This window comes from Glycine max, chromosome 13 (assembly GCF_000004515.6).
Source record: "Glycine max cultivar Williams 82 chromosome 13, Glycine_max_v4.0, whole genome shotgun sequence".
In the NCBI taxonomy this organism is placed as follows: domain Eukaryota; kingdom Viridiplantae; phylum Streptophyta; class Magnoliopsida; order Fabales; family Fabaceae; genus Glycine; species Glycine max.
Window position 1 is genome coordinate 40,951,904 of NC_038249.2, and position 136,941 is coordinate 41,088,844.

General features: G+C 32.1%; 15 protein-coding genes and 1 pseudogene across 23 annotated transcripts; 6 read left to right on the plus strand and 10 right to left on the minus strand.

Annotated features, from left to right (window-relative positions):
* Positions 1-747: 747 nt before the first annotated feature.
* On the plus strand, positions 748-7,708 carry LOC100804381 (uncharacterized). Its single transcript, XM_006594894.4, has 17 exons — positions 748-2,083; positions 2,196-2,285; positions 2,396-2,615; positions 2,735-2,840; positions 3,219-3,419; positions 3,563-3,644; positions 3,734-3,846; positions 4,308-4,477; positions 5,346-5,559; positions 5,860-5,914; positions 6,016-6,072; positions 6,162-6,422; positions 6,591-6,655; positions 6,744-6,800; positions 6,889-6,982; positions 7,100-7,240; positions 7,330-7,708. The coding sequence occupies exons 1-17, from the start codon at positions 1,070-1,072 to the stop codon at positions 7,411-7,413; spliced, it is 3,024 nt and encodes a 1,007-aa protein (XP_006594957.1). The 5' UTR covers positions 748-1,069; the 3' UTR covers positions 7,414-7,708.
* A 3,531-nt stretch (positions 7,709-11,239) lies between these two features.
* On the plus strand, positions 11,240-14,818 carry LOC100526946 (uncharacterized isomerase BH0283). The gene is made up of 6 exons (XM_003543394.5): positions 11,240-11,432; positions 11,529-11,732; positions 12,282-12,596; positions 12,868-13,029; positions 14,380-14,463; positions 14,541-14,818. Exons 1-6 carry the CDS (start codon positions 11,397-11,399, stop codon positions 14,646-14,648), a joined length of 909 nt encoding a protein of 302 aa, XP_003543442.1. The 5' UTR covers positions 11,240-11,396; the 3' UTR covers positions 14,649-14,818.
* Positions 14,819-14,907: 89 nt separating this feature from the next.
* Positions 14,908-15,633, minus strand: LOC100793796 (probable histone H2B.3). The gene has a single exon (XM_003543395.5). The coding sequence runs from the start codon at positions 15,570-15,572 to the stop codon at positions 15,171-15,173; it is 402 nt and encodes a 133-aa protein (XP_003543443.1). The 5' UTR covers positions 15,573-15,633; the 3' UTR covers positions 14,908-15,170.
* A 3,980-nt stretch (positions 15,634-19,613) lies between these two features.
* On the plus strand, positions 19,614-24,004 carry LOC100794318 (serine carboxypeptidase-like 51). Its single transcript, XM_003543396.3, has 13 exons — positions 19,614-19,928; positions 20,013-20,107; positions 20,475-20,582; positions 20,725-20,965; positions 21,128-21,171; positions 21,250-21,317; positions 21,439-21,544; positions 22,016-22,224; positions 22,314-22,383; positions 22,580-22,630; positions 22,967-23,019; positions 23,143-23,275; positions 23,734-24,004. The coding sequence occupies exons 1-13, from the start codon at positions 19,799-19,801 to the stop codon at positions 23,800-23,802; spliced, it is 1,377 nt and encodes a 458-aa protein (XP_003543444.1). The 5' UTR covers positions 19,614-19,798; the 3' UTR covers positions 23,803-24,004.
* A 3,382-nt stretch (positions 24,005-27,386) lies between these two features.
* On the minus strand, positions 27,387-29,157 carry LOC100804910 (protein SENSITIVE TO PROTON RHIZOTOXICITY 2). 2 transcript variants are annotated; one of them, XM_041008491.1, is made up of 2 exons: positions 28,803-28,894; positions 27,478-28,731 (listed from the first exon to the last, which is right to left on the minus strand). In XM_041008491.1, the coding sequence occupies exon 2, from the start codon at positions 28,675-28,677 to the stop codon at positions 27,676-27,678; it is 1,002 nt and encodes a 333-aa protein (XP_040864425.1). In that variant the 5' UTR covers positions 28,678-28,731; positions 28,803-28,894; the 3' UTR covers positions 27,478-27,675. The 2 variants fall into 2 exon arrangements, with proteins under 2 accessions (XP_003541979.1, XP_040864425.1); XM_003541931.5 differs by having other exon boundaries at positions 27,387-29,157.
* A 7,005-nt stretch (positions 29,158-36,162) lies between these two features.
* Positions 36,163-37,460, minus strand: LOC100794834 (C2H2-Zn transcription factor). The gene has a single exon (NM_001317663.2). It carries the CDS (start codon positions 37,322-37,324, stop codon positions 36,377-36,379), a length of 948 nt encoding a protein of 315 aa, NP_001304592.2. The 5' UTR covers positions 37,325-37,460; the 3' UTR covers positions 36,163-36,376.
* Positions 37,461-46,810: 9,350 nt separating this feature from the next.
* On the minus strand, positions 46,811-46,983 carry LOC112998887 (uncharacterized; annotated as a pseudogene).
* Positions 46,984-52,784: 5,801 nt separating this feature from the next.
* Positions 52,785-59,769, plus strand: LOC100795370 (uncharacterized). 3 transcript variants are annotated; one of them, XM_006594898.4, is made up of 7 exons: positions 52,785-53,484; positions 53,805-56,669; positions 57,321-57,374; positions 57,656-57,987; positions 58,625-58,719; positions 58,811-58,899; positions 59,378-59,769. In XM_006594898.4, exons 1-4 carry the CDS (start codon positions 53,020-53,022, stop codon positions 57,911-57,913), a joined length of 3,642 nt encoding a protein of 1,213 aa, XP_006594961.1. In that variant the 5' UTR covers positions 52,785-53,019; the 3' UTR covers positions 57,914-57,987; positions 58,625-58,719; positions 58,811-58,899; positions 59,378-59,769. The 3 variants fall into 3 exon arrangements, with proteins under 3 accessions (XP_006594961.1, XP_006594958.1, XP_040864426.1); XM_006594895.4 differs by having other exon boundaries at positions 59,389-59,769; XM_041008492.1 differs by having other exon boundaries at positions 58,625-58,709; positions 59,389-59,769.
* Positions 59,770-60,341: 572 nt separating this feature from the next.
* On the minus strand, positions 60,342-62,033 carry BHLH56 (basic helix-loop-helix transcription factor). Its single transcript, XM_003541932.5, has 4 exons — positions 61,499-62,033; positions 61,081-61,284; positions 60,797-60,970; positions 60,342-60,692 (listed from the first exon to the last, which is right to left on the minus strand). Exons 1-4 carry the CDS (start codon positions 61,985-61,987, stop codon positions 60,588-60,590), a joined length of 972 nt encoding a protein of 323 aa, XP_003541980.1. The 5' UTR covers positions 61,988-62,033; the 3' UTR covers positions 60,342-60,587.
* Positions 62,034-69,333: 7,300 nt separating this feature from the next.
* Positions 69,334-75,445, minus strand: LOC100795715 (protein SOSEKI 2). 6 transcript variants are annotated; one of them, XM_006594902.4, is made up of 8 exons: positions 75,100-75,444; positions 74,709-75,011; positions 74,556-74,625; positions 74,154-74,269; positions 73,182-74,055; positions 71,477-71,779; positions 71,277-71,355; positions 69,334-70,415 (listed from the first exon to the last, which is right to left on the minus strand). In XM_006594902.4, exons 2-7 carry the CDS (start codon positions 74,896-74,898, stop codon positions 71,310-71,312), a joined length of 1,599 nt encoding a protein of 532 aa, XP_006594965.1. In that variant the 5' UTR covers positions 74,899-75,011; positions 75,100-75,444; the 3' UTR covers positions 69,334-70,415; positions 71,277-71,309. The 6 variants fall into 6 exon arrangements, with proteins under 6 accessions (XP_006594965.1, XP_006594964.1, XP_040864427.1 ...); XM_006594901.4 differs by lacking the exon at positions 69,334-70,415 and adding an exon at positions 70,431-71,197; XM_041008493.1 differs by lacking the exon at positions 69,334-70,415 and having other exon boundaries at positions 70,431-71,355; positions 71,478-71,779; positions 75,100-75,445.
* Positions 75,446-84,387: 8,942 nt separating this feature from the next.
* On the minus strand, positions 84,388-86,151 carry LOC100806513 (arp2/3 complex-activating protein rickA). Its single transcript, XM_041008494.1, has 3 exons — positions 85,935-86,151; positions 85,003-85,750; positions 84,388-84,974 (listed from the first exon to the last, which is right to left on the minus strand). Exons 1-2 carry the CDS (start codon positions 85,986-85,988, stop codon positions 85,049-85,051), a joined length of 756 nt encoding a protein of 251 aa, XP_040864428.1. The 5' UTR covers positions 85,989-86,151; the 3' UTR covers positions 84,388-84,974; positions 85,003-85,048.
* A 19,036-nt stretch (positions 86,152-105,187) lies between these two features.
* On the plus strand, positions 105,188-108,231 carry LOC100807050 (probable glucuronoxylan glucuronosyltransferase IRX7). The gene is made up of 4 exons (XM_003541934.5): positions 105,188-106,043; positions 106,117-106,478; positions 106,579-106,829; positions 106,920-108,231. Exons 1-4 carry the CDS (start codon positions 105,767-105,769, stop codon positions 107,404-107,406), a joined length of 1,377 nt encoding a protein of 458 aa, XP_003541982.1. The 5' UTR covers positions 105,188-105,766; the 3' UTR covers positions 107,407-108,231.
* Positions 108,232-111,933: 3,702 nt separating this feature from the next.
* LOC100796768 (probable xyloglucan endotransglucosylase/hydrolase protein 32-like) lies at positions 111,934-113,932 on the minus strand. The gene is given in 4 exon segments (NM_001253222.2): positions 111,934-112,599; positions 112,977-113,194; positions 113,293-113,393; positions 113,628-113,932. Coding segments are annotated over 4 exon segments (909 nt in total). The 5' UTR covers positions 113,857-113,932; the 3' UTR covers positions 111,934-112,238.
* A 13,353-nt stretch (positions 113,933-127,285) lies between these two features.
* Positions 127,286-131,282, plus strand: LOC100797295 (serine carboxypeptidase-like). Its single transcript, XM_003543401.5, has 9 exons — positions 127,286-127,663; positions 128,342-128,510; positions 128,767-128,886; positions 129,115-129,258; positions 129,360-129,510; positions 129,631-129,719; positions 129,810-130,068; positions 130,292-130,425; positions 130,506-131,282. The coding sequence occupies exons 1-9, from the start codon at positions 127,332-127,334 to the stop codon at positions 130,626-130,628; spliced, it is 1,521 nt and encodes a 506-aa protein (XP_003543449.1). The 5' UTR covers positions 127,286-127,331; the 3' UTR covers positions 130,629-131,282.
* Positions 130,824-131,761, minus strand: LOC100500351 (uncharacterized). The gene is made up of 3 exons (NM_001249802.2): positions 131,562-131,761; positions 131,371-131,491; positions 130,824-131,280 (listed from the first exon to the last, which is right to left on the minus strand). The coding sequence occupies exons 1-3, from the start codon at positions 131,751-131,753 to the stop codon at positions 131,108-131,110; spliced, it is 486 nt and encodes a 161-aa protein (NP_001236731.2). The 5' UTR covers positions 131,754-131,761; the 3' UTR covers positions 130,824-131,107.
* Positions 131,762-132,404: 643 nt separating this feature from the next.
* LOC100807583 (alpha-L-fucosidase 1) lies at positions 132,405-135,652 on the minus strand. Its single transcript, XM_003541935.5, has 3 exons — positions 134,982-135,652; positions 133,701-133,934; positions 132,405-133,300 (listed from the first exon to the last, which is right to left on the minus strand). The coding sequence occupies exons 1-3, from the start codon at positions 135,587-135,589 to the stop codon at positions 132,535-132,537; spliced, it is 1,608 nt and encodes a 535-aa protein (XP_003541983.2). The 5' UTR covers positions 135,590-135,652; the 3' UTR covers positions 132,405-132,534.
* Between the last annotated feature and the right edge of the window lie 1,289 nt (positions 135,653-136,941).

Genomic DNA, 136,941 nt, shown 5'->3' on the forward strand with positions numbered 1-136,941 from the left:
GAGTAAAGAGATGGTTTAAAACATGTGAAAGATAGAGAAATTTAAATTAGATAATAGATAAAATAAATTAAACCTGTATGCAAGGTAGAAGAGTTAAGGATAAATGAGGGAGATAAACATAATTTATCTAAGAAAATTAGAAAAAAATCCCCATGAAATCAAACATGAGAGGGGCAAATTAATTTAAATTTGGAGAGATGAAAGAATAAAGGAAAACATGAATAAATTAAAATTAGGAGATAAGTTGAAAATCTGAAAAAAAAAATAAATATTCAATAATAATTGTAGTTATTGCTATTTCAGAGTTAGTGATGAAAGTAAAAAAATGAAATTTAAACAGAGAAGAATAATAAAAAATCATTATTTCCAAGAAATAAGAGATAATTTATTCTTGAGGTAAAAAGAAGAAGAAGAGATGATTTATTCTCACAAAACGTGGGTGAGAGAAGTAAGATAGCTAAATCAATTCAACATACAAGTTGAAAAAAGAAGAAGAAGAGAAGAATATCTCCAAGAAGATAATATAATTAATAACATTTTTTCTATCAAAATACAATTTTATTTTAAAAGATTTTAACAAATTTATCTCTATTTTCACCATTAAATCGATATATTATGTGTCCATTAAAATCGTGAAACATAGTGCATGAGATGGTCAAACAAAAGTTTTAAGCATTAGCCTAGTATATTTAATTGTTATTGTTAATTATTATGGGGCGTATAAATAAGAAAGCAGAAACAAGAAAATCACGAAACACAAGGCGAAATGGAAAATCAAAATCTGGAAGAGAAAACGCATCCCCATCGCAGGGTTAGTTTTGGCATTAAGATCTCTTTCAGCCCTTCTTCAACCAAACCCAACCTGTCTTTTATTTTACGACCCCAAATCTCAAATCAAATCATTCACTATTTCTTCTTTCCCTTTTTTCCAAACCCTAACTTTCTTTCCCCTTTCAAACCCAACAACAATCCTCCCCCACGCGCATGTGCAATCCTCGCAATTTCTCGAATCTTCCGTAATTGATTTCGTTGTTATCGTGATTTTTTGTCTCATCAATAGGTTCATTCAATGGCCAAGGGCGCCGATTCCGACGAGTTCGTGGTGCTTTCTAGGGTTCGTACGGGTCTCAAGAGAGAGTTCGCATTCGCCATGAAGGCCCAATCTGAGATATGCGGCGGTTCTCTGGGCCGAACGCGTGCCAGCAAGAACCGGGTCGAGGCTCCGGTTCAGCCTGCCTCGGCCCGGAAAAGGTCGAGGAAGTCCGAGGAGCCGAAAACCTCGGAGGATGCTATGAGCGAGGAAGAGGTTAAGAGCGACGTGGTGGATCTTCAGAGCGATGATAATAATCACGTGGGAGAATCAGAATCCGCGGCAATGCAGGTTTGTGAAGAGGAACCGAAGATGTTGGAACCTAAACCTGAACCTGTTATCAGCGAAGAGGAACCGAAGGTGTTGGATGATGTTATCAATGAAGAGGAAGCTGTTGTGGCCGAGACGTTGAAGGGAGAGGAGCCTATCGTGGCTGAGACATTGAAGGAAGAGGTTGTGGATGAGATGGCAGAACAACCCCTTTGTAAAGAGGAATCGGAGAAGGGTGTTTCGGATGAGATGGCAGAACAACCCCTTTGTGAAGAGGAATCGGAGAAGGGTGTTTCGGATGAGATGGCAGAACAACCCCTTTGTGAAGAGGAACCGGAGAAAGGTGGTGTTTCGGAGGAGAAAGATTCTAATGGGGTAGCCCTAGCTTTGGTTAATGATGATGGTGATGAGGGGAATAAGAAGAAGAGGAGAATGAAGAAGCGGTTGGAGATGCCTCAGTCTGAGAGAAGGTTTACGCGGTCGGCATTGAAGGTAAAATCTGAGGAAACAAATGATGTGGAACATGTTGGTGTGGCTGGAATTGATGATGATGGTGTTAAGGGGGAAACTGAAGCCTCAGCTGAGGCTTCGTTGTTAATGACTCCTCCTAGTTCGGCAAAATTTTCGAATTCTAGGTTGAAGAAGTTTCCTTCCAAGTTGAAGGATCTTCTGGCAACAGGGATTCTTGAGGGGCTGCCAGTGATGTACATGAAGGGAGCGAAGGTATTGTTTGGTTCTTTTAATAACAATCATGGATTTTGAGTGTTAATATTAGGGAATTAGGGATTTTCTGCTTGAAATATGAGTTTGATGTGTTTGAGGATTTTGTTTGTAGACACGTTGGAAAGCCGGAGAAAAGGGGCTTCAAGGAGTGATTCAAGACTCCGGTGTTTTGTGCTTTTGTAAGATTTGTAATGGGGTTGAGGTGAGTAAGATGAAAATAGGTTCTTTTTTCTTTTTGAGTTAGTTTTTAGTGTCTGACAGATTATGCGTTGTAATGCACTTTTCTTTTTATTTGATTTTCGGTGAAAATAGGTTGTCACGCCCACTGTGTTTGAGCTGCATGCTGGCAGTGCAAACAAGCGGCCCCCTGAGTATATTTACATCCATGATGGGAATTGTGGAAAAACTCTCCGTGATGTCATGAATGCCTGCTGCTGCTGCGATTTTCCATTGGAGTCCATGGATGAAGCCGTCCAAAAGCTCCTTGGTGACTTCACAATGAAGAAATCTTCCATCTGTTTGAACTGCAGAGGTTTGAAATGCATATGTTTGATTTCCCACCCTTGATTCCCCCAATGTGTTCGCAGCTTTGCATACTTATTTTCAGGCCATGAAACAAGTAATATTGATGAATTTTAGTGTTCATTTTAGGAGCATGCAAGGGCGTGTCAAAGCTTGTATGTGATTTGTGCTTAGCAAGCCCCCCTCAAACAGCCATGGCTAGCCGCAAAGTAATTTCACAACCAGTTCAACCCAGGTATCGTTTTATTTGTTAAACATAATGACTACTTAACTGTACGTTATCAAAAATAAAAAAAATAAGAAATTAGGATAAGTTTGGGAACATTTCCTTCATTAAAATTGATGTGAAATATTGTAAATTGTAATAGTTGTCAACCGTTTTACACTTCCTGTTTATACCATGCTAAAAATGATCAGCCTATTATAGTATAGGATGGCAAGTTAATTTGCTTAATGTCTCTTTCACTTTTGCTCCAAACTACAAATGAACAACCCATTGCATGTTTTTATTTGAGTAAACATATAGTACATGTGGTGTGATAGTGATATTATAAAAGTTTTCTGAATTTATTGCATATGATTATTTAATGGATGCACATTCCATCTATCTCAGATCACCAGAACCAGTTGTGATTCAAAAATCATTAGACAATGAAGTACAGCCAAATTCATTAGACAATGAGGTGCCGCCAAATTCTTTAGACAATGAGGTGCAGCCAAATTCATTAGACACTGGGGTGCAGCCAAAATCGTTTAGCAATGGGATGAAGCACAGTGCATCTCGTGGTAAGAGTCAGGGAAGACTAACTAGGAAGTAAGTGTGTTTGTAAAGCACTTATCTTAAACATTTGCTTGACTTAGAATTTGGAAATGAATATTTTTACATGCTTTAACATGTCATGCTTTAGTCTTATCAGGGATTTAATTCTTGTCCATTTATTTTTGATTTTTTTAAAGGGATTTGCGCTTGCATAAGTTGGTATTTGAAGCAGATGTTTTGCCAGATGGAACTGAACTAGCCTACTATGCTCATGGGCAGGTTGCTTTGATTGAAATGGGTTATGTTTTTCCTATTATTTATGACTTTTGCCTTTCTTGATTGTATTTTTGTTTTGTGGTTGTGGTCAGAAACTGTTGGTTGGTTACAAAAAGGGATGTGGAATTTTTTGTACCTGCTGCAATGAGCAGGTCAGTGCCTCTCAGTTTGAAGCTCATGCTGGCTGGGCATCTCGACGCAAGCCGTGAGTTATTGTTTAATTTGTTATTTGATGTTGGGTTTACTTGCACTGTCTATCTAGAATTGCATTAAATTGCTTGTCATGAGTTTTTTTTCATGCTCTTCACATGAGTTTATCTTATTATTAAATGCAATTACAGGGTGTACCTTCGTTGTCTATCTAGATTTTGCATTAAATTGCTCATCACAAGCTTTGCCTATTTATTTTTTACTTTTGCATTCTATTTATATTTTCAAGATCTGGTACAATATGAAAAATATAATTAAATTTTAAATCTAAAGATAACGTATTTGAGAGGAAAAATATTTAAAATTAAACTAGACCACTTTTTTTTTTTTCTTTTGTTTTTCCAATTTCTTAGGGCTGCATGAGTTTGCCGTTAATTTATGATTTGAAGGATAGTGTTTTGTACAATTGACCATCAATCATATTTTCTTGTTTAATATTGAGTTATTGTATTGCAGTTACCTGCACATATACACATCTAATGGAATCTCACTCCATGAGTTGTCCATCTCTTTATCAAAAGATCATCGGAGGTTTTCCAACAATGACAATGATGATCTCTGCATCATATGCGAAGATGGAGGGGATCTTTTGTGTTGTGATGGATGCCCTAGAGCTTTTCACATAGGTGAAATGTTGTTTGCTTTTTTTTTTTTTTTTTGTATAAATCTGTTCTGGATTAACACATGTTAACTTTAGCCTTTCTTCAAATTGTGGCATATAACTTACTAGTGTTAAGTTGCATGAAGTGAACAAATCATCTTTCAAGATTGTAGATCTCTATAGAATTTCTTATAGCTGAGGCCATAGAGTAATTCAAAGCAAGTTTAATGACATGTTGTACATATGATGTGTCTCTTAGTGGTCTCGAGTCTCCAACATTGATTATTTATTTTCCTTATGAATTTCATTGGTTTCTTGGTTATACTTTGTTTCTTGTTTGATTGTTTTATTTCATGCTATTCTTAATAGCTTAAAGTGTAGAAAAGTTAGCAGCTACATTAAAATAACTAAAGAACTTCCAAGTTATGCCAAGCATTATGTTGGGTGATCAGAACATAAAACAAGCAGGTTGATATAGAAAAGACATAGGCAAATGGTTGAGAACTGCTTTATGGACTAATTTGCACTATTAAACAATGGAGATAAATAATTTTGGGTTTGGTTTTTTATGGTTATCCTTCATTGATAAGTCTTCTGTAAGATCTTGAAACCCTGCTAGTCCTTGTGGCAGGGCACTCCCCTGGCTATGGAATTGGGCAATCCCCTCTCCCTCCTAAAATGTACCAAAAAAAGTTTATTACCTTTCTAACTGCAAGTCTTCTAACAGTCTGGGATTTATGGTGATTGAGTTTGAATCTTTCATGAAATTGTTTGTGGAATTTAATTCTTGGTTATGTTGTGCTTCATGTAAAAGTAATTATTTTCCTCTGCATTTTGAACTTGATGCTGGTGTTTATAGTCAATGTTCCAACTGTCTCATTTTACAATTTCAGATTGTGTCCCTTTACCATGCATTCCTAGTGGTAGTTGGTATTGTAAGTATTGCCAGAATGTTTTCCAGAAAGACAGGCATGGGCAACATGAGGTGAATGCTCTGGCGGCTGCTGGAAGGATTGCAGGCCCTGATATTTTGGAACTGATGAACAAAAGATGCATTCGTGTTGTCAAAACTGTAGAAGTTGACCATGGTGGATGTGCCTTATGCAGGTAATTCTGTGCTATTTATATATTGTCAAGTCAGACAAGCTGTATGATGATTCAAGGTATATTATGTATAAAGTTGAGTTCCTCTGGCCATGGGATTTGTGACCTTGGGGTTGTGTGATGCCTTCGGCAGCCAATGTAAAACTTGATGTTATTAGACATGGCTCTATGGTTTGATGCATGGAATTTGAGATGCTTCTTTTGGATTGAATCTTGTGCTACTTCTATAATGACAAGTTTCTATTCAAGCAGTATAAGATGCCAGCTAATTTTACCTTCTTGATGTTTTGATGTAATGTACAGTCGCCCCAATTTCAGCAAAAGCTTTGGTCCTCGGACAGTAATTATTTGTGATCAGGTACTGCTTTATCAGAATTTTAGATAGCCAAGCCCTTACTAGTTAGTAGCTTTTATTGATATCATAATATGTTTGAATCTCTGATTTTTATGTCCTTGCAGTGTGAGAAAGAATATCATGTTGGATGTTTGAAGGAGCATAACATGGAGAACCTAGAGGTACCATAGTTTCTTCTTTTCTTTTTTCCCCTTGTTGAAACTTAGTTTGTCCTTGGTGTAATGATTTTCTGACGGAGATTGTTTTACAGAAATTGCCTGAAGGAAATTGGTTCTGTAGTGGAAATTGCAGTCATATTCATACTGCTCTGACAGATCTGGTGGCTTCTAAGGAGAAGGATGTCCCAGATCCCCTTCTAAGTTTGATTAAAAAGAAGCATGAAGAAAAAAGTTTAGAAATTGGAGCTGGTCTAGATGTTAAATGGAGGGTTATGAACTGGAAATTAGATTCTGATTCTGATGATTCTGTTGAAACTAGGAAATTGCTTTCAAAAGCTGTTGCCATTTTCCATGTGAGTATGCAAGTGTTCCTGCTTTATCTAGTCTTTGATTTGAATCAGTTACTGTCTTTAGTTATGAAATTTTGAGATAGTTAATATTTGGATTTTGAAGACGACGTTTATTTTAAGCTTGATGGATGTGCACTTCTAATCAGTATTAGAATTTTTTTTGTTTTCCAGGAGAGGTTTGATCCTATAGTTGATTCAACATCTGGCCGTGATTTCATTCCAACCATGTTGTTTGGGTAAGCATGGTTTATTTTTCTCTGTAGTGTTATATGTATGCGTGTGGTTTCATTAGAATCTTCCTACTTGTTGGTTTCATTTCCACAGAAGGAACATTCGTGGTCAGGATTTTAGTGGAATATACTGTGCAGTTCTTACTGTCAAGTAAGTAAGAAGGTGGAATGATTTATTTATAGAGGTGCAAATTTGGTTGGAAGGATTACCTGATTTTGTATACTTTATTGTTTTGCAGTGGGGATATCGTGTCTGCTGGAGTATTTCGTGTCTTTGGGTCAGAAATAGCTGAGCTTCCATTGGTTGCGACAACTGCTGATCATCAAGGACAGGTTATTTTTTTTCCCCTACTTGAATGATTATATACCGTACTCTCCCAAGTGTTTTCGATTAATTATTTAAATAAAGATTTTGTGAAATATTCTAACTGAAAACTATATTCTTTTCAGGGTTATTTTCAGTGCCTGTTTTCTTGTATTGAGACGCTACTTGGATCTTTAAATGTGAAAAACCTTGTCCTACCAGCTGCCGATGAAGCTGAGTCAATATGGACTGGTAAATTTGGGTTTACAAAGCTACCCCAAGATGAGGTGTGTATCAACTTCATTTGTTCTTTGGTTTAGATTTTCATTGTTTGCTACTTTTCATTATATTAGACTAACTGCTGTCCTCGTTACAGATAAACAAATATAAGAAATTTTATCGCATGATGATATTTCAAGGGACCTCAGTGTTACAGAAGCCTGTTCCTGAAACACTCTGAGCTACTTTCTAGCTGGAGTTTGTGTAAAGTTTTTTTGTAGGCCCCTTATGCAATAGACTATTTTCTTGGTTGTTTTGATGGGTTGCAGAGCACAGGCGGTTTAGTATTGTACAGGGATCTGGCTTTTATTGGTGTACAGAAAAACTGACAACCACCTCTAGCTGTTATTTGTTTTCTTAGCAAAGGAATGAAAAGGGGGATAGAGTTGAAAATAGAGCAAAAGCTAGGACAAGGGGATTTTGTGAAACTAGCCAAAATTTTGGTTAATGTTATAATTCATTTATTATTGGCCAAATTGTTTTTAACCTCCTGGTTATAGTGTAGCGATTTTCCTTTTCCTTGCATTATTTATCGTTTAATCAATGTATTTCTCGGTATCATTAGTGCAAATTCTCGCGGTTGCTTTACGACTTACTCAAGTGAGAGATATACGTATTTGATTTAATTATAGTTGTGCATTATTTGCTTCTTTGAACACATTTTAGATTTTTAATTTTTAGTTCTTAATCGGGTTAAAGTACACTGACATGATTATCGGGAGTTCTTTATATACAGGGAACCACCCTTGCTTCATACATATGTCCATGTCATGAACAAAGCAAAAAGATGGGTAATACTTCAGAATTTAGCGGGTATGAACGATCGTGTGCGAAATTCGATGGCGGAGTTTTGCCCGTTTATTGGCAGTTCAATATTAATCTGTAGATATAATAGAAAGTGAATTGAACGATTAAAATAGTACTATCCCCTTTTTATAACTAGTTTAAGATTATTGCACTTAAGGAATATTTAATAAAACTAAAAATTGGTATAGTTAGATTAAAATACCTTCATTTAATACCTTAATTGTACTCATATTAAGAAAAAATATGAGAAGGAAGTAGTAACTATTTGAGGATAATGCGGTGCACGTGCATCTGGTGATGGTCATTACCCTCAAACCCGATAATTTTTAATTCGCCCCTGGAGGCTATTGATTTTTGGCTGTCCATATTCATTAAGCTTGCTAGCTAGCTATCGTGACTCACGAGCCTCTTGGTTATCGAGTCCATTGCTTTTAAAAGTGGTTATTATGCACCGTTCATTAGATGTTTTCCGGAGCATCCAATAGTCTCAGACAAGTAGAAAAACTCAATAACTTGAAGCTTATAAGTGAAATAGAATTTGACTGAACCTAGGAGAGAGATCTTTGAATCCAATATTCAATTGTTCCTGCAACAATTACCTATATACTGTAGTTGTAGCAAGCTTATTGAAATAATTAGATGAAGAATATTGTATTTATATTATTGGCTAAATTGTTAGAGATTTATGTTGATTGATTGAGAGACTGATGCGTTATGTCTCAAGATTGTGGTGCATAGTAGTATGTCCAAAAAACAATAAAAATACTGGACTATGTCGTTTTGTCACATTTACTGTCTTTTGTATATTTTAGATCTACGATGAATTAAACACCACCATTACTATCTACCATATGTATCTTAATAAAATACTCCATCGATTTTTATTTTGGTCAATAATTTTTAAGAAATTTCGTGATTCATTTTCAACAAGTACATAGAGAAGAAAATAGAAACAAAATGAATCAAAATTATTTTATAAGTACGTTAAAATCAACCTAGGTACACAACTTTGAAAAAGCTAGATAAAAAAAACTTTTATCCAACTTATTGAGAAATTTAATTTATTTTACTTTTTTATTTTCTTCCCTTACATATACTTGTTGAGAAATTAATCCAAATTGTGTTTTGGTTGCTAAGAACATCTTTGTTTAGTGGTAGAACTCAATTTGAGTTTTTAACCACTTTTGAATGAGTTTCTTGGTGATATTTGAGTTTTAAGAACTTTTGGACTAGTTACTCTAGTGGTAGATCTAAATTTTAAGTTCTTGAGTTTATTTGAGTGATCTCATTATATTTTACATTTCTATTTTTCTACTTCTTTAGAGTGTTCACACAAAACTTGAAAATCAATTTTTGAGTGCAAGTGGTTGAGTTCTCAAGGATTCTTCCAGAAGAATTGATCCTCCATCATGAAGATATTCTCTTGTAGTCTAGTTATGATTCTTAGAAGAACAATTCTTGCACTACTACAAAAGCAACATTTTACGTCGGTTATGAACAGTATTCTACATTGGTTAACAACTGTCGTTGTCTCGGACGTAGTGAAAAGTAGTGACGATTTCAACGACGGTTGTTGCAAACCGTCGTAAACATCCTCGAATTCTAAGACGAGCAACTGGACAGGTCCGTCTTAAACTGCACCAAAGTCGACGACGGTAATAGGACAACACCGTCGTAGAGTTCATCAGATTCTACAACGGGCCAGTCTAGATGCCTGTCTTAGACAATGTTGAAGATCCAAGATTCTCTAAGTTTAGTTAATTAGCTTGTTTGTATGATTTTAGTATACCTAATTTTCCAGTAAAAGAAAGGGGTGTGTATTTGATGTTTTGTATCATTAGAAAAAATATCAAGTTTATGGAGAGACTTTTCCTTTTTTTCTCCCAAGAAATGTGTGCTGAGGTCTATTTTTTCTCCTCTTACTATATTCTTTGTTTCCAATGAAAGCCGTATTAACATAATGTTGTAATAAGTTTTTGGTTAAATTTGAATGAGATGTTTGTTGTGTCTTTTTCTGTAGTAGTACTTCATAAGCGCTGTTGAGATAATCTCAAATACAAAGTACCTTTTTTTTTTCTAATTTAGAAAAAAAAATGTTCCAATTTATTTGAATAGTAATTGTATTAACAATTCAGAAAAATTTTTACTGTGAATAATAATTTTTTTGGTTTGAACATATTTTTCATATCTATAATATATCAGTTAAGTTTACTATTTAAAAAATAATTTTATTATCTAATGTTTCCAAACTTTTGCCTTTGAGACTGGTAGCTAATCTCAATTTATTAAGTGTGACAAACTAATAAAGTGTGAAAACGTGATAGATTAATAAAATGTCACCTTATCACTTAAGGAACTTAAACTAATTGATAACAAACAAAAATTTGAAAACATAAAGTAGTAAAATAAAAAAAAATATTTTTTAGATAATGAACTAAAGAAAAAAATATTATGAATAAAAAAATATATTTGAGCCTATTTTTTATTTTATTCATGTCAATAATAATTGGATTTTTATTTTGCACAAGTTAAAGATCATTAAATATCCACTTTACACATATTTAGAGTCATTAAATATTCATTTTCAATCAATTCTTCGTTAACTAATTAATTATGATTCTCTTTTATTTATTTTATGAAATCAGCTTAATGTATTCTCTCTTCTCCCCAAAATAATAATTACAGTTCTAATTATTTTAGATTGTAAATTCATAAAATAAATAAATAACTAAAATGGTCTTTTAAAAATAATTAATGATGTTGCTCACGCAAGGAAAATTCATGTTCACCGCAATTTTCTTTTTGTTACGTTTTGTATTTTTATTCATATTTTTCTTTCTGCATTTTATGAAACAAATATTTTATGAATATAAATCCTGATTCTTTTAAAAAATTATTTACATTGTATATATTCTATGAATTTATTCTCTAAAACAGAGAGAAAATATTATTATATATTTCGTTTTTGCTTCAATCATAAAAAGAACTAGAAACACGTGTGAATGCTAATTGCAACTTAATAAGCAAATATAATTTTTAATTATTTCTATATACAAACGAAAATCATTATTATTATTTGGTGGGAAGAATGAGAATACGTGATTTCATAAAATAGCTACTTTTCTCAAAGAATTAAAATTAATTAGTTAATGAAAAACTGATTGAAAACAGATATCGAAACATAAAAAAAAAAAAATCCACAATAAATTTATCTTGACCATCATTAGGTACAGGTACAGTGTAGGATAACGTGACCTGATAAAAAAAGTATAGTTTAAAATTGTACATTATTGATGAAGTGATAAATGGCAGAGAAAGATGTTGGTGGTGGCGGCTTGACTCGAGACATCTGTTGGTATGTCAATGGCAAAGAAACCCGTGAAATACTATGTGGTATGTTTGTGAGAGAACATAATTCTTCCTTAATGTTTTTCATACGAATGAATTAAGGTGGTGTTGGCATACGCTGAATCTGAGTTAGAAAAGCAGGTGGACGCGTTTACTGAGTCAGCATTCAAGGGGAACCCTGCATCTGTGTGTTTCTTAGAGGAAGAGAGAGATGAGGAGTGGCTGCAAGCAGTAGCCGCTGAATTCAATATCTCTGAGACTTGTTACTTATCACGCATCACCCACTCGCTCCATGGAATCTCTAATCCCCGTTTTCGTCTCAGATGGTTTACTCCTGTTGCTGAGGTAAAATGTATACCTAGATTCACCAATCATATCATATGCCCGAAATAACAAGATATCCTTATTTTATTATCCTATTTTTTTTTTTTTTAAAATTATATCAGAGAGTCTATTCTACCTGTTATTAGGCCATTATCGAACAACTAGTATATGTTTAGTCTTGCAAGCTTCCCATGAGTTAGCTTTCTGAAGTTAAGTTAGCTCAAAACTCAAATTTCAAAATGATATCAAAGTCTATTTTAGCTGTTGTTGGACTTATTAGGCCACTTGTTAATAGGTCATTACCAAACAATTAGCATATGTTCGGTTCTATACACTTAACTAACTTTTGGGTTTGAACTAGTTTCAAACTGAAATTCTAGGAGAGTATCGGAATCTATCCTTGTAGTTTATCTTGTTGGATCTATTGTACCACCTCTTATTAGACCTTTATCGAACAACTAGCATATGTTTAGTGTTGCAAACATTAAAAATCTTGACTTAGATGAAATTGGATCTCTGAGGTCCATGACTTATTAAATCACTAGCATTTTCTTGAACCCCCTTGTGCAGGTTAAACTTTGTGGTCATGCCACATTAGCTGCTGCGCACGCACTATTTTCATCTGATTTGGTGGATACCGATGTTATTGAATTTGTGACACTATCTGGAGTATTAACTGCCAAAAAGATTCCAGCCATCCATATCACCAGTGCCTCAGACTCACAAAACGGTGAAGCTCAGGATGGATTTTATATTGAATTGGATTTTCCGGTTGATCCTGTTACAGAATTCAGCTTTGATGAGAGTACTTCACTACTTTCTGAGGCATTGAACGGTGCATCCATAATTGATGTAAAGAGGACACAAATTGGAGATGACTTACTTGTAAGTCCTATATCTGCCCTGTTCCATTTCTATTATTGTCTAGTGCACATCAGTTACAGCTTGGTCATTACCTTGGAAGCAACATAACCTAGTGATGCAGGCTATATGGTGAAGACCATTTTTCATCAGTCTTATCTTTGGATGCATCTTCCGTATCTGATGGATTCTTGGAATTAGAACAATATATATCTATGCATCTTACCTGTAAAATAACATGTGTTTTGAGCAATTTGTGCACATTCAACATTATGAAACTTGCAATTTTTCCTAGGTTGAACTCACATCTGTAAAAGCTGTCTCAGAACTACAGCCAAAACTTGATGCAATAGTTAGATGTCCTGGAAGGGGGGTAATTGTTTCAGCGATTGCTCCTCCAGGCTCGGGATTTGACTTCTATAGTCGATTCTTCTGCCCAAAATTGGGAATCAATGAGGTAAGTGACTGATAATTCTTTCTATAATGTTCCTCCAAATGCCTTGGCAAATGTCTCCTTTCTTATATAACAAATAAAAACAGACGGTACAAGCAAGGTATGCTTTAGAATTTGATTTTGTGGTCATCAGTGTTAATGCAATTTTGGAGGCTGTATAAACCCTTTAAAAATGCTACTTCTCTTCTTTCCTTTTGTATTGTCCTACAATCTATAGATCTGAGGTCTAGTCTTAGGGTTAGAGTGTGTTTTGCCCAGCTTTAATTTTTGTGACTTTTTTTTTTCAACTTATAAGTAGAAGCTAGGCCAAACATTATATATACAAAAGCTCTAAAATTATAAGGAGTTTATTTTTTAATAAGAAATCTTAAAAAAAAAAAGAGCTTTTAAAAAAGCTTCTCGGAGGAGCTTCTCATCAGCTTACACAGCTTTTTTGTCATGTTCCACTTCGAATCTCATCACCGGCTATTTTCTACTTATTACTTGCTTTTAAATTCTAAAATTGTGTTCATTGTTTTGTTTTTTCTTTTCCTCGTTAAATCCTACACTCTACCTATCTGTAAGGAGTATACAACACTGTCAAAAACAAAAAGTATACTTGCAACTGGAAGTTAGGTTTGTATTAAGTAAATTGAATAACAATATATAATAACTTCCCCTAAAAAAACAATATATAATAACTTAAGCACATGATTATTTTTATTTAATATTTAAATTTCTTTACTATTATATATTATTTGTATATCATCGTTTACATAAAATTCTAATAATTAAAGTAATTTTGACTTTGTAAAATAATTTTTTTAAAATATTTTTATCTTAATATTTTATTTATTTTATAATTATTAAAGTAATTATATAAAGAAAATAATTTTCCACAATTTAAATTCATATATACCTTTTCATTATATATTTTTCTTTTATTTTATGAATATACTCTAGTTTTACCTATTTTTTTATGCTCTAGTTTCTAACTTAAAAATTTAAAAGTACCAAACAACTTATATATTTTATAATTATTAAAAATTACCAAACAACTTTTACCTATTTTTTATGCTCTAGTTTCTAACTTAAATTTAAAAGTAACTTTTTAAGTAAAAAATAAGTTGGGTCAAACATACCCTTAAAGCAAGCACCTGGCCATATTAAATTATACTGTATTAGAAAAAAAAAAAAAAACTTTGACTGAATGCACATGTCAGTATTACCACCTAAATTTTACATAGTCCATTGGTGGATAATTTAGAAGAATGCGAAGGATATTGCAGAAAGCAGGTTGAATCTAGTATTTGGTTTCAATATATGAAAGTAGAATTAGTGAGGTAATGTTAAATACAACTCATTTCCTTTCAGGATCCTGTTTGTGGGAGTGCACATTGTGCATTGGCATCTTATTGGAGCAACAAGCTTGGGAAGTTCGATTTGAATGCTTATCAGGTACTCCTCTTCCTATCATTGGCATTAAAGATTATCTTTGTCAGTGTCATACTAACATGTAGATTACATTTGTGCAGGCATCATCCAGAGGGGGAGTTCTCAATATTCATCTTGATGAAAAGATCCAGAGAGTGCTTTTGCGTGGGAAGGCTGTTACGGTGATGGAAGGCTGTGTTCTGGTCTAGTCGGGTTCTTAGCATTGCACCAAAGTATCTTTCAGATGACAAGAACTGTAATTGAAATACTCAACTTTTACAATATTTTTATCACATAAAATGGACCTCTGAGCATTATGCTTTTGACATACACAAATAAGAATGTTCAATATAGTGCATGTCTTGTTTCAATTTGAAAACTTATGTATTTCGATAATGTGTTTGTTAATATCTTTCGCTAATGTAAATAACACCATAACTACATTGTGATAGTTTAATTATCAATATCTTTCCAAAAAGTAAAATCAAGTGCTTAAATCACTCGTTAATGTGTTATTGCGCATACACGAACGTCGCTAATGCTATTCCTGCAACGCGAGTATTATTCACTTGTCAAATCGACTAAGTCGGGAAGCATCGATTACTCTGAATATAAATTTTCATCGGGACTAATAGAATCACAAATTCATAGGCATATAGAATCCGAAAAGAAGCCACTAGCTATACGACTTAGCTTTACAGAAAAAAAAAAAAAAAAAAAAAACCCTAACTCTAAGAGCTAGTGAACTTGGTAACGGCTTTGGTTCCTTCAGAAACGGCGTGCTTGGCAAGCTCCCCGGGCAGCACCAACCTGACCGCGGTCTGAATCTCCCTGGAGGTAATAGTAGGCTTCTTGTTGTACCTGGCGAGACGCGCCGCTTCCTGCGCGAGCTTCTCGAAGATGTCGTTGATGAAGCTGTTCATGATCCCCATGGCCTTGCTAGAAATACCGATGTCAGGGTGTACCTGCTTCAGCACCTTGAAGATATAGATCTTGTAGGTCTCCACGCTCTTCTTCGACCTCTTCTTCTTCTTCTCGCCACCGCCTTCCTTCGGAATCTTTTTCTCTGCCTTAGGCTTCTTCTCCGCCGGAGACTTCTCAGCCGCTGGCTTCTTCTCCGCAGCCTTCGCCATTCTCAGAAATGGAGGGAATATATAGAGATATTTTGAATACTTGTGTTGTGATCTAATACGGTTAGAGTGTGTGTTGTATATAAAGGTTGTTGTGATGGGATTTGATTGGTCAAAAGGGATAGGAGCGGATCGATGACGTGGACCGTTGGATCTTTGTTTTGAGTGTTTCGACGGACTGATTTGGTTTTGCGTTCAGCGGGTCCAGTTTCACTTTTCAAGTTTTTCCTCGATGGCGAGGTATGCAAATATTTAAATGGACGAAAAGTTCCTGAGTGAAAATTACTACGAGGTTAATAGTCATGTGCGGAGGTTAAAAAATTAGAGGGAATGTAATTTTTAAAACTGTATTTATTTAAATTTATAATAATATGTTTTAACAAAGAGAAAATAAGGAAAAATAAACGCACATGAATTATAATAGTATATTTTGTTTTTTTATCGAGGAAAAAATTGAAAAAAAATATATATAATATTTTTTCCTTTTATTTTATCTTTAATTGATATTTTAAACTTTTCTTTATTATTTTATTTTCTTTCTAATCTATTTTAAAAATAAGGTTAAATATTATTATTAGTTAGATAATTTAAAACTCATAGAAACTAAATCAAACCAATTGATCCAAACAATACATTTTTTGTTTTAGTTTTAGCTATATTGACATATTATATATAAAAAGTATTGTCATACAATTTACAGTGTTATGTTAGTTTTTTAGTTTTACAATACAACTCTTTTTTTTTTTTTGTTATAGATGATTGAATGTTATAATTGTTGTTTTTGAAAAACATATTCATATTGAAAAATATATTATAGTTGTTGGCTACTACTTAGATAGCTAATATTTTTTTTTTAAGAAAACTTAACTCTATAATAATTGTTTGTACATGAGTTTTTCTCTTTTTAATTTTTTTTAACATTTTGGTCTTTTTATTACTAAACCCAAAATGCAACCCACTCCGAATTAAATGAACTACATCATGTTAGTTTGGTTCGCATTATGATAAAAAAAAAATTAAAGCAAAACCAAACTGAACAAAAATTTATAATTTTCAATCAATTTTAATTAATAATAATAAAAATGTTAAAAAGAGAAGGTTAAAAAGAATATTACTAACATTAATTTTATATTCTAACTTTTTTATAACTATTACACGCGGATGGTAAATACAAACAATTTCTGCATGGGCAGCACAATTGGAGAGGAGCCACAAGTTTGAAATATATTATCCTAGAACTTCCTCCAAGTGGCACAACTGATTGAGCTAATTCACTTAACTAATCAGATCCCTCCTCATGAATACAATAAAAAAAATATAATTAGTCATTTTTTGTTTCTGAATATATAAAGCACGCATAATTTTTTCATCAAAAGATAAAAATTTAAATTTTAATTGTTGAAAGTAAAAAAATGTAACAAATCCATCCATTAATTAACTTTTATTCGTTACTGTTAATAAAAAAACTTACGTGACACAAAAGGATAAAAATGTCACAAAAATAATCATCAATATGACTACTAAATAGGTTAGACTAAAGTGTAAATAAGTTTTCATTGGATTAATTTATCGGATTCCAATTTTGTTTCATTTAAGGATAAAATATAATTTTTTTATTTTTCTTATTTATTAAAAAAACAAAAAAACAAATATAATAATAATGATAATATTGATTAATAAGCATGATTTGTCTATTACTCTGAAATTTCTAAAGTGATAATACCTTACCTAAAATATGATACTCAAATAAAAATGTACAACTATTAAGTTAATCATTATAAAAAAATGAGACTTGGTTTGATTTTGTCACTACTTAATATTGTTATAATAAAAATTTCAGAATAATAGTCAGATTATGATTATTAATCAATATTATGTTTATTATTATGTTTATTCTAATTTATGCTTACTACCTTATTTTTTTTAAGTGTAATATTATGCTTGCAACGATAAAAAAAAGAAAAGAAAAAGAAAATGAAAATTATATTATATTTTATTTTTAAATGAAACAAAGTGAGGTTTGACAAATTAGTCTAATGAAAATTTATTGACATTTTGATTCAATCTATTATAATTATTTTTGTGACATTTTTATCCTTTATGTCATATATACTCTTTTATTAATGGTAACAGACAAACAAAAATTAACATATAGATAGACGAGTTTATCACATTTTTTTCACTTTTGAAAGTTAAAATTTTTATCTTTTAAAAATAAATTTATTAATATTCTACATGTATTTGTCCTAAAAAATTTATAAAAGACATTCTAATAGTATTTTTTAAAAAAGTACTGAAATATCTTATGACTTCCTTCAAGCGTGACAACTGATTGAGCCAATTCATTTTAATAATCAGAACTGATTGAGGTAATTCAATAAACTAATAATATAAATAAGAACTCGTGATAATCGTGGCTTCAATTATTAACGAGCACATGCAGAGCATTATCTCAAAATGAAATGTCGCTATAATTGGGAGTAGGGTGCAAGGACGGAAAGGGGACATTTTTATTTTCAAAATTATTTAATGAAATAAAATTTAAATTAATACTAAAAAAGAATAAGCCTTACGACTTTTAAAGTGAAAATTTTTTACGATTTTTTCTATTGAAGTGATAATTTTTTTTTTCAACACAACTTTAAAGTCATAAGGAATTATTTTTTCATTAAAGATGTAAAATACTTTATAACTACAATCTATTTTTTCAAATGGACTTTACAATTGTAATTGTAAGAGTATATATTTTTTCATTTACGACTTCAATTTGTAAACTTTTTAAGGTCATAAATTATTTCCGACTTCAAAATTAGAAATAACTTTTTATTATAATTATTTAACGAATTAATATATTTTGTTTTTTAGTTTTATTCAATATTTTTTTGTATTTTCTTAAATTGTTTTATTTAATATTATTTTACTAATATTAAGAATTATTATTTATTTTATAAATTAAAAAATAATATAAAAAAGTTAAATTTAAATAAAAATATTAAAATATTTTGTTACCAATATTAACAGATAATATTAATTTAGAATTTACCAAATAATATTATTTTTTAAAAAATATTAATTAATTTTTACCATTATCATTAAATAAATTAACAATTTCGTACAGTAGTATTAATTAATTATATTTTATAAATTATTTTAATATTAAAAACAAAAAATAATTTAGTAATAAAAGTAATTGTTAAAATAAAATCAACACAATACATTAATATAAAATAAACAATACAAATTAAACATAAGTATAAAATTAAAAAGTAAAAATAATTTATTCATCGACTTGTTTGTATAGATAATTAATATGATTATATCCTTCAGTTTTGTGCAAACGAATATTTCTTAAACCTATTTGAAATTGATTTATCTATTCCATTATCTATATGATTAGTAACTATCACTTTAAAAAATTAAGCATAAAATATGGACCTGAATATTGAGGTCATTAATATTTTTGTTAGATAAATATGTGTGTAGATTTTAATATTTCTATTTAAATTTAAGTCTTTTGTATTATTTTTTAATTTACAAAAAAATAATAATCCTTAACATAGTAAAAAATTAAAAATATAGAAAAATATTAAATAAAATAATATAAAAATATAGAAAAATATTAAATAAAATAATATACAATATATAGAAAAATATTAAATAAAAATAAAAAGAAAAATATACATTATTCATTAAATAATTAAAATAAAAAATTATTCATGCCTTTTCGTAAATAATTTACAACTTTAAAAAAATAAAAAATTGAAATGATAAATGAAAAAAATAAAAAATAAAAGAAAAAAAACACCCTTACTACTTTAAAGTCGTATTGAAAAAAAATTGTAAAAAATTTTACAATTTCAGTGAAAATAGAAAAATAATCTCTTACTGACTTTAAAGTCATATTGAAAAAAAAAATTAAAATCATCCAATATTTTACAACTTCAATAAAAAAGAAAAAAAAAGTTATAACATAATTTACGAATTTCAATTAAAAATAACAAGATAACGTATATCTTAGCCATGTCTAGATACTAATTTAAATTTGAACCCCAGCAAAATTATTAACGAGCACCATGATGCACAGTCTTATCTGAAAATGAAATGTCGGAAACGCTATACCCATGAGTCGTGCCCTTAAGGACAAGGATCACGACCACGACCACCATAACTTTTGATCCTTATAAATTGGCATACCCTTTGCTGCTGCTCTTTACCCATCCATTCTTCAAATGGAAAAGCTCCATGCTTCTGTGCTCGCCCTTGTATTCCTTCTTGTCATACTATTTCAGGAAGGATTGGTAACATGTATGAAGAATGAAGACGGATCAGAAGAATGGGGATATGTGCAAGTTAGACCAAGTAAGCCAAGTGCCATTACATTACACTTCTGAAATTTCCACTGTACATGTCTTACAAGTGTTTTATTTCATCAATTTTTATCAGAAGCCCACTTGTTCTGGTGGCTTTACAGAAGTCCATACAGAGTGGAGAATCCCTCCAAGCCTTGGCCAATCATTCTCTGGCTTCAGGGAGGACCAGTATGTATTTTTTCAGACAAAACCTATTAAACCTCTCACATTGGTTTTAGTCCATGGCTTTCATAATTGTCATTGAATTTTTCCTTTTAAATTTGATTCAATGAATTATTTTGGACCAAGATGATTATAATTGCCAAAGTCAGATATTAAATTGACATATCTTTAAAATTGTGATTTTATATTCTGATTTTTCTTTTTCGATGTCAACTGCATATTTAGTGAAAAAATGGTATAAGATGTAACTATGAACAATTGTCTACTTTATTCTCACTCTAACAAACATTTCAATGCTCATTTTTTAAATTGGGCTACGATATGAGTAAAGAATAACCAAATTCTGTTTTTATGGCATGAATTTTCAATACAGGGCTCTTCAGGAGTTGGGTTTGGAAATTTTGGAGAGGTTGGTCCTTTGGATGCTAATTTGAAGCCACGAAATTTCACATGGTTGAGAAAAGCAGATCTCTTGTTTGTGGTAACTCTTTACTCTAATTTTTATTTCCCCTGAAGCAGATGATTAAAGCGCCTATTTAATTTTGCATTCTAATGTGCTTCTCACTATGGTTCTCATCATTGATCATTCAATGCTGCTCATGTTATACACTTATAATATATAGGACAACCCAGTTGGAACCGGGTACAGTTACGTGGAGGATTCCAATCTCTATGCCAAAACAGACGAAGAGGCAACCACAGACTTGACAACATTGTTAGTTGAATTATTCAACAATGATGCAAGTCTCCAAAAGAGTCCTCTGTTCATTGTGGCAGAGTCTTATGGTGGCAAATTTGCTGTTGCTCTTGCATTATCGGCTCTCAAAGCTATTCAACACGGAACATTGAAGCTTACACTTGGAGGTATATATTCCTTCTAGATTAGCACCATCCAAGTCCCAATACAAATAACCATTCTTATATATCAATATGGTTAATTTTGTTATTTTTACCTTAAATAGGTAACATTCATTAAATGTATGAAAAAGTGTATGATATTTTAGTAACTATATTTTTCTTATTTAGGTGTGGTATTAGGAGACACCTGGATCTCCCCAGAAGATTTTGTGGTAAGTACAAGAATTGTTGTAGTTAAATGTTAACACTTACAGCTTTCACAATTATAATATTTCAATTCAATCTTGAAGTTTTCATGGGGTCCTCTGCTTAAAGACCTATCTAGAATTGACGACAATGGACTGCAAAAAGCAAACAGGTACATCTTTTTTTCCATCTTCTCAGTAGAAAATGTAGGAGTTGGACTACAGTATTATATAAGATATATAAGATGTTCATTTTCTATGTTATCTGATAAATAAATACATTTTTCAAAACAGTATAGCTGAGAGGATCAAGCAGCAACTTGAGGCAGGTCAATTTGTTGATGCAACTTACTCATGGGCTGATCTTGAGAATGAGATTGTCGCTAGCAGCAACAATGTGGTACTATAATTTTCCTTCATCATGTTTTTAGTTAATCACCTAAAACGATATCTCATTATAATCCACAATGCTTTGAAGTTTTGTTGTGTTGGAGATTCATGTTAACCAGTGATTGACTACCCTCACCTCATGAGCTAGATTTTGTTGTTAAGTTAATCCTGAATCCAAATTCTTAAATGAGAATCAGATCCTAACTTAGCGATTATTGTTAAGCTTGTCAGGTCACTCGTTATCTAACCGTTACAACGGGCCACATGTAGATGCTTAGATCTCCAAATTTCATGTTGGAGATGTATAGTTCTCAGCTTCAGAGGGATGCTGGAAATCCTACATGGACTATTGTATATTGTATATAAATAAAAAAACAATTCTTGTCATTAACTAACTTTTGAGGTTGTGTTAGATTCAAAACTAAATTCTTAAAATGTTCTGTGCCACAGCTCCTAAATTTCTTAACTTTGGATATTCCAGGATTTCTATAATTTTCTACAAGATTCAAAAAGTGATTCGGACACCTTAAACGCAATGGAGCTGGGATTATTCAAAGAAGTATCAATGATGCGATACTCCAAGTATCTTAGTTCAAAGACTTCATATCTTGGCAGTGAGGATGATGATCTTGAAAGATTACTAAATGGTGTCATAAGGAAGAAGTTGAAGATCATTCCTGAGAATGTTACGTGAGTTCATAATTTCTTTGAATTAAAAGAAAATATAGCTCAAATTCCAATTCAAATCCGTGATCTCACAGCTTCTGTGATGATGACAGGTATGCAGTGCAGTCCTTGGATGCTTTCGAAAGTCTAGTACCTGATTTTATGAAGCCAAGAATTAGTGAGGTAAGAAGATAATAATGTGTTAAACAATCTGATTAGTCGCTTCATTAGTCATTTTGGGCTTAAAGTCGAATTGATAATGATATTCCATGTACTTAAAAAATAATTAAAATGGGTATTATATATATATATATATATATATATATATATATATATATATATATATATATATTTGATGTCTCTAATTTAATTTTCTCAGGTTGATGAGCTGCTGGCTCTTGGGGTCAACGTGACTGTGTACAGTGGGCAAGTAAGTGTCCCTTTCCCCAACATTGATGGCAGGAGACTCTAAATTTGATCCTACTTATTCACGTTGTTCATTCCAATTGTTTTGACATAGAGTCTTGGTTCAAAACAGCGTTGTTCATCCCATTGTGTATGGGCTCAAAAAGTATCATTCATCCCAAATTTGTTTGTGGTGTGATAAATGATAACAATAAACTTGAAATATACATGAATGATTAAGATTAAAAGTTAACTAATGGTTAAATAATTACGTAAAAAGTTTTGTATATTTATCTTTTTAATTTTAAATAATTACATGTGTTCCTTCATGGGATTATTAAAATTTGTGTGATTATTATAGGTGGATCTCATTTGTGCAACCAAGGGGACTGAAGCTTGGCTTAAAAAACTCGAGTAAGCAACTAATATATCCTATAATATCTATCTAATATATGCAATTGCAACGTTTCAAGATTGGTGAAAGCAAACATCAACGTGCGTTAAGGTGTTTTCCCTTTTTTGTGGTCCATTGTGTAGGTGGACAGGGCTTCAAAATTTCTTGGAGAAAGACAGAACCCCCCTCTACTGTGGAAGTGACAAAACGACCAAAGGGTTTTTTAAGTCATACAAAAACCTACAATTCTATTGGATCCTTGGAGCGGGTCATTTTGTAAGTGAACATCATTCATAGCCTTTACATGACTTAAGCATATATTAAACTCGGAATAAGAATAAAATAAATAATATTAGTAGTTAATAAAAAATTAACAGTTGATATTTTAACACCTTCATGGCTTATTATATATTTGTGCATATAACACATTGTATATGTAATATGTGCATATAATATTAACTGTCAGTTTTGTCATCTACAAAAGTATTTAATATTAATAAATGTTTTTTTCTTAAAAATAAAACTCAAACGAGTGGCTCATAATAATAATCTTAACGGAACTATATATAATATAGTTTTGTATTGAAATATATAATAATAATAATAATAATAATAATAATAATAATAATAATAATAATAATAATAATTGAGGTATTTGTCAAAACATCAGGCGTGCCTTAATTTGATTTTCTTCTTTTGTCTCAGTAATTTATTTGGTTACTCAATTGCCGCAGGTACCTACTGACCAGCCCTGCGTAGCACTGGATATGGTGGGTGCAATTACACAATCACCAGCGGCTTGAGGATAATATGCACCGAATGAAATAAAATATAAAATTGTACAATTAAATAAACACTAAAATAAAATCACCCAGATAATGGCTATGAGGTTTATATTACGAGTTTTGTCGGGTATATTCAATTTTTTTTTTTAATTTGGGCATATCTATGATGTTAGGTGTAGCAATGATGATAAGTAATGACTAAAATTAAGTTTGAACAGCATGTTTGGAGTGGCCTTAAAAATACATGTGGAGTAATATTTTAACGTCCAATCAACATTACAGTAAACTACCGAAATAAAAGTTGGCACTTAGCAATAAACAATTAATAACTTTTTTATAAGTGATGGCTTGGTCTCGTTTTTAATCAAGAGCCAGATTAAATATCTCTCACTTTTCCGATATCTTTTTCTGGCTCTCTTCTCCGTCTCCTCCATTTTCTTTATTGTCAGCGTGAGCACTAAGGGTGAAAAAATAAGCCAAACAACCAGCAACTTACCCTCTTATCTTCGTAAGGATTGACTTACATATGACTTAGTGCGTATTTGGAGTGTCCATCCCAACATACATTTATGTCAAACTCTTTAACAGTTAATACATGTTCAACTTTATGTCACTTATCCTAACCGTTAAAACAAATACCCTTTCATTGTGGGCTAACTTGTTAATAAAAAAGATTAGTCTTATAATTTAAATTCTAAGTAAATCAATTTTTTAAACATATAAATTATACTTTAGACTAAAATAAATAATTTATATTGTGATACAAATTTATTTTTAACTACTCATATTTTTTTTTCAAAAACATTGAAATTCAATTTAAAAATATATTGAAAGATATATATGATTACGAATATCAAGCAAACAAATTAGATAAAAAAAGTGGGTTAAGATGTTTTTTTTTATCTAGTTGTTAAATTAAATTAAATGTTCAATATATAAAATTAGAGGAGGGATAAAGTTATTCTAATAGTAATTTTTTTAGAATTATTTCTCACTTTCACCCTTTATTTTTTTGAAATTTAATTATGATAATAATTCGTTAATATCAACCATTAGATATTAAAAAAATTTAAAAAAGAATAACTCTTTTTAAAATTATTTTTAGAATAATTTGATCAATCATCCTCAAGTTATAACTACACTATTTGGTAGGAAGAAAACTAGTACGAAATACACAAATAGAGAAATAGAGAGTGAGCACCAATACCCTTCTTTTAAATAGAGCTTAATTAAAAAATTAATAGTATCAAACAAGATTTAACTGAAAAAGGATTTGTTCAATTTTATGAAAACTATTTTGTTCTAATTAACATTTTTAATGAGATTAAGATATGTTATGTGACTTGATAAAAGTAATAATAACTCTTGCATGCCTATATAAAAAAATAACTCTTGCAATGTTCTTATTAAAAAATTACTAATATTTAATAATAATTCTAATTTTTTTTATTTAAATAATTATTAAAATCAATATTGTAGAAATAGATAATAGAGTGAAAGTTTATTGTTTTCCTTTAACAATATCCTAGATACTAGATATAGCCAATCGACAAAAGCTGAAATCAGTGGAATTGGTGATGCAACTTGGAGGTATGAAATCATAGTCTCCCGTCTCCCATAAAACCAAGTTAATTAATCGAGAAATAGGGTTATACAACGATAATGTTTACACCTTTAATAACAATTTATATTTTTATTGATTTTTTAAATAATTATTATAAAATAATTTAAATGATAATTTGTGATTGAATGATGTTGTAAAATTATTTTACAACTCTTAGTATATAAACATTAAATTTTAATTAATTTATATCACAATTTCGTTTTACAATAATTTGATCCTACGAAGGATTTTATACAAAAAGCGACGAAATTTTATTTGACCAAATTAATTAAGTACCCACATATGCATGGTGGATTGAAGTAAAAAAAGGTAATTAATTTCCAACAAATTCGTGTTACTCCGTAACTAATGTTTTCGTCCAGCTTATCTTTTTAGTCTTCTTTTCGTAAACGGTGCCATACTGCCATTACATCCAATAAAAAATATTTTGTAATTTTTTAACCAATTAAACTAAACTCATTTGATAAATATTTTGTAATTTAGTGTATATATATAAACAATGATATAAAAATATCTGCTACAGTAATTATGTGTAAAAATACATCTGTAAGAATAATTAGCATTGTATTTCAACGTGATGAAATTAATGAAGTGTTTGGAATTAGAGTGTATTTTCAATTATATATATAATTGATTATAATCAAAATCATTCTTTTTGGTAATTTGTTTGAAAAGAGATTTCAACAGTTCAACATAGTTAATTTTGTTTGGATATAACAAAGAAAAACCAGCTTTCATATATATGAAAAAAGGTATAGTATGAATTGAAAGGGAAAACATTATTAAAAAATCTGAGGATAACTTAGAGATAATTTTGTTAGGAGAAAAAAAATCATATAAGCTTCTACACCAAGATGTCTATAAAATATAATTTTTTTTAAATAAATGTTTTTCTTCAATTTCAACCAATGTCGATCACCAACGTGAGCCAAAACAGTGAAAAAAATAGAAAAATTATTTCCCTCAATTTATATAACTATATAACTATAAGACTTCTTGGATACACAATTATCATTAGCAAACACTAGACAGATAGCAATGACATCTCTTGAACTATCTTTACTTAATTTACATGTCACATGTTATATAGTTTATGCACAAACTTTGTATACAACATTATTAATTAGTCCCATGAATAGTTATAGTTCTTCCACACACTGTACAATGTTAGACAACACCAAGGAATTCCGACAAAACTGATCTAGTGAGATTGTCTTAAGGTATGTTCACATTTAAACAAGTATATCACTTCACATGAAAAAGTTCTATATGAAAAATTGCTCGTTTATCTTGTCTCCACTGCTATAAACTTTTTCTTTTTTAACAAAATATTTTGGTTACAATATATGCTAAACTATTAAATTAGTATAAGCATTATACTCTTACATAACAATATGACGTTGCATATATATATATAGGACTTTTTCAGAGAAGTGTTATATGGATTTTATAGTGATTTAATGGTACAGCGCACTTATTTACTCTCTTCAAAGGAATATAATTACTGAGTAATATGCAGAAAACACCACTCAGAAAATAGAGAGGGTATATCTATAACAAGAACATGCTAGTGACCTAAGTTATGGATCAATTAAAGAAATACCGCTCAGGAAGTGCAAGACAAAATACTCTCCCATCTTCATTCCAAGATCCAAGAGACCCGTGCCATCGCCAGTCTATTGGGGCAAACGGTATGTGGCGAGACCAGATATATATCAACAATGCACGCACAAAATCACAAGTACGAATATATATAGAAACTGCACCTAAACTTATATTGATGAAAATCTAAAGGAGATTAAATAACTAGGTTGTTTTTCTTGTGAACTATATATATACACAATATTAATGTATGAAAGAAAGTTTAATTTCTATATTGATAGCGTAATTTTAATTCATCAAACACAGAAAAAGTATGAAGGAAATACAAGTTGTAAGAATATATATAAAAGAAGACAAAAAAAAAACAAAATGAATTAAACTTTTGTAAGTTAAAATTAACTTACATATATACATGCTATTTTTTGAAAAATTTAATTACAGAACTTCTATAAAAATTAGAATACACAGGTTAATTTCAACTTATTTATTTTACATTCTCTTTTAATTTTTTTTCCTATAAATTCTTAGAAAAGTTTATCTGAACATATATATATTAATAACATTTGCCATAATAGCATTGGTTCATGAAGCTGGGAGAGCACCTCTGTATGATCAATCATGATAGATATATAGAGACATAAACATCATCTTGAGCTATCCTCAATCTACATTTGCAATGTGTGCTGCTGCTCTAATTTGGCCGAGAAAGAGAGAGCATTACTATTGTTGATAGCTGCTGCTGGTTGGTGCCCCACGAACAAAGCCACATGACCCATAAGCTTGTCTTTTCTAGAAAACGAGGTTCCACACGTGCACTGCCACTTGAGATCCCCACAGTGCTTCTCATGTGTCCTCAGATCAGAGAGCACCGAGAATTGCTTCTGGTTGCACCTCTTGCACACGTACATTTTGGGGCAATGGCTTCTCTTGTAATGGTTCTTGGCACAAATCATTGACTTCAAAGGCTGAAACTTGACATGTCTCTGGTTCCACCTGCACCCTTCTTGAGGACACGAATACTTTGGCTTCACAGTACTCATCAAACACTCTCTTCCCCCTTCCAATAAGTTCCCTTTGTTCTTAATTGGGTTACTCAAAGCAGCATTGGTCTTGTACTCATCCCCATGAGCCCTCATGTGCATCCTCAAATTCGCATCACGCTCGAACCCTTTGCCACAAACTTGGCAATAGTGAGTGTACTTAGCCAACAAATTCGCAGCATCCAATTCAATTATATCACTATTCATCTTCGGTGAAACCCCTCTATAGTACCCTTCTTCTTCATTAGGTTCATGTTCATCCCTTCCTCTACTAATAATATTGTTTTCACTACTGATATTTGCAACCTTACTAATATTGCTATTGCTATTATCAATGTTATTGTTATAGCTTTCAGTACTAAACCAGTCAAGTGTCTCTGACTCAGTACTAGAAAACAAACCCTGATGGTCACTAATATTATCTGAGCCTATGTTGTTACCAATTAGTACACTTGTATTTGTGCCAGAATTATTATTTGAGTGAGGCAACAACGACTTGTTCTGCTGGTGCAATTTGTTAGTAGTACCTGGAGGGGTAGTGAGAGCCATCTGTTGGCAGGTGAACATCATTGATGTGGCAGTGACTATGATTTCTTGGATAATGGAGTTCATGCTGGATATGGCCATGGAAGTTGGCTCGGGAAGGCTTTGATTTGGCGAGAGAATAACACCTACCAGGGTCTGCACCTCACTAAGCTTGTCCTTCAGAATAGAGAGATTAAAGAGGAGGGAACTAGAGTGTGAAGTAGTACCTGATGATCCTGATTCCTCAGAGGGTGACACAAAACCTTCCGGGTCAGGGAACATCTGAAGCCCTTGGTGGTGGACACTTGGGAAGCTAGATGTGGCCCTTGAAATCATTGAATTGCTTCTTTAATTATCTTCTTCCAATAGTACGTACTAGCTAGCAAGCTACCTGTTTTCTAAAGATTGGTTCTTATGAGTTTCTTGATTAATTGAAAGAAAGATATTATATATTGAGAGAGTATATATATTCTTAATTTGTTTCCTTTATATGAAATCGCAGAAGCAAATTAAGCACTAAACATATATGATGTATATCACGATATGGCATCATCATGATAGTGTGAGAAATAAGAGAGAGAAGTCAACTGGGAGATATAACATGAAGTTCTTTCTTCCCCAATTACGACCTCCCTTGTATGTGCCCAATCTCAGGGTGGGGCCATTCTTTATTCAAAATTGAAAAGAAATTGCAAGTGACAGATACTGACCAATAAGGCATAACTTTATTGGACTTCCCGGCATTAAGTTTAACATGCATGTTGTATTTTTATATTATAGGTTGCTTAGATCTGTAAACCCTATATGCTTCTGTCTGTCTTCACTCCTTCATCGGACTAAAGAAATATTTTTCTCCTATATTTAAATATATTTTTGGATTATGTAAACACAGCTAGATTTAATTTTATAATTTTTTTATATATTAATCTTTAGTCTCTTTAAATTTTAATTTTTTAAAAAGTTATTTATGTCAGTAAGTAATTATAGCATGACATGTGTTTTATTGGCCAAAGAACCATAAAGTCTCATATCGAACATATAAAGACAAGCAAAAATATAATTTGTATGAAATTTTAGGATGATACACCTCTTATGTTTTTTTGGTTCTACTTGTTAAACTTATAATCAAATCAACCTCGGGTCTATGCTCTATTTTTGTTCTTGTTCTGTGGTTGAACTTGTAAAGAGTATTGGAGAAGTAGTTTTTTTAGGTTAATAACTGCATTGGCCGAACTGGTAACTTAGACATTCTCGCCTTGGTATTGGGATAGCTAGGTAACTTAAGCTCGTTAATCAGTCAAAGAATGATCTAATGCCTACACAAGAGTGTTTAGATAAAAATTACATTAAATGTAACTAGTTTTTGGGTCTATTTGTATACAAGATTAGATATACTTTTAAGAGTTTTTCTATACTAGATTTTTTTTTGTATTATTAATATAAAAAACTCTCAAAAACATTTCTGACTTATAAGCCAATGATCATTTATCACAATGAGACAAAAACTTGCTTCTTAGTTTGATGCATTTGAATGTGTGTGTTTTCTTTTAACAAGTTTCTAATTGCAATCTAAACACACATTAAGTTGTTGACCTCTCGTGCTTGGATAAATTGGGTGTACACAGCTTAACTAGTTAGCTTGTGGAGGATCTGAAAGTGGTAAAAAGGAAATGAGATCAAATTATTGCTAAGAATAGTAATACATAAATTATTTTTCATATTTTATGTATCTTATCAACATCTCTCATATTTATCTCTATTTCTCTCATTTTATTACATCATAAATCCAAAATCCTATCATACCTATATTTTTTCTTTTATTATTCAATCTCTAGGTGTTAAATAATACATTAAATATATTCACCAATCATTTTTCTCCTGCGAATCAAACCCACCTCTAAAGGAAAAAATAATAATGTATAAAAGACACAGTGCACAAGTAAGTTCTAGTTCCTTCCTAACTTAGAACATCTAAAACACCACTTGAATTGATCATCAAAATATTTTTTGCATGTATCGATACCCATCTTCGAAGGATCAGATCAAGTATTTGAAATAATAGGGACATTTGCACGTATCTTTACACTTAGACGAAGTAATACCTCAAATTTTTGTTGGTAGAATTAACACAATGAAATGCTTGTGACATAGTCACATCACCGTGATAGATTTTTTTTTAAAATTAAAAAAAAACTGAAAAAAAAGTTAAACTATATTTATTGAAAATATATTCAATCTTTGTACACGTTTGTCGTCCTTTTTTTATTCGTTTAGGTTTATCTAGTCAATCTATGCGCTAAGTTTGAAATTTTCGTATGGAAAATCTTATTCGAAAGACATGTCAAAGCACCATGCATGTTTTTTCGATTGGAAAATTCAGCCAGCAAGCATGCATCATGGTGGCATGACATGAACTTACTCCTACCCATTACCAAAGCCAAACAGTCAAAAGACTCAAAACTCATGCGACCTTGCCATCCAGGCCAGCTAATTATCCATATCAGTCAGTCCATGCCTTTTTTTTTTTTATCTCTAGAAATAAAAAAATATTAAAAAATTTATAATAATTCATACATTATTTTCAAGCAGTTGAATTAAATTTTCTTAACAGTTCATATCATTTTCTTATTCCTCATTTGAAAAAATTTTAAAAAATATTTTTTCGGATGCAAATTCCTTTTTTCTTTTAAGTATGATATTTTTTTTTACGAATAATATGAATGTAGTTATATGTATGGTAAGGAAATTTTTTTATACAATCATTCAATAGAATTTGATTATTTTATCATATCCTCCTATTTATTAATATGATATGATAATAGAATATAGATTCTTATTAGATATATGTATACAAATATTTTGATGCATAAATAAATTCTATAAATATTCTCTAATTCATGGTTAGAAATTATTATTTTCGTAGACTAGCTTTAGCTTGTAAGGATCAAAATGAGTTAGATTAAGTCAGGCTTATTAATTTAAATTAAGATTAGTTTCTGATCTTTAAGGGCTGTTTTATATATATATATGATTAAATATTTTTTAGTCTTTTAAATTTGGATAGTTATTTTTATTGGTCCCTCAAATTTTTGAAAAATTACTTTTAATCTCTCTTTTATTGTGTTAATGATGTTACAAATATGATTAAAAATATTAAATATTAAATAAATTTTGAGGAACTAATAAAAAATGATTTTTTTAAGGACTAAAAAAATAATTATTCAAATTTAAAGTAATAAAAATATATTTAATTCTATAAAAAATGTTAGATAAGTTTAACTTATTTTCAAAACTTAGGATTTGAAACCGGGATGGGGAGCAACTTTATATTTTCTCATTAATAATAATAATTCAATTTAATATTTTTTAATTATGTAATGTATTTTTAGCCTTAAATAACTACAGATTTATCCTAAAAGTATGACGGCTTTTTACTCCAACTAGTAATTATCCACTTGGGGCAACGGTAGATCCACTTTGACTCATCTAAGCTAGTGGCATATGCTAAGCCTGTAAGCCAGACAATTTTTTTTTTTTTTTTTAACGAAGGGGCTAAAAGCCCGGACTAAGTACTGCAAATACAAAAATTAGAAGCTAAATCGCCTACGAGATTGCCCTGAATGAAGTTGGGTGGTTGATCTTATACAATCAACTGTTTAATACATTGTAGACCATGTTTATCAAAGTGTATATATATTGTGGGTTTTTCACATGTTTCCCACATGCTTGGCAAGCAAATTTGCTACTTTACTAGTTTATTTGCCTCCCTAAAGATATGGAACCAACTCAACCAAGTAATATTTCTGCATCTATTCTACTAGAGATTCATGAACATTTGTAAAAAAGAAAAAGCATTTTCAAGAAAATGAAATGATTCCACCTAAAATACATATATTTGGATAATGATGTTTCTTTAAGATAGATGACGCGAATATTTTTATTAAAAAAATTGCTGGAAAATGATTTCATTTTTCTCTAGTTTAAAGAATTATTATAAATTAATATTTGCTTAAAGAAATACTTTCCGCGAAATATATTATTACATTATTTATATCTAATTGAAATGTAATTAAGTAAATATGTTGCTGCAGCTTGGTCCTGGACAGCATTATGTAATTAATTTTATATTAACAATTTTATAATATAATAATATATTATTAAATAATGTAATAGTATAGTTTATAGTAGTTTAATTTGATATCTCTTGATATAGAATATCCAATGGTTAAATTATAATTATATATTACTTTAGTTCTTTGTATCAAACTTTATAAAAATTAAGCAACTTTTGTATTAATGGGTTTTAAAAATTAAGTTTAAAGTGATTTTTAATTGATCGATAATATAAAATTCTTTATAAGGATAATGCATTAAAAATAAGTCCATAATTTAAATCTACTCATCCTAGTCTCTTACAAATAATAAGTATATAAAAAATTAACAGAATGAGTCTTGCTTAACATTCATCCTAGTCTCTTACATCTCACTTTAACCACATTTTTTTTCTCTTATCTTCCTCTACATTTTTTTTTTTATCATACCACATATCGCATTTGCCACTTTTCTTTATACCTTTTGTTTATGATTTTTCGAACAAAATTGTGTTCACAACAAGCATCTCGAAGGTTTGACTGTTTGAGTTATCCGATCCCTTGCTTAAACATTTGTCAGTTGCCGTTATAATTGCTTGTGATTCCAGCTAGCCACAACAGTTCATAAATCCTCTAGTACTAAAAAATTCGAACTCAATCTTGATTATGGTTTGCACAAGGGTTTTGTCAAATTCTTTCACAAGGCTACTTTTCTGACAAGTGACAATAGCACCATGCATCTGCAATGTGTAGATTGCTACGCCCACAACTTTAATTTGTGAGCAATGTTCAAATCTACTTATTAGGTTCTTTTCACTTTATAACTACCATTAATTTGTAGTCATGAAAATTAAGCCAACCAAACCCAAACCAGTGAGGTAGATCTTAGGTAGCCACATTCCACCAAAGTAAGAACTACCACACTATAATAATGAAAAAGAAGGAAAATTAAATCCACATTTATTAATTGTTCCATCGCTGGATATATACCAAATCCAATTAGTAATAAAATAATAATGATCTGATCATGGTTTGGTTATGATATTTTTGAACCTAATCATGTTGATGGTCAAGAATCAAGATACTAAATAGAGGATTAAGCAAGGGATGGAAGCAATTATTCGGTTGAGTGGAAATTTGTTTAACACTAATAACACAAATAGGCAAGCCCAATTTTTTGGTCCTGGCCTCATGGGCTAGCTTACAAAGTAGGGACAATAAGCCACATAGTAAACCAACTCATGCATTTGAGGATTTTGTCTGTATCTCCAAACCGTGAACCAATTCTACTAAATATATAAAGCAAAGAGGATAACAGCTACACAATTAATCCATGCTTCAGTTTGGTTGAGTACTTTCCCACACAACTTATATACTCCCAAGTTATTCAATCACAGCCATTCGGTTGTTGAGATTGGAAAGCACGGCAAACCACTTTAAGATAAGAAAATTCTTATTCACTCTAATCTTGTGCAAATCAGATTGTGATATGTGGTAGAACTTAGAAGTGTAGAACAATTAAATGTGATCAATTACCATGTTAACTCTGACGTAGAATTTAAATCGTTAAAGCACAACACTCTAATTTTACGCAAGACAAGAAGTGAAAATGTCAATGTGTTGTATGTACACATGTCATTTCTGTGGTGTGGGTGTGTTTTATTATCTAGAACTAGAAAGAAAATTGTTTGAAAATGATGTGATACAAAATTACAAATAACGTGGGAATATCATAACAGATTAAAATAATAGTACTCAAAATACTCGTTATTCTTCTTTTTCCATTTTTTTTACTGAAAAGGACATGGACATCTCATCATACCAGGCCTTGTCTCACCGTGACTGGTAATTGAGGAATATTGAGACTAAAGCCATTTGAAGCACAAGCACGCAAAGAAGCAAAGTAAAAAACTCAGTTCAGAAACATGGCTTATGTTTGGGTTCATCATACACAACGGCTAAATAAAAATCTGGGTTCTGTTTTTATTTGAAAAAGAGTGTATAAAAAATGATATTTGCGCGTCCTCATATTATGGCGAAGTTTGTGGCAATATTGGTGAAATAATTGAAGAAAATGTTTGAGTGACCAGAAATTAGGATAGGCCTAATTAACAAAAGAAGCAAATTAAGCAATGATTAATTATTATAGTATTAGCGTATAATGAAGTTCATTTTTGAGTGTAATGAGAATATTAGTATAATATAATTTATAGAGAGGAGAATATGTAATGGAAGGAACTTCCCAACCTACATGTGCTAATGTCAATGAGTGATCACTTCTCTCCGATTTCTTATGCATTCGGACACCTCACGCAACGTATGTGTCCACATGCTTCGCTTAACAGCATTCACCAAAACGTGCACATAACTAACTTTAGATAAGTGGCTAGTGTAAGTGACTTAAAAAGTCTTCTATCTCTCTATATATCTCACCGTATATAATACGTGTCGACATTTATGCCCTTGTGTCAGGCTAAGCCAAATTAATATTAATTACTACTACCATTTAATTTATGTATCTCTATTCTAATAATTTTGTTATTTTTCATGGAAGAGAAAAAATAAAAATGATGTCATTTGTCGGGTCCTTTTCTCATCTTCATTCTGTGAACTACATAAACAAGGCCGAAGTTTATAACTAGAAACTAGAAAGACAGATAAAGAGTATGGTTGATGGGTCCAAATAGTGGACCATAGTATAGCTCCTAATCAAACGTTTGTGGTGTGAGAGTCAGCGGTATCTTTATTGGAAGCATCAACTTTTGTATGGGCTGGAACTTCCATCACATAACACAAAGCTAGCCAACTATTCAATTTTCAAATTATCTGAAAAAAAATATCAAATTTAAACAAGTTTAATCTAGTGATGTTTGATTCTTTTACTTGCAAAATAAGAACTAAAAGGTGGTTAGTTAGGTGAAATTGTTATGCTTAAAGCTATAATAAAGGACTATATTAGAAGGGGACAGTGGACCAGGAAATATATATATATATATATATATTAACAGTTGATCTTATGAGTGGATTTTAAAATAATTGAGTACTTTGCTAATGGCACAGTGATATTTTTTAAACTTTGTTTTGTTAATCCTTTATTCTTAATAGTAAATGAAACAGAGTGAGAGTGTGATAGCTAGAGTAAGTGAGAAGTGAGGAAGACAGAGACTGAAAGGGAATATCTTTCAAGTTTTATTAATTAAAGAAATTAATAATAATATTAATAACAAAAAAGCAACATAGAGGAAGCCTATTCCATGACTTTTGGTTGTGGTGATGATGCAACCAAACTCTAGCCATGCCAATCCATGCCACTGCTCCATCGATCTCTTCCTCCTCTTATGGCTCTCTCGTAAAAGAAACATCCAAACTAGAATAAGATACAGACCCAAAACATTAAAATTAATAAAAAAAAAGGGAGAGAGAAAAAAGGGGGAAAAAAGAAAAAAAAGATTCTATATGACTCAATTAATATCACTTTTCTTGAATGAAAGGCAACCATGAACACTAACCACTTACTTACTCAGAGAATTCCAAAACTTGAACAAGTAGATCATCCAAATGGGAAATTATTAATAAACCGAAAAAATAATCCAAAGAATCGATAATTAAGAATAATTGTTGTAAATTAAAATAAAGCTAATAATTCACAATGATCATTGATCAAATAATATAACTTTTCCCCCTTCTCCATCTAATTCCCACCCCGGCTTCTAATAATGGCATCCCACCAAAGCCGGAGCAGCCGACCGCATCATAGAATTCTGAGTCGCCGGAAACTGAAATTTGGAGTCCCGGAGATCGTCTTCCGGCGCCGGGAGGTTAAGATCCAACTCTAGAACATTCCGAGGCTTAACATCAACAGCACCATTAGAAGTTGTTGTTGTTGTCTGAACAATATTGTTATTATTGGTAGATGCTCTATGCCTCCTCATGTGACCACCCAATGCTTGCCCTGATGTGAATTCTGACCCACAGATGGAACACTCGTGAATCTTGGATTTGTTGCCATGGAAATTTAAACCAACCTTGTTATTATTGCCACACCCTAATTGAAGGGAAACAGAAGGGCTAATAATATTCTTCATGTGATGACTTTGTTTTGCTTCTTCAAAATTAAATAGTGACGACGAAGACGGTGGTGGTGGTGGTGGCGGCGGCGGCAACGACAGTGGTGGTGATGACGACTTTTTCTCCTCCACCTTGGGCTTCTTGTGACTTGCCCTGTGGCCACCTAGTGCTTGAAAAGAAGGGAATGTTCGGTTGCATGTTTTGCACTCATAAACATAGAAATGATCGACTTTGGTGCTACCCAGCTTCTCTGTCTTAACATCACTACCATATAAGTCCTTGTGACGATGAGGAGGGTCCCCTCCTACTTTTCCTTGTGCTAGGAGAATCAAACAATTAGCCATGTCTTCCTCTTCCTCCTCAAAGGTTGTGGATGAAGAAGAACCACCGCCACAAGAAGCACTTGAACAGCTAGATGTCATGATGGGGGTGGTAGCGGCAGTGACAGTGGTGATGGTGGTGGTGGTAGGAACGACGGCACAAGGAGACAAAGGCCTCAAGCGCCGCTTTGTGCGCTTGCCTTTGGCTATGTTGGTGGCATCGTTGTTGTTACATGAGACAAGCTCCTCCATGTCCATTTGTGACAACATTAGAGAATCCTTAAACAAAGACAATGAAACAGTGATGTCTATGAATACCAGAGAGTGATGAACTTGGTTGTGCAAGAGAAGATGGATATAGCTAGTAGTAATAGTAGAGAGAAAGAGACACAGACATGTAGAATTTATATGGAGGAGGGAGTGTGTGAACAGGTTATATATATATTGGTAGCAAGAGAGGGGTTTGTTATGTTTATGTTACACAGCAGCTACTCCCAAAATCTTCCTTGCTTTTCCAACCTTGGAAGTCTTGCTAACAAGAAAAGTTCTTCTCTTTGCTCACGCGCCTTTCAGAGTCCGTGCCTCCACGCTTCAATCATGACCACATTTTCTGTCTTACTGTTGCTATTGTTTTTTTTTTCTTTTCTTTTGTTTTTTTTTTTTTTTTATGATTATGGTTATGATGTTGCTCAGGGTGGGAGTACCTTTAACGAAAGAATATTTTATTTTCCTCAAATTTGTGTCCGAGCACAGTGTTTCGACACCACAGTACTGCATGCGTATGATTCATTAATGATTAAACATGCTCTGTATTTTGTAATTAATGTTCAAATTTAATGAGAAGGAGCATGTCATTTGTGTGTGTTTTTAATTTTTCATACCTTGCGAGTGGCCAGGATTAATTAATTAATTACGTACTCATTGAAACGTAAGATATGGAGATTAGAGGAAGCTGAAGTCGATTTAATTTACGTAATTGTTAACTGTTTTTTTTTTAATAAGAGCGTTGAAGAAAGAAATGCTGTTATTAAATGTTAACACTCTAACGCAATAAGATTGACGTAACCGTAGAAAGTTTGTGTGGTTTACATAAATTCTTTAGTTTAAACCTTTACACAAGAAAAATATGTTAATGTTCTGAGTCGGTTTCACTCTTTTTGGTGAGGAGAGCTAACACATTTTTTCAAATAAATTTTTTATTAGTTTATATTTATTAAAAATTACAAAATCAGAAAAAATGTTTATTAAACATGATAAAAGATCTACAAAATTTTATAAATTTTAATTACTATAAAAGAAGATGTTAGGAAATATATTCTTAGCATTTCTCTCATTTAGTTTAACTATTATTTAGGTCAACTAAAGGGAGGGGTAAAACCCATTAAAGCAAACATGGCACGTTAAACTTAAAAGAATGTCATCCCGTCATTTAGTTCGGTTTCAAAGAAAAGTACTAATCTAGATGGAGTTATTAGAGATCCGGGAGTATATATATATATATAAGCAGTCCAACTAGAAAAGAAAAGGACATAAATAGCATGTGATTAAGTATAGGATTCGGTTAAGGACTATGGAGTAAGGAGGGTATGTATTTGTAGCATACAAGTATATGACATAAGCACTATAGGACGGTTCCTACTTTGAGTAGAACTACCTTTGATTAAATTGCTTAATTAGTTAGGCTTAATCTTCTGCTTAAAGGTGTGTAATTCTAATACGTACGTGTCTATTTATTGAGTTTTGTTTTCTGGACAAAGGGGTGGTTTGGTTTATCTATTTTAAGTAAGGAACGGTAATTGCATCTTGAATTGAGCACATCGATCTTGTGTAAGGAACGGTAACTATTTTATGTGCTTCAATTCAAACATTTTCTCTTTCTCAATAATATTTTAGCTTATGAAAAAAAAATAAAAATAATCTTCTGCTTAAAGGTACGTCGAGGACTTGAGGTTGCAGCTAATCTGTCATAATAATCATCATTTATTGCGAAACCAAATGTAAATGATTTTTCATGCCTAATGGGACTTTTGAAAGCTTGTTAAGTCATGATTTAGTTTGGTTTGTAAAGACTCAGTCCGTCACACACACAAAAAAAGTTTGTTTTTTTTTTCTTCAGAAAAAGTGTGGTTTTGTAAAGAAGATTTTATTTCATTATCAACGAAAATACTGTGCCTTACAAAAGGCCGTCACGCATTTTGTGTAATTTTGTACCGTTTTGAATATATTTGTGCTTTGTACCCTTTTTATCTAAACTTGATCACACCTTTTGTCAGGTTTGGTTTTTTAATTAATGAAATTTTTTAGCTTATAAAAAATGGCTAATAAAAAAAATTAGTTATTAGAGATATTTTTTAGTGACCTAAAAAAAATCTGTTAGCATAATCTTTATTTAATATAAATTAAACTATATTAATACAGATAATAAATGTTTAAAAAGTATAATGCATACCTATAATAACATAAAACTTAACTAATATACAAAATTCTTAAAAAAAAAAACTTATATACAAAATAGATACGTATCACCAGTGCAATGTGTGCATCATATTAAATCATGTAGTATTATTAGATTAACATCATGTTAATGTTTATACTGACTAGTTCATAAATCCATGCGATGCAGATAAATTGATTTTTAATTTTCTTTAGATCAATTTTTAGAAAATTAATTGAAATTATAATAAATAAAATGTCAATTATATGAATTAATAAAAATTGAACTATATAACTGAAAGATAAAATAAAGTTGGAAAAAATTAATAAGTGACATCTACACAAACATTACTTTTCTTAGTAAATAAATTAAATGCTTATAATTTTTTAATCCATGATTTCTTTAATACTATTATAATTATAATATTTATGCAACACATAATGATATATCTATGTTAATTGCTTTTGATATAGCAACAATTCTTAAGTAGTTTAGTAAAAAAAGAAAATTCATAACAATTGAATCAAAATATAAATGAAAAATATAAAAATAATACCAAAAATTAATTAATAATTTAGAAAGCACAATATTATAGAATCATGATAGTGACTTAGAAGTCGATTATTTCTTATTAACCGTCAACGCCTTAAAATTAATTGTAAAATTTATGGTTGAATTAAAATATTTAATTTTAAAAAATTGAAGGATCAAATGTCTGTGTTAATATAGGCAGGTCAAAATTACAAATCTAATAAAATATGAGACTAAGTATTCTAGGTAAAATTAAAGAGGAAAAGGAAGAAAAAAAACTGTTTCATTTGGAATCAACATGCATAATGTTTTTACATTATTAGTATAGGTTAAAGACTCCATGAGAGCAAAGGTTGAAGCATTTCATTCTAAGGGGAGTGGTCCAGCAATACTGGCTTAATAAAATGTTAGTTACTGATTAAGTGGATCTCAAATCATTGACTTAATCGTCTTTACTAAGACATGGTCCACTAGTTGGTGAGCAATATACTACCCATTAATGTGTAATACCCTTCAAAAGAAGAATAACACTCACCACTAATATCAACAGTGAAAGGGAAAAAGTTTCTTCGTCGGTACATGTATAGTTCACTGCAACTGAAGTCTTCAAATGACTGCATTTGGTGTATCTACTATAAATCAATAGTTATATTATGATGATCATTGCACTAATACTATTGTCTATTGGCGTCACAGTGGCATCGATAGAGAAGACACTTTTCACTCTTGACATTATTACTGGTGTACTAGTTAGTAGTTACCATCTTCCATTTGGTGTGAGGATTTGTTTGCTGGCATAGATCTAAAGTAGTCCATTATCGGGTTCATGTACCGTTGACTCACATCTTAAGATCATGCTATAGCTTATCGATCAACTAATTAATTAGTAGTTGCTTAAAGATCAAGCAAGTTTGTTGGATGAGATAAATTCTTTAATTTGTAAATATACATTTTTTTTTATTGAATTTGAGTTCTTCCTTAAATAACAAAAAGCGTATTCATATTTTTTTTAGGTATAAACAACTCTATTTGAGTTAGGTTAGAATAATATAAACAACAAATCTTATTATGGTCATATATTAATAACTGATTGATCTCAATAGTAATAAGTTTAAGTTTCTTAAGCAAGTGATCCAAAATTTAAATCTTCATAATTGCGTATAAAAGTAAACTCAATTGAAAAGAGACATTTGATTTTCAACTGCTTTTAGATCCTTCTAAAAAGATTAGTATTCTCAATGAACTATATTCAAGAAATTCCTTGCAATTATATGCCTAAAATATTAAAGAAACTAAGATAGTCATATGGAACAAGGAAGATCGATATCTTTGCCTTTGATTTTCAATTCATGCTCGTGAAATTAGTATATCCATTAATGCTTGTTGCAAATAGAATAATTGAGAATTGTTGGAAAGCCACACTAATTGGAATCACCCCTAGTAGCCCTGGTGGTTAGAAGATGAGTGTGTTGAAATTTCACATTTATGATGAATAATTACCAACAAAAAAAAGTGTGTTGAAATTCTACATTGATTATAAATATATAATGTCAAGATATATTATATAAATAAAGAATAACTCTTATCTTATAAACTGATTTTATAAAATTAAATTAAGTCTAAAACTGATTTTATAAACTGATTTTATAATGTATTATTAAATTAACATCATGTAATAATATAACTCTTATTTTATAGGATTAAATTAAGTCTAAAACTCATGTTGTTATAAGAATAATAGATCACTTATTAAAAATTAAATATGGTGACTAAGTCACACTTTTGATGAAAAGATAAAAGAAGTTTAAAAGAGAAGATGATTAACTTATGTAACAATATTTTTAATTGCTTTTAAAAAATATTTTTAATTTATTATTCTTTTTAAATGGCTTCTATTTATTTGTCTCTGGAGTCAAAGATCATTTGTATCTTTTAATTTACTGAATTAGAAACAAATTTTGTTTGTAATGCATGACTGTTAAATAAATTATTTATCGCATATAAATACAATAAAATCCTACATCATTGTATTAATTATATGTTTTTTTAGTAAGGTCAAGTCAATTCATTCAATTATATCTAACTTTCAAATGACATTTAAAACTGTTTTCCATTTGGATTAATTAATACCAATTATTTTTTCTAATAAATTTCTTCTATTTATGGGGGCAAGTTTTTTCCTGAAACATCTTGTTTTTCTTTCTGATGCATGCACTTCTACCACCGTCCACCAATTATGCTAAAGTGCATGCAACAACGGAGAACTAATCAGCGCTCTCCTTACATCACAGAGCGATGTATATGTAAGTGGAATGCATTTTGTAGCAGCCAGTGCAGATGGTTCAATGTACAGTGAAGTCTTCTGAATAAAAAGAATAGAAATTATCATCATGCAAAAGGACAGCAGATTCTTAGCGTAACAAATTAAATGTGGTAAGTTGTTTAGTGTGAGGCACGTAACGTGAGGATTGGATACTGCCATAAACTGTTAGTGACATTTTTTCGTATTTTTATAAATTGCTCTGCTCTGCCTTTACCTCCACCATTTCCTTTTTGAAAAGAAAATATTAATTAGTGGAAGAAAAAAAACAAAGAAAGAAAGGGCAAGAGGTGGTGGTTTGGAAAGTACAGCATTCTTCCTTATCCCTTCCTTACTCAACTTGAGATGACTTCGCAGCCTTTTGCTCCAAAGACCATGCTTCAATATTTAACAATTTCAACTAATTCGGCGTAATTTGAATTTTTCTTATGAGAAAATTAACACCATATTTTTGTTTATTTAACATACTAAATACGCATATCTTATGTTACTACACACTACAAACATAGGTCCAACAGAGTTTAATCGTATTGACAAAGATTTAATTACCTGATTGTATGTATAAAGAAGATTTTATTGGGAAAAAAAAAACACATTTATATGATTTTATGTTTTGAAGATTAATCTAGTAATTTTCGATTCTCAACAAAGATGTCACTGAGCACCAAAAGAAAAAAACATGAATAAATACTTGAATAGTTTAGTCAAACTCTTTATTTTTCTCTCACTAAGAGTAGAAAAAAAATGTTGAATTCGTCAAATGAAAATGCAATAAACTTATCAATTAAGACAAAATAAAAAAAGATGGTTCATGTTTCCATCTTACGTATGATGTCCTGGTATCCTCCTAAATATTTACCTTAATGGATGAAAAGGACTGCTCAATTGTCAAAGAGTGAGTTCTGACTTTAGGAGTAGAGAAAGAGAGAGCAAAAGGGACATCTTCTATTGGTTACAAATAAATTCAGGTATTCATTTTATCTAATTTGCAAATAAAAGTAGAGAACAATATAATAGTTGGGTTGGGGTAGTGGTGAACACGCTCTTGAGATGAAGTGTGGGGACTGTTTAAGTTTAGGTGGAACTCATATATATAAATATTTAAGTGATATAAATAAACAAGAGATATTACACACACTACACTAGCAATTAGCACAGGACACTGAAAGTAGTGGACTTAATACTCCAACTCCACTTTAACAGTTCTCACGTCACTCAAGGGGAGAAGCTTGTGAACCACTCGTAATTAGAACAAACAACTTGGTTGTAGCTAAAGCACCTAGTATATGTAGTATATATTAAAAGATAAAGGGTGAGAGGAATAAATTTAAAATATAAATATGAATAATTAAGATTAAAGGTTATTTAATTATTACATAACTACTAAAAAAATTACACCATTTTGTATTTTAATTTTAATCCTTTATGATTATATATGTATGCGAGTAAATAATTCATATACTGATGGAGCATAAGATTTTTATTCTATTATTAAATCATAAATTATTATGTATAATAATTTTGTTAATTTTTATAATAATTATTTTAAAAATCAAAATTTTCATAATTTTTCATTAATTAACAATATTATTCTATACTAATGTGTGTAAAAATTAATATCTATTTCTATATATATTTGTTTTTCGTTGGTCAGCAGTGAACGGACAATATTATATATATATATATATATATATATATATATATATATATATATATATATATAAACAAAATAAACAGTATTAGTATGGCAAACGCATGCTGCATGCGACTGAAGACGGTGATAGGCCGAAAACAATCCACTTGATTTTATTTTTCTTTTTGGGAAAAATACCCACTTCACTAGCTAGCATAAATGCATAATTGTCAACTTTTCTTATTTTTCCTTTTTCCTCTGGGATAACAAAAAGATGCTTTTATTGCTAGTTGCAGAATGGTCTTGAAGTAATTCTGAGCCCTCGTGGAAGATGCTCCAATTATTTTTATTTTCCTCTTAATATGCCACGGATAAATTGTCGTGCTAATAAATTGTTTGGTCGCGGATATTTGTAATTTTGTATGATGATATATGTGGTTGGACGATCATATTGTGAGAGAAATGTCACGTAGTACCAAAAAATGAATAATTAATATTGTGTTTAGATGAGAAAAATTAAAAAGAATTTAATTTTTAATTAAATTTAAAATACTATATATTATATCGTATTATTGATTTGTGTATACCAAGTTTAAATCTTTTAAGTTCTTAAATTTAAATTTTATAAATAAAAAATGTAATTAAAAGAAAATATATCTCACTAAAAGTTAGTAGCTTATTAGTAAACCTGGTAAATATTATATGTAAATTTTATTAAGATTGGTGAGGTGGTAAGATATTTAGGGTGTGTTTAATTTGTATTTTTATTTTTTGAAAAATGTTTAAAATTCTTAAAATATGTTTGGTTTGATTTCTTGTTTTCTGTTTTCATGAAATAAAATACTGAAAATTTTTTATATATTGATTTCTTATTTTTTTGTATTTTTATATTTGTTTAAAATTACATTTATTGTCATCATAATTTCATTTTACGCGAAATGAGATTTTTGTTTTCAACTCAAAACACTAAAAATGATATTTTATTATTTTCATTTTCTTATTGTTTCTTGTTTTCATTTTCACAGAAAATATTTTTAAAAATCCAACCAAATATATTTTCATCACAATTTCTATTTTCAGCGAAAATAAAAACAGGAAATAATCAAAACAAACACCCCCTTGTATATTTGATATAAAATGTTAGATTCAAAAACCTTGTTACTGTTGTGTAAAAAAAAGTTTGCATGCAAAAACTTTAATGATGAAAATTGATAGAGAACTTCTTTTCAAGTAAAACAAAAAGATTTCAAATAATGCTTAAAATGGAATAACTTAGAAAGCTTTGTTCTTCAATATATAGTTTTATTATGAAATATTTCACCCTTGAACTTTTATTGTTCATTTTGTCTATCCTGCGCATGTTTTCTCTCTCTTTCTCCTCCCTGTCCCTTTCTTTCCTGCACCTCTCTCTCTCCCTTCCCCCTTTATTTTGCACCTATCTTCCGTTTCTCTTTCGCACGTCTATCTCTCTTCCTCACCTCTTTCTATTCTATTCTTATCTATTAACAAATATATATATATATATATATATAAAAGAATATAAGATACAAGTGTCTACTTTTATTAATATTAATATTTAATTTTTTATATTAAACAATGTTTCTGTAGTTATAGATTATGTTAATATTGACTTAGCATGCAATTTAATATTCAATTTTGTAGCTATTGATTATTATTTATGAATATTGATATGTAGTTAAATTATTTTATTTTTGTAAAATTTTCTCATTTCAAAAGTATCTTTTTTATTTAAGAATTAGTTAACGTATATGGTTAGTAAAATTTTATTCTAAAATTTCAATTTTTCAAACAAACATATTAAAAGTTTTTTTCACATATGATACATATTGAATTATTTTATCCAAATAAAGAATTTAAAATATAAAAATTTAAATTATTTTATTTAAATAAAATATTTAAAATTCCCCAAAAAATTTAAATTCTCCATCGAAACAGTATCTAGCTTGCAATAAAGGGAAAAGTTAAAATTGTCACTTGTTAGGCATTACAACTAGTACAGGTACAAGTGAATTAGTTTGGAATTGATTGTCTCAAAAGCCATGAGAGAAATGGTGAAAAGAAAACCAGTAAACCTAATACTCACTACACTTCATGGCGATGAAGACAAGGTAGTTTGTTGCAACTAAGCTTGAAACACCTTGAATTTACATTATAGCAAACAAAGACTCTCTGCACTCATCCCTTTGTTTTATTCAATATTTCCGTAGTGAATCAACCTGCTTTGACAACACGATCTTAATTTAATAGATTCTATATAAGCATATCTGTAAAATATGTTGCAATCATTTGCCTAAAAAGGTAAAATAATAATTTCTTTTCTAATATGAAAGGGATTTCTAAGATTTGATATCCATTTTTAAATGACTAAAAAATTATAAGTCAAAGGTTTACAATAATACTAACGGAAGGAAATTTTAGAAAATTAAAACTTGGGATTTATTGATTTATCCTTTTTTTTTCTGATTAATGTACTAAAATTAATCGAACTTGACAAGCAGCAGCTCGATCAATTTTGAAATTTCAGTGTGCTTCAACTATCGTCATTTTCATTAGGCTTCTTTTCTAACTAATAATCACTTTCGTAATTTGCTTTATTATTACGAGTAAATAGTACACTAATAATATACAAAAATTGAGCTCACAATATATTTTCAAAAATTCATAAAATAAGTATTTTCTCCCCCTTCTCCTTTGTCATATTTTCACACACTCATACTGATACAAGTTACAAAGTCCTCCTTGGGGTACTAACTATTTTAGTATTTATAGAGAAATACTGATTTCAAGCTTCATATTGCTGAGAATGAATGATTTTTTTAAGGGTGTGTCAGGCCATAGTGCAACACATGGGCGACACTTGAGGGTTCCAATAGCAAGCAATTGTGTTTAGACCCTCTCATCAAAAAAGTAATTTAATACGATGCGCATCAATGATCCACATATCAGATATTAAACTAATAAGAAAAGAAAATTATAAATGAATAGTGGATTTTAAAAAAGAATTATAAGTAAGTTATTGTAAAAAAAAAAAACATTAGTACAACCTGAGCACCAAATAGTTGTTGGTAACTTGGTAAAACCTTGCTATTTGTTTGGAAATAAAATTTCTTGTCTCATAATTGACTGTACATAATTGAGAAATGTACACAAATAAAATTTGAAAAATAAAAAATTAGGGATATAATTTAATAACTATACACACCTTACATCATTTATATGTTTTATTGAAAGCCTTTCTAACATTATTCCATCAATTTATGAACCGCTAGCTATTGCAATTAAACTTTCTTTAAGATTTTTGTTATCAGTTAATGTTAGTGATTATAATTCATTAATTTTTATTAATAAGAGAAATTTGAACACACTACAATTTAATATTATACCTCCAAACTTTCTTTAAGATAAGCATCTGGCGTTATCCTTTCTCTATCTAAAAGTGTTCATGATGCTCCTTCATGTCTTCTTCACACGCAGCAGAAAAAAGACACTCCCACAGCCACTTCAGGCGCTAATAATAAGTGAAAACTGAAACCAAAGAAAAAAGGTTTCAATCTATATATCTAGAATTGATTATTGAATGGTGGAGGTTATGATGAGATCAATGATCGAACTCAATTGAATGGAAGTTGCACAATTGGAAAGAGGGTCACGGGTCAGCTAATTCAACCCTTTCTTTGAACGAAAGTGACTCCGTGCCGACTCAACCTTATGTTAGGTTTACTGCTTCCAGAGAACACAACTATTTCACTACTCCCTTAACTATACTATATACTTTTATTTCTCACGCCTACCTCGTGAGCAAACTTTTCCATCCAAATTTCACCACATCTTCTAACTGCAAGTGCAAACCAATACCCATATATACTTAATTTCACAATAACACAAAACATAAACCCAAAAAGAGAAAGCAAGAAACTGCCATACCTACTGCCCTAGCATCCAACTTAATTTCCAAACCCATACGGGCTGAATATATTTCACCACACGTATTTATAGAAGAGGAAATTAAAATAAATTAAGAAAATAAAATCAATATCAAATCTTATCTTGTAACTTTTCTATCAACAATAATAAAGTTATAAAACTAATGAGAGGTGCATGCAACTGATATGAGATTGTTTCGATTTAACATATCATATCAAGTTTAAATTCTAGATATGTAAGTACATTAAATATTCAGCGAGAAAGAGTTTTGCCGCTTAAATGATCATATTTAGCTTATGCAAGATTGTTTTCATACAAAATCATTGTGGTTGCATAAAATAAATAAATAAATAAACTTCTTGCAAATCCTTTTTTAATAAATTAAGAATATCAAATAATTATTTCAATAGAAAAATCCCGAAAACTTAAAAGCTAATCCAATCTAAGCTTAGCACCCTTAATTTGTTGCTCTAGCTATCATAATCATACATATCAATAAGGTTGGTGGCTTGGTGCGTTTGAGGTTAGGTTGCATCACATGAATTTGTTCTTTTCAAACACAATATAGTGAGTTACATTTGGTGCAAAATTATACGAGTACAAAATCTAGAGTTACCGCTAGCTAGGTGTATTTACCGGTAGATACCTAATTGTAGGTTGCTTCTGTTTTGAGCCCAACTGCTAACTACGTATACAAGAAGTTGTTACTTGTGATAGTAGTCGTCACTCATAATTAATAATGGAAGAAGGAGTTAGCTGAACCTTTCAAAACCACAATATTTAATTATGCTGACAGAAGCATTCTTAAGCCACAAAATGGACAGTTCTTCAGTATAACTATAATAGTAATAATATAGAAAAAATACATTCCACATGTAGATTTAATTATGTATAAGGGAAGTTAGGTGCGGGGGCTAAAAGTGGTACTTGTCTTGTGGATACATTTGGATTTATTTTCCTCGTTTTTTTTTTCTTTCAGTTTCTTGTTTATTTTTCACTTCACATAAATCTCTTTTGACTTGACATAATCATGCAAGAACAATCCCTAGCTGGAGGTGGAACACATGATGTATCAAGTCGAAATTAAGTTTGGATACGCATATTAACTGATCATGATAGTTATATACCGGTAAATAGTAAAAAATAAATACTTAAAAGAATTTTGTTGCTTGTAAAAGAAAAAATTAATGTGATAGAGATCAATTTGATACTTTTTCAAGTCTTGGGCATGTTGTTTCTTTTACTTTCTTCATTTTTTTTTTTGTATAGAATCTATTTCATAAAAGCCGTGATTGCCTTGTTCTGATTCAGTTAATCAAATTGCATACAAGACCATAGTTGATGATAGATCGTGCTCATAATCAACGTTCCCCGGTAGTGGAAGGGCTCCTCTATATATAAGCATGGATCAAAACACAACTAAACACGCATGGCTCTACATCAATCAATCATTATGTTATAGGGCCCAACAGGAGTAACCATAATTAATATTAGAGAAGCTTCTTTATAAGTATATATTAGTCTATCTTGGGATTAGAGCCAAAGTGTGCCCACAAGATTATTTTTGATAGGGTGTTACTGTTGATCCTTACACTTTTTCTATTGGCCCCTACAGAAAAAAAAATCCTCTTACCCCTTTCAGTTCTCCCTGCTTCTTCCCCTTCCCTATTCCCCCCAAGGCCCCAATAAATCATTGTAACCGAATTTAAATTAAATTGATTTTTTTTGAACTAGTTCAAGAAAAATTGAATACACTATTTTATAAAACTAATCCAATTAATAGAATTGTTTCTACAAAATCAGTTCGGTTAATCAAATTGATTTAAAACTAGTTTGAAAATCAGTTTAAAATTGATTCGGCTCTTCAAACCAGTTAAAAACTAATTTAGTTTAGAACCAGTTTTTAAAAACCAATTCAATTTTAAACTAGTTTTTAAATTAGTTTGACTACTTGGATATAAAATCAAACCAGTTAAAATAGTTCAAAATCAGTTCAGTTCAATTTTTTTTACCGAACTAGTTTTTGTACACCCCTAATTGTTGCTCATCTCCGTTGTTCCAAACTCCAAATATGCGTGCACAACCCCCTTCTTCTTGAACAACATTGTGCATCACTGCCTTGGCCTAGCCACCACCATGCCACTGCCACATCATCATTACACCTCCATCTGCGTTCGTGAACCAATCTTTGAGGGTCCTTGCGTGCGTGACCTCAACCTCTGAGGTTCTGCACGCACATGACTTCCCCGTTGTGCGGTGGTGTTGTGGCACATAGATATGTTGGTGTGGGTGTGAAGCACAAAGGAAGAAGAAGAGGCAAAAAGAAACTCAATTCTGTTGAACAATGTACAACATAATGGAGTTTTCACCCCTTTAGGAAACAAGGGAAATATGATTCTATTTCTATGGGCTCAACTACATGTTTATTGGACATTACTTTGTGCACCCAACACAATTACTGGTACACCCAACATAACAACGAAATTTCATTTTTGACCTTCCATAAAGATAATACGGATTGGCGAATCCATAAGTCCAATACGAATTAGCCAATCATGACTTTTGTGTTATTAGCACGACGCTATAATCAATTGAGCTTATAGGTTAATTATATTATAAAATAATTAATGTCGCTATATATAACAATAAATTTTTTAATGTATATTTAATGCATATGTAAATTTAGATCAAAATTTATATTTGTAAACAAATTAATTATTATATAAAAATTAATTGTCACAAAATTTATTATCTAAATTTACATGTGCATTAAATATATATTAGAAATTTTATTGTTATATATAGCAACATTAATTATTTTATAACATAATTAACCTATTAGCTTAATTGGGTAGAGCATTGTGTCAATAATACGAAATTCTTGCATGAGCCATTAATTTTAAATTAATTGTTAAAACATATTTTTATTTTATTTTTTTAAATCGTTTGGGCCTCATATGAATTGACGAATCCATATCAGCTTTATGAAAGGACAAAAATGAAATTTGACTGTTTTGTTGGATGTACGGACAACTATGCTGGGTGCACAAACAATGCCCAAGTTTATTTTGGCAAAGGCCTGATTACATCTTGCAAGCAGGCCCACTAGACTAAAACTGAGATGAGATCAATAATTGTAATTGGAATCACTTATGATTTATCTCTACCCACCCAAAGTCCCAAACTCCTATGTTTAAGCCAAAAGTCTTACACTCCAAACAGAACAAAAGAAATTTAGACAAGTAGCTGGTAAAAGGCAAATAAGAGCATCTCCTGGTGTAATAACAGTGAAATTGCTTAACTCAGTTTTCGGTAGGCCCAACAATATCACATTGGATTTAAGATTTTCATAAAAAAAAATAAAATCTCTCCAACAGTGCAATCCTTAAGAACATTGAAAAGTTACTATTTATATAAGCAACTATTCTTATGTAATATGTAAGAACTAGCTCTTGAGTTTAAGAACCCCATAAACAACTTTCATTGAAGATGCTCCGAGTATGAATCTGTCACACAAGCCAAACTTTACAAAAGCCATTTTCTATATACATGCAATATAGTGTCATTCAGTAAACATCAGTATGCAATACTGCAGTCACAACATTCAACAGTAGGTTTATTCACCAGAAATTCATCAGAAGTATAATTTTACTGAGACGAATCTCTGGTACTACATGTCTTCACGATTTCATTTTGCATACATCTTTAGAAGGATGTCATGCTTCAGAGTTTATATGGGTAAATTGATGAAAAACAGGCAAAAGATAAAACACAACTTCTACAAAAATATTTAGTTGCATTTACACTGGACTCAAACCAACCTTACCTGCAAACAAGAAAGCACAACAGAGATGTTATTAAAAAGGAGAAACTTTAAGTTTATGATACAGAAATTTATAACATTCTGACAATTACAGACATAAAATAAGCAGCACTTTTTTCTGAATTATACTATGAAAAGAGATTGTCCATGTCTTGGACAAGATGATCAACGATAAGTGCAGGCAAAGCTTTTCCAGGCCAAATATTAGGTTTGAGGAGTCAATGAAATTTAATTGAAATTTCATAGTTTAATTTATAGATTAGTTAAAAAAAAAAAAATATATCCAAGGAGCAAGAAAAAGGGAATCTGAGATATGAACATCTTGCTTTTATTGAACAATCCCATGTCTATATCATTACTGCAAGTCTCAAATATCATATATACGCACAACTTAGCTGTCATCATCAGTTATATCAGGACCTTGTTTATTCAGCAGAGTCATATGCACAACTTTTGAAAATTACACATTACTTTTGAATCATATAAGCACCATGCATATATATTTTTTTAGAAACGTTTTATGATAAGGTCTTTGGGAATTTTATCGTGATGGACATTCTATCAAAGAAACAAAATTAATCACAAAGTTATAGAAAATTAGTTCTTGTTGAACACAAAAACAAAACGTGAATCAAATAACATATAAGCATATCCGACTGGATGGATTGATGAATTTGGAAAGAACAGAATTATCATGGTTCATTTTTTTTTCCATACCACATGCCAATCTTCCCCCAGCATATAAAAGAAGAATCACCAAATAATATTCTCCTGACATTATTTACGGCTGCGAATCCTCACAGTATTTTTTGTTTGTTTGATTCATTTGTGACAGGAAAAATATTAAAATTATGTTCTTATCGATTAAATTTAAAAATGGAATTTTTTTATTAGTAATAAATAAGTGAAAACAATAATAACTTTATAAAAAATAATTGAGTGTAATTCTACCATCCAAGTAACTTTTTGTAGGGTATTAGAATTTAGAAATGAAAAAGTAACAACTTGCTTAGATAATATATAGATGAGAGATTATGCAAATGGCTTTTTCACTCATGTCTTGGAATTTAGAGTTGAATCCTTGAGACCGAACTCGAACATTCGAACCCCAAAGTCCACGTTACAAATAGCGCACTGCATCTGCAACTGCAAACTGCGAAGCGAAGCCAACTCCCAAAAAGTAAAACACAATTTCAACAAAAATAGAAAAAAAAATGTGATCAAGTTGGAAATCGATATCGAAATCGTGGAGAGCAAAGAAGGCATTGACATTTGAACGATGGAGCCACGAAACCCTTCTCCGTCGCCGTCACCGGTTCGAGTCCTCATTCGCCCTCCGTCGTCTCCCTCCTCCTCCTCCTCCACCTCCTCCGACCATCCTTCTCCGGCGCCGGCGGCGTCTCTCCCTCGCTCCTCCGACGGCGTGGTGGTCGTCGGCTTCATCGCGCGGCGGCACGACGATTCTGCGCAGCTCCTCAACCGCGTCATCGACTCCAACGCCTTCGCCTCCGGCAACCTCGACGCGCCGCTGCTCGTCGACGACGAGGAGGCGAAGGAGTGGTTCGAGCGGAGGAGAATCAGCTACTTTCACGACCACGACAAGGGGATTTTGTTCCTTCAGTTCTCTTCCACTCGCTGTCCCGCGATTCACGCCGCCGCGGACGGTACCGCGCCGCCGGGATTCGATTCCGCCGTCGAAGAGCACGAGTTCGGCGACCTCCAGGGAATGCTTTTCATGTTCTCTGTAAGTCATTTTCTTCACTCTTCTAAACATCTTATATTATGCAGAATATTTAAGTATGAACAACCTAATCTCTTTGTCTGAATTACAGACATATAGAATTTGATAATTTTTTGCTTATTTTTAGCGAGAAGTTTGCAGAATTAGTGTAGGATTTACTAATTTATATCATGAAAGAGTTATGACTGTTACATTCAGTGAATTAGGAACTCTAATTTTAGCTGCTGTAGTTAGTTTTTTGAAATTACAGGGTGTGTTCTGTGTATACTGTTAATTTTAAATTGTGCGTAGTTGATGGTGTAATTGACGAGTTAGAAATGCAGGTTTGTCATGTTATAATATATATTCAGGATCGGTCACATTTTGGTACTAGGATTTTGAGGAATTTTCGGGTGCTGCAAGCAGCCAAGCATGCTATGGCTCCCTTTGTTAGATCCCAGACTATGCCGCCTTTACCGTCTAGGTCGCATCCTTCGCCGTCGTCCCGACCTGTTTCGTCGGCAAACAATTCTTCACCAGTTAGAGGTGGTGGTAACTTGGGTCGCAATGTGTCAGCCATATCTCTCATGTCAGGTTTAGGTTCTTATGCTTCTTTGTTTCCAGGACAGTGCATACCTGTCACACTGTTTGTATTCATCGATGACTTCTCCAGTTTGTCGAATTCCAGTGCAAATGGGGAGGAATCTTCCGATGGCTCTTTGATTAATCAGTCTTCTAGTTTCAGTGGTGCAGCCAAGGGAAACTTGCCTGCAAAAGGTTCTGGTTCGGTAGTTGTGCTGGCACGCCCTGCAAGTCGATCTGAAGGTGGATATAGGAAGAAATTACAGTCGTCTCTTGAAGCACAAATTCGCTTTCTTGTTAAGAAATGTCGGACGTTATCAGGTTCTGAAATAACTCATTCGAGTGTGAGAACTGGGGGTACCTCAACTTCTGCACCTTTGTTTTCACTTGATGCATCAAGGACAGTTGTCTTGTTAGATCGGTCTTCAAATCAAAGAGGTGAGTCTCTTGAGTTTGCCAGTGGACTTGTTGATGATGTCTTAAATGGTAAAGCAACTTCAGATTCCCTTTTGCTTGAAAGCCATGGTCAAAGTGCAAGCAAAGAAGATTTAATATCAGTTAAGGAGTTCATTTACAGGCAATCTGATATTTTGAGAGGGAGAGGGGGGGTTATTAATACCAACAGTGGCTCAGCTGCAGGTGTTGGTATGGTTGCTGTTGCAGCAGCTGCAGCTGCTGCCTCAGCTGCATCTGGGAAAACATTTACTACTCCCGATCTTCCAAATCTTGAAATTTGGTTATCTTCTAGTCGTCATATCTTGAGTGGAGTTCTCTGTGCAAAAGGTGGTTGTTTGGATGAAATTGAAATTATCAAAAGAAAACCTCGTCCAAGGAATACTGTTTCATCAACAGTGGAAGGATCTTCGAAGAGTACAAATCCTTTAGATGTTGCAGTATCATGGTTACAAAGTGGTAGAGGGTTGAACACTAAATTCTCAACTTTGTGGTGCCAAAGAGCCATTCCGGCCGCAAAGGAGATTTATTTGAAAGATTTGCCTGCTTGTTATCCTACTTCACAACATGAAGTCCATTTAAATAAGGCTTTGCATGCATTTCGCTCAATGGTAAAAGGACCTGCAGTGGAACTATTTGCAAAAATGTTGGAAGAAGAATGCACTTCCATATGGAAATCAGAAAGGCAACTATGCGATGCTGTTAGTTTGACAGGAAAACCATGCATGCACCAAAGGCATGATGTTGAAACCAGTAATTCAGACTTGGGAGCCCCGCCCATGCCACATTCAAGTGGCTATTTTTTCCTTCATGCTTGTGCTTGTGGTCGTTCCCGACAGTTGCGTCCTGATCCCTTTGATTTTGAATCAGCTGATGCTAGTTGCTTCTCTGACTGTGATAAGCTACTTCCTGCAGTCAAATTACCCGAAACACAAGTTGCAGGACCTGTTCAATCTTCTGCTTGGAGTTTGCTTCGTATTGGGGGTTCAAAATACTATGAATCTTCTGAAGGCTTACTTCAAAGTGGATTTTGTGCCACTGAGAAATTTCTTTTTAAATGGACGATATACCTAGAGAAAAAGAAAATACCAAATGGTTCTACAGAGAGTATAGTGAAGCAAGGTTCTGTAATTAGGGCACCCAAGGTTGAATATATTGTAGATGCAAAGAAAACTGATGTTAGACAAGCCCACCCCACTTTGCAGAATGGAGTGGAAGACCAGGGACCATCTTTAGATATCATGAAGGCTGATGATAAAAAGATAAGTTTTGGTAGAGGTTTCCCTATTTTCAAAATGAGAAAACCTTTTTCTGAGGTTGTTGCTGGATCAGTAGCTAGTGATTCAGGATTCCCTCCTCTTCAACAGAGGAAATTGCCTACACCAGGTTCAGAAAAGGGTATGAAACAAAGCAGGCCATCTAGTCAGACTGTTGAACAGGTTAATGCAGCCATTGATCATGAAATATCTCAAAATTCTCAACATGTATCTTCTACTCAGGGACCTCTTGATGTTAATGGCAATAATATCTGCACGGATGGTGATCCTTTTTTGAGGATTGGTAGCAATGTAGTACCTGTATTCTTGAATGGTGGTGAAAGGAACATATCACATTCTTTAAAGCATGCTATAGTATATCTTGGATTTGAGCATGAATGCCCCCGTGGCCACCGTTTTCTTTTGAATGCAGAACATCTCACCGAACTTGGATCTGCATATTCATTATCTGAAGAATCTCATATATCTTCTATGGAGCCTGCTGGCAGAAATCAGGCATTTCATACTAAAGTAAGCAAGAATGCTTCCTGGAACAAAGTTCATCGAAGCTCAAATGAAATTCTTTCTGCAATCTCAAATAAGGAAAGAGATGTGAACAAATCTAATCAAATGATTCCTAATCGTGATATGAATTCCGATGGATTAATACATACTTCCATTCCACTACATAATTTGACATCAATGAATGCAAATGCAAAACCCCTGAATCTTATAAAAGATTTTGGAGGGGATCTTCAAGCTATTAGTATGGATGGTGATGATCTTGCATTCTCCATGCTGAATCAAAACTTGCCTATCTACATGATGTGTCCTCACTGCAAGCATTCTAGGAATAATAAGGATACACCAAAGGTTAAATTTGCCAGTGGGATCTCACAGCTTAAAAGAATTTTTCTGGTATGAGTTGCTGCTCTAATAAGCATTAAATTATGTTTCAATTAGTATCATTGATTTTTTTTTCCTGTTACTAAAATGCATATTAATATTGAAACATGTTCTAACTTTGGAGTGTGTTTGTCATTTTCTTCTTTTTTTTTTATAAACCCATGGGGGTTGCACAATTTTCCTTTTGTTGTTTGTCTTTTAGACTTTGTCTATTAACTGCACCTTTCACATATTTGCTTTATGTAAAAAATGGGATGTAATTTTCTAGGGTAATAAACTCATACTTTCATCTCCATTTACTTATTTCATTTTCTTTTTTATTGCTTAAGATAAACTAAAATTTCTCTGGATGTACCTCAATGTAAGGAGCCACCAATGGTTTTCTTCTTTTAAACAAATCTTACAAACCATTCATTACTTTTTAGGGATTTATCTTTTACGGTATGGCATCTTCATGATTGAATTAACTAACTGATTACTGATAAGTAGTTTATCATTATTTCTTGTTTGTTGGGCATTTCCCCCAGTAGTTGAAATCATGCATATATATTTAGCTGGTGTATGTATTATATGCCACATGATATTGATGTTGACTGTTGTGTTTAATCATTTTATTTTAAATTAATATCATATCAGGAAACTAATCTATAGATATTACTTTAGGTGACACCTGCATTTCCAGTGATACTAGCAACGTGCCCTGTTGTACAATTTGAGGTATGTCTTTCTTCTTCAGGTGTGGAGTTCTTGAAATTTTGAATGTAAATTAACAACAATTCACATATTTAAAATGTTAAGGCTTTTTTTATAGAGTTAAACTTGTCTAGAAATTGATGCTTTATGATGGAAGGGAACAACCTTCTGTTTTGTACTATTTGCATGCTTGTTTACTCTTTTTTCGGCATTGTTGTTTGTACTTTTAAAATTATATTAAGACTGTTGTACTTTCTGTTTATCTGCTCAATTGTGTAATATTTCTAGCTATTTTGGCCTTGTAGACGTCATGCTTGCCTCCCTCAGTTCCAGATCGTGAACAAAAATTGCAGTTTAGCCTTGGATGTGAAGTGATCTTGCCACCAGAGAGCTTCCTTACACTTAAATTACCATTTGTGTATGGCGTGCAGCTTGAAGATGGAAACAAGCATCCTCTTAACCCCTTTGAACAACAGCCTGAAATGACAGCCTGGATTACCAAGGGCACAGTACTGCAGATCTTGTCCAAGGGAAACAATGATGAGGGATATCAAACACAGTAAAAGCTTACTGAATCTTTGAGTGGTCTTTGCTATAGTGAAAAGGAAAGGATGTCAATAGCTTCTCCAAAACTCAGGTGCAGTTCATGCCCCCTCTTCTTTTAGCTAACATCATGTTTTGAAAATTTAATGGGCAAAAGTTTGCACCTTGCAATAGTTATTCATTATAGAAACTAGATCCTTTATGTTAAAGGAAATAATTATAATATGCCCTTTCAAGATGCCCTTGGCCTTTTCATAAAAGGAAATGTTAAATGTTTGTTCAAGTTAAAAAGGTATATAATAGGAAGCAATTAGCAAAAGGATTGTGGCAGGGTCCCATCTAGTTAAAAACCTGTGTAACAGCGTCTAGATGATCAGGCTCCGACATGTTGTATCTACCATGAAGGACTAGTGGAAACCTTTTCACAAGTGTGTTGTTTCTTTTCGCTTCATTTTTTCTTGGCAGAATAATGCAAGTTGTGATTAAACTTTTTAGTCCTTACCCTTAAAAGGATGGGTGAAGTTTTCTGCATTCTTTATTTTTTTAGCTAAATTACAGGAAAACTTTTGTTTATGAAGATTGACTACAAATTTTGAAGGTTTAGAACTAATTGATAAATGTCTCAGATCAAAACATTAGGCCATTAATGCTGATTAAATTGATATACTTAATTATTATCTTGCATAAAATAATTGTTTGTGACTTTGCTGGGATTGGAGATGTGTGTGCAGGACAAGTAACTTAGTGGATGATGGGTATATGGTCTGGAATTGAATTACTGAGCTGTAATGGAAACTAGTGGAGTTCATTACACAGGCATGAACTGGTAACATGAATTTCTGATATTGTGAATTCTTTGTACTTAAATCACCAGCCTTTTAATTAGGTTCAGTTGTGGACCTCTTGGTTATTTGCAGATCTGTGGTTGGCTTTCTTTGTACTTGGTTTTCTTGCTTGTGCATAAGTTCGTGTATATCAAATGGGTAACTGAAAATTCATGGTTCAGGTAAGCTGTCTGGATTGATTTGGAGGATACTGCCCTTTACAAATGAAAGTATTCTATGGTAACCAGAGAATTAGAATGGTCCTAGTAATGGCATGTGACTGTTTTATAGATGCAGTCTTTTTTTTTTCTCATATTTATTTTCTCAATGACCCACACTTAAAAAGACTTCATTTGTTATAAGTTTTACATTTTAGCCTTCCTGACAGTAAATTTGTTGTGTGGTCTGCTTGGATCTTTATCTTAATAATTTGATTAGTTAATACATTCAATCAATATTATGCAGCTTGTTGTAATAGAACTATAAAATAACATAAATAAGCAAATAACAGGTGCAGTTTGTTATATCATGCAAGGTTGGGGGAAATGTTGATATGGCTTATTATTTGTATGTTTCACAGTTAATTGCACAAGCAACTCCTTAATTTAGTTTGAAGCCCGTTATAGAAATTCAACTGCTAAACTTACTATGAAGGCGAAGTTTGCTTGCAGGTGAAGCCCCTCAAAGTTGTAGTTGACAAAAGGGTGGATGGCAGCATGTACATGGAAGATCATGTAATCAGGACACTGATTGATATCTTTTATGTAGTGATCTTTTTCTTCAACACGAGGCACAAAAGGATAAAAGGGGCAAGCGTGGGCTAGCAAGGAAAAACCATGCGCATTGGTGTTTCTTGATTTCCCCGGGGGCTGGGGGGAATTTCTTGGTGTTCTAAGCTTGCCGATCATCAAGCTGGCAAAAAATCGTTGAACTGAAGTCTTTGGGAAAGGCTTAAATCGAGTGTTCTTTATAATGTTGAAACTACTGGTTTATGCATTAGAGGGGATCAAACCGTGTAATTTTTTCATAAGTAAACTTTCATTTTTTGTCCATGAGATTATCAACATTAATTGGTCGCTTTTTTTTATTTCTTGATTTTATAACATCTTTACTTTAGTCCTTTATTTTGAAAACTAAGTCATTCTTCTTTCCCCCCCTTCATTTTTCGCTCTCATTTTGCATTAAAGAAAAGTAAAGTGAATGACAATTTATGAAGTAGAATAAAATAAATTTTGTAAAGTAAAAGATCACAATGATCGGCGTGTGCAATTTTCGGGACTAGAATTAGAAAATATTCATAATCTTGTGTGAATTTGATACGCGAATTACTCCGGGATGTTTAAAATAAATGATAATAACTTTAATCTTTTTTAACTTTAATCTGATAATACGCATCATGACCAACAATTCATTAAATTTTAACATTATTTTTTTTATGCTCTGGGAATCAATGATAATATGCACGTCCAATAATCCACAGAAAAGTGACCCTTGCTTAAATAAGGACTTATTTTTTACTCGTGGAGATTTTCTTGATTTTTTTGTTGTTGCAAGTTTTGTTGGTTTACTATTACTCCAGTTACTGTCGTACGAAATATGTTGACTGCACGAAATAATTTTGAAGTTTACTTATTATGAACATGTGTGTGTCTGTTTGTGGTTTCATATATATTTTGCTAGTCTTTGTAGTGTTATTATTTGTTCTGAAAACTGGAGAATTACACAGAACGAAGGTAGCAACGGTGTTGCGGTAATACTAAGTGATATCATACTAGCTCAAGATGTTGACGTGGATATTATACGTAATATTTCATGGCTCATCATATTCTCTAAAATGCAATTGCTTCTACGTCATACTTGGTGCAGTGAGTCAAGCAGGAAAAGATGCCACGAATTCAAAGCCTTGGTTCAGAAGAGCGCCAGTCACCCATAGCTTCAAATTTGGCAGGTTAATTTCTTGTTCAGTTCCTTTTACCTGTTTTCAATACATCAATATGACTAAATCCATAAGCAAAAATCATAATAACTCATTTCAACAGTATAAAAAGATTGAATTGGAAAAGAGAGAGGACAGCTTACATTCAACGTAAATGTAAGTAGAAAACTCTCACCAACTGTAGCCAAGTTTGAGTTCTGAACATTAAAACCTGCAAGAGACTCGAGAGCCCTGTACAGTGAAGCAGCCACCCCTTCTCCTTTATTGCACACTATTTTTGCTAAGTACCCTCTTTCCTCCACTTGAAACATGTCCACCTACAAACCAGCACGCACAAATATTGTTACAGTAATGCATGCACATACATAAGCTAACTGAAAATTAACTTACGGTGTTGACAAGAACTTCTTAATTTTATCAAACCAACCTGCATGATTTTCTTGCAGTTTGGATGACTAATATTACGGGCCATCACTTGCACATTTTTGGGATTGTTAATTGATCCTTGATAATTTTCAGACACTAATAAGGATGCTTCAAGTCCTGCAACCTCTGCCTTCAGCTTCCTAGCTTGAGCTTGAAGGTCATGCACGTATGACACTGCGTCTCCAATTATAGAAGCCTTATCCATCTGTGTCCATACTTATGTCAGTTACATTTCACTCTCAAATATATATAAAAACCATGTCATTTTTAGGTCTTGTTTGGACCATAAATACTTATAGAAGAAGAATTGAGCTTATGCAAGAAGTTCAATTCATTTAACCTTGTTATTTTCTTTTTGTGTAAGTGTTCATAGAAAAATTTATCTAAAAAAGGCTTAATTAATGGATGGCGACCCGTACCTTTGTTATGTTGGGGACCAAAGAACGCAATGCATAAAGCTTCTCCTTCATTCGGCCTCTCCTTCTCCTTTCAGAAATGAGAGTTTTTGACCTATCAGTTTTTAGTTTCAGTTTGCCATCAGCATTCTTCGTTGTCGTTGTCGTTGTCCCAGAAGAATGCTCTCCATCATTTTCTTCTTCTCCTTCTCCCTTGAGCTCCCCATCAAAACAAGAGAAGGAACTGAATGTGGAGCTTGGATCATAGACATTCACAGCATCATTATTATTATTGTTGTTGTTCTGATCAAAAGGGTTTGCAGGAGATGAAAGGGGCTGCTGCTGATTGTTAACAAAGCAATCATTGATAAGGTCAGAACCGAAATGATCACAGTTGGCATCTTCATTCTCCCCTCGGATCAAATTGATGAACTGATCAAAATTTGAATCAGCAACAAAGTCGTACAGCTCAAAATCATTCATGTACTTGAGTGTGTCTTCGTGAACATCCATCGTGTTCGTAGTTGGTATTTGGATAGTTAGAGGTCTAATTGTAATATATAGAAGGTTGACATGATTATTAATTTATAGTTTTGGTGTGAATGGAATAAGATGAGTTCCTTTCATGTTACTCGGGTCTATTATTTTATTTCTGATTGTTAATTAACTAGAGTAGAGATCAATGTGGTTGATTTCTATAGTCTGGTTCTGGCATTTAACTACAGGCCATGGCCATAACCGTTATTTAGTTAGTATGAGTCCAAGGAAAGCAAAAGATGTGACCTACTTATTAATAAACTCACCAGATAGTTCTGTTGGATGTTTGTATAATTAAATTTAATTTGGAGGCAGGTGAATTGAAGAAAAAGAAATACTAACAACACACTTTCTATTATTGGTGAAAATTTACAAAATTTTATAGGTTTCTCCTCTTATTAAATGAATCTCACTCATGATTTAATTTGTAGTTTCTAAAAGAGTTTGTTGCTAGCATTTATCTTAAATAAATTACAACTTTGAATTCTAAATTTTTTATTTTAAGTATATATGAATTGAAATCAAACTAGTTGCAGCTGATCTCTACTTTTCAACTTCTGTACAAATATATATTGTAATGAAATAACTTGTAGTAATTAATTGTCAATAGCAAGAACAATGCAAACCATCACGAAGAAAACTGTGGATGTTCAAGTTAATGTTATAGACGATGCCAAGTAACATTTCTCCACCAGAAGCAATTTTAAATAACCCTGGTCACTTTCATATCATGCTAGCTAGCATTAGTACGTATCACTATTTTATGCCGCTTTAGAAGAGGTTGAATCTGGGCAAATCAATTCATTCCTGCAGGTTTATCTATACATGATTAATTTTCTATTTAGTTCTGTTGTATAACCGAGTCGATGCATGATGGGCTTTTCTCGACTTTTATATTAAGTACATTGTTGCCAAGCTCATTATCACGAAGGTCACTTTCAATGATGAGTACTACAACTTCTTGTTAGGGATAAATAAATACCTATGCGAGTCTACTATGTTGTGTGAACAGAATCAATTGGGAACATAATGACGTCCCTCACATATATTTTAAATTTTATTTATTAAATGGAAACTACTGTGGAAGGAAGTTAGTGATTTCACAATCATAGTAGCCCTCAAACTTTGCACTCCATTAATTAATGTGTGGTGCTGGGTCCTCAAGACTATATAGTAGCTTACATCATAACATGCAATGTGAACCCTAATTAAAGGGTGTCAAGAGTAAATAATTGAACCCTGTAGGTACATGTTGCCCTGATCATTGACTTAAATCAAATGATTGAAGCTCTGGATTCTCTGACCTTTTCTTTTTTCGGGAGAAGAATCTAACCTGACATCAGAGACCACGATTTTGATTCCTTTTTTTCTTTTTTTGTTCTATTATTTATACCTGCTAAGCATAGTTACAAACAGAAGAAGGAAGAACCACGCAAAACTAATGCAATTTTTTAATTAAACTTCACTGTTTTTGAACAATCCTTATGGAAGGCACGTAAAGGGGCGTGTGAGCTAGACAACAGTTTGAGCTGATGCTTACACGTGCCACGGTCCATTATCTACATTTTATTTCCATCATCTCATCCTACCACGGGTATACCATAAGCTTCATAGCCGCAACCTTAATTATATGATAAAAAATAGGAATTAATTTTATTTCTAGCTTTGGTTCTAGAAGCAATAAGCAGTAGGCATATTCTACCCTAAAAAAGAATATGGTAGGGTCATAATCATAACTTGTTTATTAGGTATCATAGTTTATTAATTTCATGCGACGTCTTGGCTGCTGCATGACCCATTCTATTCTTTTGCATAACTAAATGGAGTCAACCCTTGCATTATTTTTCAGTCTCAACTATGAATGATGGAAATTAAAGAATGTTGATTCGTAAAATTGGGGGAGTGTAACTAACAGCATCTCTGATAGATGTGATGTGATAGACCAGACAGTATAGAATTACAAGCTGGTTGAATTTGATGAGAAATTCCAAGATTAATTTTTTTTTTTTTTGAAAATGGAGTGCTGATGCATCACAATGAGGATATACATCCCAACTGATCTTAACAAATTCATGTTAGTTTAGGTGGCATTAAAATATTTTTATTTATTTTTTAACGAATTCATTTATAAAAGTATTTAAAAAATAATGAGTTTTAATTTGGGAAGAGAAAAAAAATGTTGGGGTCAAGTTAAAAATTTCCAAACCCAAGACTCGACAACCATCATATATAGATGGAGTTTAGTTTTGGCACTTCTGAATCTGATTTCACAAATCAATTGAAAAATATATAAAACTCAACTGGGATAAAATCGTTTTCATTTTAGCTCAATATTGTTCCCAAGTCCCAAATGTTTTGCTCTAGTCAGACTTAGTAGTTCCTTCCAGCAGGGAGCAATCATCAAATGCATATTGTAGAGTGCGTTTGAGCAGACATTTACAAACTTGATTTTTAAAATTTATTTTATATATAAAAGTTAAGTTTATAGTAAAATGATTTATGTGTGGAATCTGTTATTAAGTAAAATTTATTAAAACTTATAAAGTTATAAAATTCATGAAATAAAGAGTGAGACTTGCACGATTGTATTAGTATTCTGATTAATAATAAAATAACTTCAAAATATATTAAAAGGGTGTAAATAACATTTTTCATTTAGTCAAATGTCACTTATCAACCTTGACAACTTTATTCACTGCATAATTCATATAATGGCATTGTTACTTATTTCTATAAAATTGGCATAGCCATTTTCAGATATTCACTTTTTGTTCTCTTACTATCTTTAATTAATAATTAGGACCTACCAAGTAGCAAATACTGTATGATAAGATAAAAATGTATAAAATAAGGGAGTAAAGTAAGAGGACGAAGGATACGAAGGGATATAATTAGAATCAAATTCTTCTTATAGTTATACCGTGTTTGATGCACCCGATTTATCAATTAATCTATTGTATTCGTCTTTCTCACCGCCCGTTGTCTCTGCCCTTCTCATATAATATATAGTATCACTCTTTAGAGCCATCTCTCCGATAACTTTCTTCTTTCCATGCAACTTGAAATTGTGAATTTCGGGTATCTCTTTCTTCCTTCTCATAAAAGTTGCATGACAATTTGATATTCCATGCTTCGGAGGAAAATTTTGATCAATCATCTCATCTATATAATTTGCTTTTAGATCATTATTATTTTTAATTTTTTATTAATAATAATCAAATATTACAGAACGTAATTGACTTAATTGCCCTTGGTCATCGTCCAGGTAGAGCTCGTGTGACACGAAATCAGGCTCTACATTCATGATTCAACAACCTTGAATTTCTTTTTTTGTCATTACATACTGGCTCTGCCACTCTAAAAAATTAAAGAAAGAAAAAAAGAATTATCCACCATGACTTGAAATGTAGAGTGTAGGTTTTGGTCCAGTCAACTATGTTGACATGTGCAAGTCTGCTCATTCTGTTACTAACTTACTAACCGTTTGGTATTTCTTAGAAATGTTCGTTAAGTTTAGTTGTCTATAAATATACTTTATTTTGTAGAGATTAAAGAAGAGTTTTGTAATGTGAATTTATATTCATCAATAAAGAAAGTGTCTTGATTAATTGTACTCTTGAAAGAATTCACAACAAATTGGTGCGGTGAGCGTGGAACGAAACATCATGGCATCTGCAGGTTGAAAAATTCACAAGCCAAAATGATTTTGGCTTATGTCGATTGAAGATGGGAGCATTGCTTGTTCATTAGGGTCTTGAAGAAGCCTTACAAGGTGAAATCGCTCTTGATGCAAAGCTGGAGGAAAGGGATAAGAAGATCTTGATGAATAAGGCTCACAATGCAATCATCTAGAGTCTTGGAGACAAGGTACTATGACATGTCTCGAAGGAGAAAGACAGCAGCTAGAATTTGGTCGAAATTGGAAGGTTTGTACATGACCAAATCTCTGGTAAATCGTCTTTATCTTAAACAAGCCTTATATTCAAGATGCAAGAAGATAGAACTCTGGAATCTCAATTAGATGTCTTCAATAAACTAATTCTTGATCTTGAAAATATAGATGTGACTATTGATGACAAAGATCAAGCCCTATTACTATTGTATGTTTTACCAAAGTCTTTCTCTCATTTTAAAGAAACTCTCTTGTATGGGAGAGAATATTTGTCCCTGGTAGAGGTTCAATCAGCCTTGAACTCAAAGGAATTGAATTAAAGAAATGAGCAAAAGGCTTCTGTGAGTGGTGAAGGTTTAATAGTCTGAGCAAAACGAACCAAGAAAGACAACCGTTTTGAGAAGAAGAAATCAAAGCCACAGTCTAAAAATAGTGGAAATGTGCCTAATATAAGATGTTACCACTGCAAAAACGAAGGTCACACTCGAAGATTCTGTCCTAGATGGTAACATCTTCTGCAGCTTCTGCAGCGATAGTCCAAGATGGTTATGAATCTGCAGAAGCTTTAATGGTAAGCTCTGGGAAATATGATAGAGAATGTATTATGGATTCTGGGTGTTCGTTCCATATGACACCAAATAAGCCCTGGTATGAGAAGTTCACTGAGCTACAGGGAGGGTCAGTGTTACTTGGAAACAATAAGCCATGTAAAACTCAAGGTATTGGATAAATTAGGTTTAAATTTCATGATGGGATTGAAAGGATTATCCAAGAGGTAAGATTTGTTCCTGATCTTAAGAGAAATTTAATTTCTCTTGGCAAACTAGACAGAAAAGGCTATCTGTTCAGAGGTGAAAATGGCACATTGGAGGTTATGAAGAACTCAAGGATTGTCATGAGGGGTGAGAGGAAGCATGGCTTGTACTCATTGGAAGGAGAGGTAGTAGTTGGGTTAGTAGCTTTAGTTTCTATAAGAAACATGTCAAGAACTAAGTTGTGGCATAAAAGGTTGGGGCAAGTGAGTGAAAGGGGTCTAGTGGAGCTCTGTAAACAAGGTTTGCTATGTGGTGACAAAGTGGAGAAACTGAATTTCCGTGAACATCGTGTTTATGGTAAGGCCTGTAGAGCAAAGTTTGGAGTTGGTCAACAAAGAACTAAAGGCACCTTGGATTTGATACATATTGATTTATGGGGACCCTCTAGAATTCTATCTCATTCTGGTACAAGATACTTCCTGACTTGTGTAGATAATTTCTCAAGGAAGTTATGGATTCACATTCTCAAAACTAAGAATGAGGTTTGTGAGACTTTCAAGAATTGGAAAACAATGATTGAGAATCAGGCTGAAAGGAAAATTAAGAGGTTTCATACAGATAATGGTCTTGAATTTTGTTCTAATTTTTTTAATGATTATTGCAAGAAGATGGGAATTGCTAGGCATAATAAATCAGTTGCTCGAACACCCCAGCAAAATGGCCTAGCAGAAAGGTTCAACAGAACCATACTTTAGAGAGTTAGATGCATGCTCTCAAGTGCAGCTGTCCCAAAGACCTTTTGGGCAGAAGTTGTGACAACAACTTGTTTCTTGATAAAAAGATGTCCATCTACGGCCTTGAACATGAAAACACCCAAAGAAGTCTGGTTTGGTCATCCTTCAACCTATGACAAACTTAGAGTGTTTGGTTGTGCTGCCTATGCGCACATAAGGCAAGACAAGTTGAAACCAAGGGCCTTGAAGCGCATATTTATATGGTATCCAAAAGGTGTCAAAGGCTATAAGTTGTGGTGTCTGGAAGATAGACATAAGAAATGCATTATAAGTAGAGATGTCGTGTTCAATGAGTCCGAAATGCCCTACAAAACAACATCAAATACTAACAAGGGACAATTGGATCCAGCTCCAGAAAAAAAATGTTTGAGGTGGAGCCTACTAATACAACTCAGAGTAAACAAAATGAAAACATACCACCTGAGGAAGAGTGTCTAGAAGGAACTCAACCTGGTGTTGAAGATAAGACAAATGATTACTTGCTAGCTTGAGATAGGACGAGGAGACAGATCAAACCACCAAAAAAAATTGGCTATGTTGATCTGATGGCTTTCTCCCTTGTAGCTGCTAGTAAAGTTTGGGATGATGAGCCAAAAAGCTACAAGGCTACAATGGCGAGTAAGAAAAAATTGAAATGGGAAAAAGCTATGGATGAGAAAATGAAATCACTCCATGACAACCACACATGGGAGTTAGTAAAGAAACCAGCTAGCGCCAAGTTAGTAAGTTGTAAATGGGTCTATAAGATGAAAGAGGGGATTCCAGGAGTTGAACATGATAGATTTAAGGCAAGACTAGTTGCTAGAGGCTTCACACAGAGAGAAGGCATTGATTACAACGATGTTTTCTCACCAGTTGTAAAGCACAAGTCTATAAGGATACTCCTAGCTATGGTTGCAAAGTTTGATTTGGAACTAGAACAAATGGATGTGAAGACAATTTTTTTTATGGAGAGCTGGAAAAGGTTATCTACATGAGACAACATGAAGGATATGAAGCAAAAGGCAAGGAAGATCATGTTTGTAAGCTGAATAAATCCTTGTATGGTCTGAAACAATCTCCCAGACAATGGACAAGAGATTTGATGATTTCATGTCAAGAATTAAGTTCAACAGAAGTAAGTATGACAGTTGTGTTTACTTCAAATTCAATACACGTAATACCTTCGTTTTCTTACTGTTTATGTTGATGATATCTTGCTAACAAGCAACGATAAGAGTGAGTTAGCAAAGGTAAAGGCTGAACTTACAAGGGAGTTTGAAATGAAAAATTTAGGTGCTACCAATAAGATTTTGGGAATTGAGATCAAAAACCAGAAGTACTTGTTCCTATCTCAAGAGTCATACTTAAAGAAAGTGTCGGACAAGTTTGGAATATCTGGAGCTAAGCCAGTAACCCTACCTATATCCCAACAGTTCAAACTGAGCAATGATCAAGCACCTAGTTCAAAAAGAGACAAGGAATTTATGGCTAAAATTCCTTATGCAAATGCAGTAGGCTCTTTGATGTATGCCATGGTGTTTACTCAACCTGATATAGCATACTCAGTGAGTTTGGTGAGTAGGTTCATGTCAAATCCAAGGAAGGTGCATTGGCAAGCCTTGAAGTGGATTCTGAGACACATCAAAGGTTCACTTAGGAAGGGTATGGTTTATGGTGGAGCTGATAAGAACAGTTATAGTTCAGCTGCAATAGAAGGGTTTGTGGGCTCTAGTTATGCTGGCTGCCTTAACACCAGGAAATCACTCACATGAGCTATCAGTTGGAAAGCAAGCCTGCAAAAGGTGGTGGCTTTATCCACTACAGAGGCAAAGTATATTGCACTGACAGAGGCCGTAAAAGAAGCTCTTTGGCCGAGAGGAATAGCTTAAGAACTCAAGCTTTAAGATCAAATCATCATAGTACACTACGATAATCAAAGTGCAATACACATCGAAAATCAAGTCTATCATGAGAGAACTAAGCATGTGGACATCAAGCTACATTTTGTTACAGAAGTCAAAGATGTAACTATTCAAAAAGTTACTACTGATGATAATCCATCTGACATGATCACTAAAATGTTACCAAGTAGCAAGTTCTATTATTGTTTGGATCTTATTCAACTCAAGTGATCCCTTGTCCATTGTTCTGTCAAAAAAAAAAATTAGCAGCCATAGTGTTGATCCTTTAGAAAAAAAAAATTATAGCTACTGTACTAAGGTGAAGATTTATAGGTTTTGATCCAATCAACTATAGGTCTAGTCAACTATATTGACCTGTGCAATTCTATTCATTCTATTCAATTATGTTACTAACTAACTTTTTGTTATTTCTTAGAAATGTTAGTTAAGTCTAGTTATCTATAAATAGACTTTATTTTGTACAAATTAAAGAAGAGTTTTGTAATGTGGATTTATATTCATCAATAAAGAAAGTGTCTTGATTAATTGTGTTATGAAAAGAATTCACAACATAGAGAGAGAGAGATTGCATAGAAAAAGACCAATGCCTTCATGCTTTATGTGATAGTGAAATCCAAATTCTCGATTCTTAAGATCACAATGGCCATTTACGAGCATGAAAGCAGTAACCCATAACCTTTCCAGACAAAGAACATTTTGACTAGATTCCAGTTTGGGTGAGAGTTCCTATTTCTTTGCATGAGGCTTTCGAAGAAGAAAGCTATTTCGCGTGTTACTGTTATCTGCTGAACATTTCTATTTGTATTATTTTTCTATAATTAAGAGTGAAAAAACAAGAATTGCAAACTAAAATACATAATGCGAGTTTATTAAATAAATAAATAATGCGATATAAAGAAGAAAAAAATAGATATAAAGAATGTTATTAGAAAGTATATGCAAGAATATTACAACTCATCCGTTCAAAGAATTCGTACAATTTTGGAATAAAATTGTCCTGGTAACATAAAGAATCTTATTAGTTTTTGGGATAGTGCCTTTATTCAGAAGGACCTTTACCTGTTGCATAGAAATTCCAAGTTTGAATGTTACTCTTACTAGTCAACAAGCTATATAATGTTTCGAAAAATCAACCCCTGCCCTTTAAAGCTTAAACCTTTTGGGTGTAACAAGAAGATATTTGGGATTTCTTATTTTTCATTCAACTAATCTTCATCTCAGCGGGTCGACCCATTCTTGATGTCTCCTTTTGTAGGCTTGAAGGAGTTTACGAGATTAAAAGTAATTATAGACACACACTTGATTATTTCACATCTATAATTGCATTTTCTTATATAATTTCCTGACAGACCTTTAGAGAACAATTATTTCCTCACCAAAGGACATTTTCATTATTCCAATTATTTGTTAATGGTCTAGACTCATTTGCAAGCCAATTACACACCAATTCTAATTATCTGGTTTGGCAACGCCACCATCAGTGCCAGAAGGGGATGGGTTTGAAAACGACCCTGCACTTTTTCTGTGAGGTGTGGCAAATTTTAGCCTTGGAAAATGGAAATGCAAGCAAAGTACTATGCACTAACTTTAAGCAAACAAAAGCTGGGGGCAAAAGAATACATAGTATGTGTAGTTACAAAAAAAATGTGCACTCACTTCATTTCAGGTGGCAGTCCCTATAAGGTTATAATCAACACATGAAATTTACAGGATGAATAATGGACCATTGGGACCACATGCACTATTAGCCCCCCCATGCTGGCACAACATATTCACCAAAAAAAATTATAATTCTGGCACAACATTTTCACTTTTTAGATTTACGGATATATCACGTGTACCTACATGATAGATATATACGATCATCATGTTGCATTCAAACAAAAGATGAAAACTAGCAGTTTTTGCGAGCTGCCTAACCTCTGAAACAAAAACATTGTTACTTGCTGTGTCTCAACATGGTTTAGATTGGATTATAACCCGAGCTCCTGAAGCAAGCCTGTAGAGTTAAAATCAAACTCGTCAATCAATGACTGAAAACTGTAAGAAGTAAGAACACACTCCTAAGTCCTAACAATTTTTAAGAACATTAGTAGAAAAAAGATAAAGTCAACACTTAACTTTCTTCAATTTTGATCACCCTCTCCTCTTCTCTAAATGAGTCTACCCTCTTAGATTGCTTTCTCCCTGATCCTGCTGAAAGTTCAGTGATTCTTTTGCTGCTACCGATAGATGGTACTGGGGATATGCCTAAACCATAAGTTTTATCCGTGGAATTTCTTGATCCATCAGAAACAGGAGATCTCATGCATTCACTTGGTTGCTGCTTGGTTGATGAAGCCTTAACTGACTGTGGAGCATATTTTGAATTTCCTAAGGATGATGACGCCTCTGTGTCTTGTGATTTCAACTCTTCAGATGTCCTGCGCATTTGTAACAGATGAAACATTGGCCAGGATGAGATGACTAATGTGTTCCTATCACATGCCAATCATAATCAATTAATCTAAAACATGAATCCACAAAGATGGCCACAATAATTTTTTATCCCAAGCCAGTTTTAGCAGCATCACATTAAAATAAAAGGCTTTAGGAAGATTGAAGAATTTTGTAAACTGCAATTTTTAGTTAGTAACAATTTATAAGAGAAATTCTACTTATTCCCAAGGGGCCTCCATCAACTCTACTGCAGAATATATTTTCAAATTATGATGTTATCCCCAACATTTATTCAAAGGGGCATACAAAACATGAAATCCTTGTTCTTCTTTATTATTCCACAAGTCCTTTTTATCGGTTTTAAGTGTTTCACATGATAGGAGTTCGAAATAAACGAATAAAAAACTCAAAAGGATCCAAATCTCCCATTTGTCCAGGCTTTTTTGTTCTTTTACTTTTATTTTGTTTTCTTTTTTCCTTTTCCCCTGTGCGCAGGAGGATGCCTGATATTGGAAGTTCTAATGATATCTATTTTTTTCTTAGAACAATAACTTAATTAAAAAGCAATAAAGCCCCCTTCTTTTGTGCCTTTGAAGCCTCCATTTCCTTCAAACATCTTTCCATACTATCTATCTGAATATAGATCTGAACAAGCATGAGAAAGCATTATATTCCATTAAATATTGTTAATCTTTTAAAAACAAGTTTCAAAAATATAAGTCGGAAAAAATTTTAGAATCTTTCACCTTGAACAAATTCAGAACTGGCAAAGTAATTAGAATAGATATATGCTCATTTTTTTAATCCAAATAAGCGATTAAAGTGATCTTGTTTATATTTTAAAAGGAGTGAAAGCATAAGCGAAATATGGAAGTAGAGAAATAGAGTGCAGTCATTTAAACTGAGTTTCGAATAGGTAATAACAATTAACAAGCAGCTTCGAGAATTGTTTGTTTCTAACAACAAAATCATTCATTTAATGAGAGAATGAGAATTTGGCTCAATCAGGACAAACTTCAAGTCTGGTAAAAACTCAAAGTAACAGGCATTTTAACACCAGAATTCAAGCATTTTCACCCTTTGTACTATAGCACAACGTATATGTTAATGTAGCCTAATCTAGCATTATTCACTTTTTAAAGAATGACTGTATATGCCAAAAATGAGTCCTACTACTTCATCAGACCTCTAGCAGTCACTTCCTCAGCTTTGAACAAGAGTTCTCCGAAGTTATGACCAAGTGCAGTCCGTGTGCAACCAACCAAACAGCAGTATATAATAAACCATCCAGCTAGCAGATAAGCCATGATTTTGGGAAAGGAAGTAGTAACTCTTCCTAGTGCAAATTTTTCATGTTGCAAGAAATGAATCGAAAGCAAAACCTACCTCTCAGCATTACAAGAAGAAGAGCGTTTCAGAACACCATGTCCGTCTCCTTCCTTCAGTACTTTAGACTCAACTACGCTCCCACTATAATATTCTTTGTCTTCCAATTTGAGGCCCATCACCTTTGCTTTCTCCGCTACGCAATCAAAGTCTCCAAACGTAACAGAAGTTGAGAACAACGGGGAGGGGAATTTCGAGTGGGAAAGCCTATCCTTATAGGAAGGAATAAGGCCAACACTATGGTTTTTCACTGATATGGACCCGCACGAGATCAATTGCATCAACAGATTTGAGGCTTTCAGCCTTGCATTGGTTTGCATTCGAATACGTTCCTCTTCCAGAATCCTAAAGCTGTTCATTTTACTCACATCAGCTCTTATCAGGGACTCCAAAGTCTCAGTTTTCCCTCCAGAAGAGGATGGAGTTGAGGGAGGAGGAGAAACAGTATCCCTACAGATTTCAGAATTATATTTCACTTGCGGCACTTGAGTTTCACCTATTTCATGGCATTCAGGTTCTAATGACCCATCATCCTCAGTCGATACACCCCTGGTACAAGTTTTCTGGGTTTCGGGTTTGTTAACATTTTCTTCTGTCTGAGTTGAAGCATCTGCCAATCCATCATTCTTGTAGATTTGGTATTCTGTCAACGGTAAGCTAAGAGAATCACTCTTTCCAGCTCTAGACTGTGGAGACACATCAGATGAACCGGTTTGTTGTCTTGGGGAAAGGTCATCATCTTCTTGGGAGTTTCTTGTCTCTTTCTCAGTCATGCTAGAAGAAGTGGAAGCCTCATCATGGCTCCTACAAGTAACCGGCTCCGGTAACTGCTTCAGGCTCTGTATTTTCCCATTGCTAATGGGGCCAAAACGTTCTGCAAGGCAAAATCCACAACCATCATAAGATTTCACCAGAATCAAAGAAAACACAACATGATGAAGACAAACAACACATAAACATAACATTCCTGACCTGAATTTGATTCGTAAAATAGCTCAGAGCCTTTGAGAACATACTCACTCCCATGAGCAGGTAGAATTAGATCATCTTCACAGAGATCATGCCACACAAATCCGTTCTTGTAGCTTCTGAATAACCAAAAAAAAAACAAACAACTACATATGAAAAATGAACACAAAGCACAAACAATCTGGCCATAGAGTCAAGCAACAAAAAGCTTAACAATCTAGATTGCTTCATCCAACTAAAACTAATAAACATTAAGCAGCGTTGACTTTTCCTAAAATGCAAAAGCGAAACAAGGGATAAGGACAGATCCTATCAAGTCTCATCATTATTCTTTCTTCATCCTCCTTTGCATTTCTCACCACATAAAGAGGAGACAGTAATTAATTAACAAAAGAACTTGCTCACCTCTTACACGACCATGAATACAAAGAAGTCATGCCTCTACCTCTCAAAGCGTTTAGTCTATCAATCACATCTGCACACAAAGAATCCCTCAAAAAACCACACCCCACAAACAAAAACAAAACAAAAATCACAAAAAACTTTGAACTTTTCTACCTCTCAAATACAACCCATCAGGGGATGAAAGTGGAACCTCCATGAAATGAGGGTGCTCTAGCTGCCTGTTCCGGCAAAGATAGTAAAGCACCGGCACCTTCCGGTTCTGATGGTACTTTGGGGACTTTTCCGTCCACACTTTTGCCCTCTCTGGACTCACTTGCCGGTACTTCCTCATCCGAGCTTCCATTCCCACATTCACTAACTTGTCAAAATGCAAACTTTCTCCACAACTTGTTACTGGGTTTAAATTGTTAATTCTCTTCCACCATCACTCACAGCACACCATGAATCTTATTGAAGCTGAAAGATCATTAACAATAACAAAGCAATAATTATTAAACAATAAATGAAAGACCTTTGTTAAAATGACCAATAAGAAATGTCATACAGGAATCTATGTAGTCTCACGTTGGCTTGTTTAGTTGCAAATTAAGAATCAAGCCTAGAAGAACGTGAAGTGTTACAAAATTCCAAATGAATTGGGGGGTTAATGAGGGAATGAGAAGAAAATGGAGAGAGAGAAACGGGTGTGAAGAATTATGGAAGAGGGAACTGAAAGTCCAGATATAAAGCGTTGGGAAAGAGATTGAAACAGAGACGAGACAAGAAGTGAAGGTTGCAACTTAGTTCCTGGTAATCTTTTTTGGCTGATTTGATGGACAGATGCGAGTTATGTTCACTCACTTTTCCTTTTGCCTTTTTCACCACTTTTGAAATGTTCTCTAATTAGCATGTAATTACAATTGAAGCTCTAGTTTCAAGATTAATTAATGTTAGTTATAAATGGCAATTTTGTTTATGCACGTTAGTACTATATCTTAGCGGTGCCATTCAAGCGCGGTAAAATTCAAACGATAATGAATGGTCTAGCATTCACAATCAACTTAATGCTACAAATTTGGCTACAATTCAATGAAAATTCAACTCATCCATAAGATATCAAATTGTGTAATTTGGACATGCACGGGTCAATATGAATTTATTATGTGTTTTTGGTTTGTTATAAAGTCTCACATGCTGATTATTTCTCCATTTTATGCATTGGAACGTGCAAATAGGTGTTTGCTGAAACAACAATCAAAACACACACTTCAACCCCTATATTTTTTTTCTTGCTAAAAGAGAAAGGAAAGGAGAGGAGAGGAATGGAAGTTTTTAAAACATATCCTCTTTCTTTATTTACTTCTTGAAAAGCAGAGAGAAAAGATAAAAATAAAAGATAGACTCAGATATGAAATCTTATACCCAAAACAGAGAGAAATGGGAAGAAAGCTGATTTTTATGCACAAATGATTAAAATATTCTTGTTTTTCGTACTTCTATTTTTTAATATAGGATATTTATGTCATATTATATATATATATATATATATATATATATATATATATATATATATATATATATATATATAACTTTATTTTCTCCCACTTTTTTTTATTAAACAACTTAAAAATCATCTCACCTTCTACATTTTTTCTTCCTGTCTTTTTCTTTATTAAATCAAACAAAGCATTAGGATGTAATTTATACAAGTTAGACAACTTTATTTATTATCAATTAGTTTTAAGATAAAATTTAACATAACATCAAAGCTTATAGATGGTTTGTGTGTGTTCACCTTTTTAGCATGGTTAATTTTAATAAATATATAAGTAAGATTTAAAAAAAAAATATTTTTCTCAAAATTCATAGGTAGAGGAGTTTTCTTGATTATTTTTTTTGTCTATAAAAAATGTAGGTGCTAATGAATGTTTAAAAGTCTTGGTTAAGTTATTTATTAAGTAAGAAAGACATCTTTTGAGGAAAAAAAATTATACACTAAAAGTGTAAAATAATTTAAAATTGAAAATTATTTTACAGTCAACGTATCATTATCATTTTTTTTACTGGTAAACTTGGTTTTCATGGTAATTTGTCTTATGATAATAATCATAAACGAAAGACATAATCTTTAACATTGCTTTTACGCATCAAAGCAAAATTCCAATAGGTGTTACAATGTTATTGAAAAAATTCACTGTTCGGGTGTTGGCATCGATGTCGTTGAATGGATGATTTTTCTTGTAAAACCCTTCTAAAATTCTTATAGTCGATGACTGGTATTGAATATTGATGTTGTGCTAGTGTTTGCTAAATGCTAAGCATGTGGTTGTGATGGCGGAATATTTTGTGTCACCAAAACAATTGCCACATATGGAGGTAAAGGAGGCGCTCGGAAGTGGTAGGGCTGTTTGATCTATATTTATTATCAAATAAAAAAATCCCAATCATCAATTCAATACACTGAAAATACTAATTTTCTGGTACGAATGAGGTAGAAGTGGAGGCACTGAAGCAAATGGGTGTCACTTGAAATTGATTGGAAGTTAACAGATGTTTAAAGGTATTACTTTAGTTATAAAAAATAAGTGATATGAATTATATGAATTTTGAAAATAATTTAACCTAAGTTTTTTTATTAGCTATTTGTGAGGTTAAATATTACTACATACAAGTATTACTTGTGTGAGTTCACTTATGCCAATCAGGTTATTAGATTTTGGCTGTATCATCAATTCTTCGGGGTATGGGATTACCACTTGAACCGCTTGCTCCTGTGTATATATAAAAATAAAACATTATTCTTGCATACAGTTGTAGTGTAGTGGCCAAGGTCACCAGAGTTAATTATCAGGTCATAGACCAACTCCAATTCAATGAATCGTCGCTCAAATCAATCAATTTAAATTAGGTTTATAACATTAACTAATACCAACTTCTGTGGAAGTTTTACAAATTGCATTACCTTATTTTTGCATAAAAAAATGAAATGTATGTGAATTAGACATGAAAAAAAAGAGTAAAATATTTGTAAAATATAAATCTAAAATAATACTTGCATACTACTAGTCTTCTAAATATTGGGCCTCATAAACTCAAAAATTACAACAGTAACTATCCAAAATGATATCAACAACAACAGCTTATATTTTTTAATTAAGTGATTTGTGATTTAAATTTCACTTATTTTTTAATATAAAATAAATCGATCGGGTAGGAGAGAAATAAACTTTAACAAAGGCCCACGTGATAGAGATCTGATATAACGAATTCCTTTCATTTCTTTCAGGATAAGCAATCCACATTAATTGTTTAGTTAGCTAAAAAGATGAATCTGCAACTGTGGAAGTTCGCGCTCCCTTTGACGGTGAAGGGTCGCAAGATGAAAAATTTGAGAATATTGTACAACAAAAAGTGCAAAATGGCAATTATGGGGAAAAAGAGAAAGTGTAAAGAAAAGTAACACTTGTCATGACAAGGTAATGACACTTGTTAATGACTTAAACATGTTCGGTTCCGTTTTTTGACTTAAGGAATATAGTTGGAATATTTTTCTTTCATCTTCTCTCTATGATTTATTGTTCTTTAATTTATGAGGCTACGCTGCTATGGAAAGCTGGAAACGAAACTTAGGCTAACGAATTTTTATGCATATAATGTGTGCCATTGTTATTTGTATTGCAAGCTTTCACTTTATAGTTTCTCGTTGTGGCAATTGGTTTCACTTCACTCAACAACTACCCTGTTCCCCTGCATAGCTGCACAGGTACTTGTTAGTTATTACCATTAAACACCGGCAAATTAATTAAACTGCATGGTTTCACTTGATCATCATAATTCATAACGGTTTGAACATCACTTTCCAATGAACGTTAGCCATGAAGCAACCTTAAAAGGTGAAGACTCTCAAATTGAATCTTAATTAAATAACTTGTTGAATGACCCTAAGTTAACTCAAAATTAAAATATATATACATGTACCTGATTTTCACACCAATTATTTGTTTAGCTGCATCCCCTAATTTTCATCTTCCATATACTGTAATTAGAGTTGGGAAGGAGTAAACAACAAACATGTAATCATATATTACAGGTTGTTGGATAAGACAATGTTTGTCAGTACAACCAGTTTACAAGGGCATGTGCAAAATGTGAGAGAGATTGCACCAATTGTGCGAAATATGTAAATTATGTATGTGCATGAAACAAATTCGTTAATGTACTTGATTTAAAAATGGCTAATTAGACATCATAAGATTAGGGACAGTGTCGTGGCGTCATGAAGGTTCCTTTTTGTTTAACAACTCTGAATCACCCGTTACAAAGAAGCGAGGTGCAAAAGTAAAATTTGTTATGCTTTATCAGCCAATTAATTAATCAGATATTCAAAGTGGTGCAGATCTGAAGTTATAATTACATTACTTTTCGGGGTCTTCAAGAATTTTACAGTAAAAGAGAAGTATATTAAAGCACTATGAAGTATGAAGAGAATGACGCTGAGCCAGTGTAGTTATATGTAAACCTAGTGAATTTTCGGAGTTCTATTACAAAATTTATTTTACTTATTAAGTTTGGATTATCTTAACCCAACAAAAATTTTAACAAATGGTTTTAGACATGTAAAAGGAATAAAGGATACTGAGAGATCTCATGGCTTTATTATATTTCAATAGTTAAAATCATTAAAAAGCCAGGTACAATTGTTGTCTCCTAGTCCCTGCAGAAGATACCTCAAATCGTAGGATGGAATATTTATTGTGACAACGAAAAGCATTAGTAACTCATTCTTCATCAAGAAATGGAAATTTATCACAAGGTTCTGATTGTAGGTTGTAGCATTGATGGTGATCAAATACAGCATATACTCTCCCATCAATGGTAACTCTTATATTGTAAGGATGAATGAAGGTGTTAATGTTTTGTCTCTATGCCACAACAAGGGCAAAGTAGGACTATAAAACAGGATTAGAGGTTGTGCATTCTCTTCGTTCTTTACTCAATTTTCACTTTTTAAGTGATAATAGTATATTACTAACCACCAACGAACAGATAACTGCCACAGCTGGTCCCTTAAAGGTCTGGCATTATTCAATTCCACTGAGCCAAACTCTGCTTCACATTTCCCTGCTTGCATCGCATAGCATTAATTAAATTTGATGCGTCTCTATGCCCAACTCATGAAGGCAGCAGTCTTGAAATGAAGTAAAGTTATAACAAAACTCTCTGCTTAACTGAGGACCACAAATCAAATTAGGAAATTATTCCTTTTCAGTAGCCAGCTTTTAAGGAGTCTTGAAATTATTCCTTTTCAGATAGGCTATAGACAAGTCCATCATTTATATTTTCTATTTATGTTAGAGATGTCATATTAACTAGTGATAAGGTTAAAATCCTACAAACTTTGCGTTCAACATGTTCAGATCTTAACGCAATGTTAAAGATTCCACATTAACCAATGATGAAACCAAAATAAGATATATAAGAGAAAGATAATCTTTATCTTACAAATCAATTATGTAAAATTGAGTTAATCTCAAATTCACATTCTAAGAATTTATATTTATATATTATAGAGTTAGAAAACGTGAACTCTTGATGCATTGAGGTGGCTACTTTTGCTTAGGTGTGAGACATTAAATCCTGGGGTATGTTTCTCCTAAATTTACATATACACTCGCAACTTGAAAATCATGTAGCCATCATACCAGTTGCCCACGTCGAGGGTAACTAAACCTAACAAGGAACAGTGTGTAAGAGACAAAGATAGGACCTGATGTCTCGTGACAACAAAAGGGAGGGCTCTTCCCTTCTACAAGGGTAAACCGATTTATTGCAATACAAGTTTGACTGCATCTCAACAAACACCAACCTTTTGGCCATCAAAGAAAATTCTATTTGTTCATTATTTATATACAACTTTTTTTTTGCAACTGTTCTAGACCCATCTTTAGAGGATTTAGGCCTAGGATAATGAATCAAGCTAATGCCCTAGTTCAGTACCCTCAAACTCAATACCTTATCCACAAGCACCAAATTTAATACAACCGCAAAGAATCGAATCAAATCTCATACGTTGTTAGCAGACACCATGAATTTCCTGCGATTCACCTTTGGAAGTATTTTTCACCTATCATCACATAAGAAATATTACCTCCGGGTCTTATAAGCAACAAATTAACTTTTTCTTTGGTCCTAATAATAAGAAACAATGACTCATTTTCAAACTTTTTATCATGGTTAAATTTCTTTTATACCCTTAATTCATTGTTAACTCTAAACATTTACTCATTAGACTATAAATATTAATACTAGATGAGATCATCACTTATAACATTTAAACTTTAGAATACTTTTAAAATAAAATTTAAAATTATAATAATTAAATGTAACCATCATTTTCTTTGGTGTTAATGATTTGTCTTGTATTTCTTATATATAAGACAGAGGTAGTATATCAAAGAGTATATGCTCCTCCTATTGCTCGTTAATTTTTCTTGTTAGCTTTAGATTCTGTCGACCGGTTATCCATTTACAAGTGTTGCATATTTCTTTTTTCTAATTTTTAATACCTAATTGCATCATGTAAATTTTCCTCTTTAATTTTTTATTTTATATAATTAGATTTTTAAAATTTATTTAAAATATTCTATCATTTAAATAATAACAATAAATATGTAAATGGGAGTGGCAATGATAGACACTATTGTCGTTTAAAAGACTAAGTGTCAATATATCTATTACTACTCTTATTGAATTAGATTTTATAAAATTTCTCATTTAAAAGACTAATGTCTGTCCTTTTCCAGCTGTTACATATTTTTTTTCTTTGTTATTCATGATATTGATGTCTACAACTCAATATAACATGTGTGAATGTGATGTCCCCATAGACTTGAGTAAGAAGAGAAATTGAATATTATGTACTCCATGGGTCTTTTGGAAGCCAGAGAAAGGGACTAGATTTAAAGGTAGAACTCTGCCTAATGTTTTGGACAATTTGGTATATATGATGGTGCAATTCTTCAAGCGTCCGCGTTCCGTGGAATAATCCAACCTAGACTTCACCCATTTCTATTACTCTACTTTCTTTTTTATAAACTAATTACAATAATTTCGTTTTAAGATGGATCAATTTACTTCAAGAGTAATAAATGATTTGGATGAAAAGTAATATTTTACTCTTAGAATAAGAAATAAGTTGATCCCTTATCTTTTATTTTTCCAATACTTTTTTATTTATAATCTTTTATTCTTCAAATGATCGTTAATTAAAAAATCTAATGATACTTAAAAAAACACATGATGGTGAAGAAAGAGTATTATAATAATACTAATAATGAACTTGATGTGAGATAGTTAACAAATAGTTTTATCTTTTAAAGATATAATAAAAAGTTCAATTGCACATCCAACCATATAGAAAAATATCAATTAATAGAGATCAATTCTTTAAATAGATTTCAATATCTTGAGAAGTTAGGTAAAATTATAAATTTGGTCCCCCTATTTGTTTCAGAATTGCAAATTTGATCCTCCTATAATTTAATTCATGAATTTAGTCTCCTAATTTCTTGTAATTTCGCTATTTCAATCTCTAACCCCAAAATTGAATGCTAACTATCACGTGTTACGCTTTTATTGGACGTTGACAGTCACGTGTCGTGCTTTAATTGAATGTTATGTGTCATACTTTTATTAGACGTTGAGGTTGACATCAAATTTTGGAGTTGATAACTCAAATAACGGGATTATAAAAAACTAAAGGACTAAATTAGTGAATTAAATGATAGGAAGACCAAAATTAAATTATGAGACAAATAAGGAGATCCAATTTGCAATTTTGGCTATAAGTTAAAGCATGCTTAAAGCCTTTATTTGGATATAGTTGCAACGAATTACTCTCACAAGTTAAAACACACTGAATTTATGTTTCTCCTCGAGGGTAAACTGTTAACCTGGGTCTGCACCGGAAAGAAACCATGAAATTGGGCCTCTGTATGGACCTGGACTTTGTGAACTCAGAACTTTTCTTTGTAATGTCAAATTTAGGTCCAAGTTAGTTGGATATGTCTGGCAGCTTAGCCCTGTTGATTGACCAAAGTTGGAATGCTTGTGTTGTTTTGTGATGCATGAGTGGCGCCATTTGCGGCCTATTTCACAACTGTCCAGAATGTGGCTTAAGCGCGTTTTTCAGGACTTCTTGCATCCATCACTGGAAATGATGTATCGATGTAATGTTTCAAAGCAGTGCTAGCTAGCTATATGAAACTATGAAAGTAACACATTTTTAGTTTCTTTCTTTCCACTGGGAAAAGAAAGACAAAAAAAAAAACCCGAGGTCAAAATGTCATATGATATGAACTTTTAGGCTCTTGAATATGAACAAAAAATCATTATAATAATAAAGCTAATATGGTGTAACGTTTAGAACAAACCACTATTCATGAGCATAGCCTTACATTCGTTACATCTATCTGTTTCCTCTGTTGAAGACTATCCATGTGACTTTTTCTTCCCTTGCCTTGACCATATATCACCATTGCACATTTTGCACTGCACAGTAAGACATTCCACATTTGTATAAGGTGGCTACTGGCTAGTTTAGATGCACAGATAGTTTCACACTGACACGGGAAAAACAATTATGAGCCGTTGAATAAAGGATAAAATATAAAGAAAGAAAAATAGATAAAAGTAATCACAACCATTTATTATTAAAAAAAAAACTGTAGAAATACTTATTTGTTCTATTTTTGCAAGCTTTTGTGTGCCAACTGATACGTTTTCATTCTTGTATTGTACAATCAAAACAACCAAGTTGGGACAAAAAATTTATAGTTGCCTTCCTTTTTTATCCTACATCCACCAATATTTAATTACTATATCAGGCACCAGACAGATTCAAGTCCAACACGGTAGTAAAGTTTTTCCTTCAAATTTACAAGGGAGCTGCATTTTTTGAAGACTCAAACCAGAGACTCCTAGTTAATTTATAATAGTTTCTGCCTACTAATCTACGTGCTTAATAGTAATTTATGTTTTGATAATTTAATTTTGAAATAATTATCAATTTTAAAAGTTATATTTCAAGTGAATCAAATATAATTAATTTTATTTAAATTATAAAATAAAATCATTTTGTATTTTAGTCCTTTCGAAATTGTTATTAAACAAACAAAAGCTACTGTGAGGATCCATTTCATAGGCCGCCACAGTGATTAAGACAAACAGCCAACGCACAGTTCGGTAACGAGGTTTTTCCAATAATGTGGCCAAGACAGTTCATTAACAATAAGAGTCTTCTAGAAAGAGCATAGAGACTATTCTTGTAAAAATTTCTGCAATATTATTTTTCTTCATTTTTTTTATCATATATTTTTCTCTCTTTTCCTCAAATTCTTTCTTTTTCATATATAAATTGTTGTACAAAATTAAAATATACTATGATTTCTCTTTTAGTAAAGCGATGTACTAGGAGAGGATGTGGCATAGGAAGAAAGTGAGGGGGAACCTGCTGCTTCATAAAATAAGAAACGTTTTGAGAGATTAGTACATAATTTAACCTTTTCTTTTTCGCAAAATATAATTCAACCCCTTTTTTATACCATAATAATGCAGCATGTTACGTTTGTCTGCAGAATCTCTCTTTTTTCGCCCCCAATTGCCATGCTTTCATTGAACATGATACTAGTCAACATTTTCTGCTCTTCTAAGTTCTAAGGATGAAATATATTTGTGAGCTCACATTGAGGTTACAGAATCATGTAAGTTAAAAAACTTTTAGTGGGAGCAGTTGCCAAACACGGACTTAATTAAAACAAAAGGAAATAGAAATAATTTATGGAAAAGCACAAGATTAGACCTGCATAATGATAACATTTCTAACAAAGGCTTTAACATAATGATACACCACACCAGTAACAGATCTTGTGTTCCTAATATTTGGGTCCACCAAACCAGACAAGCAGAACTCAAAGACCTTCCCTTTGGTCGTTGGTCACACTCATCATCTCCCAATCCACCCACTCCACACCCATTCTCTTAATTGTTGATGCGATCTTTATAGAGATCAATCAAACTCACTTCACAACCACAACCACACCTACACACTAAAACTACATGCTTAACTGTTGGACTACAGTAATCTTTAATTGTTACACTTAACACAATAACAATTTAAGAGAAATCAAGGCCCCTAGGAAGCAAAATGTGAAGAGTTGACAAATTCTTCACCAAAATAAAGCCAGAAAGCCTAAAATCAAGCACTTCTTCTTCTTCATCCTCTCATCTTCTCTCTGAATGAGTTAAATCCGGATAACTTGTGTTCTGGTATCCTAGAACAAGTGAACAACCACTGTACAGAAGCTAGATCAGTTGCATACTAGCTTGTTACTCTTACTTACTTACCCTCTAATCCTAAGAACTTTGAAGATATATATATATATATATATATATATATATATATATATATAAATTAGAAATTACTAAGTGTGTGGATCCTGACTTTTGGTAATAAGTCAGTGAAGTACAAGCCTTTGGTACTTGGTCTCGGTAGGAGAATCAGAGCCATCACAGAAGACCCTTTTTCTACTGAGTCTTCCACAGTTGGTTGTGGTACTGCTGCTACCGTTGGTTTTGTTAAAAAAAGTGTCTTGGTGGAGTAGTTGTAGTGGTGGTGGTGGTGGTGAGGGAATGGTGACAGGTGGAATCTCAAAGGACTCAAGTGGTGGAGGAGGGTGTCTCCATTGAGGAAGAGGTCCTGCAAGGAGAAGGGTCTGAAGGAGAGGACCAGCTTTCATCACTGCTTGCAAAAGCTTACCCTTTTCTGGTAATGGTTTGTCTGGTGTTAGTTCAATCATTGATTGTGGTTGAGGTTGAGGTAAATGGTCAATGACTGGAGAGGAAACGATGCTTTCTTCACAATCTGATGATGAATGACCATTGTTGGAGTCAATTCCTCTTCTCGGCTCATCCTCAATGCTTGAAATTCCAGACACAGGAGCTGCATGTTGTAGCTGCTGTTGGAAAACTAGCTTCTCCAAGAGAAGTCTCTGGCATTTCTCTTGTGCCTCATCTCTCTCTCTTATGGTTTTGCTCAGGAGGTCCTTTAGGTTGAGTAGTTGTTCATCCCTCTTTTTAAGCTCTTCTTGCACTGCAACCCTTGTTTGTTCTAGCTCCAGAGTTGTGTATATCAGGGACTGCCTCAGCTCCTCCATTGACTGCATGTACCAATTCAATTAAACAACAAACAACAATGAAAAATTAGTGCTCAGATTCCAACCATTATAAGCTCCATTACACTTTTTTTAAGGCTAATTAAAACATATTGCAACAACTAAGGACTATGAAATTATCAATGTGTGTGTTCAATGGAAATGGTTGAAGGGTAAGCAAAGTACCAACCTTTCCCTGGAAGTAGTAAGCCCAACTTAGAAGAGGGCTACGTTGGTTGTCCATTTTCTCAAGTTTAGTTTCAACTATCCCAAGATCACAGTTTTATATAAATATATGCTTTTTCGAAAGAGGAAAGGGAAATGGAGGGAAGAAAAGGGTGGGCAGCAATAGAGAGAGAGAGAGAGAAAGAAAAAGAGAGATTGTGTTAGGAGTGTTTTGGTGGAGGTGGAAGGTCTTTTTATAAGAACTAGTCCAAGTCACTGTTGGCTATTGAGGGAAGAAATGCACATAAAAGAGGCAAAATCCTAGTAGACCAACTGCATGTTTGGAAATTGAACGTAAAATGATTTTTGAAGTAAAAGTTATTCTGTCGAAAGATTAAGACTCATATTTTTATTTTTATGTTATCATTATTGGTTAGATATGTATTAAAATACATGTAATTTTAACTGTAAATAAAACATGTATTAAACAGAAATGTTTTGATTTTAATTTTGGTGGCACAAAGGGAAAGGAATATCGGTAGTATTGTAGTGATGCCGGGAAGAAAAAAAATCAGCAATAAAAGCGGGAACAAGAAGTCTGTATCTGAGGCACGTCCTCTTCACGTCTATTACTTTGCTTTTCTAGCCACTTTTGCATTTCATACTATTGATTATTGAATGAGACGAGTGATCAATAAAAATATATGAAGAAATTCATGAAAGTGACCGTAGTGACCGTGGAAAACAGTTATCCCCTCTTCCAACCATAGAGAATTTACAATAATAATAACAAGAATGAAGAGCTGGAGTGGACATGACATTTAATTTAACATAAGAAGACTAATGATGGAATACTCAAATCCTTTTTATTTTTTTCTTCCCTTTTAAAAATTGAAAGGGTAGAAGTCTCCCGAATTATTGTAGAGTTGTAATCAATTCAGGCGGAGTTTATTGGTAGGATTTATTCATATCTTCATGAAAACTACATTTATTATATCGTATCTGAAATTTATTACTCAACACCAGTTTGGAGTGAAGCCACGCTAGCCAAACATTAAATGTTTGAACGTGTTCATATCTATGTTAAGTCATATTTAGAAAGGAAAAAAAAAACTTCCGGTTATGTATTTAATTCTCTCAACACTTTTAAATATGTACCACTCATTAAATAGGGGTAAGTTAATTAAAATTTGTTGGTAATTTAGTTTATCTCACATAATTTTTTTTGTTTATATTTCAGTTCACAGGAATAACAAATAAACATTTAGGTGTGGTTTTTCTTCTAATAGGAGGTTGGCAAATTTAGACCTACGAAACCAACAAATAAAAACCTAAACTTGGTACTCACTCCAAAAGAGAGTAAAAACTATAACCTAAACAACAAATTGAGCAAAAATTTAGACACAGATCCTCACTCCAACACAAAGTTAACTAAAACTTGATTAACAAAAAAAATATATACTTACAATTTTCTTATTATATACTCCATCCGGTTCTATATATTGATCACATTCTAAGAGGAATACTTGATATTATTTATAAGTCACCAACTAACTTATTAATAATGATTTTTCAATTCTATCATTTATATTATTCTCAACACTTCATTATTAGGGAAGCGAAATATTGAGATTAAAGGTTGTTATTGGTCCATATTTATTGATGAGAATAGTAAAATAATGGATAAATATTAATAATGACATGGAAGAGAGAGAATGTGAGATGATAATTTAAGCTAAAGATTTAATTAGTTATTAGTGAAATTAGTTGAATGTGTAATTATGTTAGGGTATAATTGAAAACTTGTTTTATTGTTAGACATATTTAATGACTTAATTTATCTTCCTTAATATTAATGATTCGGTTAAAAGTGACCAATACATAACACATAAGACAGAGAAAATATGTATGTAACTAAATTTAACATAGTAATTATTTAAATTTGAACCCTTTGTACGTATGTTACTCTAGTACTTTCTTCATTATTATTTATTTTGTTATTTTATTTTTTATTGGTCATTAAACGAATGTAGGTGCTTTTAAAGGAAGAGGATTAAATGTATGTCTGCAGGTTGGGGGAGTTTAACCTCGTGTTTTAGAAGATTTTCATTTTATAAAATAAATTTTGACTAAAATTGAATTTAATTAAAGTAATTTCTATTTAAAAACTTTAAACTTAAAAATAAATTTATAGCACATATTAATATAAAATTTAAAAACCAACAAATAGTAGATTATTAAGATTTGCTTCTGATGAGTGGTCTTAAAATTCAAGTTTCATTTAAAATATAATGCCAACATAAGATTTTCCACAAATATATTAAATAGAAAAATGGCTAGCGAGGGTTTCAGTTTCAGCTATCTCACTCTGTATCCAAACATATGCAAACCATTTTGTTGTTGATGTAAACTCATTTCTACAAGAGTTAAGGATGGATCTTCAAAGGTTTTTCTTTCTATTTTTTTTGTACTTTATGAAATTTAGAAAATAAAATGGATAAGGAAAATGAAGAAGGTGGTTGGAAGAATCACTCCTTCAGAATTGGTGTCATACACGAAGTGTTGTTCCTTAATAAACCAATTTCTTGAATTATTCAAGTAACTAAGGAGATTTACTCTCACACGTTAGAAGGTGATTAAAACTCAATCCAAGATCTGTTTTTTATTAGAAAATGTGCAGCCTATAAATAGGAATTGACATCAAGTTAGTTACACAAACTGAGAAGATGAACTGATCACCAATAACAACAATTGATGATGTCATTAAACCTTATTAAAACTAGAATTAATATATAAAAACATATGGAAAATTGTGCAACTCTTTGGTTAGCCAAGAGGCAGCCACAATCCTAAAGTTTTCATCTTATTGAACCTTAATTTCTTTAAATTAAAACAAGTCTATAAGGGGTGTAAATCCAAAGAGAATTGACAGTCACTTTAACACAAGTTTGAGCCTTTATTTCAACTAACAAAATGCTAATAAAACAACTCAATAAAAGTGGCACCCTCTACTCTTCTTGGAAGATGATACAATTGATAATCTGAAATTTTTCCACTTCTAACGTAGACCTAAATTCAAATAGCACGGTTAACACTTGTTGAAAAGTTTCTTTGACTTTCTTTATTTTAGTTCTTGTCATAGGTCTTTCAAGTCCTACTAAAGGTTTCTTACTCTTATTCTTTGTCTTGTCCTCGTGAGTTGTGCACCACGCACTTTGTCTTTGATATTAATTTTATGTTTTGGGATATGCTTAAGTGCTTATATAACCATTATTGGGCAAGGAAACGTATTTTTTCGGGGTTTTTTTTTTCCCTCACACGTGGGCTGCGTCGTAGAGTATTTCTTTTCGTTATTTTGTTTGTACTGCTCAGTTCCAATTGGTTGAACTGACGTGAGAGTTTTTTTGTCAAATATATACTCTTAAATTCTTCAAAAATATGACTTTATTTACTACGTATTTAAATTTAGGTTGAATTATTTAGAATCTCCTGAAACATTAATTATGTTGTGTTTTATTGACAAGATAACAATAAACAAAATAAAATTAAAAAAGAGATATTTAAATTAAAATAGAATGAATAAAATATGAGATGCACTTTATTTCTTCTCATATAAAAAATATTATTTTTTTCTCTATTTCACTTTCTCATCTCATCAACCAAACATAATATTAATGTGATTTTAACTAAATATTTACATGTTTAATCTCATATTAATGGATTAAGAAATTAAAATAAAAATATTTAGCAACTTGATTTTTTAATTTAATTAAATCAAAATTAAAGAAAATTTTAAATAATTAAAATAAAATAAGGTCGTATTTATAAAAACTAAAAGTGTATTAAAATAAGGGTTGTGATAGGATTATTTATTTGAGTTTTGAATCACTTATATTCTACTTATTTTTGTTAGTCAACGAAGTATTTAATATTTTTAAAGCATCCTTTAGTCAATATGTAAAAAGCTAATCTCTTGAGATATCACTAAAGTAGTAAAATGGAAACTCCTTCTAAATCTCTTGAGATATCACGAAATTACATAAGTAATGCAAATAATAGAACTCAGATATAGTTATTATACGATACAATAGTAGAAAAAATAAAATAATATATTTTATAATTATTTTAAATATGAAACTAAAAATATTACAATTCATCAAATAGAAAGATCGCAATTTAAATTTTGTAATAATTATAAATCTTAATATATTAATTATATAACTGTACATCTTTGTCTTGCTTGACGATTTCAGCAGTTGAGTGAGGAATACTTGCCAAAAATATTGACAAATTTAAGGGGCTGTGTGTATGTCCAATCATACTAACCGGCAGCAGCTGCCTGAAATGACTAGCCACTGCAGTTAAATTGAAGTTTATCAATAATTTCAAAGTTAAATTGTATAGTCACATTAAACAACCATATAAGTTTGCAATTAGGTAGGATTCTTCTAACTTATACTAGAACTTCAAGAGAATTTTTGTTTTCTAGTTTAAATAAAATAACTAATTCGACGTTGATAAAAGGAAAAACCTAGTAGCCTGTTGTCTCTACATTTCCACATATTTCTTTCATCTTTGGAATGACTTTGATTTTTCTTTTCAATGAAGTTTACTCTCTTAAACTAGATTAATTCAAAATTGATTCTTTATTTTATCAAAACTCAACATTGCTTAACGTATCTACCAATAAAAAATATATTAATTAATATAGGTTATGACTTATGAGATATACCCTCCTCCTTTTTTCAATTGTGAAAAAAGTGTGCCAAGGAGATGCTTAAGAGCATCTAATGTATAGTTGTTTATATGAATTATTTATTATAATTTTGTAGGTCTTATACTTTCATATAAATTTAAAAATTTTAAACAAAAATTCACTTAAATACTAAAATTGTTAAAGTGATCAAGTGTTTAAATTAATTTTATGAATTTTATAATACTTGAAAATATGTTATTTATGATATAATATTGTTAAATAATAATTATTTATATAGACAATACCAATGTTATATGTTTCAGTGAAAAATAAAATAAAATTTAAAATTAAACAATATGTAAATCCCATCATTAGATATGCTTTAAGAAATGCTCTCATTTGGCCCTAAGAAAGGATAAACTAGAGATTATTTATAGAGAGACTTATAACCTGGCTAGAGAAATGTATTTGCTAACCAACCACCCCTCAGATATGTATAATATATAATAACTTATTGGTTAATTCCTTCATAAATACTTAAGAAAAATTACGCATCATTTAATTTTTATTTTTGGATTTTGTTATAGAAAAAATTAAAGAGGGGATGAGAAAAATCAAAGAGTATATATAGCGCTATCTTAGGCTGAAGTTCTCTTAATTGGACGTTTCCATGCTACTTGTTTCCTATATTAGATGTTGGTTACTTAGTATGCTACTGCTACATTTCTTGAATGGTAATCATATATATAATCCCGGTCATTAAGCGTGCTTGTAATCAATAACCCTTTTCTTGACTTGCATTTTGGAATGTATCATGAGAGTCCTTCGAAAATGATATTTAAAAAAAGAAAAAAACAGCTTGATTTTCTTAGCATGTCATTTTTGACAAACCAAGTTAGATGAAAGAAAATATGCGTTTATAGAAAAATCTCAATGTACTCATCTTTGACTTGTTAAGTATCCTACATGTGCTTATAGCAGACTACCTCAGTATAGAAGCCTAATTAATAGACATTACCCCTTTTTATGTTAGTCTGTTTCACTCTGCTTGGTAATATTAATAGTTGGGTCTAGGGATATTATTAGTTTCATTGGTCAGAAAAAGGAGCTGGTAACCAAACTTTCCCACCAATATTTGTCCAAAGAAAGGTGATGGACCCCTTTGAAACAATAAAGTCCTGCCGTAAGGAAAGGAAGGGCCTTCCATTTGACTTAATCAAGACCCTAACCCTGGAATTTGTAGAAACATTAATTAATTATTAAGTTTTGATTTATGTTAGCAGGGTATCCTACATCTTATTATAAGTTTATAACATAAAAATATTCTGTAGTATAAGACACGTGTACTTTTTCAACCTTAAAGACAATGACTGATGACTGTTAAACAAATGATGAGGGTAATTTAGTTAATCCATTGATGTTGCATCACATAGGTCACCTTTTAACTGCATATTTATAATTTTTCTACTTTGAAGAAAGAGAAGAGTAAATCCAAATCACAATAAAAAGCCCAAACCCAAAAGGGAATAAAATGGGACGCCGCATCTTTATGTCCCATCTTGGTTTTGATTTCTGTCTATGCCTGGTTAATTTTACCGAGAATTGTTTATGTAAAATATTAAACTACCATTTGTTTACTATCTCAACCAATATTTATATAACACGATTTAAATTTAGATTTATTGTTATACACTTGTATTTTAATTAAAGTATGTTAATAAGTTACATTTTGATTTTAAGATAATTTTTAGTTATAATTTATTAATTTATTTTAATTAAAAAATAAGAAAGTATAAATTAACAAATCTTATAAACATTTATTAATATGTGCTCACTTATTTTTTAGTTGCAGTAATATATTAATAAATTAACTAAAAGATAAATACGTGTATGCTAAAAATTCTCATTTGTATTTAATAAATTTTAAAAAATTAATAATTTAATTATGTATCATATAAAGATTAATAAAAACCACAATAATCTAGAACCACTAAAAAATTTCTCTATTGTTACATCTATGAAGATTACCTGCATGCTCAAGGGTGCCAATCAATGTATAGGAAGCGGCACATTTAAGCATTGGTGCAAGGACAACTTAATTCGCCAATAAGCTTGTTGGGTGGGGAAGATGCCAGACAGGAAGGACCTTGAAACCCTGCTTATGTTTCTAAGCCTTTTGTTAATTGTTATCATATTCATGTATGAATAGTGAGGTTGATTTCTCCTCTTATTTTTCTCAAGTTGAATAATTGAATACATTTTTTATAATATGGTACAAAGAGATAGCTTTGATATGTTGTCCACTTAAAGGATTAATTAAATACCTTGAGGTGCTTTTGGTCTTTGTGCTGTCCACTACTGGTGATCTTATAATTAATTTATGCCCTTGATTGATTAGGGTGTGGCATATGTTATCATACACAATTAGCAAGCGTGAAATGAGGCCATTTTCCTACTTGTATCTAGTATAATTTCGTATCCACCCACAATCAGTGTTTCTTATTTCATAGCCTTCATTTAGTATATACTATAATAATTTAATGTTAGTTATAGTAGTTAGCATACCGGTTGCTCTAAGAGGTGATATACAAGAGCAACTGCAAGAGGTTGCGTTGCACTATTATAGTTACCGTTGTCAACGACATATAATTGTATGTCTTAGGCATGTGATGAAGCCATAATTTAAAATAGTGATAGACATGGCATGATACTAGCAATTATGATTATTAATCAATCAAATATTAACGAAAAGGCAAGCCATAATCCATACAATCTTGAGACCTCATCTAGTTAATAAATATTTGAGAAAGACATCATGCACCATTACCTTATCACCTTTAATTACTAAATTAAATAAATTACCCACACTACAGTAAGCTGTGAATATTTTAATACGTTAAATTATATAAATTATAAAATTTGTTCCATAATACTACCTTCGTGGGAGTGGGACCAATTCAACGTGGCCCCACGTTATCGTTAATTTATGGTGCCCTCTTCAGTGACCATATAGTACTACTACATTGCATCAAAGGCTATGATCTGGTTGGCTATTTTGAGTGCAGAATTCTAATGCGAGGGTTGAGAATCAATGAGTTTGAACCCTGTGCAAGCCTACAAAGTATTCCGATATGTTATCAACTAAGGGAATCAAAAAAGAAAAATACGAATCAAAGTCCCCCCATTTAGGTTGCAATTTGAGATAGTACTTTGCCGACCAAAAATGGTAACGTCGATGTTGTTCAAGCATGGATAAGAAATTCATTGCAAAGACACAAACACGTGAGAGCCAATTGATTTCTTAATTGTTTTGGCATCAATGTCTTAGGAGTGACATTTACTCCATTTCCATTTCAGTTATTTTGCTTTTCATAGGAAAAAAAAACATAGTTGAGCTTTAGATACTTTGGGATCTTTTTTATACTTTATTTTTTCTTACATGTATCCTTTATACTTCTTTCTTGCTCGTAGATAACACATCATGCACATTTTCAGTATCAAGATTTCTCATCTCAACCTTTTTTCCTTTTAAATACACTAACAGGTGATTTTTAATTAATTCTGATATTTTAGTTAACAATTCAATAAATCTATATTAAAAAAAATTCAATATATCTAAGTCTGTGGTAAGGCGTATTGTATTTTTTTTATAAATGTTTTTTATAATAACCTGTATAAATAAATAAATATTAAAAGAAGTTAGTGCTTGTATTTGAATTAATGTGTTCATTTAGCCTAAAAAACTCCTTTAAAATTTTTTAATTATAAATAATAATAATAATAATCTACATCTATAAATATAAAATTGAATTCTTATTATTGAGCTCACAAATGGAAAGAGATATATTGTGTGTTTGGTATTGTGTCACGTCCAGCCATAATTACATCAACTTTTCACTTCCAGACATAAGTTACTCGGTGAATCTTTAAGTTTTTACGTAAAAAACATGAATCCAGAGCTATACGACGCGGAATCAAACATACAGATTGATGATGTAGATTGATAATGTAGTTCTTAGATAATCCTCACATCTCACATTAGAAGTTAATTTTATAAGATTAATGATCTCTTAAATGAAAAAGATATATATCCATAATAACGTCGGAGGAATATCATAATCAAATGTGCCTGTGCCCTTGGAATGAATTGTCACCATCCTACAATATGTTGCCAATGATTTTATATATACGTGTATGCTCCTGCAGTTCAAGAGAAGTCACTTGTTCACTTTTAATGAAGTTATACTGATTCGAAAGAAGTTAATATTTATCAATTCAAATTATAAAATTAGATAATTTCTTATGTTGTAGGGGTTGTTATTTTTTTCTTCTGCAGATGAAAGATTTAGAGAGATTTTGATCTCAGGAATCACAAGTCTGTTTTTATGAAATTTACATGTATGTTGTTGAGATTTTTAGACTCTCTTCTTATGTGAAGTCAAGATTCATTTTATCTCACTTATTTAAGTGAAGAAGAGTCAGATTAGATGAGAAAGAGACTCATTTGTGAGGAAAAATATGTTACAAAACATTGAGAGAAGAAATTATAGTGATTTTTTGCACATCTATTAGAGAGCATTTTTTAGATTACAACTACAGATTTGGTTATGGTGAGAATGAATTTGGTTACAGGTTCTATGATCCTGTTGAGAAGAAACCTGTTAGAAGTGGTGATATGAAATTCATGGAAGACCAAACCATTGAAGACATTGATAAGGTGGAGAAGTCTACACCCAAGGAAGACAATGGTGTGGTTGATTTTAAACCAGTTCAATCGCTTATTCAGAATTTGAATACTGATGTTCAGAATGATGTTGGTGTCCAGCAACCTGGAGATAAGGTAGATGTTCCTGTTGATGATGATTAAGAGGAGCATAACATGTCACAAGATGAAAATCTTGGTGATGCTACTGAACCACCTCAAGTTCAACTCAAGAGGTCCAATAGGAAGATGCAACCTTCTAGGAGGTATTCTACTAATGAGTATGTGATCCTAATAGTTGATGGAGAACCTGAATGCTTTAGAGAGGCCATGGAAAGTGAAGAAAAAAGAAAGTGGTTGGATGCAATGAAATTTGAAGCTTGTTGTGAGATCGTCGATTTGGCGGTCACCTCCACCTAGTTGTGAGGGGAGATTTGTTGGGTTTTTTTTTTCTCCCTTCCTATGTGGAATAAAGACTCAAATGAGAAGACTCATTTTGTTTCACTTATTTAAATGGAGAAGGGTCAGATTAGGATGAGAGAGAGACTCATTTGTGAGGAAAAAACCTGTTACAAAACATTGAGAGAGAAATGTGAGAAAAAATCATTGTGATTTTCGTACACCTACTAGAAAGTGTTTTTCAGATTGTAACTGTGGATTCATTCACCGTTGGATCGAACTGATTTTTGGAAAGCATGTTCTACACATGTGATACTTCCAATTGTTCGGTTGGATTACTGAAAACTTATTTGGAGAGGAAGATAAATAGTTCACATTCTCTGTTCTATATTTTAGAGTTTCATCTTCTTGTCTCTATTGTAAGCATCGGTACTTTATTTTGATTTGACTGTTTATAGCATGTTTCAGTGCACTTGTTGGAGACTTTCTTGTGTCTTTATTGATTATAATGGAGTTATTTCTTTGATCTAGACGACCCGTGAATTTTATCCTTGTATTGAGGGGTTTTTCACTTTAAATAAATTGTGTCTCTTGTGTGCTCTTGATTTCTATTTTGCGCTCTATATTTTATTGGTGTTTCTCGGAGATTCTTGCAAGTTTCAAAAAATTTATTTCCACTACCTATTATTCTGTTATTAAGTTTGTTATGTGCTGGTCTGTCTTTTCAAAAAGAGAGTTCTAAGTACAATTTTGATGTTCAAGAAGAATAATTTTCATTATGAACAAAGGGAATTTCATGTAAACATGGGATTGCAAGGAAACTAGATGAGGACATTGGGGCTGAAGAGGAGAAAATTGGTGTTTGAACTTGTTTGTTATTTTTTAAATTAAAAAGAATTAATTTTTTAAATAAATTGTAATTTTTCGTTACTTTAATAAATAATATATACTATTACTAATAGTGTAAAGGTCCTATATTATTTAATCACAAATTATCAACTATATTGACCTTTATAATATTACCTAGCTATTCAAACCACAAACCTTTTTTTTTTCGTCTTGTGATTAAGAACAGATTTTCGTCCATGCTTAAGTTAAGGATACAAAGGGAATCGCTTTAATAACCTGTATTGATAACAAAAGAAAGGAAAATATGATACTTATTAACAACCCTGTTTGCTAGTCGAAGAATCATTTCGCGGGCTACACATCAAAGTGATCCCAAAAGTTAACTGCAATGTTCTGCAAGGGAAAAATGTGACTATAGAAAAGAATTAACGAATTTCTTTTGGGGCACTTAGAGAGTCTCTAGTCCGGTATAAAAAAAAGTGTGCTTGGATTGGATAAAGGCACATTCTACACTTTTTGACTTGTCCACTTTTAAGTGTCATACATGCCTACACTATACCATAATACATGATACACCTAATTAATTACCTAAAGCTTAGGCCATCGTTGGTCAAGTCTCAAATCTCAATGAAAAATATTGCAAATGGATACTCTAATAACATTGAAGTGAGGCCATCACAGCTTTGCTATAAGCCTGCAAACAAAACTTTGGGTTCATCGTGTAAGTGTAGTATATTATTTTCGTATTACAATTAGAATATATTAAAACAAAACTTTAGCAATTGATGTTTATATTAACAAGTAGAACATTAATATTTTGAACAATATATCCTTATTTTAAAAACAGTCTAAAAATCAAATCCTAGTAAGAAGTTGGTGTCCACTTCGAAACCTTCTAATTAGATAAACTTAAAAATACCACACGTTACTTTCAGGCATGCATACGTATTAACAATAACAAATACTACTATATATTAAACTTAAATAGTGTAGGTCCGTAAAGTTTGAATATGAGCAATTGTAGACATGTGATGAGCTGAACAAATTGCATTTGTAAAATGAATAATTGTAAATTTAAAATAAATGGAACAAACAAACGATATTTTGAATAAGCTTGAAGTTATATCAAATATGGAATATAGCTTTGATTAAGTTAGAAGAGATTAATCCATAAAATGGGAAGTGCTCAAGTCCACCGTGAGTGGGGTCTTAACGGGTAACACATGTCGGAAGGAATCCTAGAGAATCATGGATGCCAACTTTGTTTAAACCGTGTGGGCTCCATTAATTAACTCAGAATTTATAAGCAGAAAAAAATCAAATTAATTAGAAACAGGATCACATAGAGGAGCCAAACTTTTTTATATTTATTTTTATTAAAGTCTTTAGGTGGGTCGTCAATTCCATCGCCAATCATATCATGTTTTATAGATCTTTGGAATCCCAAGCGGTGGTTAACATACACCTTGGTGACCCATTTAACTAAAGTTAATATTAAATTCATTACATTATCTTTTTTTTGGACAGAAAAATTCATTACATTATCATAAATTTTAAATTTGAATTGCCAGCTTAATAATAGAATTCGACTCATTAATACAGATAATTTAATGTTCAACAAACGTTTTTATACTAAAAGACAAATTGAAATATATAACAGAAATAATTTTTTATTCTTTGTGAAGAAATTAAAAAAAAAACTCCATTTAGGACTAGAAGATACACCATATTTTTATAGTTGAGATCACAATATTTGTAAAAATAAAAGTTAATAATTACTCATTTAAAATATTTCTCTTCAAATCAAAGTTAAGTAATCATATGATATATATACATATAGTATAATAATAAATAACATTATTTTATCTTTTTATATGTTAAAAATATAATTATTTTGTAGTGTCATGCAATTAAAGATTATCGTCATGTACTTAGATCCTGTTTGTTTAAAAAATTACACTTATCTCTTTTAAGTCTCTTGTTTTTGTTAATTTAATAATACTATTTATATGAGTGGTACATGAAAATAAGGAATGTTCATGTAATTTTAAAAGAAGAAGTTAAGGTGCAAAAATAATATATAAAATTAGTATCATTTTTGAATTAAGAATAGTCTCACTAACTTAAAAGAGAACTTAGTATAATTATCTTCTTACTATGTAATTAATTTTTTTCGTAAAGTTTAGAACTAATGACTCAACATTTGAATTGAGTTGATAACGAAATTAACTATATGTTTATTTTTAATTTTCTAAAATAATATGTGATTATTTTTATGTTTAACATTTTTTTATCCGTAAGAAATCATTCCAATTAAAGATGGATAGTGACGAAGATTTACAATCAATACACGTGTTATGCTTAACCAAATGATATAGATCCCTCAGTATATTTAATCTCACTGAGTGTATGTGAAATGTTTCAAAATCAGAAGTTTAAAAATTCACATTAAAAAAAAAAAAAAAAGTGGGTGGACGCAGTTTTGGGTCTGGAAGAGAAAAAACAAAAGACGGCACATTTGTCGCATTGTTCGAACCGGATCCATCGTTTCGCATGTGAGGTATTTTGATTGGTATTTGGTAGTGTGATTGTTCCTTAGATATACTATATTGCGACGTGCCCCCCATCTTCTCATTTTTAAACAAACAACAATCCCAATATCCAAAAGGGGATGTTTTTTTGTGCATTGGGATCTGTAGGGACGATACGATATGCCATCCTATCCTACTACCCATGCTCACCTCACGAGACTCAATTCTAGGAAATGGAACAAAAAAATCAGAAAAAAGAAAAAGAAAGATGCATGGAAAATCCAGGTGAAATCTGATTATTATAGATTGCGTTGTCCATCATAAAGATAGGGATTGAGGGCTAAGCAAAAGAATAAGAATATGAATATGTGTGAGATTGTACTAATTAGAATGCGCATCATTGTCTAAGCAAACACCAAAAGGAAAGGTTTACCACTCTCACTAGGCATCAAAATGGAATAAAGTACCCAAGAGGAGGCCCCACACGGTTTCTCTACAAGGCATGTTAGTTATCGTAACAACATGAATGGTGTTATTGACTATGAGTCTCGTGTCACATGGTTCCACAATTTGTTTTTGGTCAGTAATCACTTGTCAAGATAAAGTTCACATGGCTTTAAAACCATTATAAGCTGAAAAAGAAAAAATAGTTGTGTCTATTTCTTTAATTTAACCTGTCTTTTTCATTTTTTTTTTTAAAAAGGTGTCCAACAACTCCGAAATTTTAAAGAGATTATTTTTCTTTGGGAGGGGATCCTCTAGTTTTAAACACATTTTTACCCTGGCTACTAAGACCAAAAATTGATGGGCATATTTTTTACCCTGAGTACTAAGACCAAAATTTTATGGGCTTAACTCATTAGGAGTAAGGATGGGTTTTGGACCTTCAATGAATTTTATTTTTGGGTGTTGCTAGGTGCACCCAGTATTATTGCTGGTGCACCCAGCATTTTTTAAAATACTAAAACTGCCTCTGCGCTTTTTTCGCATTTGTGATGGTGTGTGTGAGGGTGGTCCATAAATCGTACAGATCAAGTTGATCCGTATTGTTCCGTAAAAGGTTTACGGATCAAGTTGATCCGTAAGACTTTTACGGAAAAATATGGATGAAGTTGATCCGTAAAAGACTTACGAATCAAGTTAATCCGTAAGCCTTTTACGGATCAAGAGTATTTTTGTCATTTCACCTTAAGTGCTGGGTGCACCTAGCAACACCCTTTATTTTTTCTTTCAGTCCGCCGGGGATACAGATTTGGAAGAAAAAACATTTTGACTTAGTAAAAGGCCCATACATCACCCCTAACTGGAGTAATCGTAGTCCAAATGGCCCATACTAACCTAATCAAGCTCCACACCTGAACTAATTAATGTAGGCCACACCATAAAGCAAGATCTATTAGTTTAATTTTGTATATTACACGGGAATTTTTAATTTTATGTAAACTTTCAAAATTTTAATAAAATGAGAAACTGTTTAAGATAAGAAATATTTAGAATAATAAAGCATGTATAATAATTTAAAGGAATTTAAATTTGGAATACAAAGGTTAAAAGGTATGTGTCACTCTTTAAGAATAAATATTTTAAAAAATAAGTCACAATAAAAAGTATATATTCTAATTTAATACATAAAAAATTATTATTAGCATGCTGATTTTTTTTAAAGTAATGAAATGAGTTGATAAAAGGTAATCTAGAAATCCACATGGTAAATAAATGATAAACTTAAAATATAGGACGAACACTTTGGTTGGAAAAAAAAAAAGGTGCTACTTGTTTTAGTCAGTTGATTCCATTTGTGTCACCAATTTTTAACGACACAAGTCAATCCGTTCACTCCATTTGACATTGGAGTGTGAACTAACTTTTTATCTTCAAGCTTCTCTTTTCTTGTAATGTAAAGTCATTTATGTTTTCTCACCCAGTTTATTATTATTTTAAGATAATTGATTCATGATATAGTGTGTTTGAATTTCAGCTTATATAGAACCTTGAATACATGGTTTGAATAAAAACTACTACAAGAAATGACCTCTTGTCCAAATCAGAGTTAGAACTTTTCCAACTAAAATTCAAATGCTCATTCTATAAGTGTTTTTAAAATTGGAAGTGACATAAGACGTTTAATCTATCAATAAATGAAAATGTTGTTGATTTCCCCCTTTTCAACTAATCTTTGATTGAGCTCAAATAGTTTAACCACTTTACAAATCAGGATTTTGAAAAACTTCAAAATGATATATCTTAGCTGTGAAATAGTAAATTATCTTTCTTCAGCTCCAAAAAGTTATATGTATCAAGAGAGTTTAGTTTAACTAATTAAATATAATGTGCAAGTATTATAAATCTCTCTTGATACTATACTTACACTAAACATTTGATAGTTGTAAATTAATTGCATAATATAACATATTTATTGTATAATGACTATCATTTTTTTTTATTTCTTTACAAGTATTTTAAAGGTATATTAGTTTGTGTTTGTATTAAATACTTTTTATTTTTATCGATATGATGTATCTACCAACTTTATTGATATCTTTGTTGATGAATAATTTTTTAGTGAGATTTCTTCTTCTAATAACTTTTATTATAGCTTTGCATAAATATTTTTGAGTATGCGTTAATTATAAAATTTTACTACTAAAAGAGCATGCATGCTTGAGTTCGTCAGTGGATTGGGTATAACTATAAGATGATCATCATGGCACACATGTCCTGAAAGCTATAGTAAGAAGAACATAAACGATGCCCTCTGCATTGTTTTTACCGGTTTTGTTATTTAACGGGCTATTATGTTTGGGCCTTTGTTTTGAATTATAGAATTGGACATCAGCATTCCTGCAAAATGTTGGGCTTAATTTTGCCCCAAATTTCTGCTACTGTGGGCCGGAAGAGGTGAGACATTGATATTTGAGACACTGCTTCGGTATTTCAAGTTTCGATGTTTGAAGATGAAGTCTAACAATGGGAAAGCTAGCCAAGTAGTTTTCCACAGGGGGAAAGTTTATTACCAACAGCAAGCACACCGCGCCGTCGCTATCAAGAACCAACGGCGGCGACACCACCGCAACCACCACGGCGACGACATCGAAGGAAACCAATGACAAAGGCAAAACCACCGCAACAACTCTCCCTTCCAAGCCAACTGTGTCAACACATCCGCAACCAACGTTGCGGCGGCAACGACGACGACGATGACTCTCCCTTCCAAGCCAATGGAGGCAAACCGCAACCACCGTATCTTTCTCAAATCAGAAAAAAAATGCAATGCCTTTCTCAGATCTACAATTTATCATTTTCTTTTTAGTGTTTATAGTTTGTATTTGTATTAATGGAAAAATACATGCATGGAAGGGAGAGAGAGGCGCCGTAGTGCGGGGTCTGCACGAACAGTGGAGTCGCGGAAGGGGAGAAGGATAATTTACTATTTCACAGCTAAGATATAAACCGACTTCTAAAAATTCAAAAAAAGTGGTAACAATAATATATAAACCGGTGTATATTAAGAAAATCTGGCAGAAAGAGTGTATTGCTGGAAAAAAAAAAACCAGACTTCATCTCTTTGGAATTACAATCATAATTTGCGGATAAACCATACTTAGTATAGGAATATGGATAGTTTTGTTTTGTTTTGCTACTGGGGCATGCATGTTTGTTTTATATAAATTCAAATCAAATATATAAATAGAATTTCAAAATAAAATAAAAAAAAGTCGATAGCTGTTACTCATCCCCAACTATCCCTTAGCGTGTGTGTCAAGATTCGATTGTCTACATTTGTCTAAGGCTAAGGCATTCTTTATTTCCAATCTCCTTCAAACCCACAAACATACAAAATAAATTCTTAAAAAAAAAATTAATTGTGCTGTTTGGTTTAATTTTATTTTTTTACGAAGTGTGCACGAATGATGTGGCTGGTATTAAATAAAAGAAAAACAGAAACGACGATGGGTAAAAAATAATTTAAAGAACAATTATTAATAATAACTATTTTCCAATCAAAATTATGTAAGAGACAATATAGCTCTCCCTCTCTTTATCGTTTGACTGATCCTACGTCATGTTCGTAGGTTCCATTTTATAAGAAAGTGTCAAAACCACTTAATTTGCATGACCACATATATGCCTGATTATACCTTTATGGTTATTTTAGTTATCAAACGTATGTTCGCTAAGATGGGCCTGAATTCTCTTCTTAAAATGTACACACTAGTAATGGAGAGGGAAAAAATATACTCATGGAAGCACCACTGCCTCAAAATCAACATTTTTAAAAGATAAAATTACATTTTTGGTTTCTCTATTTATCTTCTATTTCAATTTTAGTCTCTCTTTAAATTTATTCACAAATTTAATCCCTTAATTAGGTTAAATCCTATAAATGTGGTCTCCAAGTTTAAGTTTGAACGTTGACAGATACATGTCGGACACATGTCACGTTTCGAGTGGATCATGAACAAAAAAATGTTAGAAATGACTCTTAGATGTCGGACACATGTTAAAAAAACATGTCACGTTAAAGTCAACGTTTCTTTGTAACAATCAATTTTAAAGCTAGACTTAGGGATTACATTTACTGAATTTGACATAATTGGGAGACTAAATTTGTGAATAAATTTCAAGGGAGATTAAAATCAAGATAGACAGGAGAAACAAAAATATAATTTTACCTTTTTAAAACCGGTCTCATAACCGAATGAATAATATACTAATTTAAGTTTAATTTAATCCTAGTTGAACTCTGATTTTACATTTTTTAATATTTTCAGTAATAAAAAAATTTAGATATGTAAAAAATTAAGATCTAAAGAATTATAAATGACTAAATTATATGTTTTATTGATAAAAATTAATAATAGTAGACAAAATAATTGATGCATATTTCAAATATTTAAATTATGTATTTTATTTATCTTAAAAATTAGATTAAATAAAAAATTAAAAATAAAAATCAAGAATACCAGTTAGATACTGGTTCTCTATGTTGATTCAACTTCAATTTTTATTGATTTTTGGATCGATTTGGTCGGTTTTTTACAGGTTGTAAAATATCTTAGTTTTAAGAGTGTTCGAATTTCCGGTTGGACGGGTTGAACTGGACGGTTCGATTTTCAAAACATCTCTCAAAATCCATGCAAAGGTAGGACTTAGGAGAAATGAATTGAAGAAAGACATGCTATTTGCTACCATTTAATTGATGGTCTTTAAATTCAATCAATATTCCAATTCAGCTTTGTTGTTCACTCTGCCCTCTAACACGTTCCTATATCCAAAGGCTATTTTTATTGACCTTTTTCCACTAATAATTTGGATGATTCTATCTTTTAGTAAGGGGCACCACTCCCTATGTATATATGTGTGTGACTCCTTTCCTCTACATGTGCTCACAGCTTGGACCGCAGTGTTGTAGGGTCAATGCATAAACAAATGCTGGAACCTTTTCCAGCTCAAACTCCTCTTATAACAGTCCTTATCGTTCCTTCATTGTGTGACTTTTAACTTAATAAATAAAAAACCTTTGTTCACTTTGAGGAATAACGGCCATGTTGGTCCATCTCCAAGTCCAGTTGCCAAAATTATATAGTAATGCCATTAAACAGGCAAATGGAATTATCTCTTTTCAAAGGGACAAAAAATGTCCCCACTGAATTGCTCATCTTATAATTCAGGAATTTAATTAATGCAATGCTCAATTCATCTTATCTTATTCGAGCTTTGGAAATGCTAGGCCCACAACCTCTTTGGTTCTCAAATTTTATTGCTTTACTTCCAGTTTTTGTGCTTTCACTGCTAAGCTTTTCTTGCATTTCTAAACAATATTATTATTCCATTCCTTCCAAATTCCGATCTCTTTTCGAACTTTCCAACGGTTTGTTTATGCATATGTCCAGGTTCATCATGCCATTAATTGTTGCTAATCTTAGATTTGATGCGAACTAGTAAGTCGTAACCATTATTTAAGCATATCTTATTATCCACCTTTTATTTATTAATTAATAGAACATAAAAAGACCTTCCTATCTTATTTTTTTCCTGCCCCTGTATAATTGCACTGCATGCAAAGCGATCTACGTTTTACATTTCAACCACTTAGCTGTACTTTCATCCCGTGAGATCGTGATACTATTATCATGTTATGCTGATTATAACCATGATGACAGATCTTATCTTCTTATATAGAGTAATCAATAATAAAACCACAGCAATCAAAACCCAAAAGCACATTGGACCAATGATTTCTGACGACAAATACTGAGAGAACCAAAAGCAGCATAGAAACCGATGCCTTCGCCTAGCTACATGCTGATCCATCGCCATGTGACATCTGAAACCAAAACTAAACAGTCTCTCTCAAACTCTCTTCCAGCTTTTTTTTTTCATATTAGTTTAATCCTCATTCAATAATTAGGCAAGAATCGGATTTCGGAATTCAAAACCCCATAACCTTAACCAACGCTGCAACGATTTTTTGATTAAATCCCCCACTTATTCATTTTTGGTGCAAAAACGAAACGCGAACAAATCTCTAGCTTCCTTCTCATATCTTATCACGGTTTGTTACTCTCATTTCTTCTTTTCTACTTCTTCACAAACCCGAATCGGAAAGACCTCTCTCTACCACTCCTTCAACGTCAGGGTAGGTTAATTGGTTTCTCTCTGTAATCTTTTAAGAGAAAATGTCAGAGCAGAAGAAACCCCCCAAAAGCAGAGTTTTCTATCTTAGAATGAAGCTCCTACACAAACAAGGGAACAAGCCTCAACAAGACAAGAACAACAACTGGTTTCACACATATTACAAATGGGTTCTCTGGCTTTCTTTTTCCCTCTATTTCTTCACTTCCTATCTCATCACCAGCAACCCCAACAACACTAACACACCAACGTCTCATGTTTCAAACTCCGAATCCAACGTTGTCCCTCGTACCCTTGTCGAATCCACTTCCAACACTCTAGGTAACACACAAAAACTGTTCAGCATTTTCAGTTAAAAAAAATATTTTTATTTTGACTCATTTCATCATTGTAGGGGTGCTGAAGAATATGAAGGTGTTTGTGTACGAGCTTCCTCCAAAGTACAACACCGATTGGCTTGCGAACGAGAGGTGTAGCAATCATTTATTCGCTTCGGAAGTTGCTATTCACAGGGCATTGTTAACAAGCGAAGTTCGCACGTTTGACCCATACGAAGCTGATTTCTTCTTCGTCCCCGTTTACGTGTCTTGCAACTTCAGCGCCGTCAATGGCTTCCCGGCGATTGGCCACGCGCGCACTCTCATATCCTCCGCCGTCAACCTGGTCTCCACCGAATACCCATTCTGGAACCGCAGCAGAGGATCCGACCACGTCTTCGTCGCTTCCCACGACTTCGGCGCGTGCTTTCACACTCTGGTAAAAAATCTAAGCCCCAAATCGTTTAAAAGGTAGTGTCTCATAAGTGTTCATAATATAAGGCTTAGTATTTCTAACGTATCGTTATTGTTTCATGAAGGAGGACGTGGCCATGGCTGATGGAATACCGAAAATTTTGAAGAACTCGATAGTGTTGCAGACATTCGGCGTCATTCACCCGCATCCGTGTCAAGACGTTGAGAATGTGGTGATACCGCCTTACGTTGCGCCGGAAAGTGTACGGAGCACGCTGGAGAAGTTTCCGGTGAACGGACGGCGAGACATTTGGGCGTTTTTCCGAGGGAAAATGGAAGTACATCCTAAAAATGTCAGCGGACAGTTTTACAGCAAGTAACCACTAATGGCCCTACTAATCATTAATTAATCTCAATGACTTTAATCAATAATCAATTAAGTAATTGTCATGCATTTTTTGTGAAGGCGAGTGAGGACGGAGATATGGCGGAAGTTCAACGGTGATCGGAGGTTTTACCTGCAGAGGCGTAGGTTTGCCGGTTACCAGTTGGAAATTGCACGTTCGGTGTTTTGTTTGTGTCCGTTAGGGTGGGCTCCGTGGAGTCCGAGGTTGGTGGAGTCGGTAGCGTTGGGGTGTGTGCCGGTTGTTATCGCCGATGGGATACGGTTGCCGTTTTCCTCCGCGGTGAGGTGGTCGGAGATATCGTTGACGGTAGCTGAGAGGGACGTGGGGAAGCTGGGGAAGATTCTTGAGCGCGTGGCGGCGACGAACCTTAGTGTCATTCAGAAGAGCCTGTGGGACCCGGGGACAAGGCGGGCCCTGCTTTTCAACAACAACAAGAAGGTTGAGGAAGGGGACGCCACGTGGCAAGTTATGGTTAGTTTGAGTGAGAAGCTGGGTAGGTCTTACCGAAGGTCTTTGGTTGGTGACCAATTGAAGAGTGACACGTAATGCATTACAATAGGGTTTGAAGTATGAAGTTGGATAAAGGAATTTTTCGTTCCAGTGTTTTCATCAGATGACAAGAATTGCTTCGTTGAGTTTTCATTTTAATCATTCTTTTCTTAAATTATTTTTTATGTAAATAAATTGGAGATTGTACTTACAGATGACTATTATTATTACATATTAAATTAATGAACAAAGGTTATGAATTTGGACAGCGAAACGATTGATTAGTTTGTATGGAGTGGGGGTGTGTCAGAACTTTACAGTGTTTTTAATGTTAAATTTGGGAAGTAGGGAAGGTGTCAGCGGTCACGAATATGGTATGTTATGGCCCATGGCTATGCTGTCACTTTAATATTTCTTTTTATCAATAGATAAATATTGTATACAAAAACATTTATTCATCTGATATTACTCTTTCTCTTTTCACATGTTAGATTTTTTTTTTTTTTTTGTGAGCACATGTAAGATTATTTTGTTATTTTTTTATACGTTTACAAATTAATGGAAAATGATTTGAATGTGTTTGGTCAAATAATTATCCGATCCATTCAAATTTGACAGTTATTAATTTCTTTTGACTATAGTATTATTTTGTTTTTGTTTAAGACAGATGACACTTCAAATAGGTTTTATTATTTATTTATTTATTTACATTTGAATATGACCGGATAATGTGTGGGAGATAGATTGGATAGACCAAATATATTAACATGTTGATTTTAATATATTATAGAATTGAGGTACAAATTTATAAAGGAATTTAATTTTTATTTATGGTCAGTATAAAGTTTTTATACTTTTAACTAATAAATAATCATTGTACTACAATTACATAAATATTAAATTAAAATATTTATAATTTTGCATATAATCTCACGTAGTTTCTACTTCATAGCGGAAGCGATCATGTATCGTTGGTGTTGGATCAGAGAGAAGTCATCGCTATCGTGTATCGAAACATGAATGAATTGAAATGGTTATGGCAATTGAAAATGTTCCACTTTTCACTGTTTCTACAGACAAGAAGGATATATATTTCACGTATTATTTGGAGAGAGTAGACTATTATTTTGTAGGATATTGCAATTTAGATAAGTCTTCGAGTATATTCTAATTAATTTCATTATTTCATGTTTATTACAGTATTTTACATGGGTCGCGCCTGATAAAAGCCTGAAATTTGCAATATAGTGGTGGGTGGGGGACATTCTTCAAATGGCTGAGCAGCCAGGCCGAATTTTTGGGCTTCTTGACCCACATTCCCACTCTGGCCCAAACTGAAAGACGGTGATTCTAACTAAAAATAAATAAATGAAAGACTGATGAAAAAAAGAAGAAATGAACCATTTAGTAGACAACTAGTCCTAGACATCATTCATCAGATCTCTTAGATTAGATTGACTTGAAAAAAAAAGCTTATAATTGAAATCAAACAAATTAAATTAAAATTTTATTTTAATTTGAATTAAATTATAATCAAATTGATTGTCAAAATTATCCTTTCTTAACCTATATTTGATCATCCTAATAAATATTTTTTTTTATATTTTTAAATTTATACGTATTTACTCTATTTTTATCTTCCCCTCAATTAATTTCGACCTTCGTATTTTTACCGTCCAACACCCTTATCATATTTTAGATAAAAATATTAAGGACATACGTAAACTTATTATAAATGAATAATTAGTTTTAAAATATTTCTATTTAGAATTTAGTTATTGCAGAAAATTATTAAACAATAGAGACATTTTTATATCTTAGGTTAAATTTTTTTACACTCTCATTTATCAAAATTAAACTTTTGATATATAAACCCATTGGTTTCTTTAAGGAATAATAAGAAATGGGGAGGCATGAAGATTGTTGCTTATTTAGTGAGATAACGTCAAGGTATAATATGAATTATGTTTAAATGAAAGAGTTAATGTTTCTTTAAAGTTACATATACTTTTTTAAAAATTAACTTTTGATTTATTTATTTATAAATTTTAAAATGATATAAAAATTATAACTTTAAATAAATTATACGAAATTATACTTTATTCATGCAATTATTTTTCTTAAAATTATATAATTTTTATAAAATTATAATTATTAATTATTCAATTTTTTTCTTTAAGAAATATTTAAATAATAATTATTTATTTTAATTAATGATATAATTTAAATTTATGTGTCAAGAAACATTATTTGAGCAATAATGCTAGTCATTGCATTGACAGGTGATAGCGTTGTGGGTTAGTTTCTAATAATTTGCAAGATTACAAAATTAAATAGTTCTTGGTACATTTCTTGTAATTATTATATTATATATACCCTCACATTGTTTAATTATACAAGGAAAATCAAAATACAAATGGAAAATGACGTGAAGCTAATAACAATCAAATAGTTAATTGCAGTGTATTTTTTTTTTATTATGAATTCAGTATGAAATATATATCAATTTTATTGATAATTAATTTTTGTCAAAAAATTTAAATGATTTTTTTATTAATGTTTTTCTCTCAATTATATTCTTTTTCATCCCAAAGATTTGTGACTGAGATTTTATTTAAGAAGAATGAACTCAATTTTATTCAATTGACTTATTGGTAAATATAGTATAATTTACGTGCAAATATTCGTGAATAACTTTATTCCAATCAAACCAATGGTTGAAAGTTTGAAGTAGGGGGTTGTTTGCACGAATTAATGAATTGCTCTCCCCCTAGAGTCTCGTTGAAATCCTAAATTCTTTCAATCATTCATGTGGTTGGCATTTCACAACGCCACAACTAGACAAGGATTAGTACCACAAAGTAATGTTTCTGATCAGATAGAAATTCAAAGCAAGAGACTGTGCAAGGTACTAAGGTGTGATTAAGATAGTTCCCATGATTTGATAGCCTTTATCTAGGGCTAATTGGTGTAAACCATGCATGATTTAAAATAATATCAAACACACATGACCGATAAGGCATCTTTTATTGGGCCAGGCAGTAGCGTATTGAATTGAGCATCATTGCCCACCATCTATTTGCCTTTCTGGCTCTATTGCTATGTCAAGTCCTCTCTTCTTGTTCCAGTTTAAAGAGCCTAATTTATATTAACTCAAAGCACTCTTTTTAATTACTCCTAAGCAATAGTTATTATGCTTTTTTTGCAACAAGGATCGCAAGCACACTTTGATTTTGTTGGTTTGCTGTTGTTTGTTGGTGGCTGCAGCTGTTCACATCTTGTGTGAGCTATTTTGCCTCCCTGTTCCTTTGTTTAATAAAATTTCCCTTTGGCCTTCCAAAAACAATCTGTGCTTTACAGTATCAATTAAGAACTTATTTCCGAATAGTTAAAAAAACTATGGTAGTCAAATTTTTTTAACCGATTGGAGAGGATCATCATGATCTTAATTAATTTTCAGAGTTGTGTAGATAGATTGCTAAAACTAAAACAGTAGTAAGATTTTTCTTAATATTAGGAAGGAAAAGTCTATCCACATTACTAAGTTACCTTCATGGTATCTTCTTAAATTGGGTGGGTCAGTATTTGTCTTTGTTTATTTATTATCGATACTTGTTTATCATTTCTCTCTTGGGTGCCTTTTCCATGTTTAGTTTATCCTTTTAGCACAATGAAACGGCAGGCCAGAAATTCATGGACATAATATAAGGATGTACTTTATTCTCAATATAGTCATTGTAGTTGGCATGCAAATTCCTAAAGTAACACTATATTTGGCAGGACAGAGTTTAGAAAGAAAGAAATCTAAAGAAGAGAAAACACCAAAATTGAATTTTATTCTCTCTTTTAGCTATGCAAAGGGATATGGGGAGAGAAAAATAAAAGTTGTAGCAGAACCCATACACGGAAAAGAATTTTCTCGATTTTTTATAAAAAGAAAATTGTACAAATATTATGCAACATCTGTTTTATTCTTTAAAAATGATGAATAAAAAACTATAATTTCGATATGAGAACAAAAATATTTTATTATATAATATTATTTTCTTTCTTCTCATTTTTTTTATTTTAAATCAAATAAATAGCTATAACTTTTTTTTTTCTTCACTTTTGCTCTGCTTTATACAAACAACTAAAATTTCACTTTTTATATTTATTTTCTCCTCTCCAATTTCTTTGTAACTGAATTTTTTTTCTTTTTCTATTTTTTCCGCGTTCAAACAAACCAAAATTGTCCTTGGCACGGGCATTCTACCGACAACAGCAGAATAGAACATTAGATATTATTTTATTCATGAACTCACAGATTGAATGATTAGTTTGGTTGTCCAATTCAGCAACAAAAGTCCATAAGAAGGTTCTTTCCAACGGCTTACTTTCAGAGGGACAAAGGTTCCTTTTCTCATTTCTGCTACCTAAATATTAGGAAAGCGTCCAAAATCCAAATAGATTGATTTATTTCAACAGGAAAAGGACTAAAGTAATAGTGCAATCACAATTACACAAACAACAAAAGCATCCCAATCTTTTGTGGGGTACAAACAAACCAACACAATTACATAAACAACGAAAACATTTCAATCTTTTTTGAGGGGAACTTGGACGCTCACTGTTGTTGCAATTACACTTAGCATTAGCAAACCATCACAAAATCCACCCCCTTAATAAACTGTTTTGGTAATATGTGAAAAATAACAAATAACTTTGAAACACACCAACTCTTGAACCAAACTAATTAAGTGCATGCTTGGATTTCAATTGGGAAAGCTCAAAAGTAATTTTATTTGCAAAGCAACAAATTATTCCTTTTTCATTCTGTATTTGCAATTGTGTATAGAATTTTATAAAAATATACTTTCCCAATTTCAATCCAAATATAGCTTAAAACCTTAGCATTCTGGAGTAAGTGTATGGTCTCTTCCAGGATCATGGCAATAGTCATAGACCAAGTAGTTGTTTTGGACCCATTGCATTGCAGAAAGTTGCTGAGGGCTTAGGCTGCCATAGCCTGGTGGTGAGGGAGATGGTGGCTGGCATGAGGTTGAAGCTTCAGTGGTACAACCTTGTATTTTGAAGTTTTTGTATCTACCAAAGAAGGGTTGGTAATTATAATCAGCTTTGTATTTTCCTCCCTCTGTAGCCCATGAAGATGCATCCCATATTGATCCGTACACATACATTTCTCTTGAGGGGAACGTGGCATCACTCTTCCTAGGATAGCTCCTTATTGGGACATCATCCACTAAAAATCTGCATATATTGTAAGATAATTCAACAACTAAAACTAGTAAGCAACATGCAAAATCTAGATATTGTAAGATTTTATAATAATCAACCTACTCCCGTGAAAACTACATTTCCATCCCATAAATAAGCTATGAATGATTGAGTGACGAAAAATAAGCTACATGCACATTTTTTTCTCACTTTGACTAACATGATTAAAGGTTAATAGGTATATTTTAAAGGGGTCGACAGTCCATTATTGTATAGAAATGGTCTTTTCAGTGAAATATTTTAACCAAGGCTTAGTAATTTCCTAATTGGGCTGGATGGTTGTTGATAGTTATTATACAAAATAATTATTCACAAAAAAAAATTATGTAGTGCATCTTTGTGAAAATTACATGATCTCACTGGGTTCCCACAGAATAGCATAGTTGTGAAAATCTTGTGTTGGGTCGAACCAAAGGTGAATCCTCATCTCTCTCCCTATAATATTCCCATCTCCACTTCCTCTGACGTATACGTTTGTCTGCAAGACATATGGCTTATCCGGCGTGGTACCAAGGAACTCAATGTCTATTTCATCATGGTGTCCTGGGTAGTCTTGGTTGTTTGAAAGCTACAATTCTCAAATGAAATAACAAAGATAAAGGATGAAAAACTGTACATAGTAAAAAGATACTATACTATGAGCTAGATTTATAGATTAATCCTCACGTATAAAGATGTTATGACTCCTGCAGTGTAACCTGGTTGAAGCTTAATCGCAGCACCAAAGTATCCAGACCGATAAGAGTGAAGTGACTTGAATCCACTCCCTGTGTATCAAAAGTAACTAGTAATAGTGAAAGAACAATTTTTAATGAACAAATAAACAAAGAAGCATATGTAGTTGAATTTTTTACTTTTTTATTTGTGGGAATAGAAGATAATGTCAGAAGTTTGCAACAACTTATGTACCATTACTCAATCAATAACTGAGCTAGACCCCTTCACTGTGTAGTTGGATTTAACTATTGAAGTTGGGAGTTTATGTGAGACATTTTTCATACCTGAGTAAGAGTCAAGCCAGATTGTTAATGAGTCTTGGTCTAGTTTCTGATGCTGAGGTCCCCAAAGGTTTCTAAATCCCTCACCAAAGCTAACGGGACTAATTTTGGAACTAGGGTAGTAACCAGGTGAAGGTGGATCCTGAGAAGTACTATAACGAATCATGAGTGAGAACAAAAGAAGAGAGAAGAGAGGAACCATGTTGAACAAAGAGGAAGTTAACAATGGCATTTTAGTGATCAGAGTGGCTCTGCTAAGATGCAGGGTGGGACACAAAATCAAAGAAAGGGGTAGGTAGTTGGTGCTCATGAAGAGTATGAGTACACTGTTAATATATAGAGGGATTTGGAGGCCCCACAGTTCCAAAAACGGCGGTAACTTAGTTGAATAAGGAGTTGAGTACACGAGGGACTAAAGTTTATCAGGTTTGTGATGATAAACAAGAGGGGAAAATAGTTCAATCTTTGGTGTGTGCTTTTTTTATTTTCATTTCTTCTAGGGAGGGAACTTCCTTTTCAAGTAAATAAATGTTAGTTATGCTTGGTCAATAGGGAAGGAGAGGGAAAGTTGGAGGATGAAAGACACCTTAACGGTTACCTCCGTTACATTTATTTGGTGACCTTTGAAAATGTGACAAAGATGGCAGAGAGAGCTTTAGACATGAAGGGTTCACCTTAATCAAAAGCTTTAAATGCTATCATACAACACTTGGACAAGGCATATGATAAAGAGAAAAACGTCCGGAACTTATGTTTCGGGGGATGTGATGGGAATTAGGATAGGATATATAGTTATATATCTTCATAATGACTCATCAATGAGAACTTTCTTGGGGTACTTTCACACTTTCATTCAATATTTTCTCGCAACTGTGCAATAAAGTTGTTATGCTAATGAAGTGAGTAATAGTATTCTTACAAATATGAAATGAGTAGTATGGCATTCTTACAATTGACTTTTACAACAACTTTACATGCATTTTTTTTTATCTTTATCTCTAGTTTTTACATCACTCATTTTATCACAAATTTTCCTCTCTTTCCTTCCCATTATCATCCTTTGAGTATAAATTGTTGTTATATGGCTCGAGAATACCAAAACCTGAAACAATAAATCAATGCATTTACAAACTCTGTTATTTTGTTTAAAAATCACATACATGAACTTTTAATGCGTATTTGCAATAGACTAGTAGAGTATAATGGGTTTAATAATTGGAGGACTTGTTTCTAGTCAACACTTACTGTTACTAGCAACTTAGAGAGGAACTTATAACCACCACGACCTATTATATTTAGCATGTTTTGACTATTTTGATATTCGGAATATCTACTTGAAGCGTGTTAAAATTTCTTTCATTCTTTACAGTTTAAATTCTGTGACTTCACAACTGTGTCTGCAGCATCAAAACCCTCGGAAACCTTCCATAGTTCCATCTAAAAGAACAATAAAATTGTAGGTGTTCTTTTCTATTAATTCCGACTGCACTTGGCCTTTTGTTGATCATAGAAATCAACAATATCAAATCTCAACAACTTAGATCTTTAGATAATAGGTGTTATGGTTGGTTTGTGAAGTTCAAAAGAAATTTGTCTCATAGTAGTTAGCAAAATGCGGAGGTTAAGTTATACGCCATTGCATAATTGATCAACTACCAGCGTACTAACAAAGAGCGTTGACAAACTTCCATATATATAGCGCCATTTTTTAATCTGAAGTTTTTTTTTTTCTGATTTTGGCAGACTCTGCAAGTAGTTTTTATTTATTTATTTATTTAATACAGAAAGTTCTTAGTCCATAAAGTAAGGATTGCTCGTACGTTATTATTTTTTTGACAAATAGCATCATTTGGGATTGAAAGATTGATGAAAATTTCAAGTATAACAGTATTAGAGGTGACAAGATTAGACCTCAAGTTGTTTTATTGTGCATGGCAAGAACAAAAGCAGACCTTAGTGGATAATGGATAGGATTAGCATACAATTCCAAAAGATGAGAGTACGTAGCAGCTGATTTATTAAGCTAATGAAAGCAACTGAGCATATTTATTTTTATTTTTTATTGACAAATATTAATGGTTAGTTTTTAGTTGTGTTTGAATGCTAGTAAGAGGATTTAAATCCACATCACTAATGTGAGTGAACGCAACACTGCGTATTTATGGATTTAGTTAGTTTACAAAAATTGGAAGAAAACAATTTTACTACGCAAGTGGGGTTGTCCACGTTCTTTCTCATCTACAAAGGAAATAGAAATACATCTCCCATGTGTTTCGAAGCTCTGTTTCCTTCCACGATTTGTGATACAAGATAATCGCCAATCCCTTTCCCTTCGTATGGGAAGGTATTATAGTTACGTAAATTCTTATTAAGTTAACACGACAATGCTTATCTAATTTAATAGGGCTTCTTACAAATCAATACATCTTTTCTTCCTCCCCGAATAGCTAGTGGTGGATCTAGGATTGAGTTAGTGGGGACAAAAAAACTAGTTACTTAGTAGCTACTGTTATGGAAATAAAGCAGTATATTTATAAAATGGCATAAATATCCTTAAATAAGAAAAAGATATAATAATTTTGTTTTTATATATTGTAATCATTAAGGGTAGAATAATATTCTTAATCTTTATTCTTTTTATTGTAGTTTTCTTTCCAAATTAGAAGGAATAGATTTTGGTTTGATATCCATCATTTTTTTTCTTTCCTCCGTTGTTTTCTTCAATATATATCAATGGGGAAATTGTTTTTGATGAGTTTGCATTTCTTTCTATCCTTTCCCTTCCACTCTTTTACATACGTACCAAACAAATTAAGTGAGTTTGCATTATATTTTAAATCCACTTTATTTTCATTTTATTAAATATATATCAATTAGTGGGCAACAACTAATGTAAAAAGTATATTTGAAATCAATAATATCAATCGTTAATCCTTATAGGCCACATACATGTTTGTTGGTTGGTGTGCCCTACAACACCATGGCTTTAGTGCGTGTCCTTCTGGTCAGAAAACAAGAAGAGCTCTAGCAAAGTTCATGTAGCATGTAGTTCGGTACTATCAAAATTCAAAAGCAAACAGTGAGACAGTGGGACCTTTAAATCTATGGGATGGAGCATTTCGTGTAAATAATTTTAGGGACCGTGTGGGGTGCTTTTCAAATCTCCCAACCCGCAAACAACGTAGAATTGACCCCCGCATGAGCTTTCTATATGGTGAAGTCAATCACCACCAATGAGCTTGTAACACTTTCTGTTCCTTTTCGTGCTTTATCTTCAATAGCTGAAACTAAAGATTTAATTTACGGAGTCTTTCGCATATATTCACTTCAAGTGAAATTTCATTTCTTTTAAAATATAGACAGCAAAGTTTGAACTTCTAAACACTATCATGAATATTCAGTATAATTATGTCCCAAAACTATATCAACTAATATTCCAATCTTTTAGAGTTGATCGACATAGAGATTTTATTTATTTAAATCATAAGTTTGATTCGTTTGAATGCCTTTCCTGTTCGTTTTTTTTTTCTTTTTTGTTTAATATTCTAGTTCTATATCCGCGAATCATATCAAGTCTTCTCCTTTAAACCCAGTTTTAAAAATAGATTATTAGTACAATTATAGAGCAATTTATTAAGACGATTAGGTTGCACTGAGCTTCAACTTCAACTTGCACAATTGTAGGCTAGCCTATCTTTCGTTTCATGAACAACATGCTTTATCCAATCCAGTCGTGCCGTCATAACCTTTTAGCCTTCAAAGTTAGGCTTCGGATTTAATTTCCGTAATGACATAGATGATATCAAAGAGGCGACAAAATAACGATTATATCTTGTAATTATCTTCTTTGTTTTATTTGTTGTGACACATACATATTAGAGCAAGAAGCAAAGGGTGGGAAACAAGCTTACGTTACTATATAGGATGCGTTTTGTTAAGTTTTTGTTTTTAAAAAAAAAAATTAGTTGCCAGGAAATGCCCTTCACTCATATAACAAGGCTCCGTTTGGTGCCCGGATGTCACAAGATAACTATTGTGTCGTGTGGTAAAAAGTTGTTTGACAGACCAGGAGGATATGATTCCCTTATTTTACTATTTACCTTAGGAAATGGATCTTTTGTGATCACTTTTGTGTTGTATGAAATTCTGACCATTGAAAGCAAATTATATATATTAAATAAAGAAAATATAACTCGAGAAACTTTGGGCCATTAGATGATAACTACAAGGCCCTATGGTCACTTTTCAATTCCGAGTCAAAAGTTTTTTTTGTTAGTGTGATGTATTTCTTATCTTAAGATAGGAATCAAATTAAAAAATATGATAAATTAGTATTTCTCTTTTTGTGATGAATGTTGTTGTTAATGTTATCACTATCATCTCTGTCATCAGACTCACACCAATGATAATTTTTTAGTATAATGGTAAATTAAATTAAAATTTAAAATCATATTTTACATAATAAAGAAAATTAAAATTAGATTAAGCGTTCAATATACGAGATTAGTTAGGATAAGATATATGATTCATATTTAATGAGAGTGTTGTTAGGAGTGATTTATTAGTAAAAATATCAAAATATAAGAGTTTTTCTTCAACAAGAGTGCTTATTGGATTATTTTTTCTTAACATCTTATCTCTCTCAATATATCATTTTTTTATTTTTATATTTCTAAACTTAATTATAATATAATTTTTATATTTAATAATATTTATTATTATAAATTTTAGTTATATAAAATAAACTATTATCTTTTTTTTCTGAATAAGAAGCATTTATCTTATACACTGCATATACTAAAATACTAATTTATGATGAGTTTTAAATCTAATTGTATAAAAATAAACATTTATTTTATACCAAGCACAAACTAATACGTTTACAAACACAAATTGCAAAGAGAACTCATTAAAAAAAAAGAAACTCAAATCCTAAAGACACAAAAATTAAAGTGTGATTTTCAAACTCAAGGGATTTCGGATATAACTTTCAACCAAAAGGGGAGAAAAATTCATACAATATAAGAATTAGTTGGACCCATTAAACTCCAAAATTTAGCAATTCTATTAATACAATATAAGAATTAGTTGTAAATTATTACTCCATGTGCAACTACCTTCTACACATATTAATTTATTCTGTTTTTTATCTTTTATAATTTTTTGCCTTCATTAATTTTTAAAAAATTATCTTACGAGGAAATACTTATTTTTATGTGGGAGCAAATTTATTTTTTATTGAAGATCTTTAAGTAAAAAAAAAAAAATTACTTGTGGGGTAATCGCCCCCGTAGGGCTATTAATGCATCCGCCAGTCCACTGTCCCTGTGTCACGCAACAATGAGTAAAAAACAACAGTTCTTCTGTTTTACCCTTACATTCGTTTTTTTTTTTTACATCGATACTTGCCGCAAAAACTCTTGAAGCACTTTCCGTACTTTACAAAAAAGCCTTAGCAAAACCTGTTTGATACTCCTTAAAAAAAAGTTTAAATATATATATATATATATTTTAATAATTTAATATTTTTTCATTTTCCTCCTTATAATTTTTTTTTTCATTTTAGTCTTTATAAAATATATTTATTTTATTTTTCATGAAATACTTTAAAAACAAAAATCTAAATAAATACATTTTACAAGGAATAAAATAAAAAAATACAAAAAAATATTAAATTACACGAACTAAAAATATATTTAAACCTAAAAAAAATCCTATTTGAGACTATAAGATAGAACATAAAAGGATTAAAGAAATTATTTTGGGTAATATTAAACGTATAATATAATGTTGTGTTTAAGTGCAGTGTAGCAGAAAAACACACATGTAGCTAGTTGCCCTCTCTGAACACCTTCATCCATTACTGCATTTCCTATAATTCAAGCATATCATAATTAGTTTTAATCAATATTAATTTTCTACCGATATGAATGCATTATTTTAGTTGAAGCCTAGGGGGTTTGCTAATTATGTAATGAGTAAGATAAGAATAAGAATAATAATTGCAGAAATTGATTAAGAAATTGCAGGGCTATTGGATATTTGGGTTCTCATGGCCCCATATGCTATTTCAAATTCTAAACCATGGAGATCAGGTATGAATTATTGTACGATCAATACATTTTTTTAGCTTACCTAAAATAGCATCTTTATATTTTGTCAACATTTTGTGACTACGGATCGCCATTCTATAGAGAAAGCGACGGATTATTTGAATCCAAGATCACTATATATATATATATATATATATATATATATATATATATATATATATATATATATATATATATATATATATATATAATGCTTAATTATAAGTTTTGTACGCATCGCAAAAAAAAGATTAATTATAAGTTTTGAAGGAGGTGATTAGGGTGAATTGGCTCGTTAAGTGTAAAAACTACCAAAATTGAAAATCTAGAAGACTCAAATAACAGGCCTCTATTTATAATCCATACATTTAATATGTGTAGCTGACCATTGCACGTTATCTTTTAAATAACTAGATTTTGGCATGTTGCATGGGTATCGTAAACTAAGTAGTAGTGCTTTGTGGAATATAAACAAAAGTTTATTTAAATTTTAATATAATTTAATTAACAAAAAAATGAATTGTGTTTTTTTAGTTTAATATTTTTAAAATTATTTTTAAATAATCATTTGGTTTAAATAAAAAATATTTTTATCATAATATATTTTTAAGAAAATAAAGAAACATATCATGCTTAAATGATGAGATTCGAGGGAAATAAATAACGAATAATTTAATAAAATGCGTATCACGTTAGGATATGACTTTTTCAAATAAATAAGAAATGATCGTAAGCTTTATGCATAAAATATAACAATAAGCTTTACTAAAAAATTAGCTATTAATATTATAATAATATATACATAAAATTAAAAAAAAATATTGAAATGCGTCCATAATCTAAATATTTTTTATTTTATCATTTAATTTAACTTGACATATAAATAAAAATAATTAATATTTTAGTAATTAGTTTAAAAGTCATATCTAGAGTGATTTTTAATTAGTTTGAGAAAATATTCATACTAACAATATCAAAATTAAACTCATTAATAAATTATGAAATTATTACGAATTTAATTATTGATTTTATGGGTAAGTTACAGTTTTAGTAGATTAAAGGCAGAGACCATTTTTTACTTCTTGAGGCACTAAGTTGTGAAGGTTCCCATGGTCAAAGATTAACACCCTTGAGCCAGGACAAATCACATAAACCAATTTAGTAACCTTGATGCCTACTTATCATCACTAGGATGTGTTGGAGGCCCTTTCCTCGAAGATGAAGATTATAATATGGATGTTTGTACCTTGTGAGGGAGTTATATGAGTTTCTAATCGCTTTCCAGTGGTTTCTGATTATTAAGATGAATCATTAAATGTGAATATGGATCCATACGTTTGGTTGAGTCATGACAACTTTGATTAGAAGCATATTCTATTTAATCTAACAATTTTAAGTTTAACACAAGAAATAATAACTCATTTAAATATCAAACATATAACGTGAGTACATGTTCAAAATGTTGTTTTAGTGAAAATAATGAATGTGTTCACTTCTTGATAAGCATATCAAATTGTACAAATAATATAAAACGGTAAGACTAAATATCAAATTTCATAAAGATTATGTTTATACTCAGAGTTATATATATATATAATGACTAAGCAATCAACGAATGAAAAGTAGGTTTGTGCATAAGAATCAATATATGAGAATTAACAACAAAGCATAAAAATGTGAGAAGACAAACACCCGAAGTGTGAAGTTGATGATAAGTGTGGAATGTGTTGGGAAATCTGCTTCCAAAATTTCTCTTGATGTAATCTTTTATTGATTTTTCTCTTTTAACATTAATATGATTATCACCCACATTTACTAGACTATTTCAACCAAGATCTCTCGAGTGAGAGAACTTAAATCACTTAATATCGCTCTCAATCCCTTAGCTATTGATTATTAAATGATTTGCATTAAGAGAAGAGATGCATACACAGGCTAAAGAAAACCAATCTATCCCTAGATACGACTCAGTTTAGATATCCTTTTCAAGTTCGTAGCATACAAACATTTCCCAATATTTATATCCTAAAACAGTATATAAAGATGGATGATGAAACCATAAGTATGTGAATAAACTTAGGGATGAATGATAATAACAATATTATATTAAAAGATAGTTTAAAATCATTACATCATAAAGAGTTTTGGATTACAAAGCACCCAGCATGATGGAGTTTTAGTCTCTCATTGTCACGAGGGGCTTACAAATAGGTGGAGTACATTATAGGGGATTTAATGGAAGAAAAATAGAGTGAAACGGATCGACCATAACTCCAGAAAATGGATTTTCCTTGCATTGGCCGGTAATAGAATTCTTGCGATGTTTCTCTTTTTTCTGCTACCTTGCTTCGTGGTTAAGTGTTCTCCATGAATGAATGTCGCTTTTATATATAAAAAACACTTTTTGAAAATATCTTTTCATTTGATGACCAATTAGAATCGCCACCATGCGCTAAGCCTGCATCTGCGCGCTGAGCGCACATGCAAAGTTTAGCTGACATAAGTGATTGTGCGTTAAGCCGCCAGATGCATGTGCGCTAAGTCACTAGATGCACACTGAGTCGCTAGATGCATGCGGGCTAAGCCGCCAGATTGGCTTCTTGCGCTAAGTGGACTTCTTGGGTTGAGTTATCTTGATGCGCTAAGCGAAGATGTCGCGCTTAGCGTAACACTTTAGTTCTTCAATCCTTTTCCATACCTCTACTACATTTCTATACAAAATACAATCAAAATTACTATAAAATCATTAACTTTAACATCTTTTAGCTAAAAACTAAGAAGAATCTAAGTTCCTATTGTTTTAACACAAAAGTAATAAAAGAGTAAAAAATTAAATAATTACTATGTGATTTCAGTATACAAATAACGTATGCATAACAATTATCAGAATACAATAGGTTTTGAGAGCAGTCTTTGATGGTGAAAATTATCACAAATAAAACATGCAAAAAGAAAATAAAGAGAGGATTGAGCATAAAAGTTTTTTATAATGGTTCGCTCATATAATCCTTGGACTATACTTAATTTCCACACTTTGATAATATTTTCTGTAATCGATCAACAAGTTGATTTTGTTAATAAGAAACAATTTCATATTGTACAAGAATGTAAGTTTAATTCTTGTTGTCAAAAGGAACAATAGAGAAAATATCACTAGGGGATGCATGTACAGGAGGGTGTGGGGGCAATTGCCCCACAATAATTTTGCCCCACAATAATTTTTATTTTATTCGTAATGTGTAGTAAAAAAAAATTGCACCCATAAAAATAAGTATTGTCTCCATAAAATAATTTTTTAAAAATGAATGTAAAATATATAAGAATTTAAAAAAGGAAAATAAATTGATTATAATTTCACTAATTTATCCTCTTAATTTTTTAGTGTATTGACAATGAAAAAATTATAAAATATGTTTTAAGTATGAAAATGCACAGAAAATAATTATAATTTATAGAAATTTAAGTATTTTTCATTTCTTTTGTCATATAACATTGTATATTTTATAAAAGCGTGTGATAATTTTTTTTAAAATATTATAAATTATTTTTTCCACCACTACGAATTTTTTTTGGATTCGCCAATGGAAAATACAAAATCTTAAACACAAGCTTCTCTTTGTTCTTCACTCTCTCAGAGAAGACTTTCATCTTATTAATATCCACGCTGAAAAAAAAAACTAGCTATTTGTTTTTTTGGGCTCAAACTAATAGCTAATCCAAAATGCACAGAACAGACACATAAGACCAAAGAAAAATGATACATAAGACACATAATGAGTTTTGTAAAAAAAAAAAAATCAAGATGAATAATATTTCAATAAAAATCATGAATGTATAATTTTTTTTTATTAGCTCAGAGCACCAAAGATTAGTATCAAGATCGACCTTGTAAATTATAATATGATGTTTTAAAGAAGTCAATTATTTTCTTTTATGTCTATAGCCTATCTCTCTTTACATTTAACCATCAAACTGAACATAAATAATTCTTCAGCTCACGTTGATATTATTAAATTATAATATTATATAAAAATTTAATACTTATATAGATTGAATAAAAAAATTTAGTGTCCCTTTAAATATGGAACCCTGTGCAGTCGCCCACTTTCACCATGTATAGGTCCAGCATTTTGTTATTATGTTAGTATTCCATTTTAAACCTTAGTAACCTCTCCATCTTGTGCCGGCAGATTAGTATTCTTGACGTCATATTTAGATTGCTAATGACAACTAAAATTACTATTGGAAAGATGATATTGGTATGAGCAGTATCTTAAATTACTTTGAGGATCTCGAAGTAGTAGAGTTTTAAAGTATGTAAGGTTAAGTGTAGAGGTTACTTTTATCCATATTTGTTCTTATGTACTCCAGAATTAGATGAAGCAAAAATTAGCTTATAGTTTATTTTATCATTCCCTCGGAAAAAAAAGGTTGCTAGAGGTGTTTTTTTTCCATTTAATTTAAATTAACCAGCAACTCATGGAACACATGCTCCTAGAATTCGTGAAGTTCAAAACAAGCAATGATAACACAAGGTCAAACATGTTTAGCAAAATGAAAAGTCCAATTCTTTTAATGGGTACAAACGACTCTCTAGTCAAGATAGATACTTAAGACTCAGGTTTGATTTGTGTTAATATTATGGTTCAGGCTTCATTCTTTTATTTATGCAAGCCAAGTTTGAAATATAAGATTAACTTGTTTATTGGTTTGATTTCTTTGATTAATTTTCTTCTTTTATTATTTTTTTAAGTTCATTATTATTTAGTAGACATCTCTATGATAAAATATGAAAATAAAAAATATAATTTTATATATTCTTAAAGGTAATTATATTTAAGACTAAAGATGAGATTTTTTATGGTGAGAATATTTTTTTAATTGATGATCCCTCATTTAAAATGACTTCTAAAATTCAAGGTTGAATAATGAGATGAGATTTTTTTTTTTGGTAGAGATAATATTTAATGTGTAATTGTATGCTCATAATTCAAATTCAAAACTATTAATTAAGCTGAAACAATCATACATTAGTTGATTTATGTCATGGATAGTTAATATTAGATGAAATGATAATAAAAAATTATAATATTTCTAGAAAATCTAATAAATAGAATTATAATTTTCTAAGTCACATAATATATTGCATAAAAAAGTAATATAAGTGGACCTGAGTTTATTTTCTGATTTTTAATACCAAGTTATAAACTAAGTTGTATTATTCTTCCAACAATTTATGCAATAATATTTGTTTCTTTTTATGGCTCTCTATCACATTATTATATTTCATACTTATCACTTTCCTCTCTCTGTTTAAAATATGTTATATAAATCATTTTTCTTATAAGTATAAGTTTTGCAAAACAAAAAATTCTTTCTTAATACACTGACAAAGTAAAACCAACTTGACTCAATATCCTGCCATATTTTGCTCTTGTTGTCAGCAAGAAAACCGTCTTCAGTTGCCTGATGCAAGGATTGGTTCGTGACAACGAGGCATGGTAGGGTACAATGTGACTATAGCCTATAAAGATTAATATCTCTGTAATCGTTATCGAGTGCTGTTCACGTGAAAAGTAGTTTGAGCCTTTAGTGTTAGAATACTTTACACTTACATCAATCAAATTCTGGTTAAAACTTCATCCACTTCCACTAATCCACTATTGCTTCACTGTTCTTTGCATTCCAAAAAGTTTATTTTGAAATATAATTTGTATTCTAAAATAGGTTTTTCGAAATTTCAGAATAAATTTTCTGAAATGCAATGAAAAAGTGTGAGAAACAATAGTGGGATTGCAGGAAGTAACAGTTCCAAATCCTGCAACTGGTGACCCAATAACCATAATGAGGCCCAAAAGTCTTTATAATAATAATAGGCCCAAGGGATGAAAATAAACGTAGCTTACATGGAATAACTTCTTGCACTCATCTAATAAAAGTTGATGATGTAACTAGCTATATAGTACGTCATAAGAAAATGGAAACCACATCAAAAAGTGGGGATGAGTTAGTTAAGACGCTTCTCCAACCAATTATATCAAAATGGCATCTTGCATAAGAGTAAAACACTGTTTAAATTTAGCTAAAGTTTTTCTCTGCCTTTTGTTTTTACAAGGCATATGTTGATGATTCACACACAGGGATGAATATTGAATAGGGTAGGTATCCCCCGTTCTATTTTGATTCTAAAGACATTGATAGTCTTGTACGCCACTCAGTTATATTATAGCATCATTCATCAATTGAAAAAAATAAAAATAACAAAGTGCGATTCATGAAAGGTTGACTGTTGAACACACTCTTCGTTTTTTTTTTCATATTTAGTCAATATTGCGTGTGCATGTATTTAAGTCACCACTACATCACATCTTACACGCTACACTTTCTGAGCTCCATTACGAGCTTCACAAATAAAGAACAACGATGGGAAGATTCTTTTTAAACATATAATTAATTGTATCTTACTAGAATTGTGTTGTGGATATTAATCTCCATACTTAGGATGATACTTTTAATTTTTCTAATTGACTTATGTTGACACAATGATATCACAAATGAGGCACAAGATAAGTAGTTTTGGCCCCAAAGCCTTGGAATAAAAGGTGTTTTAAGAAACATTGTCGATTTTTTAGCCCCATAACTGTTTATTCCAACAATTATAAAATCCTTGGAAATTAAATAATTGTTTCTTCCAACAATTATAGGTTAGACAGAACCCGTTCCGTTATTTATCATTATTCCTCATACAAAATGTAAATTGTACTGAATGAAGGCCACACTTGCAAGACATGCTAACTGGGTCATCAGTCCCTTACTTTTAGGCTTTAGCAATGAAAAAATAGCTATTTATTGATTTGATTCAAGGTAATAATGCGTCTGAAAATATATCTATAATTCTATATACTTCAAGAACACGTTTTGATATACTTATTTTATTAAATATGTTTTATGAACATTAAATTTAATCTAAGTGTATCAGATTGAAATTTTAGTTATATAAATATGACTGTTAATAAAGGTATATTATAATCATGAAAAAACAACAATAATAATCTATATGAAATCTGAAAACGTAATATCATTTTACAATCTCAATACTGGATATATATTTCATATTTGAGGGGTAAAAAAATGTCATCTATTTTTGAAAGCTTAATTTAAATAATGAAAGTTCAATACAATTAACGAAAAAATCTTTTCTTTTTCATAAAACATTCCCCTGTCTAATAAATAGTGGGGGGTTTAAAATTAAAAAAAAAAAACTTATTATATATGATAATTTTGTAACTAAATATTAATACAATTAATTAACCTTTATAATATTAATACATATATGATTTATTCTTAAAAACTTGGTGAACTAAATGTTTCAAAGGTTAAAAGACAGTTTTTATGTTTGTTTTTTTCTTCCTTTTCTGACCCTAAAGTTAAAACCTCAAGTAGTTATTTGCATGTAGACTTATTTTAAAAAATAGCAACTTGAAAAGGGCAGGAAACCGCTAATCCTCCCATACTCAACTTTTTCCCTAGACTTGTAAGTTGTAACAACCAAAGCAGTTTGCATAGGTAGCGAGCACTATAAATTCATAGCCATTGCCACACTTTTTTCAACAACATGGCATCATTGTCAAGGTTCCTCAAAGTGTCTCTGTCTTTTATGTTGCTCTTCCTCATCTCCATTTCACCTTCTTTCTCCTCTCCAACTGATCACCCCACAAGCAATGACCTTCGTTTTTCTTCAACAGCAGAAAAACTCATAAGAGGGCTTAACCTGTTCCCGAAAGACCCCATTAACACACTCAAGAAAAATGACCCTCTTTTTGTGTCAGGAAGCATTGTGGAGAAGAGGTTCACTTTCCCTACTCTTGCTGCTTCTTCAGAATCATCTATAGAAGAACTTGGTCACCATGCAGGCTATTATCGCCTTCCTCGTTCCAAAGCTGCAAGGTAATTAATTAAAGATGCAAACTCATGTTCAGAAAATGGTTGTTATCAAAGTCAGAAATATGGTAGTTTGGAATTGTAGAGAATTCTCTTCTGTGATTTTAAGGGGTTATTTAGCTTGCGTACGGCTTTATTCGGCTAGGTGGGAAAAGTAAAGTGCCAAGAGGAAGAGGGATATTTTGGTTAAAAGCAACCAAAGTTAAAATTCTTGTAAGCTATAATTGAAGCCATGCCATGTGAAGCAAATAATGTGCAGCAAAAGATTGATTAAGGTTAACTTAAATAGTTGTTTGGTTGTTCCACTTCCACCCCTTTATTCAGTTTTAGAAAATCAGTTGCATGCTACTGGAATCTTGGCTAACTCAATTAAAAATTATTTACTTTTGATTTTGAAGCGACTACAGAGTAATATTGAATGAACATAATAAACTTGTCCTACATGGTTTCTTGACATGCATGCTTACATCACAGCTAATATAATTTTTATATATTCTGGTTGGATTTCAATCAGCATAAATTTATCGTCACATAGCTATAGCACTGGTTTAGGTTGGTTAATACTGCAGAAGCCTCTTAGGTTGCTTATTAGTAAATGTTTATCTTTTAGTAAATAATTAATTAAGAGCCAATATGTGGTCCTGCTTTGAATTGAATAATTAGTTTTTTCTTTATGATCTGCAGGATGTTCTACTTTTTCTTTGAATCTCGAAGCAGTAAGAATGATCCTGTTGTCATATGGCTGACTGGAGGACCAGGATGCAGCAGTGAACTAGCTTTGTTTTACGAAAATGGTCCTTTTCAGCTTACCAAGAACTTGTCTCTTGTGTGGAATGACTATGGCTGGGACAAGGTACGTAGCTATTAACTCCCCTTGTCTTTTTCTCACTCACATATAACCATCATGTGACAAATCCTATCAAATCTTCTGTGCTGTGCTTATGCTCATTCCATGCACAGTGTCTATCAAGAAAAAAACAAATAAACTGATACTATTATGTATATTCCTGTCTACTCTTATACTATAAACTTTAACTAGCTCAAAGAATAAAGTTGATACACTACTTGTTTTCTTGTTGGCATCAATTCGGTGTTTTCTCGTTTTGTAGGCATCAAATATTATATTTGTAGACCAACCCACTGGGACGGGGTTCAGCTATACTTCTGATGAGAGTGACATTCGCCATGATGAAGAGGGCGTTAGCAATGATTTGTATGACTTCTTGCAGGTAATTCTATTTGATAACTGATAAAAGAAAATAATTTCAAATTAAAACTCAATCATATATGTATGTTATATAATTAATCATATTGAGTGGTTAAACTTGATTCACCTTTCGTGAGTTATACATAAATTAAAAATGCAAGATGGTGTACATACCATCTAAATTTCAAGTTATATGTTAGACTCTGCCGTGGTGCATCATAAGATCCACTCAATTTTACAATAATGACAGGCATTTTTCAAGGAGCACCCTCAATTCACTAAGAATGACTTTTATATTACTGGAGAGTCATATGCTGGACATTACATTCCAGCTCTTGCATCCAGGGTTCACCAAGGAAACAAAGCAAAAGAAGGAATTCATATAAATCTAAAGGTCTTCGTACTATCTCATAATTTATAGTATAACTGTGAAAGGTTAATTAATTGCTTTTTTTCTTCATTGTAATGATTCATTTGATCCCATATAATAAACAGGGATTTGCTATTGGTAATGGGTTAACCAATCCTGAAATTCAGTACCAGGCGTATACAGACTACGCATTAGACAGGGGACTAATTAAAAAGGCTGAATATAACAGTATCAACAAGTTGATCCCACCATGCAAGCAGGCCATAGAAGCTTGCGGTATAAACAACTTCCTGAATTCTTTTCCCTTTCCGCTGGGACAACAATTTACCAATTTATTGCGCTTGTCACATATTACTTATGTTCATTGACACTCTTAATTTTTATTTCATTTGTCAGGAACTGAAGGTGGAGAAACATGCGTATCTTCATTATATGTTTGCAATAAGATATTCAATCGGATCATGACCATTGCTGATGATGTTAATGTAAGATATAAAAAAAAAATTAGTATGACGAAGATGAATGACAATAATACAGTTTGAGTTTACTAACACATTCCGTTATTCTAACTGCAGTACTATGACATTAGAAAGAAATGTGTGGGAGTTCTGTGTTATGACTTCTCTGTGATGGAGGATTTCTTAAACGAGAAGACAGTGAGAGATGCTTTAGGTGTTGGGGACTTGGACTTCGTTTCATGCAGTAGCACAGTGTATAGTGCTATGATGCAAGACTGGATGAGAAATCTGGAAGTTGGTATTCCCACACTTCTTGAGGAAGGAATCAAGGTGCTTGTGTATGCTGGAGAAGAAGATCTCATATGCAATTGGCTTGGTAAACATACAACTACTCAATTAATTAGGAATTGGAACCAAAATGACATATGTCAAAGAAGAGAAATTATTACATGGTCCTAGATCATCAAGTGGCCATGATCTCAATCAATATTCACATGACATGTTACATGAAGATTGACTGAGACCAATGTAATAATTTTTGGTCGAAGATTGAGAATGAGGAGTCATTTAGCATTCTTAATGTGTTTGTGATTGGGCAGGGAATTCAAGGTGGGTTCAAGCAATGGAGTGGTCTGGTCAAAAACAATTTGGGGCGTCTGGTACAGTCCCATTTTTGGTTGATGGTGCTGAAGCAGGAACGCTGAAAAGCCATGGACCTCTCGCTTTCCTCAAGGTGTGTGCTCAAGGGTGTCTATTGCTAATCCTGACATTAATTCACTTTTGGTGACTTTATTTTATGATTAAACAAAGCAGGTATACGAGGCTGGTCACATGGTCCCTATGGATCAACCAAAAGCTGCACTTGAGATGCTAAGAAGCTGGATGCAAGGCAAACTGACAATGACAAAGAGTGGAGATAATGTCTCTCCTAAATGATGCAATCAGAGCACAAAAACCAAAACCATCCCTCTGTTGCTGCATAGATATTGATGCCATTTCCTTGTGTATATTGTGAGGGTGTGGAATGTAATTCTTTTTCTCACTATTTTTTCTAGTTTCTCTTATCCCTGAGACCGTGCATTCAAAGATTTGGAACAAATCATCTATCCTTGTCACCAAATCGTGTACAACTTTACACTTAACACTTGTAACCTGATTTTATTCAAGCAAATTTCAATTCTTGAACAAGTATATGCAGCAATATTAGCGAAAAAACATGACCTTAGAAAAATGAGGTTCCATTACAATAATGAAAAGGGGAATATCAATATAGAAACACTAAAAACAAAGTAAACTGATGTGGTGACTGTTCCTGTAGCTAGATCGTGTCTCTTAGAGGAAGGAGATCATCGATGCACGCAGGTTCCCCTGCATTCTTCAAGCCGAACGGCATAACCTTGTAGCAATAGTTGAAACTAGGAATGATGAGGTGTTTCGTAGCATTGTTTCAAAAGGTGAATTGCGGGTCGAAATGCAGAGCTCAAAGGAACAGCAGATGCAACTCTTAAATGTTGTGCATTGGCATTGACTGGTTTGGATAAAGTTATAGTGAAGATCTCTCCCTCCAGTATTTCATTTACAGTGACCCCTTGGTAAGGTGAATACAGAACAAGTCAAAAGAATATATTTTTATTATTAGAAAATGCAAATCCGAATAAAAATAAGTAACAGAAAATACCTGAAAAAGGGTGAAGTTTGGCAAAGTGGAAGAACTCATCGGCGGAGCAGCCGAAGAGGAGCCTGGCAACCCTGTCGAAGCAGACGACAGTGAGAACCTGTGTGTCTGTGGCAACCGACATCTAGAGAAGAAACAAAACAACGTTGTTATTAACGAGAAAAGAAAAGAAAAGAAAAGAGAAAAGAGCGTACGAGGATGCGAAAGAGTCGTTTGGAGGGAGGGTTGGAGGGGTGGCAGACGAAAGTGGGGTCGGAAATAGTTCTTTCGCAAACGGCGCAGACTCTGTAAAACATATTGGTGTGGTCTATGGATAAAATCGAGCACGTTACTCTTCCTGTGCTTCCTTCTTCTCCCATCTCTCTTTCTCTCTTGTTTAGGTTCATTTTTCTTTACCTCCTTTATTTATTTTTTTTCTTTTGAAACAACCAGAGGATATAATTTCACAATCAACAATGGTCTGAGTGATATTTACGTCAGTCCCTCAATCAATGTCTTTAGTTTAAGTATCATGAATAAAATAAACCTAATTATCAGGGGTCAACCTCACTAAAGATGATCGGATTCTTCAACTAAATTTTTAAGTTTTTATTTTTATTTTTGGAGATAAATATCTTCATATATTTTATATCACTAAATCACAATAATAAAGAGGTTTTAGTTTTTACGGTCTTTATTTTTGGATTTATCACTTAGCAAGTAAAAAAAAAAAAAAAGTTCCCACCCTAACTACTACTGCAACACTCTTGATGAAGAACTTGGAGGAAATTAAGTTAACCACCCATTTGCTATATATTAAGGTTTTGTAAAGAAATGAATTAAGATATAAAAAAATTATGAAAATACAATGATAGTATTAAATTTTACATTTCATAATTTTTTAGCATTCTCCTTATAAAAGAAGGTTAAAAATACACTTCTTATCATATTCTTTCTAAAACGCTAATGTATGTGAAACCTATTGATAAATGAAACTCATTGAATAAAAGATTGGACCCATATCAATTTGGAAATTTCACTCAATAATAATAAGTGTATTAGAATATAAATTGCAACATTATATTTCTCAGTATTATTTCAAACAGTTCATGAATTACAAAGGAACTAAGAAAATTGAACGTATATTTTGCACGTAAAATGTTTTCAAATTTTACAATTACAAACAGTTTACATTGTAGCACTTGGGTAACTGTTGTTTGTAGTGGTTTGAAGAACTTGACTTCCATTGAAACAGGCTCCTGATTTTTTATCAGATATGTCGCTCAAAATAGTAACAGGATCCATGTAAATTCCAAAGTAAGATATCAATGGGTCTGCACGTGACTTGTCCATAACTAGCTTCAAATACTGAGCCTTCAGTTTTGGAAACAGCAACAGCCTCTGATATCCAATGGTGGTGCCATTTACAACTCTCATCCACACACCATCTTGGCTCAAAGCCTCAAGGTGAAACTCAATCACCCTCTGTCCCATGTTAATAGGCTCTTGTAATTGCAAAACATTGAAGGATACTAGTTCTTGGAGATCTATGTACAATATCCACTTCGATTGGTTCTCCCAGGGAGCCCAATATGTGTATATACCTTCTTCAAGAACATTGTAGGGACTAAAGTGAGTCTCTTGAATTCCCCCTCTTATGCTGCTGGCATTAATAACAGCATTTATAGCCAGATTGTGAGAAAATATGGACCTCTTAAGTTCAGCGAACTCTTGAAGAACTTGGATATCCTCGTCTGAAATCAGACCTGAGGAGTTTGGTGGCACATTCAATAACAGCTGACAGTTTCTTCCAACTGATTTATAGTATATCTCAAGTAAACTCCTTGCAGACTTAGGTTGTTCTGAAGCGTGCCAAAACCAACCGGTCCTAATAGAGACATCACATGTAGCAGGTAACCAATCAGGACCAAATTGGTCTCCCTCGCTATTGTATCTGATAGACGACCAAAAGATTGGTGAATAATACATTTTTGACATGCCATTTTGAGAGCATTTCTAGTCATGTACATACATGATCCTCCAGACTTTCAAGCCTTTCCAAGGATACATGCAAAAAAGAACTAATGACTGAAATTTACATTCTTCAACTTCATTTAAAACCAATGAATCAAAGTAAGATCAATCCTCTGAATACCCATGTATTAATAATAGAAAAGCCCAATTCCATGACTTTCAAAATTGCTCTATAAAAAAGCTTAGGGCAGGTCACACACCATGCAATTAGCAGTAATTATAATCTATGTGATGCTGGGTGACAATAAAATAAACATTTAAACCAAACATCATTCAAAAGGGAAACTATAGTAGGAGTGTTAGTACGAAATAGAACTTACTGGTTATCAATATACCCAATCTCATAGCCTGTCTTGTTGTATAGAGACCAACAAGTGGAGCCAGCAGCACCATATTCATTACCAGCCCACCTAGTGTCAGGACCCAAATCAGAAAAAACAATGGCTCCTGGTTGGAGCTGGTGAATCAGGGAAAACCAGCTATCAAAGAGATAATGCATATCCGTCTCGTCTTCCTTTGCAGCGTCCAGAAAAATGTCCTTTACCTCTCCATACCTGGTTTGAATGCTAATTATTAAATAAAAAAAGAAATGTATATTGGCAACAAATTGCCAAACTAAAAAAATATTCAAAACCTTAATAAATATCAAACTCTTGATAGTAAAAAAACAAATGATCAAGTTGTTTTTCTTAAGAAAAAAAAGGCTTTGCTGAAGTGTGGTTCAAAAGATAGCAAGGATGTAATCCAACCTTAAAGCACTCGACAAGTTAACATTATGATATTAAAGATTATAGCATAGATTAAATTATGGGTGGATACTGGATACACCCTAAACTTCATACTGTAGAGAAACAACAGAAATGGATCTTTTGCAGTTTTCCAAAAACTGCTTGAGATCTCAGGTAAGATCAAGAATTGCACCCACCCTCTGCAGTTTATTTTCAAGCTGCAGAGGATCCTAATCCCCTTTGGATACAACCTTACTTTACAGGAGTTGTGTTTGTTTCCTATATAAACCAAGCAATTACAGGTTTGCAATATAAAATATAAATATATAAAACAAATTGTAGTTGTAAGATCAACAGCTAACCAATCACAGGTGCATTGCATAACAAACTAGGCAGTAGATAATTAACAAATCGAACTATGGATATAAGGTGGAAACTTCGAACTCATGAAAGAAAATAAGATTCAGTAACTGCAACAATCAGAGAAGACCCATTTCAAATTCTTATTAACATACAAAGATGTTTGGAAGATGTTTGGAAGAGCTTATTTAAACTATTTTATACACTTGAGTAAACGTTTGAAAAAGCTTATGAAAATACTAGCTTATAAGCTGTTCAGTCCAGCATAATTAGGATATGTACGAAAACAATTTAACACATCAATAAATAGTGCACATACTAACAATGTAAAGGCATTTTACACTGTTACTCGATCAGAGTCACATCTATAATAAATTTGCTAACTTTTATAATAATAATTATAAGATAGTTTACGCTACATACAAATTAAACTCTTAAACATATTTCCCCTCACATTAATAAAACAACAACTTATAAGTAAATACTAGTATAATAGTTACTTAATTTAGTTACCTAGTGAGTAGCTCAGTCATTTGGGCCAAGTAGAACTCGTTATACTGCAACGTGTCACCATAGCATGCCTCGTGGCGATCCCACGGCGAGAGGTAAAACCCGAGTCCAACGCCGGCATCCTTGGCGGCGGCGGCGAGCTCGGCGACGACGTCTCCGTTCCCGTTCCTCCAGTTGCTGGAACGCACCGTATAATTGGTGTAATCAGAGGGCCACAAGCAGAACCCGTCGTGGTGTTTCACAGTGAGGATCACTCGCGAAAAGCCCGAATCTTTGGCGACCCTTATCCACTGCGATGCGTTGAGCTTAGTGGGATTGAAGACGGTGGGGTTGGCGTGGCCGGTGCCCCATTCTGAGTCTGTGAAGGTGTTGGTGCCGAAGTGGAAGAAGAGGGCCATGCCGTCAAGTTGCCATTGGAGCTGGAAAGTCGTTGGGAGGGGCAAAATTGGAAGAGGTGGGGGCTTCCGGGAACAAGATGCAGGGACCAAGAAACAACAGAGACACAGAAGGAGAATTCGAATTAGGAAATTGGGTAGTGTGCAAGTTGAGATTTTGATCCCGGGATTGTGGGATTTGCAAGACAATCTCAAACTCTTGCTGTTCAGCTTCATGTTGGTAGGTTGACTCACCTCAAAGTGTTTGTAACACTTCGGAGTGTTTTGTTGGTTGTGTTTTGTGGTTAGACTACGCAAATTAAGTTGTTGACTGGGCCAACTAACACGGACTAGGAAACACAATTGGGTTTTCCTTTGCAGTGTTTTGAACAAGAACAAATAGCAGTCTGACAGATCAAGGGTTATTGGATTGGGCCGCTAAAGAAACTGCTCTTGATAAATCCTTGCCCGAAAACTTTAATTTTACTATGATTTGATTAATAGAGAATTGCCAGCTCTAGTTAGACTCTATTTTAATAAACTTTTACATAAATATTTGTAAGAGAAAAAATAAGAAGATAAAATAAATTAAATCTTTCTTAGAAGTTAAAATAAATTTATGTATCTCAATACTTATATTCTGTTTGGTAACATGATTTAGCGCAGAAGAGAAAGAAAGGACGAAAAACAATGAAAAAATACCCAACTTTAAACGATTTGGTAGCACCTCACCATCTTATTTTCTTCTCTTATAATGGCAATATTTGTACAAATAGAGTTTTAATCATCTAACTCATGCAATCTACTATTTGTGTTGATGTATTGAGTAACATTATTTTGTACATATCCAAATTATCTTAATCAATTATTTTCAATATCTCTTTGAATATAATCATTTTATTGTTTGTTCTTTTATGTTGTGTAGTCACGCATCTATCTTAATATTGTTTTTTTTTTTTGTTATTTGTTATTCCCATTCCTTTCTCTTGATGTCCCATTAAAACTCAATATTTACTAACATAGAATAATTAGACATATGATATAGCAACATTATAAAATTTTGGTTTGAGTTTGATAGATATTTTATAATCACAAATAATTTTGTCTTTCTCCATTCTAATTTATCCATTTGTGTAATATAATGTGTAATATCTTCAGTAATTTTAATCATTCTGCAATATAAATCTCATTCATTTAAACTTAGAAATTTATCATACGACATCTTCTTCTATCTTTACCTTCAAGTCATCTTTCTTTTACTAAAATTGTGATGCATATAGTTCATCTTATTCTTATTCTTACTCAAATTAAAATACTTGGGCAGATGCTTTGGCTAATGCATCATATGATATGGAACTAGAATTATTGATGTATTAGTGACTTCTTACTCTTGTAAGTCAGTTGCTACTTTCTAATTCTTGAGGGGTTCTGTCCCCCCCCCCCCCCCCCCCCATTTAATTTCTCTGTAGTTTTCTTTTTGAGTTTATCCCCGTTGAGTTCCAAATAAAAAGAACTGTCTATTTCCAAAGTCCATCTTCAAAACTCAAATTTAGAGTTAACTAATTTCTTATTTCTTCAATTAAAATCAT

What these genes read in the sequence shown, in the direction of transcription:
- LOC100797295 (XM_003543401.5), top strand. Translation starts at nt 127,332, where the DNA reads ATGGCATCATTGTCAAGGTTCCTCAAAGTGTCTCTGTCTTTTATGTTG. An exon ending in ATTTGTATGACTTCTTGCAG is followed by an intron (nt 128,887 to 129,114) that starts GTAATTCTATTT and finishes CAATAATGACAG; the next exon opens with GCATTTTTCAAGGAGCACCC. An exon ending in GACCTCTCGCTTTCCTCAAG is followed by an intron (nt 130,426 to 130,505) that starts GTGTGTGCTCAA and finishes TAAACAAAGCAG; the next exon opens with GTATACGAGGCTGGTCACAT.
- LOC100806513 (XM_041008494.1), bottom strand. Translation starts at nt 85,988, where the DNA reads ATGGACAACCAACGTAGCCCTCTTCTAAGTTGGGCTTACTACTTCCAG. An exon ending in CTTACTACTTCCAGGGAAAG is followed by an intron (nt 85,751 to 85,934) that starts GTTGGTACTTTG and finishes TGGTACATGCAG; the next exon opens with TCAATGGAGGAGCTGAGGCA.
- LOC100794318 (XM_003543396.3), top strand. Translation starts at nt 19,799, where the DNA reads ATGGAAAAGCTCCATGCTTCTGTGCTCGCCCTTGTATTCCTTCTTGTC. An exon ending in TGACTGTGTACAGTGGGCAA is followed by an intron (nt 22,631 to 22,966) that starts GTAAGTGTCCCT and finishes TGATTATTATAG; the next exon opens with GTGGATCTCATTTGTGCAAC. An exon ending in GCTTGGCTTAAAAAACTCGA is followed by an intron (nt 23,020 to 23,142) that starts GTAAGCAACTAA and finishes TCCATTGTGTAG; the next exon opens with GTGGACAGGGCTTCAAAATT.
- LOC100795715 (XM_006594902.4), bottom strand. Translation starts at nt 74,898, where the DNA reads ATGGAAGCTCGGATGAGGAAGTACCGGCAAGTGAGTCCAGAGAGGGCA. An exon ending in TGATGGGTTGTATTTGAGAG is followed by an intron (nt 74,626 to 74,708) that starts GTAGAAAAGTTC and finishes CTTTGTGTGCAG; the next exon opens with ATGTGATTGATAGACTAAAC. An exon ending in TATTCATGGTCGTGTAAGAG is followed by an intron (nt 74,270 to 74,555) that starts GTGAGCAAGTTC and finishes TTGGTTATTCAG; the next exon opens with AAGCTACAAGAACGGATTTG.
- LOC100804910 (XM_003541931.5), bottom strand. Translation starts at nt 28,911, where the DNA reads ATGATTTCAAGGGCCACATCTAGCTTCCCAAGTGTCCACCACCAAGGG.
- LOC100526946 (XM_003543394.5), top strand. Translation starts at nt 11,397, where the DNA reads ATGTCAATGGCAAAGAAACCCGTGAAATACTATGTG. An exon ending in AACCCGTGAAATACTATGTG is followed by an intron (nt 11,433 to 11,528) that starts GTATGTTTGTGA and finishes TTAGAAAAGCAG; the next exon opens with GTGGACGCGTTTACTGAGTC. An exon ending in GGTTTACTCCTGTTGCTGAG is followed by an intron (nt 11,733 to 12,281) that starts GTAAAATGTATA and finishes CCCCTTGTGCAG; the next exon opens with GTTAAACTTTGTGGTCATGC.
- LOC100807583 (XM_003541935.5), bottom strand. Translation starts at nt 135,589, where the DNA reads ATGAAGCTGAACAGCAAGAGTTTGAGATTGTCTTGCAAATCCCACAAT. An exon ending in ATGACTGAGCTACTCACTAG is followed by an intron (nt 133,935 to 134,981) that starts GTAACTAAATTA and finishes CATTCAAACCAG; the next exon opens with GTATGGAGAGGTAAAGGACA. An exon ending in ATTGGGTATATTGATAACCA is followed by an intron (nt 133,301 to 133,700) that starts GTAAGTTCTATT and finishes GTCGTCTATCAG; the next exon opens with ATACAATAGCGAGGGAGACC.
- BHLH56 (XM_003541932.5), bottom strand. Translation starts at nt 61,987, where the DNA reads ATGGATGTTCACGAAGACACACTCAAGTACATGAATGATTTTGAGCTG. An exon ending in TGGTCCCCAACATAACAAAG is followed by an intron (nt 61,285 to 61,498) that starts GTACGGGTCGCC and finishes GTATGGACACAG; the next exon opens with ATGGATAAGGCTTCTATAAT. An exon ending in ACTGCAAGAAAATCATGCAG is followed by an intron (nt 60,971 to 61,080) that starts GTTGGTTTGATA and finishes GCTGGTTTGTAG; the next exon opens with GTGGACATGTTTCAAGTGGA.
- LOC100793796 (XM_003543395.5), bottom strand. Translation starts at nt 15,572, where the DNA reads ATGGCGAAGGCTGCGGAGAAGAAGCCAGCGGCTGAGAAGTCTCCGGCG.
- LOC100795370 (XM_006594898.4), top strand. Translation starts at nt 53,020, where the DNA reads ATGGAGCCACGAAACCCTTCTCCGTCGCCGTCACCGGTTCGAGTCCTC. An exon ending in AGCTTAAAAGAATTTTTCTG is followed by an intron (nt 56,670 to 57,320) that starts GTATGAGTTGCT and finishes ATATTACTTTAG; the next exon opens with GTGACACCTGCATTTCCAGT. An exon ending in GCCCTGTTGTACAATTTGAG is followed by an intron (nt 57,375 to 57,655) that starts GTATGTCTTTCT and finishes TTGGCCTTGTAG; the next exon opens with ACGTCATGCTTGCCTCCCTC.
- LOC100500351 (NM_001249802.2), bottom strand. Translation starts at nt 131,753, where the DNA reads ATGAACCTAAACAAGAGAGAAAGAGAGATGGGAGAAGAAGGAAGCACA. An exon ending in AACGACTCTTTCGCATCCTC is followed by an intron (nt 131,492 to 131,561) that starts GTACGCTCTTTT and finishes TTTCTTCTCTAG; the next exon opens with ATGTCGGTTGCCACAGACAC. An exon ending in CAAACTTCACCCTTTTTCAG is followed by an intron (nt 131,281 to 131,370) that starts GTATTTTCTGTT and finishes CACCTTACCAAG; the next exon opens with GGGTCACTGTAAATGAAATA.
- LOC100804381 (XM_006594894.4), top strand. Translation starts at nt 1,070, where the DNA reads ATGGCCAAGGGCGCCGATTCCGACGAGTTCGTGGTGCTTTCTAGGGTT. An exon ending in AGATTTGTAATGGGGTTGAG is followed by an intron (nt 2,286 to 2,395) that starts GTGAGTAAGATG and finishes CGGTGAAAATAG; the next exon opens with GTTGTCACGCCCACTGTGTT. An exon ending in TGTGCAGTTCTTACTGTCAA is followed by an intron (nt 6,801 to 6,888) that starts GTAAGTAAGAAG and finishes ATTGTTTTGCAG; the next exon opens with TGGGGATATCGTGTCTGCTG.
- LOC100794834 (NM_001317663.2), bottom strand. Translation starts at nt 37,324, where the DNA reads ATGTTGTCACAAATGGACATGGAGGAGCTTGTCTCATGTAACAACAAC.
- LOC100807050 (XM_003541934.5), top strand. Translation starts at nt 105,767, where the DNA reads ATGTCAGAGCAGAAGAAACCCCCCAAAAGCAGAGTTTTCTATCTTAGA. An exon ending in GCGCGTGCTTTCACACTCTG is followed by an intron (nt 106,479 to 106,578) that starts GTAAAAAATCTA and finishes TGTTTCATGAAG; the next exon opens with GAGGACGTGGCCATGGCTGA. An exon ending in AGCGGACAGTTTTACAGCAA is followed by an intron (nt 106,830 to 106,919) that starts GTAACCACTAAT and finishes TTTTTTGTGAAG; the next exon opens with GCGAGTGAGGACGGAGATAT.